This window comes from Hydra viridissima, unplaced genomic scaffold (genome assembly GCF_058129835.1).
Source record: "Hydra viridissima isolate aposymbiotic clone 2 unplaced genomic scaffold, HvirCarnegie_v1 scaffold_4, whole genome shotgun sequence".
NCBI lineage: Eukaryota > Metazoa > Cnidaria > Hydrozoa > Anthoathecata > Hydridae > Hydra > Hydra viridissima.
Window position 1 is genome coordinate 10,416,113 of NW_028324303.1, and position 138,750 is coordinate 10,554,862.

At 30.0% G+C, this 138,750-nt stretch overlaps 18 protein-coding genes, 1 long non-coding RNA gene and 1 pseudogene across 38 annotated transcripts; 9 read left to right on the top strand and 11 right to left on the bottom strand.

The window, feature by feature from the left end:
- The first annotated feature begins 361 nt into the window (after window positions 1-361).
- Window positions 362-2,712, top strand: LOC149889842 (uncharacterized). The gene has a single exon (XM_090083682.1). The coding sequence runs from the start codon at window positions 422-424 to the stop codon at window positions 2,204-2,206; it is 1,785 nt and encodes a 594-aa protein (XP_089939808.1). The 5' UTR covers window positions 362-421; the 3' UTR covers window positions 2,207-2,712.
- Window positions 2,713-3,323: 611 nt separating this feature from the next.
- On the bottom strand, window positions 3,324-8,369 carry LOC149889843 (uncharacterized). Of its 4 annotated transcripts, none has more exons than XM_090083685.1 (13): window positions 8,208-8,369; window positions 8,068-8,109; window positions 7,734-7,863; window positions 7,542-7,619; window positions 6,884-6,993; window positions 6,660-6,794; window positions 6,448-6,576; window positions 5,958-6,031; window positions 5,746-5,844; window positions 5,587-5,660; window positions 5,299-5,459; window positions 4,698-4,784; window positions 3,324-3,624 (listed from the first exon to the last, which is right to left on the bottom strand). In XM_090083685.1, the coding sequence occupies exons 1-13, from the start codon at window positions 8,280-8,282 to the stop codon at window positions 3,544-3,546; spliced, it is 1,275 nt and encodes a 424-aa protein (XP_089939811.1). In that variant the 5' UTR covers window positions 8,283-8,369; the 3' UTR covers window positions 3,324-3,543. The 4 variants fall into 4 exon arrangements, with proteins under 4 accessions (XP_089939811.1, XP_089939812.1, XP_089939813.1 ...); XM_090083686.1 differs by having other exon boundaries at window positions 7,534-7,619; window positions 8,208-8,346; XM_090083687.1 differs by lacking the exons at window positions 7,542-7,619; window positions 7,734-7,863; window positions 8,068-8,109; window positions 8,208-8,369 and adding an exon at window positions 7,357-7,418.
- A 227-nt stretch (window positions 8,370-8,596) lies between these two features.
- Window positions 8,597-9,845, bottom strand: LOC149889844 (lipoyl amidotransferase LIPT1, mitochondrial-like). The gene has a single exon (XM_090083689.1). It carries the CDS (start codon window positions 9,692-9,694, stop codon window positions 8,681-8,683), a length of 1,014 nt encoding a protein of 337 aa, XP_089939815.1. The 5' UTR covers window positions 9,695-9,845; the 3' UTR covers window positions 8,597-8,680.
- Window positions 9,846-10,091: 246 nt separating this feature from the next.
- LOC145183026 (tryptophan--tRNA ligase, cytoplasmic-like) lies at window positions 10,092-16,929 on the bottom strand. Its single transcript, XM_090083683.1, has 10 exons — window positions 16,781-16,929; window positions 15,788-15,966; window positions 13,385-13,493; window positions 13,137-13,256; window positions 12,777-12,962; window positions 12,324-12,424; window positions 11,259-11,371; window positions 10,693-10,866; window positions 10,417-10,557; window positions 10,092-10,343 (listed from the first exon to the last, which is right to left on the bottom strand). Exons 1-10 carry the CDS (start codon window positions 16,810-16,812, stop codon window positions 10,185-10,187), a joined length of 1,314 nt encoding a protein of 437 aa, XP_089939809.1. The 5' UTR covers window positions 16,813-16,929; the 3' UTR covers window positions 10,092-10,184.
- Window positions 16,930-23,357: 6,428 nt separating this feature from the next.
- Window positions 23,358-29,208, top strand: LOC145182675 (eukaryotic translation initiation factor 5-like). 2 transcript variants are annotated; one of them, XM_090083724.1, is made up of 7 exons: window positions 23,358-23,482; window positions 23,770-23,839; window positions 26,765-27,371; window positions 27,537-27,679; window positions 27,764-28,019; window positions 28,124-28,453; window positions 28,888-29,208. In XM_090083724.1, exons 3-7 carry the CDS (start codon window positions 27,042-27,044, stop codon window positions 29,122-29,124), a joined length of 1,296 nt encoding a protein of 431 aa, XP_089939850.1. In that variant the 5' UTR covers window positions 23,358-23,482; window positions 23,770-23,839; window positions 26,765-27,041; the 3' UTR covers window positions 29,125-29,208. The 2 variants fall into 2 exon arrangements, with proteins under 2 accessions (XP_089939850.1, XP_089939851.1); XM_090083725.1 differs by having other exon boundaries at window positions 23,392-23,514.
- Window positions 29,209-40,002: 10,794 nt separating this feature from the next.
- LOC145183110 (acid-sensing ion channel 2-like) lies at window positions 40,003-48,095 on the bottom strand. 2 transcript variants are annotated; one of them, XM_090085432.1, is made up of 7 exons: window positions 47,872-48,095; window positions 46,763-47,336; window positions 46,503-46,650; window positions 46,346-46,402; window positions 45,921-46,098; window positions 45,723-45,814; window positions 40,003-40,429 (listed from the first exon to the last, which is right to left on the bottom strand). In XM_090085432.1, exons 2-7 carry the CDS (start codon window positions 47,198-47,200, stop codon window positions 40,290-40,292), a joined length of 1,053 nt encoding a protein of 350 aa, XP_089941558.1. In that variant the 5' UTR covers window positions 47,201-47,336; window positions 47,872-48,095; the 3' UTR covers window positions 40,003-40,289. The 2 variants fall into 2 exon arrangements, with proteins under 2 accessions (XP_089941558.1, XP_079914570.2); XM_080058444.2 differs by having other exon boundaries at window positions 40,180-40,429; window positions 46,763-47,481.
- A 10,221-nt stretch (window positions 48,096-58,316) lies between these two features.
- LOC145183133 (GTP-binding protein 2-like) lies at window positions 58,317-64,775 on the top strand. 2 transcript variants are annotated; one of them, XM_090085559.1, is made up of 11 exons: window positions 58,317-58,618; window positions 60,919-60,945; window positions 61,301-61,485; window positions 61,580-61,688; window positions 61,897-62,094; window positions 62,239-62,410; window positions 62,572-62,788; window positions 62,877-63,012; window positions 63,452-63,685; window positions 63,768-63,932; window positions 64,020-64,775. In XM_090085559.1, exons 1-11 carry the CDS (start codon window positions 58,532-58,534, stop codon window positions 64,197-64,199), a joined length of 1,710 nt encoding a protein of 569 aa, XP_089941685.1. In that variant the 5' UTR covers window positions 58,317-58,531; the 3' UTR covers window positions 64,200-64,775. The 2 variants fall into 2 exon arrangements, with proteins under 2 accessions (XP_089941685.1, XP_089941686.1); XM_090085560.1 differs by having other exon boundaries at window positions 58,358-58,618; window positions 63,768-63,921; window positions 64,020-64,176.
- A 399-nt stretch (window positions 64,776-65,174) lies between these two features.
- On the top strand, window positions 65,175-67,745 carry LOC149889845 (uncharacterized). Its single transcript, XM_090086080.1, has 2 exons — window positions 65,175-65,894; window positions 65,998-67,745. Exons 1-2 carry the CDS (start codon window positions 65,312-65,314, stop codon window positions 67,131-67,133), a joined length of 1,719 nt encoding a protein of 572 aa, XP_089942206.1. The 5' UTR covers window positions 65,175-65,311; the 3' UTR covers window positions 67,134-67,745.
- A 394-nt stretch (window positions 67,746-68,139) lies between these two features.
- LOC149889846 (ribonuclease Oy-like) lies at window positions 68,140-80,861 on the top strand. Of its 4 annotated transcripts, XM_090085469.1 has the most exons (9): window positions 69,028-70,036; window positions 70,119-70,167; window positions 70,341-70,446; window positions 72,028-72,159; window positions 73,210-73,277; window positions 73,501-73,614; window positions 74,107-74,152; window positions 80,270-80,341; window positions 80,436-80,861. In XM_090085469.1, the coding sequence occupies exons 3-9, from the start codon at window positions 70,366-70,368 to the stop codon at window positions 80,571-80,573; spliced, it is 651 nt and encodes a 216-aa protein (XP_089941595.1). In that variant the 5' UTR covers window positions 69,028-70,036; window positions 70,119-70,167; window positions 70,341-70,365; the 3' UTR covers window positions 80,574-80,861. The 4 variants fall into 4 exon arrangements, with proteins under 4 accessions (XP_089941592.1, XP_089941595.1, XP_089941594.1 ...); XM_090085466.1 differs by lacking the exons at window positions 69,028-70,036; window positions 70,119-70,167 and adding an exon at window positions 68,140-68,317; XM_090085468.1 differs by lacking the exon at window positions 70,119-70,167.
- Window positions 74,605-77,192, bottom strand: LOC149889847 (uncharacterized). Its single transcript, XM_090085464.1, has 2 exons — window positions 76,473-77,192; window positions 74,605-76,369 (listed from the first exon to the last, which is right to left on the bottom strand). The coding sequence occupies exons 1-2, from the start codon at window positions 77,053-77,055 to the stop codon at window positions 75,234-75,236; spliced, it is 1,719 nt and encodes a 572-aa protein (XP_089941590.1). The 5' UTR covers window positions 77,056-77,192; the 3' UTR covers window positions 74,605-75,233.
- LOC149889848 (uncharacterized) lies at window positions 77,550-80,263 on the top strand. Its single transcript, XM_090085465.1, has 2 exons — window positions 77,550-78,859; window positions 79,259-80,263. Exons 1-2 carry the CDS (start codon window positions 77,941-77,943, stop codon window positions 79,834-79,836), a joined length of 1,497 nt encoding a protein of 498 aa, XP_089941591.1. The 5' UTR covers window positions 77,550-77,940; the 3' UTR covers window positions 79,837-80,263.
- Window positions 80,862-84,299: 3,438 nt separating the features above from the next.
- Window positions 84,300-86,983, bottom strand: LOC145195294 (E3 SUMO-protein ligase ZBED1-like). Of its 2 annotated transcripts, none has more exons than XM_080073098.2 (6): window positions 86,468-86,983; window positions 86,151-86,395; window positions 85,980-86,053; window positions 85,453-85,807; window positions 84,927-85,338; window positions 84,300-84,848 (listed from the first exon to the last, which is right to left on the bottom strand). In XM_080073098.2, exons 1-6 carry the CDS (start codon window positions 86,876-86,878, stop codon window positions 84,324-84,326), a joined length of 2,022 nt encoding a protein of 673 aa, XP_079929224.2. In that variant the 5' UTR covers window positions 86,879-86,983; the 3' UTR covers window positions 84,300-84,323. The 2 variants fall into 2 exon arrangements, with proteins under 2 accessions (XP_079929224.2, XP_089941016.1); XM_090084890.1 differs by having other exon boundaries at window positions 86,151-86,369; window positions 86,468-86,882.
- Window positions 86,984-92,821: 5,838 nt separating this feature from the next.
- On the top strand, window positions 92,822-95,507 carry LOC149889849 (uncharacterized; annotated as a pseudogene).
- Window positions 95,508-96,529: 1,022 nt separating this feature from the next.
- Window positions 96,530-98,294, bottom strand: LOC149889850 (uncharacterized). Of its 2 annotated transcripts, none has more exons than XR_016451388.1 (4): window positions 98,206-98,294; window positions 97,877-97,937; window positions 97,555-97,727; window positions 96,530-97,036 (listed from the first exon to the last, which is right to left on the bottom strand). It is a non-coding gene; the product is annotated as an uncharacterized LOC149889850 (long non-coding RNA). The 2 variants fall into 2 exon arrangements; XR_016451387.1 differs by having other exon boundaries at window positions 98,196-98,294.
- Window positions 98,295-101,519: 3,225 nt separating this feature from the next.
- Window positions 101,520-102,692, top strand: LOC149889851 (uncharacterized). Its single transcript, XM_090085949.1, has one exon. The coding sequence runs from the start codon at window positions 101,535-101,537 to the stop codon at window positions 102,684-102,686; it is 1,152 nt and encodes a 383-aa protein (XP_089942075.1). The 5' UTR covers window positions 101,520-101,534; the 3' UTR covers window positions 102,687-102,692.
- A 587-nt stretch (window positions 102,693-103,279) lies between these two features.
- On the bottom strand, window positions 103,280-105,729 carry LOC149889852 (uncharacterized). Of its 2 annotated transcripts, none has more exons than XM_090085462.1 (2): window positions 104,594-105,729; window positions 103,280-104,194 (listed from the first exon to the last, which is right to left on the bottom strand). In XM_090085462.1, exons 1-2 carry the CDS (start codon window positions 105,510-105,512, stop codon window positions 103,287-103,289), a joined length of 1,827 nt encoding a protein of 608 aa, XP_089941588.1. In that variant the 5' UTR covers window positions 105,513-105,729; the 3' UTR covers window positions 103,280-103,286. The 2 variants fall into 2 exon arrangements, with proteins under 2 accessions (XP_089941588.1, XP_089941589.1); XM_090085463.1 differs by having other exon boundaries at window positions 103,301-104,304; window positions 104,370-105,675.
- A 531-nt stretch (window positions 105,730-106,260) lies between these two features.
- Window positions 106,261-108,848, top strand: LOC149889853 (uncharacterized). The gene is made up of 2 exons (XM_090086079.1): window positions 106,261-106,980; window positions 107,084-108,848. The coding sequence occupies exons 1-2, from the start codon at window positions 106,398-106,400 to the stop codon at window positions 108,217-108,219; spliced, it is 1,719 nt and encodes a 572-aa protein (XP_089942205.1). The 5' UTR covers window positions 106,261-106,397; the 3' UTR covers window positions 108,220-108,848.
- Window positions 108,849-109,975: 1,127 nt separating this feature from the next.
- On the bottom strand, window positions 109,976-119,606 carry LOC145182576 (DNA helicase MCM8-like). Of its 6 annotated transcripts, none has more exons than XR_016452234.1 (24): window positions 119,390-119,606; window positions 118,946-119,047; window positions 118,613-118,695; window positions 118,414-118,474; window positions 118,254-118,342; window positions 117,856-117,988; window positions 117,600-117,700; window positions 117,460-117,501; window positions 117,205-117,290; window positions 116,755-116,837; window positions 116,575-116,643; window positions 115,516-115,643; window positions 115,286-115,375; window positions 115,064-115,121; window positions 114,539-114,758; window positions 111,723-111,831; window positions 111,341-111,547; window positions 111,025-111,232; window positions 110,789-110,881; window positions 110,634-110,710; window positions 110,402-110,486; window positions 110,232-110,321; window positions 110,082-110,157; window positions 109,976-110,005 (listed from the first exon to the last, which is right to left on the bottom strand). XR_016452234.1 is itself a non-coding variant. In XM_090086481.1 (24 exons), the coding sequence occupies exons 7-24, from the start codon at window positions 117,633-117,635 to the stop codon at window positions 109,977-109,979; spliced, it is 1,791 nt and encodes a 596-aa protein (XP_089942607.1). In that variant the 5' UTR covers window positions 117,636-117,700; window positions 117,856-117,988; window positions 118,244-118,342; window positions 118,414-118,474; window positions 118,613-118,695; window positions 118,946-119,047; window positions 119,390-119,523; the 3' UTR covers window position 109,976. The 6 variants fall into 6 exon arrangements, 5 of the variants coding, with proteins under 5 accessions (XP_089942607.1, XP_089942605.1, XP_089942604.1 ...); XM_090086481.1 differs by having other exon boundaries at window positions 115,059-115,121; window positions 118,244-118,342; window positions 119,390-119,523; XM_090086479.1 differs by having other exon boundaries at window positions 109,976-110,157; window positions 115,059-115,121.
- Window positions 119,607-123,580: 3,974 nt separating this feature from the next.
- Window positions 123,581-127,965, bottom strand: LOC145183547 (methylglutaconyl-CoA hydratase, mitochondrial-like). Of its 2 annotated transcripts, XM_090085415.1 has the most exons (7): window positions 127,781-127,965; window positions 125,727-125,794; window positions 125,122-125,209; window positions 124,716-124,952; window positions 124,273-124,511; window positions 124,061-124,108; window positions 123,581-123,781 (listed from the first exon to the last, which is right to left on the bottom strand). In XM_090085415.1, the coding sequence occupies exons 1-7, from the start codon at window positions 127,923-127,925 to the stop codon at window positions 123,704-123,706; spliced, it is 903 nt and encodes a 300-aa protein (XP_089941541.1). In that variant the 5' UTR covers window positions 127,926-127,965; the 3' UTR covers window positions 123,581-123,703. The 2 variants fall into 2 exon arrangements, with proteins under 2 accessions (XP_089941541.1, XP_089941542.1); XM_090085416.1 differs by lacking the exon at window positions 125,727-125,794 and having other exon boundaries at window positions 127,781-127,916.
- Window positions 127,966-128,062: 97 nt separating this feature from the next.
- On the bottom strand, window positions 128,063-134,182 carry LOC145183234 (protein cornichon homolog 4-like). 2 transcript variants are annotated; one of them, XM_090085417.1, is made up of 6 exons: window positions 134,099-134,182; window positions 132,745-132,837; window positions 132,075-132,143; window positions 131,587-131,699; window positions 128,973-129,113; window positions 128,063-128,461 (listed from the first exon to the last, which is right to left on the bottom strand). In XM_090085417.1, the coding sequence occupies exons 2-6, from the start codon at window positions 132,817-132,819 to the stop codon at window positions 128,392-128,394; spliced, it is 468 nt and encodes a 155-aa protein (XP_089941543.1). In that variant the 5' UTR covers window positions 132,820-132,837; window positions 134,099-134,182; the 3' UTR covers window positions 128,063-128,391. The 2 variants fall into 2 exon arrangements, 1 of the variants encoding a protein (XP_089941543.1); XR_016451854.1 differs by having other exon boundaries at window positions 128,261-128,461; window positions 131,587-131,640.
- Between the last annotated feature and the right edge of the window lie 4,568 nt (window positions 134,183-138,750).

The window sequence follows — 138,750 nt, forward strand, 5'->3', positions numbered from 1 at the left end:
CCCCCATTCAAAATCAAAAAAAAAATTTTTTTTTTTTTTTTGAATTATGTTGTATTAAGCATCGAAGTACAAAATTCATAATATATTTTTACTATTATATGCTTAAAAAGTAACAAAAAATACCGTTATTGTGGTTAATACAGTTTCCTACTCCTTAGCAACGCCATAGCAACGGTGTAAACAACAAATTTATTCATTACTTCTTGAAGGTTTTAACTTAAAGTTTTGAACTATTTTTCAATGTTAGATCTATTATGCTTTTCTACTGTTCTGTAAAATGTAATATTTCTTAAAAATGTGCTCTGTTACAGAGTCGCCATATCGAGATAGATAGTTTTCAGTTAAATTACATTGAATTAATGATACAGAGCCTCTGTATCATTAATTCAATGTAATTTAACTGAAAACTATCTATCTCGATATGGCGAACAAAAGGAATAAAATTAGAAATTTAAAGAGAAAATATCATGGAAATAGGTATACAAGGAGAGCAGAGGAAGTAAATGGTTGTAGCAGGAAATCAGAAACAACAAGTGCATCAAAGCTTAAGAAAAAACATAACTTTAGTGCTGCAACAAATTGTGATTCCGAAGTTGACAATTTTTTCTTTATTTGTAACTTTAGAATTATTAAAAATATATTTGAACAGTATTCCACATGCAGTGAGTGTAATAGCAAGCCAACTTTTTTTCATAATGAATCTATACGTATGGGATTTTCTATTGGAATTATAATACAATGTTCAAACTGTGACTTTGAAAGTACATTTTATTCATCACCATCTGTAAATCAAAGTGTTTCTAGTTCAAAACCATATGAAATAAATTTACGTGCTGTTATGGCATTTCGTGAAATTGGACGTGGTAGAGAAGCTATGTCTACTTTTACTGCTATAATGAATATGCCTCCACCTCTTACGAATCACAGTTATAATATTACAAACAATAAACTACATAAAGTTTATAAAGAAAGCAGTTCTCAGAGTATGAAAGCTGCTGTATCAGAACTAAGGGAAATTATAAATGCAAATGCTTCTGATGATGAAATTATTGACTGTGGCATATCAATAGATGGAACATGGCAACGTCGTGGGTACTCCTCCCTAAATGGTGTTGTTGCTGGTCTTTCGCATGAAAATAAAAAGGTGATTGATGTTTGTTCTTTATCTAAGTTTTGTATGCAGTGTGAAGTACATAGAAGAATTAGTAATCCTATTGATTTTGAATATTGGAAAGCTACACACACTTGTCAAGTAAATCATTTAGGCTCAGCAGGGTCAATGGAAGCTGCTGGAGCTCAAGAAATATTCCATTCGTCCATACAAAAGTATAATTTAAGATATACTAAGTACCTTGGAGATGGTGACTCAAGTTCATTTTCTAATGTTGTTAAAAGTAAACCATACGGTGATTATGTTATTGAAAAGCTAGAATGTATTGGCCATTATCAGAAAAGAGTAGGCTCTCGTTTGCGTCAAAAAATTAAAGATTTTAAAGGCAGGTTGTTAAGCGATGGCTTAAAAATATCCGGAAAAGGAAGGTTGACCAATAAAACTATTAACACAATGCAGAACTTTGTTGGAATGGCTATAAGACAAAATAAAAATAACCTACTGAGTATGAGAAATTCTGTAATAGCTGTACTTTACCATTGTACAAACTTTCCATATGAAGTCACTCGTCATCAATTTTGTTTAAAAGGGAAAAGCAGTTGGTGCAAATGGCAATCAGATAAAGTTACGGGTAAAACAAGCTATAGACAAAAAGTAAATTTACCTGTAGCAATTATGGAGGAAATTAAACCTATTTTTCAAGAATTATCAAACCCTGAAATGCTAAGAAAGTGTTTACATGGGATGACACAAAACTGCAATGAGTCATTTAATGGTTTGATATGGCAGCGATGCCCTAAAACTACTTTTACTGCAAGGAAAATTCTTGAAATATCTGTTTATTCTTCTATTTTAAATTACAATGATGGATTTTCTTCTTTAAGTTGCATTTTTAAAATGCTTGGGTTTTCTGGAGGTGTTTATTTTGAAAAAGGAGCTTTCAAAAAAGATAAAAACCGACTATCAAATATGTCAAGAAAATCGACTGATGTTAGTAAAACACGAAGAAAACATATAAGATCAATAAACAAAGGTTATTTAGACATTGACAAGGAGAATGATGATATGAAATCTTATGCTAGTGGCAGTTTTTAGTGACTTTTTATAAAAAAAACTTTTTGTTTTTATGTTTTTTTTTTTAAAATGTGTTTTTTAAGACTTTCTTATTTTAATATATTTTTCTTACGAAAACGTTAATATCTTCAGTTTGGTTAAAGCTTTTATCTTCAAATTTTCACAGTATGTTGATTAACTTATTTATGAGGGCTGGGACTAGAATTATAACATTTTAAGCATAAATAAATTAGTTTGAATGTAGTTTGTTAGACTGACACAGGCACTAAATCAATTTCTGCACCTTTATTGCTGCCATTTTAGTTTTTTTTAACATTTGAAAAAAATTTTAGTTCCAGCCCTGGAGCAACTATTTAGCTACCATTTGGCAAAATATGGTGCATTCAGTGCAAATTTTACTCAAGATATCATTGTTTTAGCTAAGGTAAGGTTTTAGACAAATTATGCTGACTCAGCATCAAAAAATGGAAATTTCATTTTTCTTTTAAGAAGTTAAAGTTTTAATAGAATTTCCTTATATAAAAAATAAAAAACAAGTTTTTAACCTTTATAAAAAGTTAGATTTAGAGGGGGTGAGCCACCTTAACTAATCATCATCAGCAATTTTATGCACCTGTCAAGAGAAATAATCCAAAATTAAAAAAAAAAAGTTATCGATAACAGATAATTTGAGAAAATAAGAGGAAAATAAAACTTTGTGCGCCTACTTTTTTATAGCGAATAAATTTTGCTCTATTTCATAAACCTGAATTAGTAAAAAAAAAAAAAGTGACGCACTAGTGAACTTGTTTGTGGCTTAAGTTAAGTGCTCAAACTCTTTCTGCATTGCAAAAAAAAAAAAAGAAGAAAAAAAAAGGTAGATTTTAATCAAATATGATTATTTTTTAAGGATAATTTGAAAAAACTATCAGGATCTTAAACTTGTATAATTTAACTATCTTAATGCGTTTATTAATTTTTTTGAAGCACTGTATATTAAGTTTTGATATCTTCTGTAGGAGCAACATTAGAATTAGATGCCTATCATTCTTTTCTGGTAAACCATAAAATAACGGGTACCGAGCTTAACAAAATGAATCGTGACGGAATCTATCGGTTTTCCACAAACCATGCTTTATTGTAATTGATACAAACAAAAGCCTGTAACTGAATATCTTTCACATTTATAAGATAAAACATTTCATAATTTTTTTTTCAAAGAAAAAAAAGAAAAAACTAAAGTTAGTAACTTCAGTTTTGTTGATCCAGATTAAGATGTCATTTGACAGTGGTTACACACACTCCATTCATTTATCAATAACGTTGGGCTGAACACACTCCATCCATTTAACACTGTAGTTTACGCATACGCCGCCCATTTATCTCTGACTGTGGTCTACACACACCCCACCCATTTCAAGTATAGCTTTATCTGCGTCCCATTCTCCTGGAAGCTTTACCTAAACAAAAGATCTTGTCATTATCGTCATTATTATCCTAGTCACAGGATGTAATAACAGAGATTTTAATGAAAATAAAAATAATATTTGCTAAAGGAAAAATGATTACAAAAAAACTTTTATCGATTACAAGCAACGTAAAAACACAAGGTAAATATGTGCAAAAACTTAGGCTAACTATATAAAATAAGAAACTGAGCTTAATTTCATCTAAATTTTCAGCATAAAATGCAGAAACTATTTATTAGATAATCGATTTTTAAAATATTTTTGACAAAACTTCAAAACATGTTTAATCATTTGGAACACACCCTTGTTATATTGTAAATCTTTAGAATATCTTAAACACAGCAAACATCAAAAGTAATTAGTCACAACAAATTGGCACCATATATAATTATATTTCCAGCTTTCCCGAACAGAATTAAAAAAATGTTTTTCAGCCTTTTTCCCGAAACATTTCTAGCCTGCATGGCGACAATTTGATAATGACAACTTGATTAGTGCATTAAGTAAAATTTGATGTATTTGATGTTATCTGAAACAAAAATTTTATTTCAGTTAAAAAAGTACACATTTTTCAAAGCGAGTCCTGCTAATCCTATATCAACAAACGAGAAAAATATACGAAAATTACGACTGACTTGGTAACTTTTCGTACCTTATAGTAATTTCGTAATCCTAAGGAACTACCCGTTCGTAATGCAGATGTCTAGTTCTGAATATTTTAAATAACTATTCTATTGCATATTCTTGATGATGCGATGCGTACATTAATGTTGTTAGTCAGGCTCTTAAACTTGTATAATTTAAGTGGATTTTTCATAGATTTACAGTAAACAAAGTGGAACAGATGATATATTTTGGTCTTTTGTCAATCAAGTTCTTTGTTCGTGTTACATAAACTATTGGATGTCTGATGCAATTACAGCTACACGTTTTATTTTAGGTAAGTTTAAAAAGAGTTTGTATTTCTTTTAGGTTTCTGAATATAAAGATGTGGGATGCCTGAGGATGTAAATTTAGGGATTTGAAAAATGTTTGATAAAAAGTGAAATATTAAAGTTTTTTACCTTTCTACGTTTTTCTATTTCATTTAACTCCCATCTTTTTAGATCTTCTTGGTTACGAATGGCTTTAACTCCTCCACATCCCCAAGTCTATTTAACATCAATGACAAAATGCAAAACAAGAAAATAAATAAGCCTAGATGATTTCACTTTAAAGTTTATAACTTGTGCTGACAAAATTCTAAAGATGATGAAAACTTGGTTGTTTATATTGCTCTGTAGATTCAAATTTTATGAATACTATGGAGCATTTCCTAAATGACTACTCACATGTGGCCTAAGTTAAAAAATTTTTTCGCATAACTTTCTCATAAATAACACATAAATGTTAATATTAATGAAACATTTTTCACATAAATTTCTCATCTTGTCCTTAATAGGACCAAGATGAAACAAGGTCTTGTTACATTCAGATACTTTTTTAAATAATAGTGATATTTGGTCATAGAACATCAGCATTTTATTTTTCTAATCCTGAAAATATCTGTTTCATTTCCAAAGAAAAGGTAAATTTATTGACTACCATTGTAACCTTCAAAATGTCATACAAAGTGAAAAGCCAAGATTTAGAAAAAGAGAATAAAGAAAGTATTTCAAAACTTACTTCAATACGCACTAGCACTTCATTAGTTGATTTCCTGTAATTTAGTTCAGCGCATGAGAGATCCTTATCAATGGCAACTTTTGAATTAGTTTCACTTCCAATTTGTAAACCAGTGGCAATACTACGACTTATTTCTTTCAAATAAACCATGCATGAGTTTGCTAAAAAACAATTCAAAGAACAATGGACTTCCAACTAACTTTATTACTATTCTATTTATTATTGTATTCAACATTACAACATTTTATTAAAAAAACAACTACTACATAATGAAAAGAAACTTCCTACCTTCAAGAACTTTTAAATTGGGTGACACTTCAATCAATTGGCAGTATGGACCACCAAATTTATCAGGCGAATCTCTACATAGAAATTTTACAGATTTATTGCACTTAAAACAAACAACTCATAAAATCCACAAAACTAAAACATTCAATCTTTCTACACCTCCAAGGTTCATCAAGTGCCAGGATTAATACAATCCCTGAAGCAAACTTAAACAAAGTAACAGTTGCACTCTTATAGTTCATTATCTTGCTCTTAAATCTAAAAAAATGAAGTTTCTAAAAAATAATTCTGAAAGATTTCAAAAAACTCTAAGACTTGATACAAAAAATGTATTGAAGAAATAAACTGTGAAAACATTCAAGTTTAAGAACCTGTTTAAACTTAGACCATGTTGGCTGCTTTCATATAGCAGATTCCATGTAAATCTTTCATTTTCAGAAGTATCCTTAAATATATTTACAAGTGGATATTAAATGTTTTAAGTTTTAAATAATTTATGACACTTTCAAACAATAACTTTCTTTAAGGATGTGTTATCAAAACTCATAACCTTATGCAACCTTGATATAAGATTTTTTAAAATACTTTGTTATGTGATTAAAAAAAATTTAAATTAGACCAAAAAAAATTGATTTCTTAATTGAACTTCTAAATAAAAACTATTGGAGTTTAGATGCTTACTTGTACATTTAGCATTTAGCAAATAAAAGACAAAGTTATTTACAATTACAATTCATACAAATATCAAAAAATGTTAACATCAAAAAGTAGCTAAAAATATTCAAAACTGCAAATCAAATTTAAATTTCACTACTTTTTCAGAAAATATAATACTTCAACAACAAATAATACAAAAAGAACCTCATCTCCATCTTTGAATTTGTTATCCATTCGAATGTAACAGGCTGAAAGTCTAGTGCATAAAAACCACAGCAGTGACGGAGTTAACATAGTATTGCCTGATTCACATTCTACTGGTAAAAACAACATCTAAAATACCAAATTTTAAAAAGCATCTTTATGTTAAGTTCATATTGCTTACTTTTTTCTTCTTTAAACAAGATAAATCTAACCTCAAAATTTGTCTTTAATTGAGAACCCATAAACTTTTCAAAAAGCCATGCTTCAAAACCCCCAAATATAAAAAAGCATTCTTCTATTAGGAAACACATCACTTTTTTTTTTGACATACAGGTTGCACCATCTAACTTTAAGATAAAAGGATAGTTTTTCATACTTAAATTTTACATAGCAAAAATAATACCAAAAAGAAACAGTTATTATGTGAGGAACTTACAGATGATTTCACCATTGAGCAAATCAAAATGTCATCTTTTGGAATAATACAACTTTCCATGGCCTGCAGAATACCAAATTTGCAAGAAACTTCATATAAAGATGCCAAGTCTACAAAAAAAAAAAAAAAAAAAAAAATTAATTTTCAAACAAATCATATGATCTAATTTACTATCATTAGTATTTTTTCATACAAAAAGTTGCCAGAATTAATCATTTATCAAGTATTGGTATTTGGCTTTTGACAAATAGCAAAAGGTAAGACAAATAGGTAAAGTACCAACTTCTTAATCTTTCAATGCTTTTTAAAATAAATAGAATTTTCTGAAGTCTATTAAATAGAACTCTTCATGTGTTTAAAACAGCAAAGTTTTTTACATTAACAAGTTTATTTTTACACATAAACTTGTTGATTAAAATTTGTTGTACAAATAAGTTTAACAGCTTTAATTGAATAGCAATTCTTAAAAAAACCTTGATGGGTTGAAGCAAAATAACAAAAGGTATTTTAGGTATCACAACGTTTTTCTGGTTATTTCTTCTAAAAAAAAAGAGGGAATTTTATAATGAAGAGCAAGAGAGTTAAATAGATGAAGCACTTAAAATATTAAGATCCAAAAGTTATCTATAAAATAATTTTGAGTGACAGACCTTTATACCTTCTTCATAGAAGTCATCCTTGTTACCAGCAAGAATATCAAGGTAAAAATTAATCTTTTCACTTGGGCTTTTATAAACTAAAAATGAACAAAGCCTGAAATTTAATTGGAATCTTAAGCAAACTTTATGATTGTATTTACAAAAATAATGTTTTCTTGTGTGTAATCATAAATTCGAAGTACAACTAATACCAGTTTCTAAAATTCCTTGCGCTCTTTCTGCAAATAACTTGCTTGTTATTGCAGATGCATTTAGTAGATCAATGAAAAACCTGTTGAACAGATATGGGCCAACATCATCACTTACTCCTTTGAAATGATTCTGAAAAATTTGGAATTTTATTTCAACTGAAAACTTAAGTAATTAAAAGCAGAAATTCTTAAAAATTAAAGTCATCTTTTTTAAAAAAAAACAAGTGTTAAAAAAAGGTTTTTAAAGAATTTTTTTTTTTAAAAACAAATTTTCTATAGAATATTTCTCTCCTCTGCATTCAGTAAAACATATTTAAAAATTTCTTTCATATACCAGAAATAAATCTTGATCTAGCAGTTGATACTTGCACAATCTCTAAAAGTAAACAAAATGCTTCTTACATCCTCTGCTTTAATAATTTGTATATGTATGTGTATATGTGTCTGTCTGTATATATATAAAAGAAGACTTACCTCAAAAAGTTTATGCAATTTTTCGTCACGTGGAGTTACTGGTAAGTTAGATATTCTCCTAGAAGAATTTCCCATTCTAGCATATTATGCTGAAAAAGAATCTTTTATTCTGAAAGTTATTTTGTTTTGAAAAATATCTAAAATAAAAAATCACAGACTTCTACTTATCATATTGCACAAACAATATTATAATTATTTCAAATAAAACTTATTTCTAATAAAATTATACAAAAATAATTAAAAAACAAAACAAAAAAACAGCATCAAAATGAATGTTCAAACTTTTTTTAATGCATTTTAAAAATACAACTAAAAATATGAAAAAAGAAATACAACTTTTAAAAAAAAATGTATCTACTAATACTTTAATACAAATTTTCTTATTAAATCTATTTGATAAAATAGTTTATGCAATTAATGAAATGAGAATATTAAAACTTAAATTTTTATAAATTGCTTAAGAAAAGAAAAAGCTATTGAAAGTATATGTTGATACCATAAGACTTAAAAAAAAATGTTATTTTATATGGGTCAAATCTAATTCCAACTAATCTTCTTAGTATTCCATCATATTGCTTCATTGATGATTGTGTTTCAACAATTATTCCTTTTTGGACAACAATATTTACATCTGCAATGTGCAAGTCTTCTTCCATGAGTATTCCAGGTATAAAAAACTTCGGACTTTTACCAAATGTCCAATCCCATGCTTTTAACTGGTCAACTTTGTGTAAAACGGTAGGGAATTGCACAGGATTAACATATACCAGTGCAGGTTTAGAACAATCAATTTTGTAGTACTTAGTGTAGTAAAAATCAGTTAGATTTTTGACAAGGTCAAAAAAATCATAACTTTCATAAAATAAATTTTTGATAGGAGAAGGAACACTTTGAGTGGCACTGGTTTGGATGTGCGACAATGAATTTTTCAGAACTTCAGTTAAACAATTGACATCAGAATTACATAATAAAGTAAAATGATGATAAGCAGTATTCAAGCCAACTTTGGCAGCACTACCTGATACTTTAAATTCTGATTCAAATATAATGTCATCTTTTTTATTTATTTCAAGATTGATTTTGTAGAATACTCTAAAAAACTCAACAATGAAATTTAAATTTTCTCTTCTATTATATTGCTCTTTATGACTAAAAATAGTCATGTTTACATTTCCTAAATCATGATAAACTGCCCCTCCCCCACTGTTGCGCCTGCAAAGTTTTATACTCTCTTGTTCAATTTTCTTTAAATTTACTTCTTTCCAAGGGTTTTGATGACGGCCTATCACAACAGAAGGAGAATTTCTCCAAATAAATAAAACTCTTTCAAGACCATTAAACAGGAAATTTTCATAAATATAATCTTCAAAGGAAATATTTTCAAATACACAATTAGAGAGAGATACCCAAACTGATGATTTTTTCAGACTTTCAATTGACAAGGTACTGTTATAACGTAGGGAAAATTTTAACATGTTAAACTGCATTGTCTTCAGTGATATCTTTTGTAAAGCTTATAAAATTCAGCCAATGAAGCTTAGAACTATATAAACAATGAAGCTGGGAACATATTTAGGCCCTAAAGGTGAATCTTTTAATTCAATAACTTTTTAAGACTTTCTAAACAAATATCTGAAAATAACTAAAAACAATATTCTATAATTATTTCATACTATTAGCATACAATAAGCACTATATGCTAATAGAATATACTCATTTGAAAATTCTTTACATTAAATTAGTTATACATATATGTGTGCTTAAATTTAAAAAAATATAAAAAAACCAATTCATTTACATAGTGTTAAATCAAAGCTATAGTGTTAACCTGCGTTCATTATTGACTAAAAAGAGCAGACATGAAAGTTTTCCTCTCATAAAGAAATCATTTTAACTCATCAAAAGATGAAGCTAAAAAATTGCATCTTAGATTCCTAATAAATATATTTTAAATAAATATATTTCATGTTGAATACATTAATATTTAAAACTAAGAGGTCTTGGAGTCATAAATTCTTTTACTATGTCATCAGTAACCAATTTACGTCTCTCAATGTGTTGAGCCACAAGAGGTTGTAACACAGAGATAAGTTCTTTTTTTATTTCACCTGTAAGTAACTTTCCAGTTGAATAGTCCTATTTGTAAGAAAAGAAAGTTGTATAAAAGTTGTGGTTGACAAAAAATAAAACTTAACTATGTGTTAGATACCTCTTTGATCCTTTGCAGCTTTTCATCATCATCTAAGAAGAATGTTAGATATTGATATGCAATATCTACAGATATATCCCCTCCTTTTAAACGATGTTCTTCAAGGGTAGCTCTTCCACCAGAAAATGCATGCTTGTTTACCTGCCATAAGATAACAGATAAAATGTGATTGAACATAGTTAAAATCTCTTGTTTTTTTTTTTTGCTCTAAATTTTAAAACTTTTTCTACACTATAAATCAGGAAGTTTCGTTGATTATTATAAAAAGTTCAGAACCTTTTCTTTAATTTGTTTAGCGGAGTCTGTTAAAAAGATTGATGAATTAGGATCACTGCTACTCATCTTTGTTTTTGCCCCTTGAAGAGCAGGAAAAAATGTTGAATGCAATAAGGATGGCTTTAGATAATTTAAACGAGGAGCTACATCACGTGTCATTCGAAAGTAAGGATCCTAAATTAACCATTAAAGATGCTTAGTCAAACTTAACAACTTAGAAAATTAAAATTTAGCATATTGTAATTTAAACTTCATTATAAAAAAAAAGAATTTTAAAATCATTTCAAACTATGTTAAGATATTATTAAAAGCATAATGAAAGATTGTTTTAAATTACTAATTAAAAAAAAAATTAACAAATTTAGCAGAAATTATGTTAAAGTATTGAAATTTTCAAATTTTGTTTCAAAACAAACGTGAAAAGTTTTTTGATTGTGAGAGATTATTTACTGAGAAACAAAAGTATATAAAATAAAAATTTTCAGTTATAACTGAAGAAAAAAGATTTTAAGTTATCTTCTTTAATTATACATGTAAACATACTTAAACAACATAATTTATGGTACCTGATCTATTGCACAAGGAATTAAGCAAGGTATGTTGGTTTTTCCACCAAAAATTTGTGGAAAAGTGCTTGAAAAACTGGGGGCTGCTTGAATGGCAGGAAAAGAAATCTTTCCTGTAAAAAATGAATACCAAGCTAGTGAAAATAATTCATTCTTGGACTAACCTACTTTTATTTAAATTCATTTAATTAGTAATATTAAATTACCATTCAAAAACAATAATTGTAAAAAAAAATTATGATAAATATCATAAGTTACTATTAAATAACATTAAAAAAAGAAGTGGTTTAAAATTCTGCTTTGACTTTGTTGCCAAGTGATTTATATGTAATTGTCAATCTCCAGAATTACTCAATTCATAGGAGAACCTTATCAAGTCAGTCAATCTTTAAGGTTGACTGTCTCAATCACTGCTTCAGTGTATTGACTGAAAAAATTAAACTAACATCTATTATATGGAATGAAACCAAAACCTAATCAAAATTGAAAACTAAAACTTCATTTAAACTAAAACATTTCTTAAACACAAAATCAAAATTATGAAATCAAAAATCAAATCAAATCAAAACTAAAATAAATACAAAATAATGTTGCTGGTGAAATACTGTTATTAATGAAATATTGATGCTGTATCTCAAACAATAATATTGCATGTCAAATACTGTTACTGGTCAGATGTAAATGGTACTGGTCAAATACTTATCAAAATTAAAACTATTTACTGAATAATTTGTTTAATATATGTAAAAGTAATTTTTCTTAAGCAAAATATCAGTTTTGAGTCCTGAAGAAGTATTTTTCAGGACTCAAAACTGATATTTTATTAAAAAAATTTTAGTTGCAAATTCTGTTTTAAAATATTATTTCTTAACTTTGATTTTCAAACAACCTGCAGAAAAAGTAAAATGAAAAATTGTCAGCCATTTTCTAAGAAAATTGAAACTTTCAGCCAATTTTCACAAATGAGCTATAGCATACACAGTCATTTTGCAAATATGATTTGTTTTTTAGAAATTGTGGATTCTCATTTTTTTTTTTTACACTTGATACAAAAAAAGAACTTACCAATTTTGTCACTATCACCAAAACCAAAAATCCCTTTAACTTGGTTAAAAGTAACACACTTTTCAATGCGTAGAATTGTACGATAAAACTCTGGTGATTGCCTAAATATTTAAATCTTATTGAAGCTCATGATTGCTCTGAGCAGAATCTGGTTAAATTATATTCATTACTGCTCTCATATATAGAAACAAACCTTTACATGTAGCAAATATCTTCAAATATAGCACATAATTAACACAAGAAAAAATGTTTTTATTTGAACAAAGGTTGTAAAGACAGTGCAATATTTATCTACATTTCCTTTGAAACTAATTTAGATTCATTGAAATGAGCTTTTACCTACATTTGTTGAACAAATAAAAGTGTTAAATCTATTATCAGACAAGTTAAATTTATTATCAGACAAGTTAAATTTATTATCAGACAAGAAAAAAGTTGTTGAAAAAATATTACCCTAAATAATCCATATTAGAAAAAATGAAAGTCTTCTCTTTATCAAAGCCACATGCTATAATATCTTTGGCATTTTCATAAGATAGCCGATTTGCTTCCTCTAAAGTCAGTTCTTCTTTCCACAAAAATTTTTCATCATCTGTCAATTGAATTACTAAAGGAACATTGAATGCATCCTGGATATACCTGAAACATATCATTTAAAAAATTTTTAAACTTAAAACTAAAACATGTCTAACCAAACATGTGCACATTGATTCAATAAATACAATCAACAATAAAATAAAACCAACTTAGTTAAAAGTAATAAAATAAAACCAACTTAGTTAAAATAAAAAATGAGTGCGAAACAAAACCAACTTGGTAAAAATGAAAGGTATAAGATGTCCAAGATGCATGGCTTCAGAAGAAGGACCACGACCAGTATACAAAAAAAAAGGTTCTTGCTTTTCTGCCTTTGAAAGGATAAAGTCTAAGTCCCTGAAAGAAAATAATATCTTTTATATAACATTCAAGTATTTTCCTTGTAAAGAAATTACACAACAACAAGTTAACATTACTACAGAAAGAAAAATTATAGGACTTTTAACTAAAAAACAATAATTTGCCTTTGAGAGAAGAAAATTCCTCGTCGAAGAAAACGATGAGCCTTCTCTCCAGTTAGATTTTCTATTTTTTGTATCTGTTCTTGGGTCACAGGTTGGCTACCAAATTGCTCTAAAGTTGTATACAAAATTAAAATATATTGCTGTCATCAGAGATGCAGTCCTCAAAAGACCCTAAACTATTTTTTTCAGGCCTTAGCCTAAAGGTTATCAGTTTTGTCTTTAATCTTGTAGCATTAGCCATAGCCATGAGTGTTAAATATTAGGACCTGTCTTTGACCTTAGAGGTCAAGTATTCTTAAATCAACTTACATGGATATTGTTATGGTTTCTGTTATTGATGACAAGACAGGGATTATTCAGGTAAATGAATGAATTGTATATCTGTTGCGTATAAAAAAATATGGCATATAACAAATGTCTTTTACTGAAGAAAATGTAACCCTACATAATTCTCATCAAGATTGCTATGCAAGATACTTTCTCATGATCAATGTTCCTAAACTTTTGCAGAATACATCAACCATAAAAGAAAAATCCATCTATGTATGGATAGGTGTATTCAGTGAGGTATAGAGTGCTGCATTTACCAAGAATGTTTTTATGGCACAGGAGAGGTTAGCTGTAAATTCATATTGTCCATAGCAAAGGTGACTTCTTTGAAATCAGCTAGCATACCAGGATTGGAGTTGTTTATAGATACCCTTGGTTTAAAACTTGAGGAGAAACAAAAGTAAACTGAACTAAAAAATATAAAGCTTTAGTGACAGCTTTAATGTTGTGGTGCATTGAATGCCAAATTAGAAAATCAAACCCCTTTGTTTACAAAATGAAATAACCAGTTTTAAATGATGTTTATATGGTAACTTCAAGTGTTCATCAATTATTTGGATGTATAACAATTTGCTAAGGAACAAACTTATGTTATCTTGGAACATGTAATTCAAATGTTTAAACAGTGCAAGTTTATAGTTCTTTACTATCTTTGTCAAAAAGTTTTTCAAATTGTATTATTTTGATCTGATTAGACTTGGTTTAGTAATATTCTTAACCCCAGCCCTAACTTTGACAACTTTAATAAAACAATTTAAAAAAACAAAATCTTAACCTCTGTAATACACATTTCAATTTTGATGAAAACAGTAACATTGAATTTGCTAAAGAACTAACTTGAGAAATGCTAGTCAAACTGATCATATCATATTAATAATTTAAAAAAGATATTGTTAATTTTAATGTATTTTTCAGCTATATAATTTAAAAGCGGTGTGAACAACCTTCTTTTAAACCTTCTTTTGAAGTGATGAGTCTGATAGAACTAAGTATTATATCTGGGAACAATTATGATGATGATGATGATGATGATGATGATGATGATGATGATGATGATGATGATGATGATAATAAAAATAATAATAATAATAATAATAATAATAATAATAAAAATAATAAAAATAATAATAATAAAAATAAAAATAATAATAATAATAATAATAATAATAATAATAATAATAATAATAATAATAATAATAATAATAATAATAATAATAATAATAATAATAATAATAACAATAATAACAATAATAACAATAATAGTAATAACAACAGCAACAACAACAAAAACAACAACAACAACAATAATTATAATAAACACATTAGTCAAAGGTTTGGCTAGTGGGACACATCTTTGATGTTTTTAAGACAAAAGATTTATGAAATTTTAAATTTAAGAGCTCGTAAACTCCTTAGAACTGGGTTTGTTCTTGACCTTGTTGTACTAGCCTTGGCCTTGAGTGATGCTTTGCAATTGAACATAATTGTTAACAAAGTTATGAGATAACATATCTGCCAAAGAAAATTATACATACACCTTTAATGTAAAGTTGTATAACAAAATAAAAAAAATACTTAAACTTTCACCATTGATAAATTAAAATTATATTTCAGATCACATTTTTATATTTCATAACATTCTATAATTAAAACAGATTTTACAAATTAGAAAAATAGTATAGTTTATGTAAATGTATATTAAACATACATATAAACAATATGTAAATTTTAGAAATATATATTTATCAAAAAATGTTTATTGTTATACATATTTTAAAAGATGTAAATAATAGTTGAAAAAAAATTATGTATCTTTCTAAATTCAGAAAACTAATAAACCTTAGAGAAAAATATTCTTTGACTTAAGCATAGGTTTCAGTATCAGAGTCAATGAAAATTTATTTGTCAATAACTTTCCAAATATATTTTAGTTGATTGCTCAGCAAGAAGTGCAATATTTCAAAAAATTTATTGGTTCTAGAATTTCAAACTTAACTGTTGCATCTAGCATAACTGCTACAACATTCAATATTTAACTTCCTTTAACAAAATATTTAAAATTGAAACACTTACTAATAAGCTTTTCATAGTCTATGCCCTTGTTGTCTTTTGCTTCAACATGCTCAATATTTACTATTTGTATATTCCCATCATCTGTTAAATTTTCATTAGTGTTCAGATCTTGAGAAGACATTTTTCTATTAATTTTCTTCTTGGTTGTTTCAAATATTAAGATTTTATGTGAAGTATTTCTACAAAATAAAAAGAAATACATAAAATACTTTATCAAAATAATTTTTTTCATCTTTAAAATATAAAATAACTTAACAGTAACAAAAAATTAAATAGTAATTTTTGTATAATGAATATAGAATAAACTAAATAGTTAATGAGATTCTAAAATATAAAAAAAAAATTTGTAAAGAATTAAGTTATGAAAATTAATCAGTACTTAACTAATGATCTCTTTTTAATAATTTTCTTTTAATGATTTATTTAGTAATTTACCATAATACTGACTTATACTTAAGAATGACAAATTGGTTGTACTTTCTTTATATAAGGGGATAAATTAAATTACTCTTAACTGTATGTAATTTTACATTTGAGGCTGTCAGCTAAATCTTACTTAAATCTAATTGTGCTGTTATAAAAATTTACCAGCTCAAGTCTACCAAGTTCTGTACTGGTAAAAAGGAGTTGTTTTCTATTTTATTGGAGATGAAAAAAGAAAACAACATCTATGATAAAACCAGAATAGCCAATGAGAATTAAGGAAATTAAGTTGTTAATTCTAATCTCTACCATTAGAAGGGGATTTAAAAAACTCATTCTGGAAGTTATGAACTGAATTATTTATGAACTACTTTTGGCTATTTTCACTCATTAAGCATAACTTTTTTTCTTTCGATTACCATGAATGTTAGTTTAAGGTACTTTGTTATAAGTACTTGAGGCGAATATGGGGCGCCGAACGAGAACACCAACCAATTCTTTATTATATTGTTTATTAGATAAATTATTAGATAATTATTTATATGTTATCAATCATTTTAAAAACTTTACCTGATAATAAAATATGTAGCACTCTTTAGCATCTAAACCATCAGCTGGTAAAATATTTAGAAACAGGTAACACTGAGTAATGTTTAATAATGGATTTACGATGTCATTAACATAAGAACTATTGGACGGAAACGGACTGGACTTAAGAGTAAAAATCGCTTATGAAAAGCAACCATGCTACATGGTTTTTTGAGTTTTGCAAATGCTATTATTTTTTTAAACGATTTTTTGTTTTACTACATATGGGACCAAAGTTGTTGTAAGTCAATTACCACTAAACTTGTGTTGCCTGATGTAATATTAAAATTTCTGCGAACTGCGCTGTTTTAAGATCAAAGCAGTCATTTTTTCGTATTATTTAAAGACTTACTATTTGTTACATATTTCGTACATTATATAAATAGGAATTTCAAGTTGGTAGATCTTTCAAAACATGATTTTAGTAAAAATTATTAGTAACAAAAATAGAGAAAAACAGTAACTTTGATTTTTTTTTAAAAAAAAAACACTAACAAAATTGTAAAATAATTAAGAAAAAATATAAGGTATATTATTGTTTCAAAAATAAAGATAGCAATATTTCTACGGAAATTTCAAAGTTTAATAGCTTATTTATTAGAAAAATTTTTTTTGCAAATTTTTCAGACAATTAGTTATTAATAACTAATTGTCTGAAAATAACTAATAACTTATTAAGTAAGTTAAACAACAAAGTTGAATTAAAACTAGTAAGTTAAAAGCAAAAATATGGTAAAAAATTAAAAATAAGTTCAATCACAGGATTTTCATTTTGCACCATTCTTAGGGATTACAAATGACTACAATGGTTGAAAATTGCATTTAAACTTTTTTTCAGCCCCTCTTTACTCTACCCGGCCACAGCTCTGGTAACAAATCTCCACCTTGATTCCATTGTTTAAAATCCGATTGCTGTAAATTGTGCTTTCTGCTTTTTAAGTTGAGCAATTTTGTATCATTTGGTTATTAACAAAGATCAAACTATCGAGTTTAGGTTTTCAATTTTTTGTATATCAATTTGGCGACGTTTCTTGAATTAAACGATGTTGAAGTTCTGTAAGCTTCGAATAAAAAATTAATTAAAAGATGTTGAAAGCCGTAAAAAGTTGCAACTTTAATTTTAATCGACTTTGAAAACCTTTAAAAGTTTTTAAAACTTAATTAAAATAATGTTGAGAGTCGCAAAAAGTTGTAAATCAAATTTTTACGATTACAAAAATCGTATAAATTTGTTTAGATTATATTTAACGAATTTGAAAACCTTTTGACTTTGTGTATGTTATTTGACACGACAAATAAATATGTTAAAAATATGTTAAATAAATTCAAATATATATGTTAAAAAGCCATCGCTAGCTGGTTTGGCAATATTTCCTGAAAGAGTACAGAGAAGATAAGACCTATGGCGTGTGAAATATATTCAAGAAGGACTTAAAGATGACTTCTGGGTCAACATCGACCCTGAATGATCACCTGCGGTCCAACCATAATGAGTACATCAAAATGTGTCAAAAGGTATGAATCAAAAGGCATGAAATGAGTAAAAAGCTGACAACGAGGACAAAGTTGAAAAGGCAGAAGATGAACTGGAAGCAGTTGGCGCTAGTAACTAAGTTAAACAATCCATGTTACGATGCGATGTAATGAAGTTATACAACTTCATGTCAAATTTACATGATTTTTTATAGATGTAAACAATGGCATCCGAAGGCTAAAAGTGATGCCTGCATGGCTCGCTTTTCTTGCAGGACTTGGACGGGAGTATTATTACCTGCCAGTCTCAAGTGCCTCAAGTGAGCGGTCCTTCAATAAAGCCGGACAGTTAGTTCACGATTAGGGATACAACTTTTTTCATCAACGAAAACTTCGATCTATTAAACTCCCTTGTACCAGTTTGGGATTACTTCTCCATGGAATAGCAAATGTCAGCTAGACCTGACCCAGACCTCGATCAATATGGTGATGATGATACCGCTACCCCAAAAACGAAACGGAGATCAATCCTGAGAATTGTCGATCTGGAAAGGTGAAACAGACATCATTTAAGCTCCCTAGGGTCATGAACTAGCACAACTAAAAAGAGAATGGAAGGCTGGAAGCGGATGACTAAATATCACTTACTAGGGTATAGTGCTGGGATTATATTAGATTAGGTAATAGATAATATGCAAGTAGTTTTTTTCACGTGTTTAAGGAATTAAATTTTTTAATTCTGGAATGATTTTTAAACAAATGCAAGGGCCTTAGCATACTTTTTGTATATTCTGTATTTCTGTAATGTTACTATAGTTTATGCTTTAACTTTTATCATTTAGAAATTTGAAAAGATATAGAACTTAGAAGAGGAGAGATTAATTTGAAAAGATATAGAACTTAGAAGAGGAGAGTGTAATTCGAAAAGATCGCTTATAGAACTTCAAACTGAACTTGAACTTGAATTCATTGAACTTAAAATCTGAAAGAAGTCAAGCGACGTTCGTTTGTTTTCTTTTCGTACATATTCGTTTCGTTTTCACGATTTCGAAAACAGTTAGATTTTTGGAAACGAATTTGAACGCTGTTAGAAACTTTAAACAATTTTGAAACACGTCATTTTCGGATTTATACAACTTTTTAAAAACGTTTTTACGATTTTGAAAACGTTTTTACGATTTTGAAAAACGTTTTTACGATTTTGAAAGGTTTTAAAAGTAGTATTAATTCAAATATATTTGAATTAATACTACTTTTAAAACCTTTAAAATAAATTTTACAAAACTTTTAACGATTATGAAACACGTTCATACAGAAAATTTTTAGCGACGTCGAAGCTTCGTCTTCGAAAATTTTTATCTCTAGTTATTAAACGAAAGTTAAAAATATTCATATTAATGATTTACATAGAAAAGTCTTCGTATATTTTAAAGTTTGTTGGTCAAATAATAAAAGTTAGCATTAAACCCAGAGGTTTGTGTCGTTATAAATTTTTAATTCAGATGGATTTTATCGTTAGTTTTTTATTATTTATTATATGTTTAAATGACTTCAAGATAAATTCTTCTAAATAAAGCTTCAAAAAATGTCATCAAAATGTTACTTTTTATAGTTTTTATTTCCTTTGTTATTCAAAAAACAAAAAAGAGTATTGATGTTTAATTTATTTACTATTTGACATATATGGTGAGTTCCATCTAAAAAGTAGCTTATATTTACTACAATTTGATTTTAAAAAGTTTGCAATGCTGTTGGTACGACTTCCACTATTGAGATGCTAAAAGAGGAAAAACTTCAAAAAAATTTATAGTTCATAAACAAGAAAAGAAAAATGTCTTACCTATAGGTTTGACTTGTCAATTCTCCGTGCAAGAACTAGATTCTTTGAATCACTTTTGCATTTCGTAAGGTTTCTCCCATTTTAAACGTTGCAAGAAAGTTATTAATTTTCTTTTAAAAGTTAAAATTACTTGATATTTTAGTATTACTTTTTAAACAAATGATAACTTATCCTTTAAATAATTTATATTTAAAGAAATTATTTAGAAAAAAATTTAAAAACTCAAATGTATTTTAAAAGTAATTAATATTTACTAAAATTAATAACTCATTTTCTCCCAACGTTTGAAATGGGAGATGGAACAAAGTAATTCTAACCTGACGATTTGTCATTTAAAGTTCCGATTAGGAAGTAGCAGGGTCTTGAACATAAATTTTTTTGGACAGAAAATAAAAAACATACAGTAGTTATTTAAAGTAGAATTTATTTTTTATTTAAAGTTGTAATTTAAAGTAGGGTCTTCAGGTGGACAATCTGAACGCTGAATTTGGAAACACCAACGACAGCAATAAATTTAGAAGACTTTTTGCGGATCTGGAAACATCCAAATGCATTACAGTGTTAAACAAAAATTTAATTATATTGTTAAAAGTTACTTTAGATAGGTCTTTGATTACAAAATGAGGGAGGTTGCAGCACGCGCTTCTTATGCAGCGAAACTTTATGTGGAATATATAAAATACATAAAATTCAAATCCCCGTTATTTCACATACAGTATTGTCTATTGTGCAACTCTCTAAAGACACTGCCAAAGCAAGAAACAAACATTTTTGATTATTTAGGCAAAACTTCTACTGAAAGTTTACAAGAGATGAGTATAAGGCTCAAAATCTGTGAATTTTGCTATAATATTTATAAAACCGAATCAAATACGCAAAAAAATTATTATAAAAGCTTTATTAAAACATGGCAAACGAACTGTTTACTTAACCTATTAAATTACAGTTTAACTAAATGTCTTTAGAGCAGATAAACATCACATTAACCAAAACTTAGACCAATTAAACCTAATTTAGACCACTTTGGATCTAACTTGGACCCCCACATTTTAACTGGTCATAACTTGGTGATCACAACTAATTTACCGTAAAACGAATTATCTTATGTATTTAGAATTCATAAAAAAAATCAGCACAATGCCTAAAACCATATATATAATTACATAAATCATATAATTACATAAATCATATATTTAGTTACATAAATCATATATATAATTACATAAATGTTTCAAATTTTCAAATCTAACGTGGAAGTTCTTTAAAAAATTCCTTACACAACCTTTTCAAGAAAAAGTTAAAATGTTTTAAATTTACTATTAATTTTGACATAAATTTTTCAAAATAGTTTCCTTAAAGAAACTTTGCCAAGATAATTGCCACAAAGAAACTTTCGAAAATTCTAAACAACTTTCTTAGGATCGTTTATCGCATGGAATAAACATCATCCATCTTTCGTTAACAATAAACACAAAATAATCTTATTATTGTTGCTACTTTGTTTTCTTATCTAATCATTTTACTTTTTTATTTTCTTTCATTTTGTTCCTAATCCTTCATCTGAAATCATTATGAAAAAATTTTTTATATTTTTGGATGATTGTTTTAAGCCTTCAGAGCGATGTACTGTCTGCAACAAGCAGTTATCAGCTGTTTTACAAAACGAGATGTAATGAGTTGTTGAAAAGAAATATCAACGTTTTATTTAACAAGCCAGTGTTACTAATTTTAAAAAGCAACAGACAACAAAACTCAGTTGCTCTTTGCCACTGATTGAACGAAAAGATGGGCTCAAAAAAGAAGCCTTTGAAGTCGATTATATGTCTTTTGTTACAGCCAACTGGAGTTATTGTGCAGAGGATGATATTCTGGGGTGGAAATAGTCATATCTCTGAGAAACTTCAGTTTTTTATAAACCTTATCTGGACTAGTAGAATATTGTCATAACAATAGACTCATTTAACTCCATTTCTTCTTTCATTTCTACCAATAGTTTTCTTACTATTCAAATGACAAGTATTATTTAAAGCTCTTTAATTTAGTAATTGTTTTATTTTGTAAAAACTGAACATTAGCATTTGGTTTTTCCTTTAATAAGTCATATAAAAATGAATCTGAAAATGAAACGCAAAGCTGATTAAAAACCGATCTTTGCTATATACAAAATAAACTTTAGCAAAAACACGAAAGTTAGCTTAACAATCTTTTGATATAACATAATATTGAAATACATAAGAAAACTATAATAGAACTTAATAAACAAATAACTACTAAAAGTAAAACTAAAAAAAGATTAAAAATGAAAAAGAATTTTTTTTTTTTCTAATGGCAATAAATATTTCTCAGCCTACATCAAATAACAATGTAACTTTTATCTAAGAAATTATCAATAAATTATTATTCTACTTGTAAACCTTAAAGATAGTACTTCAGTTTATATATTTTTATTCAAGTTTTTGTATTACCAACTTCATTCTAATGATAGATAATACAAAGTGAGCTAAAATTGCAGACAAAAACTTTTACTTTACACAATAAAAAGTTTGATTATTGTTTTACATGGTCTTTAAATGGTCTTTGAATTATGACAAAAAAAAAAAAAATTATTTTTAATTTCAATTTAGAGTACTTTGCGTTGGCCAAAAAATAAAATAAGAACCAATTTTCTTTATTTCGAAAGACAATCTTTCACAAACTGAATTAAAACAAATAAAAAGAGGACCTATATGAGCACTTGTACCCACCGAATTTGTTTTTGAACACTAGAATCAATAATTTTTGAAAGCAATATAAGGGGAAATTATAAATGGTGTATGATTAACCTTTCTCCAACTATATTGGTTTTTAGGTTTCTAAAGGAAAACTAAAACCAACACATGATAGTTATACAAAATTTTAGAAGTAGAAAATTTTTGTATTTCTAAAAAACACGCCAACAACGACGGCAATATATTTAAACCAGCTTCCTTTATACAACAGCGCAATACAGCCAAATCTTGAGATTATTTTTCTGCCAATTTGGCTCTTGTTTCAGTTTTCAACCAAGTATTTGATCAAAAGAGATAATTTAAAAATAAAATTAAATTTTAATTATTTTTTATATGTTTTTACACAGTTTAAAGAATTCTTTTAGTTATTAATACTTGAAAAAAATTTTTTTTTTGCATATATATTTTTATAATGTGTTTTTAAAAATACTTTTTCAAAAAAGAGTTCAAATACTCTACCTTGCTTTTGCTGACGACATTTTTTGCTATTTCCTACCTGGTTTCAGTTTAACAGAGTGCGTATCTTATTAATGTAAGTTAAGTTGCATATATCCTTCGGATCTGTCGAAGTAGTCGTCGCACTTCACTTCTATCACTAGAAAGGTAATTTGGTCTGTAAGGTTTTTGTTGAAGAAGTAAGCTAATTTAAATTAAATCTAAGGAAAACTTTTATCATTAGGTCTTTAACTAAAATTTTAACTATTGTTTTAATTTTATGATATTAATCTTCTTATCATTAAATATTATGCTACATTACCAAATTGTAGCATAATATTTAATTGTATAGGGTGTATTCAATTATAGTTACTAAAGTGATGCTGTATATTTAGTTTAAGTTTTTTTTTGCCTTTGATCTAAAATAATTATTAAATCTATTAAACTATTTTTAGCTTAAAGGCAAACGGATCTTTCAAGTTACTCCTGTTCATGCTGAACTGTACATGTTGTCATTGTTTAAAGGTATGCTATAATAAGTTTACTTTTATGTTAATATTTCTTTTTATATAAATAAAAGTTTAGTATTAGATGTATTATTTGTTTATGAAAAGTTGTATGCAATTAACACTACAATGAGGCATGTTTTTGTTAAAGAAATGTCAGTGATAGTTTCTTGTAGAATAGAAAGGAAAGGTTCAAAATAGAAGTATATTAGACAGCACTAGTTGTATTAATTTCACATTAACAGCCAGTCTTATAAATCATTTCTTTTTCTTTTCTTTACCACTTAGGCCAGTTTGGCTCTTAAGAAAAAATACAAGAAACAATGTTTTGATAATCTCATAATACTTGATATTCAATCTGAAAAAATTTTAAAAGATCTTTTTAACTCTGTTTAATACTTTTTTCAACACATTTAAAAAGCAACATAATTTTTAAAGGTCTGTTTTTTATGCCTTTGTTATATTATAATATCTGCTTTACAATTCACATTCTAAACTAGGGAAATAATTGTTTTTTATTTTGGCATTTGATGAAGATTTTTCCATTACTATTATTATATTAAAAGACGTCCAAACTGATTTAGAATCAGTGTTTAAAACTATGTTTTAGCGCACATACCATGATACTAGATTAATTGTCAGAGATCATGTGGGCACAGTTTTTTAAAAAGTGTTCTTTTGTTTTTTGAATCAAGTTGCAAATGATCATGTAGTTTAATAACAGGAAAAAACAAAAATATATATATATTAAAAAATATATAAAAATATAGGAAAGTTCTGTTACTCTAGAAAAAACTCTAAATTAATCTAAAGAAGTAGTGGAAAAATATAAAAATTAAAATTACTCTTTCTTTTCCAACAGTTGCTTGATAAAAACAATTTTAATAGATGTCAATTAAACCATATTTAATTCATAACCATATTTAGTTCATAACCATATTTATTTATAGTTAGTTAAATGTTAAAAATTTACAAAGCAGCAAATATAGTGTTCAATGTTAACAAGTTTTTTTTTACTTTTAGAATTAAATTCGTTTAAAAAAATAACAAGTGTTAGCATTTTTGTATGATTTTATTTTTTTTAATATTAATTTAGGGTGATCTATCTCAAATTCAAATTACCATTTTTTTTTTTAAACTCATACTTTTAAAAAAATTACTTTCTTTTAAAGTATAGTTTCAAATAAAAATTTTCTCCCTTTTTGTAGAGATACAAAGTTTACTTTAGCCATACTAGTGTTTTTTGTTTTTGTTTTGTTTTTGTATAAGCTGTCAAAGACACTTTGTTTGGACATAAAGTTGTTTGAAACAATTGTACACTAATTCTGGAATGCAAAAACAAACTTGCTGTGAATTTGAAAAATGTCACTAACATTTAAAATAACTGTACAAGAAATAAAAAGCTTAAAAAGTTTTACTTTATTCAATGTGCAATTTTTATTATATGCTGATTAAGACTAAAGATTCTAAATTTTCTCCTGGTGCTCTTCTGTTTACAAAATCCTTTGATTCAATTAGTAAAAAAGTTTTGGATTAGCCTGTCTTAATTCAGAATTTTTACAGTTGTATTCATAGAAAAGTGAGATTCAGTGAAAGTCTGAAGAAGGTCTAGTTTTAATATACTAATAAAAACAGCACTAAATATGTGAAGGTTCTATTTTGCAGCAGCACAACTTCATTATCCTACAGACAGCAACCAGTTTTTCACTGTTATCCCTGACACTTTTTCTTAGATTTTACATTCATGTTGAGTGTTTACTGGTGTTGTTAGCAATTGATTACAATGAACCAACTCTGAGTGTTGGGAGTTGATTTCAGTTACTATACTTTCTGTATGATAGTTTACTGGTTTCCTTTCTAATTCTTGCAAAGAAAGTATCTCTTTGGGGAAAACCCAATCTTCTTTAGAGATTTTGTATTGTGAGGCATTAATAACTTTTCATTTTAGTGAACCTCACTTTTAAAAATATACTATTAACTATTGTTATGTAAGCCAGGATCAGGGAGGAAGCCTTCTGCTGTCACACATGCTAGTAAGATTGACAGGAACTCCATAAGGTCAATAAGAAGGATGGTAAATGACTCCAATTTATCTATAGCAATTATAAGGGTTATCCAAAAGTAAATTGGTACCAAATCATTAGCCCTAGTAATAGTTTCTTTTTACTGGTTGTCAATTGATTCTCAGACTGGAATATTTCAAAAAAGGATTGTTATCACCTTTCCTGAACCACAATATGTTCACTTTGTTCAAGATGGTGCTCCCTGTCACATGTCAAAGACTGTGCAAACCTGGCTGTGACCATGAATATTTGGCCAAAACACATCTGGCCTCTTCTTCACCTTATTTGAACTTTCTCAATTTCTCAGTGTGGGTATAATTATTGAAGCTCAGGTCTGTGACCATCAGTATGCTATCATCAGCACCTATTGCTATTTTTTAAGACCTAATTAGTACAATAAATTCAGAGCTTTTTTTTTTCAGAGAAGTTTTTTTTAACATTTCATAATCTTAGAATTTTGAAATGTTTTAAAAGCTAAAATTAAATTTAAAAAGCTGTTACAAAATATCACAGTTAGTACTTTTTGCTGCAGGATTAAAATCTGATGTCCAGAATATTCAAATTATTTGAAAGTTTTTATTACAGGTCATTAGAAGCATGTTAAAAAAAAAAAAAGATGATTTAAAAGTTTCCACAAACTCTCTAAAGTTTTTTGAAAGTAGTGAGATGTCCTTCAAAATTCAACCTTTTTGGTTTCTGTGAGAATCTTTAGTTTGATCAAAAAATTAAAATTAAAAATTTTCGGTGACCTTTTAAATAAATCTAATTGACAGAAAGTGGTATATAAAAAATGGTAAATTTATTTTTAAGGGTAATTATTTTTTATGTGAAAACTGATATGGAAGTAAGTTTATGCAGAATGTACTTAAACTTTTCTTTAGATACAAGTTTATATTCATTGCAAGAAACAGCAAAAATTTCGTCATCCACTCGGAAAAGAATTTTGGAACAAAGAAGCCAATATAAATATTGGCAACATTGTGCTTGCATGATTTCCATTTTAAAATCAAAAACTATACACCCCCAGAGACAAAATTTGTTTCCAAAAAAGCTTCAATTTTGCAATCGTGCTAAATGCAGTAAGCATATAGTTACCTATATACATAATTTGTTAGTGGGAAATAGCACATTGTTAAATTGTAATAAGTATACTACATCATGGCTATGGTTAATGTCAACAGAAAGGTCACCGACCAGTTTTATAGATACAAGATGCCAAAACTTGTAGCAAAAGTTGAAGGTAAAGGGAATGGAATAAAAACTGTTATTGTTAATATGGCTGATGTTGCTAAAGCATTAGATCGCCCACCAGCATACCCAACAAAGTTTTTTGGGTGTGAACTTGGTGCACAGACACAGATTGATAAGAAAAATGATCGCTACATTGTGAATGGATCTCACAGTGGTGAAAAACTTCAAGAAATATTGGATATTTTTATTGAGAAGTTTGTGCTTTGTGATGAGTGTGATAATCCTGAGACAACATTTGTAAGTAAAAGTTTTTGATGAAGTTTTAATAAGTGTTATACTTGATGAAAGTTTATGCTATAACTAATTAATAACTTATTTGTAAAGGTTATTTTCAGTTTTTGGAAGCTACTAAAAAAATTTGAATTAAAGGAAAAATATTAACCATGATAGTTATATTTTTAGTCAGTTCAACCAAAAAAGGAGAAGATTACTTCAACTTGTTCTGCCTGTGGTCACAGTAGTGTGATCGATATGCAACATCGTATAGCTACATTTATTCTCAAGAACCCTCCTTCAGTTGATGATTCTGCAACACCCCAGAAATTGTAAGTCTTTAACAAGTAGACTTAAATTTCTGATGTAAATATAATTTTACAGATTAAAAAAAAAAAAACTACATTGCTTTACAGGAAAAAAATGCAGAAAGAAAAAGGTCAGCAAGAGAGTGGTGACAGTAGCCCAACTGAAGAATCAGGGTTTAATGGTTGGAGTGATGAACCTCATCAAGAAAAATCTGTTAATGAAGATTGGGGAGATGATACAAGTGAAGAAGCTGTTAAGCAGCGAATGCTTACATTAGGAGAAGGAATTAAAGGACTCACATACAATAATGACTTAGATAAATCTGTGCAAGAAAGATTTGATATCTTTTTTACTTATGTCAAGGTTTGTGAAACCCAATCAGTGGAAATAATAATTTTTTAAACATTAAATTTTGTCCCAAATTTGTTAATATGCTAAATAGCTACTATTAATTTGTGTGCTTTTAGAACAAACTAGCTGAAGGGGCAGACAGTCTACCTGATAAAGAAATTCTAGCAGAGGCTGAGCGATTAGATCTTAAAGACCGGGCAGTTATAGCTTTAGCAGAGCTGTTGTTTAATGATAAAATTATAAATCAAATTCCAAAATACCGAATTCTTTTCTTACGTTTTATGGCGAACAATCAAAAAGCGCAAAAACATTTCATGGGGGCTTTTGAGATTATTGTTGGACAGTCATATCCTGACTTGCTTATGCCTAAAGTTGCTCATATTTTAAAAGCCTTTTATGACAATGACTTGGTTGAAGAAGAGGTTCTCATTGATTGGGCTTCAAAAGTAAGTCAAAGATTTATTTCAGAATATATGTGAATGTTTTGGAAACCATACTTTTGCAGAAGTTGATTAAATTAAGTTTCCAAAACATAAATATTTATTTTAATTCTTAAAACGTTACATAAAACTATGTGTATTGAGTTAGTATAATCAATAAAGGGTCCTGTCATCTTGTTTGTCTTAAAATAAAATTTACAAGCGTTAACGCGAATTTTCTCAGTATCCAGCTTTATTATATTTCGTGTATAGTTTGATTATGTCTTTTAGATGCTTAATTTAATTTTTTAGATGCTTAACCATTTTTTTTATTACAGGAATAAAAATTGTCAAATAAGTAAATAATTTGTCTTCATACCAACCAGCTAATGATCTGCTTACAACCTTATGTTGCTTTGGTTAAAAGAATAAAAGAATCTAGTTATTTTTTTTGCATTTAGGTTTCGAAAAAATATGTAAACAAAGAGGTTTGCGCTACGATCCATGCCAAAGCTCAACCTTTCATTGATTGGTTGCGAACAGCAGATGAAGAATCAGAAGATGATGACGAAGAAGAAGTTGAGGTAGTCTACACTAATCGTTCAGAAGCTGCTGTACTCAAAGAAGATGTGAAAAAGACTGCACATGTAATACAAAATGAAAACGACGACGATGACCTTGATATTGATGATATATAGTCTTTCAATGAGTTCAACGTTATCAAGTTTGATTGCTTATTGATGTATTGAACTTTCTTTAAGATTGTCTTGATTTTAATGTTATGTGATTAGTTTTCAGTTAAATAGATTGTAAAATGTCTTCCTACACCTTAAGGTACATGGAGGTAAATAAATAATCCATCTATCTTAAGCTTTATTGGCCACTGTATAGAAATATAAAAGATGCTATTTGCCATTCTTTTTTTGCATTATAAAAGATATTTTTTTGCATTATAAAGGATATTCATTTCTTATGTTTGACCAGGATCATATTTGGCATAGAGTCGTTGAAAATCATGAAATAAAGTTCACCTTTTTTTAGAGGTTTTATCGAAACTGTGGCCCGTAGTGGTGAGTATGATATTCGATTTGACAGTCAAATGAGTAGGAAATAACTTTCAAAAAGGTAACAAAAGAAAATATGTAAATAAAGCATCTGTTGTAAGTACAGCAAATTCGTTGAGTTAGTGAAGAGGTTTTCGGAATTATACTTTTTATACCGCTGCGCTATTAGATGTAAACATAAAGTGCTATGAGTATTGGGAAAAGCTTTATGCCGTACGCACAAAATGAAAGATTTTTAAAAAATCCTATTCCTGGCTGACTGGAGTGAAAACTGAAAAATAGGGCTAATTATTTCGGCATTATTTTATTTGGTGGAAAAAATATGTATTTCCCAATCTTTCCAAGATAAAAATACTTTTAAGATATATTTTCTGTGTAAATTTTATCGAGAAAATTTCTATTACCTAAAGCTTAACTTAAAAAATAAAATTATTTTCCTTTAAGGGATTTTACTATAGAAATCAACTAGTGCGCAACAAGTCAGAACGAAAAATTCTCATATATCATAAAACTCGTATTCATCTTAAATTACCTAAGTAATCGGAAGATGTTAGAATGGCAAAGGTCTGCGCACTGTAATGATTTGGTGCAATAAATGCAGTTAACTGCATGTGCGGAATAGATACTTCCGAACCAAGTGTCACCAACAATGCGGTGAGAAACTAGGTTAACCAATGAGGTTCAGTTTTATTTTGGCATTAAATTTAAACTGTGTGCGCGCCAAGGTATGTACGCTGGTTGGACGGGTTAACCAGTTTTGCACTAAAAAGTACAAAAAGTTGTAGTAAAACTCTGGGAAATGGCGTGTTACAGAGGAATTCTTGCACTTTGATGCTGATGTTTATTCCAACGATTCTTAAATTTTCAAGCATTTTTCTTACAAGTTCTTACAGTTATCAGCTTCCCTGTTGCCCACAAAGTTTTATACGTCTTCATTAAATAAAGACCATTTAGCTTATTTATTATCGCTCATTGATGGATTATCTTTTTAAATTAACTGTTGTATTTGAGTCCATAAAAAATACCAGCTTTTAACTTCTCGCTGATTAATATGAATAAGAGGAAATATGATTTTATTACTTGACACCGTGAAAGTCCTGCTCTTCTACTTTTAGTTCAGTCTGCACCGGCCATCTTTTTAATTCAATGATTTTCTCTAACTCTGTTATCCCAGTAGCAAAGGAAACAAATATTTGGTAAAGCCTACTTAGATTTTCACATATAAACCATCTTTAGTGCTACACATGTAACCCAATGATAGTTTATTATACTTGGTATGCTGTTGCATATCTTTAACAACGTCGTATTTTTCTCTAAGAGCTGTGGAATGACTAATGGGTATCGCTGCATAAAGGTTAGTGTTCTGCAGCAGAAAAATCTTTAAGCTTCGTTTAGAGCTATTTTAAAAATGCTTTAAGTTACCAGGGACATACTCTCAATTTTATAAGTACACCACGAATATCTTTACAATAAACAAAATTTGGTTGCTCATCAAAAAAATCGAACAAACATCACGTGTTCTATAAAAGGTACATTTTATTACCTTAGAAAAAAGTTTCTATCTTGAGACGAGAGGTTTCTTGGAATTCAGCTGATTTTTAGATACCTAGTTAAATCTCTTAGATGTTCTTGATTGATTGGTAGAATTAATTGATTGGTTGGTTAGAAGCATACAATTAATTTTTATCACCTTCATCGTTAGTAACTCCGTAACTATAAAATGTCTCCTGTTCTGATGATTTAATAGAAATATCGAGCAATTCCTTGAACACAGAGACTGGAAGGTTATTACTGTGAGGTCGAATTGCTGATAAGAGATTTGGGTAGTTCAAAGACTTTTTTTTCATTTATTCAAGCTCATCGAACAAATTTAACAATCATCAAAATGATTCATAAGTTCCCTCCAAAAGATTGGTATAACAAATCTCATAGCATTTCTGGATTTAAAATTCCTTTAGTTTAGTTATAACTATAGTATACAGCTGTTGCTCATTAATTGCCAAGAAAGGAAGTCGTTGTCAAAAAAACAAACAAAAGTTATTCGACATTGCTGTATGCAAGTGTTCACATGGAAATTGCAAGTGTGAAAAAAAGTATAAAGTGTCAGCTGCTGAGCAGAACTTTGTCAGGATCAACGAATCACTAAACTGATGTTGATTGGCAGTGTGGATAAGGTTACCTCAGCTAAGTTAAAGAAACGTTTTGACCGAAAAATGGCAGAAAATGTAAGGATCAACAGAAAACTTGGCCTGTGTGATCAGAAATATGATTTCGAAGATTTAGAAAACACAGCTTGAGCATTAGCTACTGCTGTGGTGGAGGATTTTGGCGTTGTTTCGCAAACTGAACTAACACACATAATTGATCGCCATAAACTGTGGCGGGAGCGTAAGTAAGGTTCCGAAAAGCTGTAAATGAAGACTACATAACTCTAATTTGTGAACTCATTGGGAAATTTCTTACACGTCTGACATTTCAATCATCATCAGAACGAAGCATAATAAATTGCATTTACAAGTACTATGTTGAAAACAGTATGAATATGAACAAAGTATCAGGAGTGGGCTGTGATGGCGTTGCCAGAAATACTTGTATTACTGGTGGAATTATGACTCAGAGATAAAACTCGGAAAAACCTTTACAGTGGCTGCCAGCTTCATGCAAATGAACTACCATTGTGCTATCTCATGAAACATCTCGATAGTGGAACATCTGAACAAAAACAATTCTCATGACCAATAGGGTCAGCTTTGCCAAACTGTAAGTTTCCGCCCGTGTGCAAGTTTGAAGCCATTAGCTGTGAACTTTCCGAAGTGATAATCCAGAACTTAAGCAACGACCAAAGGTATTTGTATGAAATGTGTTGCAGTGTAAGCAATAGAAATTGCTCTGAAGGTCTTTGTAGATGAAGTCCAGGGAAGATGGCTCACGTCGACTGACACTCACGTTGGCTGACAACAGCAAATTGAATTCTTTGTAATTCCTGAGCAAAGTTTGCAGCTGTTGGCCAAAATAATAAAGCAAGTGTAGCAGCAGAGAACTGATGTTAGAAATTTTTTCATCCCACAGATTAAGTTTGAAGCAGTAGATTTTATTAAACTCATCAGTTAGATTGATGTCGATGTAACAGAACCACCTCTATTGTCACAGAGAATAATTTCAATATACAACTATTCGAGTGGAACAGACAACGTTAGTTTGTCAGCACACTTTAACTCTGTCCAGAGCAATCCTTTGATAGTGTTATTATATCCATGTATAAATATATATATATATATATATATATATATATATATATATATATATATATATATATATATATATATATATATATATACACACACACGATTTTTTTTGTATAAGCAACTCGTTTATAAGCAACTGAACTCGATGTGAAAAAATATTAAGCAACTTCAGTTCTGAACAAATGTTAACATAAGCAGCTCATAAATTGCACATAAAAATCAAAGCACTCAAAAAGTTCCTTTATTTACTGTCAAATACTATTTTTATGTTGGATATAAAACATAGCTTTATGTAGTTTAAAAAGTTGCCGTACACGTTTTTTTGAGAAATGAAAACATTCGATTTCGCGTTCGAATCAATTTTTTTCTCTGCAATCTAATGACTTCTTTTAGATAAACGATTTCAAAAGAAAGTAATCGCAGTAGTGTTGTTGTTGTGTATGTTGTTGACAACGCTGTTAAGATCATGAGTAAGAGAAAGCAGACAAATTTGTTCAACTTTGGTTTTACCAAAAAGATTTGTCATCGTGGTGAGTTGGTAAATGTAGTGCCGAAGGAAAAAGAAGATAATTTGTTTGAATGTATTGTTTGCAAAAAATCACTGAAAACATCACAAGCCCTTTCGATGCACGAGTTTTGGTGTAAAAATAAGTTATCACATACGGATATTGCTCAAACTGACAAAGACCCGAAATCAATGAGCTTGGATTAAATCATTGATGGAAAGAACAAGTACGATAATATTGAAAAAACTGTGAAATCGGTTTTAGAGAAGCTTGTTACAGATGTTGAAGCTAACGAATTACCAAAAATTGCTGACAAACGGAAGAGCTATACGTTAAAAGAAAAGGTTGATGCGCTAAATGACTTAAACGATGGTATGTTAAGTAGGGATGTAGCAAAAAAGTATAACGTTCATAAGAGTATGATTACACGATGGAAATCAAAGGAAAAAGAAATCTACAACAAGTACAACGAAAACAATAAAAACGCGTTATTCAGGAAATGCCGAAGAGGCGACAAACACAAAGCTTTGTTTAACAAGCTTTATGATAAATTCTCCGAAGCAAGAAAAAAGGGGCTAAAAGTTAACTTTGAGTGGTTGTATGTAGTGTTCGGCACAAATTCAAATAGTTTGATCAAATATGCGTCAAATGTTTGAAATGGCCAAATTCAAATCTTCCTATTTTGAATTTAGATCAAATTCAAATCTTTCCAAGATTTGATGTATATTTGAACGTTATTTAACTTATTTCATTTATTAATTTTAGTTATCTGAATCTATAAATTTTATTCATATTGCAGCATTTGTTACTATTTCTCACACATTACAGCTTCTTTTATTCTTTTTAATCCAACCAAGACTTCAAGCACTGGCAAGCTTGAATGGTATCTGCAGAGAGAAGATTTCTTTTGTCAGTAATAAGATTTTTTCCTAATGAGAAGAGCCTTTCTGATGATACAGATGTAGCCGGAATGGCCAGGTAATCTCTGGCCATTCTGGATAGGTTTGGATATTTGTCAGATCGAGATTTCCACCAAAGTAATATGTTGCTATTATTGCCGCCATCTATCTTACTTGTATCATTATAATAGTTTTCAAACTCATTACATGGGTTTGATGAAACACGCGATTTGAACGGGGTATATTTTGAAACGTTTTGAATGCTTGTAGCAGTTGTACCATTGCTTGGGGCATAATTGATTTGATATTCACAATTGACTGTGTCCATAATCTTTGTATACGACTCGCTGTTTGCGCCCTTATCATTTTTGTAATATTCAATACCAAATCTTGGGTCCAGGACAGTGCAGATAGTAAAGCAGTCACTAGTCAAATTATAATATTTTGACATTTTTGCGAGCGCTGCAACTGTAGAGCGGTGTAGATTATCTTCAGGGTTGGTTTTTGTGGTCATCCATTCAGTAATGTGATCCAAAAGAATATTGAAGAGAGGAACCACCAAAGACAATGTGGAATATGAATTACCACTAATGAGCTGGGTAAATTCCTTGAATGGTTCAAGATACAAAACAATTGTTTCAAACCTGTTCCAAACATCTGCTGAAATTGATAGACAACAGTCTGGATTGTTTGCAGTTGAGTCAAAATCGCAAAAATACGCAATGAAACCAACTTTTAATTCCATTGCTCGTTTAAGCATATCAGCTGTTGAGTTCCATCTTGTAGGGACATCAAGTATTGGTTTTAAGGTGCAATTTGATTGCTGGAAACCTTTGAACCTAGAATATGATTGAGGACTGGATCGGATTTTTTTAATTCCTGTTCTAAGTTTTACAAGATCATCTTTCAAAACATCCAAACCTGCTTGCGCGCCCAAATTCAGCACATGAGCAAAACACCGGATATGCTCAAAGGTGGTTTTAATTTCGTACTTGGAATTTAAAATATCCATAAATGAATTATTATTGGAAGCATTATCTAAGGTAATGCCCATTCCTTTGCTTGTAAGACCGAATTCAATCAAAACTGACAAGAATGCATTAGATAAATTTGAACCTGAATGGGAATCAGGCAAGGATTTGAAATCAAGAGTTTTGGCATGTAGGTTCCAGTCTTTGTCAATGTAATGAGCCGTTATGCCCATAAAAGCAATGTTGTTGGGTGATGTCCAGCAGTCAGTGGTGAATGAAACCTTTGAGTCAAGATTCAAAAAAAGGGTCTTTAGCAATTGTTTTTTGGTGTTGTAAGTGTCCATTATCTGACTTTTTAATTGGCGCGCACTCATGATTGACAAATTTGGTTTCAGTAGAGTGAGTAGTTTACGAAAGTGGCTGGACTCTACCTCATTAAATGATTGATCATTCTTGACAATCCAGCTAACTAAGTATTCATTGAATAGATCTGGAGAATAAACGATTGGTGTCATTATCATGTCATCTAAACGTCGTTGCTTTGGTTCTCTGTCCCCAAGTAATTTGCTTTTGTGTTGAGAATTTAAATGGTTCATTAGATTTGTTGTCCCACCTTTATTGTAAGCATACTTGTTCTTGTGCTTTGGACAATGCTGGCATATGGCCTTGGTTTTGTCATGCTCATCAACTGTGAAATGATCCCATACAATTGGTTGTGAACGTTTGGTGGTTTTTGTAACAGAAAAAGATTCGGGTTCTGGATTATCCGACATAATTAGGAATGTAATATATATTTCTGAAATAGATACATTTCAAGGTTGTTTACAAATAGTAAATATACTAATATTAAGTAAACACCTAATGAAAATGATTAAAATAATAATGGTTTAAATAATAAAAATAATATTAATAATAATGATAACAATAATAATAATTATATATAAGTCACTTGTCTTTATAAATACAATAGCTACATAAACAAAGTTAGACAGTTACAAACAGTTAAAACTGATAAAACGTAAAAGTAAACAATGACATATAGCAACTATTATAATGAAAAATAATTAATGAAAATAAGAATAACGAATATTAAAATAAATTTGAATTTGAATACACGACGGAAAATACAAACAATAGACAAACATACAAGACAATATACAAAAACGCACAGAAAATTAATAAAATTAAAAAAAAAAATTCTTTGCTTTCAAGCAAGCCATTATTATATTTTTTTATTATTTTCTTTTTTCGAATGATTGTTTCTTTCAATGAATGTTTTTCGATTCGTTATTGTTTTACTTTTTCCATTTTTATTGTGGTTAAATTGTATTTGCAATTTTTTCTTTTGATTTTTACATATATTTTTTTCTACGTTTTTTCTTTTAATCTTGTACTTTGTTTACATTTCTTTTCTTTTTTTCTTTCTCTATGCTCTTTACTTTCTCTTTAATATTAACAAACTTTAATTAAAAACTCTTTTTTTTTTTTTCCGTTATTGAAAGGCGACCGCCATTCCGGAAACCACTGCAAAGACCCCGGAATAAAGTGATATATATGTTTGCGGGCCTGTAAAATTTGGCGTTTTTTTTTCAAACGCAAAAATTGAGAACAAAGTGAATATTTGAAAATCAAATCCAAATCCTCCAGATATTTGTCAAATCAAATTCAAATCTATCCCCTCAAAGAACAGTTCAAATTCAAATCTTTAAAGGTTTGACGTATATTTGATTTTGCCGAACACTAGTTGTATGTCCGAGCGAATCAAATTCATCTACAAAAAAGCCCGAATGCTGACAGATTGCCAAAATCAATAGTCACTGATTTCTTAAGGAAAAATAAGATCCGCATGCTGTGTGTTCAACGTAAGTGCCAAGCTGACGTAAAGAAGCAAACCCCGATTCTGATGAAATGGCATTCAAATTTGAGAGAAAAGTTGATTAAGTCTGGAAGTGGCAAACCCACATACGATAAAAAATGGGGGCGTTTCCCACCGAAAAAGAGAATCAATGTAGATCAAATTCCACTCCCGTTTGTAGTCGAGAGCAAACGAACATACGAAATTCCAATGAGTAAGGGAAAGGAACGAAGGGACCATAGAGTATGGGTAGCTCAACCTCGCAGTGGACTTGATAAGCAACAAGCTACCCTTCAAATATGTTTCAGTCCTGAAGAAACGGTGAAGCCGGCGTCGATTTTCAGAGGTAAGGGGAAAAGGATTAGTCAAGATGAAGTTTTAGCCTATGACACTGATGTAGATGTGTACTGGCAACCAAATGCATGGGCAGATACAGCGTTTTCCGTGAAATGGGTGAAGAACACTCTCTCCAATGCTGTCGCTAACCTGGATGAGTGTGTTTTGTTCTGCGATAACCTGACAGCCCAAGTCAGTGATGAGTTTTTGAATGAAGAGCGACAATATAAAGGTATTGTCTGGTTTGGTGTTCCCAACGGGATACATTTTTGGCAACCTGTTGATGCTGGACCAGGAAAAGCATTCAAAGCACATATTAAAGCAGAACAAAACACCTGGCTCGAAAATGATGAAAACATCGAACTCTGGCTTGGCAACGATGATCGGAAACTGTCGGAAAAAGATCGCCGCATTTTGATAAATCGTTGGGTCGGTGAAGCTTACCGTAAAACATCCAAAGACGAGAAATTTCTTCGTATGCTTTATAGGAGCTTTGCGAAAACAGGATGTCTTATCAGGGCTGATGGTAGCGAGGACGATAAGATAAATCCTGAAGGCATGCCTGCTTATGTTGTTCCACCCCCTGTTGACATTGACAACCCGGTGGAAATCACAGAGACTCCTATTCCAGACGAAGTAAAGGATAACCCTTTTGATGTTTTGCCTGACGAATTAGACGGAGAAGACGAGGAACTAGATGGGGAAGTAGAAAAATCAGACGGACAAGAAGACGAAGAAAGTGGAGATGAAGAAAATAAAGAAACCAGCAGAAGAGAGAAACACTCTTGATCTTTTTTTTTTATTAGAATTTAAGTGATTTTAGTTGTAAAGAGCACTCTTCTGTTAAAGACTTGATATTAAACCGTATTTTGTCTCTTATTCGTAAAAACACTGAAATTTAGGCTAAGAAACATAAGCAACCATTAAGCAACTCGAGATATAGAGATTGGCTGAAAAATAAGCAACTCGAGTTCTGACCAAAATTCTAAGTTGCTTATACAAAAAAAATCGTGTATATACAGTGGGCAAAATTATTGTCCGTACATTAATGAAAAATAAGGTTTTTTTGAAAAAAGCTCTAAAACTTTAAATGTTAGAAAAAAATAAATTAAACCAATAGATAGCGCACAAAAAAACAAATAAAAACGATATACCATCTTTAATTTTCTCCCGACAATTTAAATTATAATTAACTTATTTAAAAGTTTTAAAGATTTTAAAACCAAAAAATTGTCCGTACATTTGATTTAAAAGGTAAAATTTTGTTTATAAATGATTTTTATATTAATATCTTGTACTTTTAGATTAAATAATACTATAATAAATAAAAATAAACCTTTTCTTAACTACGTGGCTATAATGGAAGGAAAAAGAAAAGAATATAGTATTGACTTACGTAAACGAGTAATTTTTGATAGGGAAAATGGATTATCAATTAGAAAAGTTGCAAAAATGTTGAAAATACCACCAAGCTCTGTTCAACATATATGGGAAATGTATTTAAAAACAAAATCAGTGGCAAATAATGGTGAACGAGGCAGAAAAAGATCAACAACGCCAAGAGTTGACAGGTGCATAGTTGGGAAAATCGAGCAGAATAGAAGAAAAAATGCAGTAGAAGTATCAAAAGAGCTGGAAAATGAATTAAATATTAAATTATCGCCACAAACAATTAGGAACAGACTGCATGAAGCCAATATTTTTGCACGGACGCCTCGGAGAAAACCATTCATCAGCATAGTGAACAAGAGAAAACGGTTGCAGTGGGCAAAGGAACATGTTCTGAAGGATGATACATTCTGGAATATGATTATTTGGTCAGACGAGAGTAAATTTAATTTATATGGAGCTGATGGTGGTGCAAAAGTTTATAGAAGAGTTGGAGAAGAATATAATGTGAAGTGTTTGAAGGCAACATTTAAATTTTGTGGTGGAAATGTTATGGTTTGGGGCTGCATGAGTGCGTCCGGTGTTGGCAAAATTGAATTTATTGATGAGAAAATGGATCAACACTTATATAGATCCATATTAGAACGGAATTTGGTGGCTTTGGCAGGAAAATTAGGACTTGGAACGGAATTTATATTCCAACATGACAACGATCCAAAGCACAAAGCTGGATCTGTAACCAGATATCTTGCTGCAAATGGCATTAACGTGTTGGATTGGGTTGCACAATCGCCCGATTTGAACCCTATAGAACATTTATGGTCGGTGGTGGAAAAAAGAATGAAAGATCGAGCTCCAAAGAATAAAAACGAGCTCAAAGAATTGGTTTTAGATGTTTGGTCATCAATTAATTAATCAAGAAATTACGTCTAAACTCGTCTCATCAATGAAAAATCGTTGTAGAGCAGTTATTGAAGCTGATGGTGGTCCAACAAGATATTAATTTAATTTTAACTAATTTTAATTTAAAAATTAACATAGTGTACGGACAATTTTTTTGATTAAACTTTTAACTCTTTTCAAATAAACTTATATAACTTTTCATATATTAATATATTTTTAACTAATACACTTAAAATTACTTTAATATTATAATATTTCTTTAAAAACTCTTAATTACAACTATCTATATACTTTTAAATGTTGTTTTGATCAAATGTAGATACTTTTCATTAATGTACGGACAATTATTTTGCCCACTGTATATATATATATCGTTAACCATTGACATAATTTGAATTATAAATCTAATTTTTTTAGCATTTTTTTTACATTAGAAAACATAGAAGAAAAAAAATAGTAGCAGTTACTAAATGGCCACTGATTATTTTCTCTGGTTGTAAAAATCTAAAACCTTGAGTTTTCAATTTTGTTGAGGTGGATATTTTTTGGGTTAAGATTGGTTTCTAGTAAAGTTTTAAATCACGGAAATGAAAAGCTTTTGTCACTTAATTGAGGCTTCTAGGAAGACTTTAGGTAATAAGAAACTATTTTAATAACTTACGAAATGACATTATTATTTTAACGTAAACAAATCTTTAGGTAGCTTTTTTTTTTATTAAATACTCTTTTGTGGCAAAATACTTCGTGTAAACTATCATACATAAACAGTCTAACAACTCAAAATATGACATGACACTAGCACCGACAAAAAGACCAATTTGACCACCGACATCTCCTACAGAGAAAAGTTGAATTATTAAAAGAAAAATCTCATCCATGCATTTACTTTAAAATATCCAAATACACACACACACACACATACACACACACACACACACACACACACACACACACACACACACACACACACACACACACACACACACACACACACACACACATAAGCAGGAAAATACCAATTGTGTCAGATTAAAGCAGCATTCTGGTCAGCGAGCAAAGAATCCTAGACCAATGATGCTTGACTCAACTACATTCAAACTGATTAACTATAACTATTGTACAACAGTGTTTTTTCAGTACTCTGTTTCCTACACTAAAACTTGCTTGGAACAAGGTAAAAATAACTAATTCTGACTGAAGGTGCAGCATTTCTAAGATGATATCAGTACCATATCAAGTCTTCTCTTGAACGGTATGAGCTGCTTTCTGACTAAGACCAATTTTTTTGGCAATCTCACTTTGAGAAAATGAACATTGTCTTAGTAGGCTTTAATTTTACCTCTCTTTCTTGAACTTTCTTTCAGTGACTATGCCAATTTATGAGTTTGTGTGTGTGTGTGTGTATGTGTGTATGTGTGTGTGTGTGTAGTATAATACATATATAAATGTGTATATATGATGCATATATAATGTGTAGGACCAACCAAATTCACGGCAAAAAATCGCAAATTTCACAGAGTTTAACTTTCACGGCAATTTCATGGCATATTTTGAAGCTAATAGAATACATGCAGATTGAGTCCATTATTCATAATTAATGAAATTATAGTCTTTTATGCTTATTGCTTTGAAGTTCCACATTTGTTTTTTGATTTTCTTAAAGATAAATTTATATTTGCTTTTGATCAAATAATTTGAGTGAAAATGCTTTACTAAACAAAGTGAACATGCACGACAAACTAGAGTAAATACATGACTGATATATTGATATACATAAAACAGTTTGTGTAAAAGTTATTCAATTAAACTTGAGTTGTATAATGTTTGAAATAGCCTACTAGCTAAAGTGAGTGCATATTTAGTTCAAGAATCTAGTTGACTGAGGCTAGAATTCACCATCACAATCAGGCTTGGACTGGGCCGCCGGGATACCGGGAGATTCCCGGTGGGCCGGTTGGCATAAATAATTATATTATATTTTTAGCTAGGCTACATTTTATTTTCCAAATAAAATATAAATCAAAATTTAACTAAAAATATAATAACTTTTTTTCTGGCCTCTAATTACATCTAATTAAAGGCCATTTGCCGGCTAATTATATAAATTTTGGCGGCCATCTTGAGCTGATCGAAAGTAGTATTATATTAATAGTGAGTTTAGCATGCGCGCTTTATCTTTAGGCGGTGTTAGTACAAGCATTAGCAAGTGTGCTTCCACTGCAAGTTTAAAAAAAAGTTAGGCACGTAAAAATTTCAACAAGTGCGTTTTAAGTCATTAATTATTCATAACTTATTTTTAAGTTAAAACCATTTCCAAAAAATATATGTGCTATAAACAATTAAAACAAACTAACAAGAAAATTTGCATAAAAAAAAAAAGAAAAAGAAAATAAGAAAGAAAAAGTAAAGTCATCTACAGCTTTAGTTTCTTTTGAATTTACGGTTTCAAACCAAATTTATTTGTCTAATAGTTATACAAATGTTTAGTATTCGAAATTCGAATACTAAACATTTGTATATATTCGTTTGTACATACTCTACCCCATAGAAAATGAATAAACGAAAAGGAGGTGCTGAGAAAGAAAGAATAAGAAAGAAAGCACGTTTAGAGAACGATGGCCAGAAATGTAAAAAGTTAACGAACATGTTTGCAACATCTTTTAGTACTAACTCAATAGTTAATATCAATATGGCTGATGTAGCAACAACAGAAATAATAACTGATCTCCATTCAATTTGCAATCCCGCTAATGCGGTATTATTATCACCTAATGAGGCAGATGCACATGGTTCTAAATTTCAAACGGCAGATAGTTTTGAAGACAATGCAACCTCTTATCCTAACTCTGACACTCAATATAAATTGAACAGTAATCAATGCGAGCCAAGTGAAGAAACTCAAAACAATTATTATTATTTTCCGAAACCACAAGCAGACATTTTGAAATCATTTTTTAAATTTCATCCGAAGCAAAACAATTTTGATCTAAACGGTAAAATTAATTAACAAGAGCGTTTATTTCAGAAATAATAAACCTCGTCACTGGCTGACCTTTGAAGAAAACGCACAAAAGTTATTTTGTTCTTTTTGTCTGGCATTTAGCAAACCTTCAGATCAATCAACGTTCATTAGTGGATATAACATTGCAAATTCCAAGCATATTTATCAAAGAATATCAGAACATGAAAGAAGTGCACTCCATACAGCCTGCACAGAGTCGTATGTTTTAAAAATTAATACCAAAGATATTATAAGTATTTATACGCGCCAACATGGTGAAGAGGTTAAAAAGAATCGTTTAATTTTAGAAAGAATCATAGAAACTTTAAAAGTTATTGGTAAGCGTGGACTTAGCTACAGAGGTGCAGTAGAGTCTGGGTACACATTGCTTGATGACAGTGTGGGATCATGGGAATTTTTTAGAGATTCTTTTGCTAATTGGCAAATTTGATCCGTTGTTGGAAGCACATATCAAAGAGGTGGTTCAAAAAAGCAAATCCCGGCATGATTCAGTTAGCAACAGAACAGGTCGTGGCAACTTGGTCACTTTTCTGTCAAAAACGACTGTTAATAAAGTCATTGATGCAATAACAACATCTTTAACGAGCATGATTGTGGAAGAGATTAGAGAAGCCGGTATGTTTAGTGTTCAAATTGATACCACACAAGATATTAATGTACAGGATCAGTGTTCTATTGTGATCCGATATGTAACCGAATCTGTACATGAACGTGTAATATCGATTGTCAATTGCACATCAACAACTGGAAAAGGAATGTGTGATTTGGTTTGTGGCGTTTTTGAAAAGGTAGGCATTGATGTAAGTAAATGTATTGGCAATGCAACAGATGGAGCTTCTAATATGCAAGGTCAATACAATGGATTCAATACCTGGTTAAATACAGTTACCCCAGGTCAGATTCATGTTTGGTGTTATGCCCATGTTTTAAATTTGGTAATGGGTGATGTTACTAAAAAAGCTGTTGAAGTTGCTACCTTATTTGGTGTTTTAAACACATGTGCAGTATTTTTACGGGAATCATGTTTACGCTTCAATGTTTGGCGTGAATTTAGCAAATTGAAATATATATCTGTAATCGGTGAAACTCGTTAGTGGGGGAAAGACAGAGCTCTTACTAAGGTATTTGGAAATTTCTTCATCAAAACCTCCGATCAAGAAACACAAGTTATTGATTTTTTGTACATTGACATGTTACAAACATTTCATGATATTTCTACATCAATCAAATTCAATAATGACGTCCGTTGCAGAGCGAAAGCTCTTTTAGATTCATTGACAAGTTTTGAATTTATTTTGACGGCACAATTGTTTTTAAAAGTATTTGAGCACACAACGCCATTATCTGAATATTTGCAAACAACTGGAATGGATGTACTACGAGCCTATAATATGGTTCAAAACAGTATTAATGAGTTAAGAAAAGTAGATAGAAATTTTGATTCCATTTTTCAAGCAGCTACACATTTTTCAGAACTTGCGAACAGTGAACTGGGAAAAAGGAATCTCGACATTGAAGTTCAGACTGGTTTGAAAGAGAAAAGAATTAGAGCAAATCAACTACTTGAAAGTGCAAAAGATAAATTTCGTATCAATGTTCACAACATGGTAATGGATCAAGTAATCAGTAGTTTAAAACAGAGATTCTCAGAGCATGGTAGTCTATATGCTGATTTATTTTGTTTAGATCCAAGAAATTTTGCAGAAATTTTGAAAAAAATGCCTAGTGCTGCATTACAGCATTTGAGTGGGTTGCTCAGAAAGTTTGATGCTAGTGTAACAAAGGATCAGCTTCAAACGGAATTATCGGACTTTGCAAGGAAATGGGAAAGTTTCGAAATAACTCTTGAAGATGAATATAATTTGATATTTGACACGGAAGTATCTGACTCTGTCTCGGACAACATGCAACAATATAAATCCGAAGAATCTGAAACTGTCTTTACAATCCCAGAAGTGGAAAACAGTGACAGCCACAGAAATAAATGCAAATCTTGCAAAAAATGTATTGTTTGTTGTTACTTTGTCCTCCAGAAGTTTAACTTGCATAGTCTTGCGTATTCAAATTTGTTTCTGGCTTACAAATTTGTGCTGACATTATCCTCATCACAAGTTGCTTGTGAAAGGTCATTTTCGAAATTGAAGTATATTTTGAACAGATTAAGAACTTTGATGAGCCAGTCAACTTTACAGTCATTCATGTTGATGTCTTGTGAAAAAGACCTTCTTCCGAGAATTAATAACGATGCAATAATTGATGTCTTGGCATCGACTAGTCAAACGATGAAAAAGTTGCTATACTAGTCAATATTGAATAGCGATTGTGTCTACTATTTCTAGACTACAACTTACAGCAGTGTTTTAGAAATATTTATTTTTATCAATATTTAGGCTGGGAAGTTTAAATTTTTTTTTTATACTTTAAATAATAATAAACAATAATGCAACTAAAAATAAAAAGTCCTTTACAAATATAATATAGGTAAATTTAGAAAAATAAGGGCGTTAATCATAGTCGCAGTCATGGGCGGCGTGAAGGCTCTCGGCGCCCCTATATATATATGAAATATATGCAGCATACAATGAAGTGGGCCGCCGTGACCAAAATTTCCCGGGCCGTTTTTTCAAGCCAGTCCGACCCTGATCACAATAAACAGATTAACCAGATTGTTTGAGCTTAAATATGTTTTTGTAGAGCGTTGACCATCGTGTATTTGGTGACGCGTCGTTCGGTGTCGACGCTATTGGTTGGAATTGATAAATAACGCAGTGCTAAAACACTCAAGTGTGGTCATCGAACTAAATTACTTAGTCAAAAATCAATAATGTGACATTCATGTGAAAGTTCATGTGCAGCTTTTTTGTAGGCTGCAAATTCACTTGGCCATGTTTCACGAAAGTTTACAAAAACAGTCGATTTCATGGAATGTGTCACTGATTTCACGCCGTGAAAATGGTTGGTCCCAAATAATGTGCATATATAAATGTGTATATAATGCATAAGTAAAGAGTTAAAGGGTTGTATCTCTATCCCATCTTTTAATTGATTATTTTGCTTTTAAGTAGTTTTTGAAGAGCATGATTAGATATTTATATAATTTTCTTACCCAACCAAGCAAGAGTATCGTAACTTGGTCTTTGTTCTAGAAGCTCATACGATAAGTCGTCATAGTAAATAACAACTTGAAGTAGTGTATCTCTACAAATGATAATTATTAGCAAAGAAGAGCAGGAGAAAGTAATCAAATAATAAATAATAGACATCAAAAGTTTAAAAAAAAAGAGAATTACAGATAAATACAAACCTTAATCTAAGCAAAGCTTTTTCCTCGTTTTCTGCTAAAGCTTTTAATTGAGGAAAATGATTTATGAGGTAATTCGAGTAAGTGATGGTCGGAAATAAAGAGTGAGACAGGGCGTAATCATATGAATCTATTTGACAAGGTAATGGGCAATTTTCCATTTTCTTCCCATCAAATGTTTCTAAAAAATATATCGGAATAAAATCAATATTAGGCAAAATATGTAAGTAACATTACAAAAAAAGTGAACAATAAAAGAAAAAATTAGTTTAAAACTGATAGCTTTGAGACTTGATTGTCAACTGGCTTATTTTTCTATTTTCTCAAATTCAAGCATCTTTTAATGCTACGAATTCGTTTAAATAGCTTAAACGTCATTATTAATACAACCGGTTTAAATAAAAATGTTAATGAGCTTTTTAGCTTACCCCAATGGGGCCATGCGCAGGAGATTAATTCGTTGAATGAACACACAGGTATATTCCCTAAAAATTATTATAACAACTAAATAAAAACATATAAAAAGCGAATTTGTAATTTTCAATATCTTAACGAGTTATGCTGCATCAACTGCCTTTGATTTACCTGGCATAAAATGTTCTTTACAGCTACACCTACTTTCAACAAAATCAGTCAGCTGTTCCAACCAGCATTGATCCATGGAATATAGTCTAAAGTACTTTAGATCTAACTCGTCACATTTCGATTTGTACGGCGCTTTTAGATTCTTTAACTACAGCAATAAATTCAAAAAGCGACCATTAAAACAATGATCACTGTATAATACAAAAAATTTTCTTCTTTTTAATTCGTAACGTTTTAAAAATATGTTTAAACATCTGTACCTTCTTTTTCTTTAGTCTAACACGTGTGCAAAAGCCGGGAGGGATCCTTGAACCAATTTTTTTTACAGGTGTTTCAAGCGAATCGTGTACAATTAAATGAATGCCGGCATTCATCACATCTCTGTAATAATCGCGATGCTGAATATCGATAATCAATTTTAGACTTCGTTTTTCTCCAACTCCAGATATGTTCCGAACATTGTGCTTATTAATTGCCCCATTAAATGTATAACACTTTTCACCCTGCTTGTGGTAGAATGACGTAAAGTTCTCTGAAGAACATTTCACTCCATCAAACTCACAGTTGATAAGCATTTCCTCAATTTTATGAGCGGATTTTTTAACTGGCAAATACTCCTCTGCTGTCAAGTTAAATGCTCTTTCTGGGTTTAGTATTTGCAAATCTAATCTCGTACCGTTCAAAATGCTAAACCTCATATCGTTTAAGTTGCAAAATGAAACTGCTGGAAAATTGTGGTGGTTGACGTATATTCGCGCGCGAGCGGTAAAAAACGGGTTTTTTAAATAATTAACTGTGGTTTCATAGACCTTTTGAGTTGAGAATGCCAAGGCGCTAAATGTAACAATAAACCATATTACCCTTCGTAACGGATGCTTTTTATTACATACTTGAACCATGCCATGAAAAGATGAGTTTAAAATCATTTGTTTTAAAAGCACTTTAATTCTCTGGCAGCGCAGTTCTTCAATATTATCAGCTAAACAATTAAAACGTTCAAATATGCTTGAACTTACATAGCCATTAAATTATGCCTCCAAAGAAATGAAAAAATTAAATTATGCGAAGCATCACCCTTAACCCTATGATTACAGGTCTCAGAAGTTAATTATAAACTTTGCTATTTAATTTTATTATTATTTTACATATAAAATTATTATTAAACAGATCTTTAATAAAGTACTATTATTTAAAGTTTTTTACAGAGAAGTAGACCTGGAATTGAGGTTGTAGAGTCGTTTCTTACTCGAAACTGACTGTCTGATACCATACTGTATTAAACAGGCCTCGGCTGCAGTTTAATTGCATCAACTTAAGCGATATAACCCAACTATCAAATAAATCTGGAAAAATTAATAAAAATGATTACTTTGAAGTGTTTCTTTCTCTCCACTTTTTTCTGTCATAATCTCTACTACATCACGGAGTCTCAACGCCATTATATTATTTGCCAAAAAATTTCTTCAAACGAACTAAGTTTAGTATGATCTGAATCTAGTATTATATATTAATCTAAGTTCAAAAAATCTTTTGAAAGATTAAGATCGTAGCTCTGTATATTAATAAAATTTGCTACAAATCTTTAAGAAAAACAAATAAGTTTCAGAAATTTGATGTTTACAAAGATTTTTTTTACAATAAATTGAAAACAAAAGAACAGCTGACAGCGCAAAATAACAAAGTTAAATGGAAGGTTTTTATTCAATTTATAATAAAGTTAAATGGAAGGTTTTTATTCAATTTATAATAAAGTTTAATGGAAGATTTTTATTCAATTTATAATAAAGTTTAATGGAAGAAATTTATTAAATTAGTATTTTCATGATTTTAACATTTTAACGTCCCTCTGAAAGATCCCATTTTTTTATGAATCGTTGTCGATCTAATAAATCTAAAATTAGGAATTTTTTTTTTTTACGAAGAGCTTTAATTATTTTTACAATATTTGGCTTTATTTATTTTTTTGAAATTTTGAAATTTCAAATTTTCAGGGACTTCACCTTTCAAGGTAAAAAAACGCTTTTTTTTTTAAAAAAAAAGTTAAAACCGGGAAAAAAAACTAAAAGTTGTGATTTTATTACATTTTTTTACTTAAAATTTTAAGTTTCATTTATTTTTACAATAGAAGATATTGCCCAGTTTTGTCCATTTTTCTTATTAATTTATCAACAAAAATAAATACCATTGATTACATGCAACAAACTAAACATTACTAATTGCAATTATGGTATTTTAACTCATATTTTGATTAAAAACTTTGGTTGAATGTTGGTAAAACAGTTAAACGATTAATACGAAGTTGTAAACTTTTGGACATTTGGGAGAGGGTGAGGTGCTCGGCGCACAATCCTTTCTTCGAATTACTACTCAAAAGTAATTTTTCCATTAATGTGATAGCATAAATTTTAGAATATCTAATCGGAAATATCTGTCTAATTTATAAAATCTTTTCTTTTTCGCCGTAAACTAATGCAAAGCTGTTCAAAAGTAACATTGATGAGTATTTTATCAACCATTCTATTGAAAAAATTCTTTGTTTATCATTGATGCGTAAACAAATTTGTCTTAAGTTAATTGTTCTTCATTTAGATTACGCTTTAACAAAAATTTACTGATTTTACAAATTGAAACGATTGCTTTTGATGAAGCAAATATTTTCTTTTGTTGGTTTGTATGTTTGTGTATGGTTGTGTGTGTGTATGGTTGTGTGTGTGTATGGTTGTGTGTGTGTATGTGTGTGTGTGCGTGCGTGCGTGCGTGTGTGTGTGTGTGTGTGTGTGTGTGTGTGTGTGTGTGTGTGTGTGTGTGTGTGTGTGTGTGTGTGTGTGTGTGTGTGTGTGTACCACAAATAATTTATTTTGTAAAAAAGGCTCCACTTTCCCCATTAAAACAATCTGGTTCCCCAAATTTAGACCTAGTCTAGTTCAGTACTTAGCTAGTTTTTGTTTGATCTTTAGGATTACCTCATGGATTATATCTTTGATTTATGACCTGTATCAAAAATAACTTCTCTGTTTGCAATCTAGCTCCATAATATATACTCTTTAGAACAACAGTTCTCAGCTAATTATGTTATATGTGTAAACAAAAGTTCTTACAAATTGTCCCCCTTAGTCGAACTTTCAATTTTCATTCAAAATATTGCGTTCGTCTAAAATGATATTATTATAATGCTCATCTCCCCCTCTCCCCATCTCTCCCATTACCCTTAAAGGAGGAAGGGTATTTTAATTAACTATGTTAAAGTTTTCTATCTTCTCTACGTAGTGCATCCGATAACTTTCTTGAAATAGACATGTTAGCGTACTTTTTTACTACGGAAAAATTCAAAATCGTGCAGTGATTTAACTCTTTTTTTTTGGAAGATGTAAATTCAAAACAATTTCATGAGCAGTTACTAGTAGTGTATAAGAACTCTTGAGCTTCACTTGCAATAGCATCTAACAAGGTGGCTAATTTAAATGTGATCGTACGAGCTAGATTAGTTGATTGAAGATTGAAATAACTGAGGTCATAGGCACCTTAAAAGACCTGAAACCAGAAGACGTGAATGGGTATTTTGCAGACAAAAAACGGTGAATGATGAATTAGAAATATGTAAGTGTATTGAAGTTGAGGAAAATTTATATACTTCATGCCAAAAATAATTGCTTTTCAATAACATTTTAGAAGATTATTGAATAGCCCTCCTATGTAGATGTATTGGTTGATTCGATCTATATTGATGTTGTACTGACTAATTGTAACCTACTCTAATGAAATTAAAGCAGCTTGCAATCAATATTTTATCTAATAATGTGTTTTTATTTGAATTAAGTTTCTCGTAAGTTTACTCATACTCTGCAACAAAAACTCTGAATGATTTCCTTACTCTGCATGTTTCCTTTACTAAAATATTTTAAATATCTTTTTAAGGGAATCGTGCGGAGGAATTTGAATGTTGACAAAGCAACGTTAGCAGGTGAGCGTAGGTGCAGCTTAATAGACATTTCTCTAATTCGATTGCGTAACTAATTTCTCAGCTTGAAAAAGAGGCCAGTAAGGACAAAAATGTAATCAGATAAAAACTCTTTCACGAAATTATAAAATTAAAAACATAATTTCACTCCAAAAGATGTCTCATTCCAACCCAAGCATTTTCAGACCAAACGAAGTGAAAAAAGGTGGAAGAGGGATGTATTGCTGTATTCCACTGTGCGGAAGTTCGTTTTATAATAACAATATGGAAAAGACTAACATTGCTCTATTTTCTTTCCCAATTTAGAAAAACAAATTTGATGTTTACAGAGCTTGGTGTAGCGAAATATTTAAATATAAACGTAAAGGAGGTGCTGATAAATTTGAAATAATGAAACACACGAAAGTGTGTGAATTTCACTATAGGCATGAGGAAATAAAAGTTAGTTCAGGATGCGGTAAAAAAAAACTTTAAAATCAGGGAATGACGTTCCTAGCATTTTTTCATTCAAGACACCACAAGATAAGTTACTTAGAAAATCTAAGTAACTACTTAAAATATCCAGAGTTTACAACTAATATTGATACTGAAACTCATACAATAATCGATTCTACCAAAAACTTAGATTGTGAAAATTGTAAACTTTTATCATCCGAAAAAACAATCATAGAAAAAAAAATAGAAGTATGTCATGAAAGCTACAGAAGCTTGAAGAATATAAAACTTTAAAAATAATAAACGACCAGCTAAAAAATAATATTTTTAGCTACCAAAATTTTGAAAAAGAAAAAATAGTTTGCCGCTATTTGTTTACATTTTTGTCCTTACAGACCTCTTTTTCAAGCTGAGAAATTAGTTGCGCAATCGAATTAGAGAAATGTCTATTGAGAACAGCTTATTTACCAATCATAAAAATCGAAAGTCGAAAATAAGTCGAAATGACCTCCGAAATTGACGTCGTATCAATGTTAAACATCCAGATATCGTAATGACAATTTATTTCAAATAGATAAAGTTTGTTAAATGTAAAAATTTTGTACATTTAAGTATTAAAAATAAATTTTAATAAAAGCTTGTTATTAAAGTTTAATAATTAATTCCTTTTTTCTTTTTGACGCGTGGTTCAAGTTTGAAACGGCTTTGTTGACCTCCGTTTTTACATTTGTTCACTTTTATCGCGTTTTCTACAGTAGAGAAATTGTGGACTACGTCATTAGAAACCAGGAGCATATTTTCTGTTTCTTTATGACTATTGTTACTTTAGATTTCAAAATATTTTAAGGAATGAAAAACATAAATAAATTTTACAAATTATTAATCATTTTAGAAAAAAAAAAATTTCAGAAGTATTAATAAACCAGATCAATACTTATATATCATATTTATTTATGATGCAAGAATTGAAAATTATTTTTTATTTGATAAATTTATGATTTATGAAAAAAATTAAGACAAAAAACTATTTCAACAACAACTTGATTTCGAAACAAAAAAATGAAAAAGAAGTTTTCATTTTCCAATAGAAGTATAAAACAATTCACATTCATCAACTTGCAATAATTTTTTTTTTACCGTCAAACCCAAACGTATAGAAATTCTTTTTACTTATTGTTAAAATATTTTCATTTAGATTAGAATTTAACAGATAAAAATCCACCAAACATGTTTAGGCTTAACTCAAGTTGCAGCTGCGTAAATCATTTCAAAATAAGAAAAGTTATTGCTATAAAAAAAATTCCTTGAAAATTCCAAATGTTGCTTACCAGATTTTGCAATAAATACGAGGTAAGTAATGCATTGAAAATGCATCCCTCGTAGCAAGAAAGGATTAAATTCAGAGATTTGGATTAGGCCTATTATAAAACGTTCAGACTAATGCTACAATCAAGATAAAAATACTTTTTACATGCATTATGAAAACATATAAACTTAAAAACACACAGTGACCTCAGCTTGTTAGAATGTTTTATGCTAAAAGTGGAAATATTCCTTAACCTTTAAATTATAATAAACTCCACGGTTGGATTTTTTATAGAAGAAAAAAAACAAAAAACAAAAAAAAAAAACCCTTAGTTAACATGTTATCCAAAAACATTGAAAATCACTAAAAATTTTGCAAGATTTACTTTACAGGTCTATTACTTTACTGCACAGTTGTTCATTCATACACTTTTAAGAATCTTGCAACTTCTATTTCTACTTAAAATAATAATTGGATGGAGCATCATACCGAATATAAAACTAAACCAGGCTAATCTCACTACAAGTATAAAAAATGAGAAATCATTTCAAATTTCATTAGTTTAATGAAAGTTGAAAGTTGGAGACACCATTATCTGAACTAACCCAAAACTATCCAGCCCTCATTTCTGTAGATACATTTTCAGTATCAAAAGGAAACAGGAGAATTAAAGAACTGAAGAAGAAGATAAATAATTTGAGGGAGGAAATTTAGATTTAATCATACAAATGGGAAATTTTTTTGCTCGAAGATCTAGTTTTAAGTTAAGATGACAATCCTAAATACTATGGCATTAAATGCACGTATAAGAATTCCACTAAATCTTGTAACTTGTGCTAAACCTTGAGAGACGAATACACTTGATGTTGTTAAAGAACTTTTGATCAGAAGACATTAACTTTAGGGTTATAAACTTCGTAATTCTGGATATTTACTATTTGCTGGATTCGGATATTAGAGTAAATATTTCATCTAGGGTGCAAGATCAACATCAAAAAATTTCTGGCAAAAACCAAACGAAGAAAAACTTTCGGTTTGACAACACCTTTAGTAAAACACGGGGAACACAGCTGAGATGACTTTTAAAACAACAGCGATACTTTCTCAAATTACCGGTGTTAAATCGTAATTACCGGTGTTAAATCGTAATTAATCTTCAATTTATCTTAAAAATTTTCACCGAAAACTTTTAAAATATATAAACTGTTTGAAAATGCGAATTCTTCCACTGCGGGATGTAAAGGATCCAGGGAAGAGGGGTTATGTGGGGGTGATGCTAATCGTGAGTGGTAATGTCATTCCATTCTTAAGGAACTTTACCAAGACTTGAAGTTAGTGTTGTAAAAATGATAGAGATAAAAACGCTGAAGAAACTTTACATTTACAACTTAGAATACCAAAAATTTACTAGGGGACGGACGGGCATAAAGAATACTGACCTAGTTCACCACAGAACCGGTTGAAAGTTACAAATGTAGTTTTACTGGGTGCGTCACACTCAAAGTGTGGCCGGTCAGTGCATAAACGACGGTGCCGATTGATATTCAAGTGTACACGTGCTTGCAAGTGATTTTGCTTCAAAATTAGTCATAAAACCACCGTAAGTACCATGTGTTAGTTTTATTGTGTTAATTTCTATTCGTTTTTCAATAATATTAGTAAAATTTGATATTATCAGAAGTGCAACAAGTATAATATATCTTGTGTTTTATAAACCATACTTATTTAATTTTGAGGTTATTTCAAACCGTGCTCGACGGGCATTGCGGAGCCGGGTAAAAAGGATAGTGTCCATTTTGACCTCCTTATTTAATGCTTACTTATTTACACGGTGTGTTGTCATACGCTGTATAATTAAAAATAATTTGTTGCAGATGGTGTATAATTTTAAGCGTAAGAGTACACGAACTCGTTGGTCTGAGGAAAACTTAAACGTTAAAAGCAAGTAAAGTGTATGGCATTCCTTATGCAACTTTGAACAGACAAATTAAGAATGGATCTTGTGTAAAGAAATAAGGTCGCTTTGTATCTGTTTTACACGCGAGGAAGAAGAACAGCTTCTGTTGTATGTTCAAAAACGGATTCTTTGTTTTATGGCCTCACGCGGGCAGAGTTTCTGCAAATAGTTAGTAAAAAAACCTGGTGTTTTTCCGGAAATATAGCTGGCAAAGTATGGTTTATAAATTTAAAGCTCCGCTATCCAACACTAGCACTGAGATCTCCTGAATCAACATCTATAGCTCGTGTAAAGGATTTAATCAAGAAGCTCCCACCCAGCCAACAAGCCAACATGGGCCCCATCTAATTTTTACCTGGACTACGTGGGCTGATCTGGGCCAGGGTTAGCAATATAGGATTCGACACGGGTCTTATGTGGGATGCCCATCAAACCGGCCACTGCGAAGCGGCCGGCCTATCTATAGTATAATCGGCCATGAAATATTTTTTATCGCGCCAAAATGAGGCAAATAAACTTCTATAGTGAATTTTTTCCTAAATTTGTCTAAATTTCTTGTATTTGATTCGAAATACATTACTGTAGAGATGTCAAATAAAGTATATAGCGAGCGAAGTCGACGACGTCACATCCGTTCTAGGGTAGATGAGCATTTTCGCATTGCAGCTGAGAAATCTTTTGATGTTGCTCTAGCTGAGGAGGATTTAACTTTAGAGATAAAAACTGTTGATGGTTTTGAATATCAGAATGGAATTGATTTGGAGGGAAATATTGCTGATGAAGATTTTTTGGTAGGAAGTTTGATGGAAGTTGAAGATATTGATCTTTGTGTAGAACACTGTGATGTATACTTCGATGCTAATGATTTATCAGATGAATTTGAAGAACATGAAGAAGTTGAGCAAGAACCAGATTGTAATGTTCGAGAGCAGTTAGCAGAATGGGCAACTCAATTGGGCACATCAAACAAAATGGGCAATTCTGAATGGGCAATTCAAAATGGGCACATCAAACAAAATGGGCAATTCTGTCTGAGAACTTGATTTAATTAATTTTAAAAAAATGATAGCAGGACTATGATTCTACTTTCATAGAAAATTTAAAATTTTTTTTAGGTGAATTTTATTGCTAATTTTATAACAAAGCGGATGATGGCTTTTGTGATGAGCAACAACTTAGCCATAAAGTTTAACGTTTTTGGTTGTGGTGGCAAGAGAGGGTTTGGGTCCACCTGACTTTTTGATACTGTGTACAGTAAATGCAATCTAATCTAGTTAACACTCCAATGATTCTCTCATTTCGAATTTTCAATCAATATTATAAATTAAATAGTTTTAGAGTAATAACCATGGTATCTTTCTATGTGAGTTCCTTATTTTCTTCCTTACTTTCCAGAGTTAAAAAAACAAACACTTTTAAAGATGCTAAATCAATTACATGCACTATTAATTTTGTTAATAGTTTTATTACATTTTGTATTTCAGAGGCAATTAAAGGAAACCAAAAAACTGCTGAGGTCAATAAAAAAGACTTTGAGAAGGCAGTAGGTAATTAGTGATAAGTTTCTTGTATATATAATCTCTTTGTTACGAAAATCCTACGTTTATTAGGGTGTGAATTAAAAAAGAGTGCTTTCATAATAGAACTCTTCACCTTAAAAACTATACCAACAAATTTGCAGAACTGTATTGTAAACTTTCGTTGTATCCATCTGTAATAAGCTGAAAATTTTCCTGTTTTAAAGGTTATCTTCAGTACTGGTATGGAAAGGTTTATCCACAAAATTTAAATCTGGGGGGATTATAGGGGATTATCATTTTGTCATCACTTAAAGTGAATTAATTAATATAACTGTTCTAAATGCAACGAAAAGTAGCAATTTTGTATGTTTTTGTCTTAGGAAAGAGGCTTTTGGGAAGTCGAGACCGCGACGGTAACCGTGCCAACCGAGTGAGGGCTTCGGGCAATTGTTGAATACTTTTTTTTATTATCAATACAGTCACTTACAACATCCATGTATATTTTTTTTTGTTTCTTGACGATATGCAAAAGCTTTGCTTTTTTTCCCAAACCAAACAGTCTCACCCAAAGTGGCTCGAACTTGTTTTAAAATCTAGATTTATGCGCAATTTGCTTGACTAACGTCATGTATTGACTTAAAGTTTAACTACTTAGTCTACGCGTCAACATGCTAAGTCATGTTTAGTTATAATGAAGTAACCCTAGCAACAGAAAAGCGTATATAAAGTATCGTTGAAGTATCTTTTAAAGAAAAATCAAATGAAAGAGTAGGATTAACAATTTTCGCCGAACCGTGGTTAGCCCACATGGGACCCAGTTGGAGCCCGCGACCAATTTAACATTGGCCCCACATAGTTATTCTACATGGCTCCCATGTATCGGCCCATCAAGACCCCATATGGGACCCTGCTATTCGTGTTGGCTGGGTTCTTACTAGATTTTATAGCTTATTGGAAGAAGTTATAGAAAAACACAAAATTTCAGCAGATGTTAAAGATCATAATCTTTAACATCGATGAAACTGGAGTAAGGACTTCATCAACGAAATTGCCTAAAAAAGTATTGTCAAGAAGCTACAACCACCGTCAGTTGTTAGACTAACTCTACCACGTTTTTAGACTGGCTGCAAATGTTTGTGCAAAAAGTGCGCCCCACTAAAGAACATAAAGCACTTTTAATACTAGACAATCATAAATCGCACAAAATCATACAAATTGCAACCGTTAGATGTTGCAGTTTAAGGGCCAATGAAAAAATACTTTGACATCGAAGTTAACACTTTCCAAAAACAACATCCAAGCAGAATCATCAATCAGTATGACATTGAAAAAATTTTTACGGGAGCGTATCTGAAAGGAGCTACACCAGCAAACGCAATCAGCGGATTCCGTGCAAGCGGCATATATCCATTTAATAGTCACATTATTTGGGATGAACATTTTGCACCGTCTGAGGTTTATCAAGGAAGTACTGCAAACATGGTACCAGAAACCTACGTCAGTTGCATTAGAAAAGAAGAGCAAAATCAAACAGTGGCTGAGTCAAATGTTTCGATATCAGCCAATCGCTGTTTGCCACCGGACACAGTTTCTTCTCAAGGCTTACCATTTTGCTCAATCGCCGACTCATGTCATTCAAATATTGCCAATAAAGAAAACTAAAGAAAATTTAACTAACACAATAGTAAAGATGGCGCAGAAAAAAGGATTCACGCTGCAACGAGAAAAAAGAAAGTGTTGTTTGACACTCCGGGTCCATCAAATATTAAAATTAGAAAAACACGTGCCACAAGAGGCCCATCTACAAACAAAGAAAAAGAAAAACAAGACTTCCTTTGCACTGTCAACAACGAAAAGTATAACGACTCTCCAATCGAGGATCGGATTCAGTGTGATACTTGCAGAAAGTGAATTCACAAAACTTGTTCTTCATATTCCGACCGAGGATCATATTTTTGCAACGATTGCTTTGCTTGATTATTATAATTCGTTTTGCTTGATTAAAGTATTCATTTTATCCGCCAAATGTGAGCAAAACGGTCACTCAAATCATGAAAAAGTTGTTTTATTTGAGGACGATACTCGCTTTTATTTTATTTTAATCTTAATATTACTATTTTTTGTTCAAACATTGTAACCAAAAAAGTAAATTAAACGTATAGCTATAACGTATATTTTTTATTTATTTTTAAAATTAACATATCCTTCTTGCCCGTCCATCCCCCCCCCCCCCCTACTTTAGAATACAAAAAAGTGATTTTAAAAGTACCATAGCGTTCATTAAACATTGCAAAGTATCGCGATTATTAATTTTGCAAATTGCTCTTCAAGTCGCTTACAGAACGTTGCGAAGCCGCCTAAATGTGAAGTTGGTTCAATGTTACAATCGATGTGACTAAAACCTCGGTCATTAAGTCATTGGTCATATAACCACCTCGATTATTTTTTACATATATTGTAGGAACTAAATCTACCACTTTTTCCTAATTGTAAAACGCTGAATAAAATTTTTTTTGCTTAAATGCGTTCACATATTCACTTTTCAACAGATATGTTTTTATGAGAGATTTTTTATTTATCCAAAAAATCGTTAAAAAAATTACACCATCATTTCATCAGAAATAACTTTGTATCGTACGCAGACTTGGCAAATCATTATTTCCGCAGTTACACCATACCTCTCTTACGTCATTGTTGATATAAAAACTTAACGTAGTTTTATTTTTTTATTAAAGAGCTCAAAATGAACTAACTCGCTATTTACTACATCTATTAGCTTTTATCATAAACCAGTTTTCATGAAAGAAATCATATCAAAAAGCTGGAGATACAATCGTATTCTCTTCCACTTAAATGAGTACTACAAATCTACGCTTTGGAATGACACAATATTCAACTGTGACTGAAGCTGCAGCTAAGTTTCCTTCCCTACCTCCAGAGGTTGCTAACATTTATTGTATGTATGTATGTATATATGTATGTATGTATGTATGTATGTATGTATGTATGTATGTATGTATGTATGTATGTATGTATGTATGTATGTATGTATGTATGTATGTATGTATGTATGTATGTATGTATGTATGTATGTATGTATGTATGTATGTATGTTTGCTAGTATTTTTATTTTCTGTTGCACAGCCTCTTTTTTGTAAGTAAAAATTGAGAATGAGAAGTGTTCACTGAAATTTTTTAAAATATCTAAGGTTCTCTTTTCACAACTGTATTTTACTTTAATGATTTATAAATTAAAGTTAAATTATCCTTTAATTTTAATTGATAAATAGTTAAGACAAAAATCTATTAATCATTTATTTTTATACATTTTTTGTAATGTATTAATTGTATTATTAAGTAATTACTTAGAGTTAATGTTTAAAAAATGAACCTGATCAATACTAATAAAAATGCCAAAATTATGAAAAGTATGTGTTTTATTGTAATCAATCAATCAATCAATATACTTCGTGTTAAGGATGTTACAAAAAAAACACAGGTCATTGCAAATAGTAGTTTACTAATAAAACACAATGAAATAGATAATATAAAGAAAAGACAAGAGAAAAACTTAAGAAATAAACTAGTCACATAGTAAAAGTAGGACTTTACAAAAATTTATAAGTAACACTTATAAAAATAGACTTTTAAAAGAGTTAAAATATAGGTCGAATATTTATTTAATGTATTCACATGTACATACATATATACAGATATACACAAATAAGAAATTATAAAATGTACATAAACATAAAGAAAAAAGTTATAGATGTAAAGAATAAAGTTAAGTGTAACTTTTTAGGTAAAAATGATGGAGTGACTTTAAGAACAGATTCTTGGATTTAAGGATAAAATCTGTTTTTAGGGTGTACGAAAGGATGTTCTAAGAAAGGATACACTGATATGTAATGTAATTTATTCCATGTTTAGTTATCTGTTTTTGTGGGATGGTTAAGTTGTTAAAAGTGACTGATCTTAGGTTATACCCACACGTTGTCCTACTATTAAATTAGTTACAAAATATGGAAGGAAGGAGACCGTGTTGTTGATCCCAGACAAATGAACAATTTAGAAACTGGATTAAATCATATTAACACATAGAGTGCTTAGATTTAAAAAAAAAATCTTTTAACAGAGGCACTTGTTGAGAGTTCTCTTAGTCACCATTCACAAAAAACACAACCTGAAAAAAAGAAAAAAAAATTGTTGCAAGGACTTTTGTGGTGACAAGTGTAGTTTCACAATTGTTAGTGGAATTTTGGGCTTGCTACAAGCAACTGCTTTTGTTAAGAGACTTTTAGTTGCCATTCCAACATACACTCAGCTGACTCTAAATAGATTAACAACAGACAGAGCTACAAAACTGATATTTCCTATGCACAATTTAGCCTTTTTAAATACTGAAAACTTGCCAAAATTAATTTAGAATTAATAAATAATCAAATATCAGCCTACTGATATATTAAAAAGTTCTCTTTATTGATAAAATTGAAAAAAGCACAAAATTTTTCATGAAAAAAAAATAATACCAAAAAAACGTCTTTTTTCACAACTTAAGCCCTAAGCAATTTCATAATTGTTATTAAATCAAAGTTAGGTTTGTTTATTAACTCCCTTTTTATTTTCCTTTAACCTTTTGACATGAATTTTTTTAACTACAGTTTGTGTAATGTCACTGATTACTGTTTTGATCCTCTTTTTTCATCTCACTTTTTTCTATGGTTCACAACGTCATGTTTAATATGATGATTAGAATTAAAGTGATACAATTTAATTAACAACTTATCATATTAGTAAAAGATAATTTGACACTTTTGTAATGTTGATGTAAATGATAACTTTTAGAATTTAAATGAGTTAATTATTTATTGTTAATTTTCAAAGTTTATTGCAGAAGCACATGTAAATGCTTTAAATATGGTGTTTTTATGGTAGTCTTTTTAGTCTCCATTAGTAACAATTAAGTAAACACTTTGTAAATGTGTAATTATATTGTTAGTTCGTAAAATAATATAGAGTTGTAAATATTATTGTTAGTTAAACTGGGTCCTCAGCAAAATCTAGGGGGTTGTAGGGGACCTCTTCCAGTTTTTGCCCTAGAATTTTTACTGTAATTTATATCATCAATTCTCATAAAATGGTTTGGATCAGAAGACTATTAAACAAAAATTAAATATATATGTATACATATGACAACTTGTTTTACATACCTATGTTTACTGTGCTTTCAATTTTTATAGGTTGAGGAGGGGAACATAGAATACAAGGTAATGGTTTTATAAATGTTTTAAGCATATAATAAATCTAAAGTATTTTGTAGTAAAGCTTCTAAAAATGATGTATTTTAAACTTATTAGATTAACCTAGAATTCCTATACACCCCATGGGAAAAAATCTAATTTGTTGGATACTGCATGTATATAGCAATGCATACTGAATATGTATAGCCTAACTATGAGTGTTAGTTCCACTTTATCTTTTTTTAACATTGCTTTAAGAAATATATCAGACATGAGAAGACTAGTAACACCTGAAACCTACAGTAAATGTAGGGTATCATAAGGCTAGTTAGTTTTACTAGTTTACTAAATAAATTAAATCAAGTTTTTATTTTTTATTTAGCTAAAGCTTGTTTGTCCGACAGAGGTTCGCCTTGAACACCTTATCACACAAATGAAATGGCGCCTAAAAGAAGGGAATGGTGAAGCAGTTTATGAGATTGGAGTTGAAGACAATGGCTTAATGACTGGTCTTCTTAAAGAAGATCTAGATGCTTCTATGAAAACACTAAGTGAAATGGCAAATAGGTTTAGTTTTACAGACATGAAAATAAAACACAAGCCTTTAAACTTTTTTTTTACAAGTTTTTATAAGGTTATAAAGTTTTTTGTTTGTTTTTAGACTAGATGCTGAGACAATAACTATCTGTGAAAGAACAATAGAAAATCTTGATCAGCCATCAAAGTTTGCTGTTGAGGTACTTGTCAGAAAAATACCTGATTGTCAAGAGGTTTGCTTTAAATACTTGAGAACATTAGTGTCAATTTTTTATTTTACAAATTTATTACCAACAGTTTGAAGCTTTTAAAAGTTAACTTTTTTAGAATTTACCTCAGAAAAGCTTTCAATTATTTTAAATGATTTAATAAGATTTTCAATACAAAATTTTGCCTCTGTCAATTTTTAAAGTCATCCATGTGCTTTTACATAAATTTTAGTTCATTGAAATTAGAGCAGCTTGTCTTGGGAATGCTGATGCTGGAAAAAGCACACTTCTTGGGGTGTTATGTTATGGGGACCTGGACAATGGTAGAGGAAGAGCCCGTTTAAATGTTTTTCGTCATTTACATGAAATTCAATCTGGGCGTACATCAAGCATAAGCCATGAAATCCTTGGATTTGATTCAAAAGGGCAAGTAAGTAATTTTATGATGTCAGTATCAGTGTAAAAATTTTTTGTTATTTTAAAATTGATCTTTACAAGTTTGTAAAATAATAGTTTTGTGTAAATGAGATTCATAAGAACGTTCTACTGATAAGAACTACATTTTTTCATGTAGGTGCTGAACTGTAACATCTCATCTCCAGAAGAAATATGCTCTTCAGCATCAAAGTTAATAACATTTTTAGATTTAGCTGGCCATCATAAGTATATCAAAACTACAATTTTTGGTCTTACAGGATGTTCTCCTGAAGTTGTAATTTTAGTTGTTGCTGCCAACAGAGGTGTAGGTATGTTATGAATAAGAGCATTTAGATATAATAGGTTATTTGTAATGTTCTATTATAGCTACTGCTTCAAAAAAGTTATTTTGATAAACTAGTTGTGTTTTATATATCAGTTATATATGATTGTGTGCTATAAAATTTTGAACAAAGAAGCTTTTTTTCAGTGGGTACAACAAGAGAGCACCTTGGACTTGCTGTAGCATTGAAAATTCCTTTTCTGGTTATTGTTAACAAAATTGACCTCTGCGATCAAGAAACAGTATTGAAAACTATAAATCAGCTTGAAAAAATTCTAAAATCAACAGGACTTAAAAAAATTCCTTTAGTTATCAATGACAAAGAGGATGTGTTGTCTGCTGCCAGTAATTTTTCCTCACAACAGTAAGGAGAATGTTCCCTTTGAGCATGTTTACTATTTCTAAGAGTAATAATTGAATAAATCATGTAAAAGTAACTTTTCTATTCTCAGAATTGCACCAATCTTCCAAGTATCAAGTGTGACTGGTAAAAACTTGGAATTGCTTCGTTCTTTTTTTAATGTGTTGCCATCTTTAAAAACAAAGCTTCAACAAGATGAACTTCTTCAACAATCTGCTGAGTTTCAAGTAATGCTTTTTTTTTTTTAAATGTTTCATCAAGTAGACATGAACTTTTAGACATTCGATTAGAAAAATTCAATTAGGCATTACAAAAAAAGGGTCGTTTTTATTAGGTGCTCTTTATAAACTTAAAAAACAAAATAAAAATAAAAAAATTACGGCTGATTGTCTTTACATTTCATTTTACCAACAAAGATGTCGATCAGGATTTGCAACCAGAATTAACGTTCTAAAGTCATGAATGTTTTGTTTAGCACTTAATCACTTAAAATCACCTAAAACTTTTGAAACCTGTTGTTAAAACTTTGAATAAATATATTTAAAACTTTTTTTTCTAATCCAATCAAAACTTAGTAAAATACTTTGAGGGAAACTTTCTCAATTGAAATAAACTAATGAACCTACTTTAGTTATTAATGGCAATTGAACATTTTATTGTTATCAGATTGATGAGGTGTTCACAGTTCTGAATGTGGGTTCAGTTCTTGCAGGAACATTGCGATCTGGTACAATTAGAGAAACTGATCGAATGATAATTGGTCCATCAGATGATGGTTCTTTTTTTCCTGTAGTGGTCACTTCAATCCACCGAAACCGTTCCCCATGTCGACTTATACAGGCAGGGCACAACGCCTGTATATCTTTAACAGCCTTACCAAACGGATTTATATGCCGTAGGGTAGGTTTTTTGAATAGTAAGTTTTACATTTGTTCATACCAAAAGTAAATAGTAGGTTTTCAACTCGACTTGATTGTTACAGGGTCAGGTATTGCTGGAGCATAAAGAAAGCCCACCTGTAACCTGCCTGCAATTCGAAGTCGACTTTTTTTTACTTTTTCATACAACGAAAATTTCAGAAAAATTCCAAGCCTCTCTTCACGTCGCCAATGTTGTTCAAACTGCCGCAATCAGAAGTATGGACAAAGTGTGTATTTTTTTTTTTTTTTTACAACCCACTAAAATTTTTATTTTTTTTTCTTCTTTATTTTTTCATTTTGTGTATGTTTTTCAGGACTTTTTGCTTACCGGTCAACGAGCGAATATCGTTTTCAGTTTTATCGTTCGGCCTGAATACATTCGCAAAGGAGACAGAGTTTTGTTGCGCCAAGGTCAAACCAAAGGAGTAGGCGAAATCAAGTGCATTTACCCTTACAAAAAAGAGAATAAAATCTCTACCAGTGATTCTGAATGAATTGTTACTTAGAGCTTCATTATTCACACTTCTACATAACAGCTTAGTTTACAGTTGTACTCGCGCATTCTCTGTAATGCGTATATCTTTAGAATAATAATGCTCGTTTATACTCACTCGTGTAATGCTAGTGTTTAATAATAGCAGATGTGTATTCTTATAGGTGTTTAGTTCGTGTGTAAAAAGAGCGTACTTTTGTATAAAACGTTCTTTTGTATAAAAAGTCATGGTAGCATTTAACGGTTTTCTGTTTTGTTGAAATTTTTATCTTTTAAAAAGATTTTATACTACATATTATATATGTTAATCACAGTTATTACATGAGCCTAGAAAGCGATTCTTTTTAAAAATAACACCTTTATTTTTGGCAATTTTCAAATATTCTTTTATTTTGTACGTTTTTCACTATTATATACAGGTTTGTTAATATGTTGTATATAAGATTTTGCCCTTTATTTCATACATTGCATGTTGAAATGTCTTTGTATTACATGTATAGTAAAGAGCGATCACATTTAATGAAATTATGTAAATAGTAAAACTTGTAGAATATGGTCAAAAATCTAATGTTTAACATTTAAGTTGTTTTCCTTTTTTGACTGCGAATTAAAAGTAAATTTAACTGCATACTGTTGCTGCAAGATCTTTTAAGATTCAAGAGACAACTGATACACTGTTGTAAAAAATGACCAAAAACTACTTTGAGCTGACCCGAGAAAACCGCTTTGACAGGGTGAAACTACAATGTTTCCTGACTCCAAAAATGTAAAATTTGAAATCTAACTAATTCGTCCAAGAAAATAATTTTGATTTTTAGTTTTTAGTACTTTGCACAATAGGGCAAAATGACAGCTTTTCAAATTTTGCATTTTTACAGCATTCAAAAACTCTCCAAAATTAGCATTTATTACTCTAAAACATAACAGTCTATATAGCAAGTATAATTTGTATTTATTTTAACTCAGAAGATAAAAATTCCGGGAATAGGCAGTGAACATGTTTGTTTTAAGTTTTGCATCAAAATTGTAAACAAGCTAAAAATTCCGGGAATTGGCAGTGAACATGTTTATTTAAAGTGTTTCACTTATCAGTTGTGTGAGAAAAATTTCAAAATGCCAAATTTTTCAAAAAATCATGAAGATTGTCGGAAATCTGTCTGTGTCTTGTGTCTGAAGAAGTGCTCTCGAGAGTTGACACAGTTCCTTGTTGAAAAGATCCTCAAGCATTACCATACAAGTCTTGATTTGACTGATACCAGAGTGCCAAGAGGCATTTGTGACTCATGTCGAACAATTCTTCGGAGAAAAGATGAAGGAAAAGATGTTAACCTGCCACCTTTGTTTCCTTTCTCATCTATAAAAGTTAGACCACCAACAAGAGATCAAGGTTGCAACTGTCTTATTTGTCAAGTTGGACATTTGAAGTTGAATGAGAAGAGCCCAGTGGACTATTCTAAACCTGTGGAAGATTGTACCCCTCAAAGATGTGGTGATTGTTTGAGTCTAGTTGGAAGAGGTCTGCCACATCAGTGCACTCCATTCACTTTTAGAGAGAATCTCAAGCAGCTAGCTACAGCTGATCCACTCGCTGCAGAGCAAATAGCTACTCAAGTCATCTCTATTAAACCTTCCACACCTGGTGGTACTGCCAAAATATCGCATCCTAAAGGCGGCCCACCACTTAGAGTTAAAACAGGTGATACTTTTATATATACATATAAAGATGGCAGGTTCAGAAGGAATACCTTTAATTTTAAAACTTAAAATTACAAAAAGTGTTAATATAATTTCATTTTTAGGAAGCTCAAGTGCAAGAGCTCTTTTTCCTGAACCCAGCATCAAAACTGAAGATCTTGTACAAGTTCAGCTAAACACAGGACTGTCCAACCTTGGCATGAAGAAATTGGCATCAACCATCAACAGAGTCAGTGACACCAAGATTGTGGAGACTAGTTTTCTAGCTAAGTTTGAAGCCATTGGCAAACAGTTGTCTGAGTTTTTTACTCAAACCAGCATCCAAGTTTTATCAGAGAGTAACTCCACTGACTTTGTGGTTGTGCATTGCAAGGATCTTGCCGAGCTTTTGAATGAAGTCCTGCTTTCTCGAAGAGTTTTCCAGAATCATATTGTCAAGTTGGGAATTGATGGAGGTGGAGGATTTCTGAAAGTTTCTCTTGGCATCATGGAGTTGGATTCTCACTGTGATTCAAGGTCACCACCACGGAAAAAACTTTTAACTCAGAGGACTGCCAAAGACAGTAGTGTAAAGCGTCAAATGCTTGTGGCTTTATCAGAAGGACTACCAGAAAACTTTGAAAATGTGAGGCAGATCTTGTCTTTAATCAAGTTAGACAAAGTCAACTTTGTTGTCTCATGCGACATGAAACTTGCCAACATCCTTTGTGGCCTTCAGAGCCATGCAAGTACTCACCCTTGCTCTTGGTGCAACACAGAATCAAAGCATCTTTCTCAATCAGGATCTTTGAGGACACTAGGCTCACTTGTTGCCTGTTATCAAGAGTTTGCTAAGTCTGGTGGTGATATCAAAAAGGCAAGATCTTTTGGCAATGTAGTGCATGAGCCTTTGCTATCTGGTTCTGAAAACAAACTCATCTTGGAGCTCATACCACCAATGGAACTCCATCTTCTCCTTGGTGTGGTCAATCACATGTACAAAGCCATGACAGAAGTTTGTTCCAATGTTGTCAAGTGGCCCTCAGCTCTCCACATTCAACAAGAACCATACCATGGTGGGCAGTTTGCAGGGAATGCCTGTCACAAGCTTCTCAGCAATCTTGACCTCCTTCAAAGAATTGCAGAGACTGAGTGTGCTTTTCAAGTCTTTGGAATCATTGATGCCCTTCGAAAGTTTAAGTCTGTGGTGACAGCATGTTTTGGTATGGTTCTGGAGGATGACTTTTCTGAAAAAAATTGATTGCTTCAGAGACTCATATTTGGCAATCATGAACATCAGTGTGACTCCAAAAGTTCATGCTGTTTTCTTCCATGTGAAGCAATTCATTGAGATCAAAAGGGCTCCCTTGGGGATCTTTAGTGAGCAGGCAACAGAATCAATGCATCATAATTTCAGCTCACATTGGCAGAGATACAAAGGAGACCGCAATCATCCTGAGTATGCAAAGAGGCTTCTTTCATGTGTTGTGGACTACAACAGCAAGCATTTGTGAAGAATCAAATATTGAGAAGAATTTATTTTATGTACCATTTGCTCTTTATGTGTTTAGAATCAAGAGGTTGTTTTTGTGTTTTGGCTTAGAATAACTAAAAGAATTATTTAAGAAAGTGTTTATTATTTCCATCTTGTTAATGAAAAACTATATCAGTTGTGTCAGAATAAACTATTATTCAAGTGAATTTTAGACAGTTATGTTTTGGAGTAATAAATGCTTATTTTGAAGAGTTTTTGAATGCTGTAAAAATGCAAAATTTGAAAAGCTGTCATTTCGCCCTATTGTGCAAAGTACTAAAAACTAAAAATCGAAATTATTTTCTCGGACGAAATAGTTAGATTTCAAATTTTACATTTTTGGAGTCAGGAAACATTGTAGTTTCACCCTGTCAAAGCAGTTTTCTCGGGTCAGCTCAAAGTAGTTTTTGGTCATTTTTACAACAGTGTAATGAGGTCATTACTCCATTTCTTATTTGCATCATTAGTTGGAGTAGGAACTTTGAAAATGCTGATACCTTTGTGTCTTCTTGAAGTTGAACAACCAAATATTGCACAATTTTCACCAGGCATATCAAAAAAATCAATTTCAATAAAAACAGAAAGACAACTTAAAAAAATAACAGGCAATTGCTAACAACAACAATCTTTTTGTGCAGGTTCGGAAGTCCGGAAACGAGAAAAAACAGTATGAAAGAGTTAAAACAATGCGCTATTGTTCGCTTCCAAACTATATCTTTCTTATAACTATGCTTTAAAATAGAATTTTCAAAACTTATTGAATTACTAAATAGTTAAAAATTGACAATTAAAAAAAAAAAGGTTCTGTATTTTCTAAATTTTGTGTATATTTTCAAATTTAGAATGGAAAGCGTGACAGTAAGAAAGATTATACTATGGCTTATTTTTCATACAGTTGCTAATCCTGTGAGGTAGAAACTTAAGGTGGCTTCACAGGAAATAAAAGGTGTAAAATCAAAAAAAAAAAAAAAAAATTGAAAAACATGATTTTTGAGACTTTTAACAATGCTGAAAATGATGGTACAATTATTTTTTAATAATTTTAATTTTTTAAACAACAATTTTGCATTTTGCAGGTATGATATAAAGTAGCTTCCTTAGCAACGCCTATAGCAACGGAAAAAAGCATTTTAACATAATTTATAAACTCAAAACACGATATCTCAACATTAAAAAATGCTTAGACCTTCAAATTTTCCCTAATTGTCCAATACATATATATGTAGAGAATGAACTAGAATCTTGATAATTGAATGAATATTTATTGATTGCTAAGTCTTTTTTTGAACCCTACCCCATAAAAATTAGTCAATTTTCAGTTTTTAGGGACTTAAAAGAAATGTTTTTGTTTTTATATATTGATCTTAGTTCATCCTCTACCTCATATATCAGATAATAATATTGCAAAGTTGCGAGTTGTTTTAATTAGCCATTCTGGTTTAATCGTGTTTTGAAAAATAAATAAATATATGCTTTTTTATGCGTTTTTTATAAATAAAGTCCTCTTTTTTTTTTTTTTTCAATAAGCATTTATATTTTATTGTTATTTTCATTAAATTGAATTTATAAAACTGATTTTAGAACAGATTTAAGTTATTTTACTAAAAAAAAAACATTTCCTGTGAAGCCACCTTAAGCATGTTTTTGCGATAAAGAATATAAAAAACCTTTAAATAAAAAATAATTAACTTTTATATTTTTAACTTTTAATTCATATAAGTTGAAATTGTAAGATGTATTTTTGTACGAAATGCATTTTAAAATCTAAAATAAGGTAGCCTATACATGCAAAAAATAAAAGTCATATGATTATTCTTGAATGCATACCCAGTTTACTAATTGACCAACATTGCTGACTGAAGTATTATTTACATTTATTTACTGAACAACATGCAGAAAAGATATTGAATGAATATTGAATGTCCAGTTGTATTTGTTTCAGTTTCAAAAAACTGATATTCATTTTAATTGGTTTTTGACAGTTATCATATTGTTAAGGTTAGTACAGTAATGTCACCTTAGCACAATAGTCTAGTTACAAGTTCATTTTAAGTACAGTCAGGAAACTGCTTGCAATAATCATTGGAAACTTTGGAAATCATTGGAAGCAAAAATTGAAGTTGTTTCTCATCTTAAATTTTTTTTGTTGAAATCTTACATACAAGCATTGGAAACTTGAAAAGAGCTTGCAGTTGCCATGCATAGACCTATTTTTTTCTGAAAAAGAGTCAATAGCAAGTAGCATTTCTAAATATTGCAGTGGCTGGTACAGTTTCTTAGAGTTGGTAGTGCAATACTGTTCCAGACTGTTGTTGGTTGTACTGAAATCTAACTTCTTTTATTTCAGTAATCATTAATCTCATGGAGTCAGGTATCTAGTGTCAAATAGTGCTGGCCAACAAGCTCCTCAGATAAGTACCAGAAGCAGAGCCCAAGTTCCTTGTTTGTTGCTGCAGAGATGGCTTCATGTTTATAACTTAAAATCTCAGAAACCTCCAATAAATAGGAATGATAGCTCAACAAGCTCTCTAGTCATAAGAAGGTGCCAATGGAAGTGGCAAAGTCATAAGAAGGTGCCAAAAGAAGTGGTAAAGGAATGATAGCTCAACAAACTCTCTAGTCATAAAAAGGTGCCAATAGTTCCACTGATAGGTTTGATGAGGTTATTGTCATTATTTCAAAGAATAATCATTATTTCCCAAATCCTTTTAGTATATAAATCCTGCACTCAATCACTCATTTGTCAAAGCAATCAGTTATGGTATTGACAATTTATATAATTTTAATAATTTTACAATTTAACTTCAAAGCTTGAGGTTTATCCCTAAATATTGTCAATTTGAAAAAAATATTTGGCATGCATTTTTATTTCCAATAATAAAACAGACTGTACTGATGCCAGAAGATTATTTCAAACTTATATATATTTTTTAGAAAATGTTCTCCTTTCAAAGTTTCAATGGATTTTTCAAATTCTACAAAGTGGGATTATCTTATGCTTGTTCAAAGATGGCCACAAGCAGTCTGTCAAATTGTTAACGTAAGATACAATCGATCTTTTGTTGCTAAATACTTTGAGTAGTTTTTTTTTAAATTACTTTTAACTTTGTAATCACTAAATTTAATAGTCAATAATTTACAACTAGTTCTTACATTAGGATGCTAGTTATTTTAAATCAAAGAATTCTTTATTACAATGCACCAAAGTGATTGTCAGGTTCAATCTTTAATCAAATGAAACTTTTTTACATAAGAGTATTTGTCTGTAGTTACAGAAATTATGGTTTCTGAAATTCAGACAAAGAGCAAGACAAAAATGGAGGAAAGAGGTAAACTTGAGGGACCTCTGGGCCATCTATGAACTTGAGGCTCTTTAATTTTTTTTTTTTTTTTTTCTCTACATATTTCTAATTATTTTATATATATATATGAAATTTGGGCCCTCTTAAAGCTGGGGGATTAGTCTCTGAATGGGGTAAATAGAAAGTTTTTACATAAATAGTCTTAAAATAAAAAATTCTTTTGCTCAAAAATCAAAGTTTGTTGATAGTAGACTACCTCAGTGATCTGGATGCTTATTCTTGGATGCTCTTTCTTTTTATTAAATCTTAAATCAGTCAAAACTTGCATGAATACTTTCCCTGCAATCTTCAGCAAGGTTGCTTGATCCTCATTTATGGTGCTACACCTATGGCTGTACATGGCACAGTAGAATGTGGATTTTTCAAGTTATTTGTTTTATTTCCATTTAAATATGAAATGAAAAGAAATGAAAGAAATGAATTGTCTAGGTTTATTATTGTAATTTTATTTAATTTGTAATTTGCTGGCAAAGCAACAATTTTTATCTCAAATATTTTGCAAACAATTTCAATTAAACTTGAAAATGATTTTAAATTTTTTTATTCAGAGAATCCATGTTTTCTAATATCATGCTTGAATTGTTTCTGTCCCAAAGTCTTCCAATAAAATGTTTCTTAACAGTAAAACAACACTAATAGGTTTTTCAATTTATGTAGCTAGATTTAAATCTATGATAAAAAATATTTGAGTCTTTATACAGTTCATAAAGTTAAATGAATTTACTGATTTTCAACATATTTACTGTACTATTTGTCCATATTCCCAAGAGTTTTTTTCTCTGTGTTCTATAACTATATAAAAAATCTTATATAAAAAAGTTTTTCTTGAGTGCCATGACATTAAAACTGGTAGTTCCTTTGGTCCACTGTAACAGACATCAGAGTCTTATTGAGATACCTATTTTGTTTTTTGAAATATTTCAAGCAATTTTGGCACATTCTGTAATTTCTGGTAAATGTTTTCACTAGTTTTTTTTTAAAATGGAAAGTCTTTAAAATTTTTTCTTTTTTTTTTTTATAAAATGAGTAACATGTTTTATAACATGTTGCTTTATAAAGTTAATTTAAAAAAAGGAACTGCAATCAAAGAAATCTCTTTCTACAAAACTTGTTGGATTATTAAGTGTTATAATTCAACTGTACCACAGATATAAAATAAAAATGAAAATTATTTCCTAAAAAGTTTCATTTCTTCCTAAGTTATCTGAGTTGTTGTTTTTCCTTTTAAATTTGCAAATCTAATTATTAAAGTAACTTAGGCATCAGGTCATCCTTGTGGAGTGCCTCCTCAAGTAAAAGGATGGACAATTCATGGTTTGTGGCCTTCAAGTTGGAACAGTTCTCCTCCATTTTATTGTCAAGATACAAAGTTTGATATGGCTAAAATTAATGTAAGTTATTTTTTTAAAAAAAAAAAAGAAGTCTGTTATTGTGTAAAAATGTATAAAGTTATCAATATGTGGATTAACTTAATTTAAAACCGTTTTGTCAATTTGATTTTTTATCTTTTTATACATAAGTTCATTTCACTGTGATGTTTCAAAAAGTTATATTTTCTGTATCTTTTATTCTTTTTTTTTTATATATATATTTATAATATCTTTTTTGACTTTAATTCAACATGAATTAAAACAACTCACTATGTGATTATCTAATAAAAAAAACTAAAGTACTTAAAAGCATTAAAATGTTAAATATGTCAATCTGCTTAAAAAAATTGATTTAAGTAACAATACAGTAATTGATTGGCACAGATTTGAGTTCTTACATAAAATGGCAGAAAAAATGGTTGCATGTTTATTTGACTCTTGTATAGAAATTTTGCCCCAAATAAAATACAGGAAATATAGTTTTCTTTCTAATTGTTGTCTCCCAGAAATATAACAATGTGGTCAGGGATTTTGATTGGTCTTTTGAAGGTTAATAGAAGAAAGTGTTTTTTTTTGGTAAAAACCATAGATGTTAAGAATAACTTTTAATTATAAATGCATTTAACTTTTTTCACTCTGCAGTTCAAAAAATTTTAGAAGAAAGGAATTCAACAAGTTCAAAACACAAAGTAAAATCTCTTAGTTAATGTTAGTTTTAAACTTGTGGACTTTTATTGTTTTATTTGTTGATTGTTTATTATTTATGCTTAGTTGGTTTTTTTTTTTAAGAATTGAGCTGGAGTTTCTTCTAAGTTGGTAAACAATATTTATGGTCAGAGAAAATTCCTTTCATTCATGGAAATTGGCCACCAAGGATTTTTTTATGTCTAAAAATATATATAAAGAAACATTTAAAAAAATATTCTGCCATTAGTTAAATACTAATCTAAAACTCATTGTAACTGGGTAAGATTTAATTCATTTAACAGACATGGTTTGCAAACAATTTTGACATTTTAGATCAGATGAAAAACCTTTTTGTTGGTTGATCTTTCAAAGTTTTTTTTATAGGATTTGAAAGACATTTTAAACATCATTTGGCCAAATTTGTATCTTAAAGAATCTGAAGATAGTTTGTGGTATGCATATGTTTATAATATTTTTTACTTACTACTAAATGCTTGCAGAGATTATATTTCAGTATTTAGTTCGATTGAAAAAACTTGTATGTTAAAACTAAGAATTGCAACTGTTAGGAATATTTTTATATATATCTCTCTCTATCTCTACTGAATACTTTTGTTTGTTTTGATTTGTTTGTATCTGTTTTAGTTCTCAAGAATTTTATCTTATTTTGATTAGGAAACATGAATATGAAAAACATGGGACTTGCGCTGCTCTAAATCCATATTTTGTAACAGAACACAATTATTTTCAAAGAACCTTAGATCTTAATGAAAAATTTGATGTGCAGAGGTAATAAATCATTTACTAATTTTTTAAAGTGGGCTATAGTATGTAAATTTAGCAGAATCCACCCAAAGGTGGAGATTTTGTCCATTGGTATTTTGACCAAACATCATTTTAAAAAATATTGGGTGGGTAAAGCGATACTGTATGACATAAATGTGATGACCCTACACCTGTTTGGCCAGTATTAAATTATAATAGTAGTGCAATTAATGAAAATCAAAGATTTTTGGACTAAGTTACCTCATTTAATGATATTGAATACTATTTAGATGATATAAGAGGGTTTTAATTAAGCATCCAAAACTTGAGTGTCAAACCAAGTCAACATCAAGTTTTACAAGTCGATACAATGTTCAACACAAAAATTGGCAGTTTTGATTGCAAATTTATTAAATATTAAGTGTAAAGTTTAAAATTCAAAAATTGTACTTAATAAAGCTAAAAGAGAGCTCTTTATTAAAACTGTTGTTCATCAAGAAACTTTTTTTAATTTAGAATATTAGAGAACAAAGGTATCTTTCCCAGAACTGATGGCTATGAGGTGAGCTTTGATCATTCATACAATTTCTTTTTTCTTGTACATTATTTAAATGCTTTAGAATATTAGTTGAATGTAGAAATCAAATAGAGTGTTTTTGAAAAAAAACTGGTTTTATCTAGGATTTTTTTAATGGGCAGACACAAAGAAATTTCTCAAATGTTGATGCAAGTATATTCTGCATACTTATTAAAGTTTGCAAGTAATTGGATAACTTTAATAAGTACGCAGAATATATTTCTATCAGGATCTATACGAATAGTTTAGGTTTGAAACTCTTTAAAAAAAAAAAGGAGTAAAAAAAAAAACCTGCAAGAATTTCCTAAAAGAAAATAAAAGAACATCAGGCAAAATCTTGTTTGAAAACAAAGGTGGTATTTTGTACTGTTGTAAAAAATGACCAAAAACTACTTTGAGCTGACCCGAGAAAACTGCTTTGACAGGGTGAAACTACAATGTTTCCTGACTCCAAAAATGTAAAATTTGAAATCTAACTATTTCGTCCGAGAAAATAATTTCGATTTTTAGTTTTTAGTACTTTGCACAATAGGGCGAAATGACAGCTTTTCAAATTTTGCATTTTTACAGCATTCAAAAACTCTTCAAAATAAGCATTTATTACTCCAAAACATAACTGTCTAAAATTCACTTGAATAATAGTTTATTCTGACACAACTGATATAGTTTTTCATTAACAAGATGGAAATAATAAACACTTTCTTAAATAATTCTTTTAGTTATTCTAAGCCAAAACACAAAAACAACCTCTTGATTCTAAACACATAAAGAGCAAATGGTACATAAAATAAATTCTTCTCAATATTTGATTCTTCACAAATGCTTGCTGTTGTAGTCCACAACACATGAAAGAAGCCTCTTTGCATACTCAGGATGATTGCGGTCTCCTTTGTATCTCTGCCAATGTGAGCTGAAATTATGATGCATTGATTCTGTTGCCTGCTCACTAAAGATCCCCAAGGGAGCCCTTTTGATCTCAATGAATTGCTTCACATGGAAGAAAACAGCATGAACTTTTGGAGTCACACTGATGTTCATGATTGCCAAATATGAGTCTCTGAAGCAATCAATTTTTTTCAGAAAAGTCATCCTCCAGAACCATACCAAAACATGCTGTCACCACAGACTTAAACTTTCGAAGGGCATCAATGATTCCAAAGACTTGAAAAGCACACTCAGTCTCTGCAATTCTTTGAAGGAGGTCAAGATTGCTGAGAAGCTTGTGACAGGCATTCCCTGCAAACTGCCCACCATGGTATGGTTCTTGTTGAATGTGGAGAGCTGAGGGCCACTTGACAACATTGGAACAAACTTCTGTCATGGCTTTGTACATGTGATTGACCACACCAAGGAGAAGATGGAGTTCCATTGGTGGTATGAGCTCCAAGATGAGTTTGTTTTCAGAACCAGATAGCAAAGGCTCATGCACTACATTGCCAAAAGATCTTGCCTTTTTGATATCACCACCAGACTTAGCAAACTCTTGATAACAGGCAACAAGTGAGCCTAGTGTCCTCAAAGATCCTGATTGAGAAAGATGCTTTGATTCTGTGTTGCACCAAGAGCAAGGGTGAGTACTTGCATGGCTCTGAAGGCCACAAAGGATGTTGGCAAGTTTCATGTCGCATGAGACAACAAAGTTGACTTTGTCTAACTTGATTAAAGACAAGATCTGCCTCACATTTTCAAAGTTTTCTGGTAGTCCTTCTGATAAAGCCACAAGCATTTGACGCTTTACACTACTGTCTTTGGCAGTCCTCTGAGTTAAAAGTTTTTTCCGTGGTGGTGACCTTGAATCACAGTGAGAATCCAACTCCATGATGCCAAGAGAAACTTTCAGAAATCCTCCACCTCCATCAATTCCCAACTTGACAATATGATTCTGGAAAACTCTTCGAGAAAGCAGGACTTCATTCAAAAGCTCGGCAAGATCCTTGCAATGCACAACCACAAAGTCAGTGGAGTTACTCTCTGATAAAACTTGGATGCTGGTTTGAGTAAAAAACTCAGACAACTGTTTGCCAATGGCTTCAAACTTAGCTAGAAAACTAGTCTCCACAATCTTGGTGTCACTGACTCTGTTGATGGTTGATGCCAATTTCTTCATGCCAAGGTTGGACAGTCCTGTGTTTAGCTGAACTTGTACAAGATCTTCAGTTTTGATGCTGGGTTCAGGAAAAAGAGCTCTTGCACTTGAGCTTCCTAAAAATGAAATTATATTAACACTTTTTGTAATTTTAAGTTTTAAAATTAAAGGTATTCCTTCTGAACCTGCCATCTTTATATGTATATATAAAAGTATCACCTGTTTTAACTCTAAGTGGTGGGCCGCCTTTAGGATGCGATATTTTGGCAGTACCACCAGGTGTGGAAGGTTTAATAGAGATGACTTGAGTAGCTATTTGCTCTGCAGCGAGTGGATCAGCTGTAGCTAGCTGCTTGAGATTCTCTCTAAAAGTGAATGGAGTGCACTGATGTGGCAGACCTCTTCCAACTAGACTCAAACAATCACCACATCTTTGAGGGGTACAATCTTCCACAGGTTTAGAATAGTCCACTGGGCTCTTCTCATTCAACTTCAAATGTCCAACTTGACAAATAAGACAGTTGCAACCTTGATCTCTTGTTGGTGGTCTAACTTTTATAGATGAGAAAGGAAACAAAGGTGGCAGGTTAACATCTTTTCCTTCATCTTTTCTCCGAAGAATTGTTCGACATGAGTCACAAATGCCTCTTGGCACTCTGGTATCAGTCAAATCAAGACTTGTATGGTAATGCTTGAGGATCTTTTCAACAAGGAACTGTGTCAACTCTCGAGAGCACTTCTTCAGACACAAGACACAGACAGATTTCCGACAATCTTCATGATTTTTTGAAAAATTTGGCATTTTGAAATTTTTCTCACACAACTGATAAGTGAAACACTTTAAATAAACATGTTCACTGCCAATTCCCGGAATTTTTAGCTTGTTTACAATTTTGATGCAAAACTTAAAACAAACATGTTCACTGCCTATTCCCGGAATTTTTATCTTCTGAGTTAAAATAAATACAAATTATACTTGCTATATAGACTGTTATGTTTTAGAGTAATAAATGCTAATTTTGGAGAGTTTTTGAATGCTGTAAAAATGCAAAATTTGAAAAGCTGTCATTTTGCCCTATTGTGCAAAGTACTAAAAACTAAAAATCAAAATTATTTTCTTGGACGAATTAGTTAGATTTCAAATTTTACATTTTTGGAGTCAGGAAACATTGTAGTTTCACCCTGTCAAAGCGGTTTTCTCGGGTCAGCTCAAAGTAGTTTTTGGTCATTTTTTACAACAGTGATTAACGTAATTACTAGAGACAGACTCATCGATGACTCTTTGAAAAAACGAATTGATTCCTTCAACCTTTATATTTGTGAGTTTCACTTTACTGAAGATCAATTTTGGGTTTACTCATCTCGAAAAATTTTAAAGGATGGAGCATTGCCAACTCTAAATCTCCCCAAGAAAAGTAATCAACCACAGCGAAGTTCAATATCCATTACAAAACGTGAGGAGTTTTTAGTGACGCAAGAGTAAATTTCTCGAACTACACCGTCATGTTACAAATCTTTTGATGATTTTACAAAACGTATTTTAAAGCTCTCTCTTGGTGATTGTTGGAAAATTTCTTTGGATGATAAATTTGCAGTAATTACTTGTAATTCTCCAGAACATATTTTACCAAAGTATGAAATTTATGTCAACGAGTTGCTAGACTATTGTATAAGAATTTTTGGTTGGATGTTACCAGTAGATCATCTTTTGTACCTTCAATATAAAGGATCTTTTTTAAATGTTTCTTTATCAAAATTTATAAGTCATATTGAAACTCTTGTACTTTGTCCTGGTGTTGAAGTAAAAAGTTTAGACTTAATCAACCAAAACTTTAAATTTGAAAAACATGTTATAACTAAAAAATTTAGCTACTTGCTTTTTAAGCAACTTCCTCTTAAACCTAGATTAAATCAAGATGAGTTTTATCGTTCACTTAATTATAATATTTTAATAAAATCCCAGAATTGTTGTTATTCATGCCATTCATTGCAACTTAAAACTAATTATGAAGTAAATAGTAAAAATAAAACTTTAAACCAACCTGCAAAGCTGAATGCTCCTCTTAAATTTACCTCCACCGAACGAATTAAATTAAGTTTGCAACAACATCGTTTAAAATGCAAACAGTTGGAAAATCAGATTGAACATATGAAAACAGTTTTGAAAATGGGAAGTGAAAAAGTTAATTTAGAGCTTGATCAAGACCTTAAAACATTGTACTCTGGTTTTAATCAAAAAAATATTCCAGACTTCATGAAACTATTTTGGAATGAGCAGCAAAATTATATTAAAGCTTCTAGTCCCTGTAGTGTTAAGTATCATCCAATGATAATAAAATTTTGTCTCAATTTAGCAGCTAAATCTTCGTCAGCATATTCTGATTTGCGTTTTGATAGTAAGACTGGTTCAGGATTTTTAGTTCTTCCAAGTTTACGCACCTTGAGAGACTACAAAAATTATATACATCCTTCAAGAGGTTTTAATCCTCAAGTCATTATTGATCTTGCAAATAAAACTTCTAACTTCTCTAGTTCTGAACGATTTGTTACAATTCTGTTTGATGAAATGAAAGTTCAAGAAGATTTGGTTTGGGATAAATACTCTGGTGAGTTAATTGGATTTGTAGATTTAGGAGATATTCAAACTAACTATGCAACACTTAAAAATGTGAGAGAGCTAGCCTCTTATGTTTTAGTTTTTCATGTTAAAAGTATAGTAAACCCACTTTCCTATAGTCTAGCAACATTTGCTACAACTGGAGTAACATCAACACAACTTATGCCAATATTTTGGAAAGCAGTGCGTTATCTGGAGAGTATAAATTTGAAAGTTATATAATACTTCCTATTTGGAGATGCACCATCTGCAACTGCAGATGGTGCATCTCCAAATAGGAAGTTTTTTAAAATGCATAAGAAATTAGATGGTGGCTCAGGGAAAAACATTATATATCGCACTAAAAACTTATTTAGTAATGATAATAGATTCATCTTTTTTTTTGCAGATGTTCCTCATCTAATCAAAACTTCTCGAAACTGCCTAAGTAATTCTGGCTCTGGATGTAAATCACGCTACATGTGGAATAGTGGATTTTTTCTTCTTTGGAATCATATTTCAACATTTTACAATTCTGATTTAGAAAGAGGTTTAAAACTTGTTCCTAAACTAACAAGCGATCATGTAAACTTAACACCATATTCTGTGATGAGGGTACGTCTTGCCTCCCAAGTATTGAGCGAAACGGTAGGAAATGTTTTAAAGCAGTTTGGACCACCAGAAGCTGCTGGAACTGCAGAATTTTGTTTAATGATGGATATGTTTTTTGATTGTTTGAATGTAAAGAACAGTGTTGAGCATATAACAAAAAGAAAAGCATTTTTAAAACCTTATGAATCAGTAGATGATTCAAGATTTGCTTGGTTAGATAACTTCCTCTTATACTTTAAATTGTGGAAAGAATCTATAGATCAGCAAGAAGGAAGTTTTGATGAGAACTCAAAATCAAAACAAAGGTGGTATTTTGTAACACCAAGCTGCTCAAAATTTTGCTTGTGGTCCATCATGCATCATGCAAAACATTAAAAAAAAGAATGGTATTACAATATTGTTGATTGTTTAGAAAATCCAAAGTTTCTTTTTTTACAGTGAATGCAGTTTTTTCCTCGAGCAATGTCTCCTAAACACCAGCTAATTTTAGGCTTCGACTGTAAAACATGCTCAGAAATATTTAATCTTACATAAAGACAGATTTTTTAGGAAATCTTGTTAATTAGGAGATAAACTGTAATTGAGAGTAATTTGTTTACAAATAAAATATTCTTTTCAGAAAATACCAAAATAATTTAATTAAAACTGGATTCATAAGAGGGAGTTCTGTCCCTTTGTCATTTTTTTAGTGACGTTTGAAGGCGTTAAAATTATCATAAAGAAAATTATGAGACTTCCTGCCTAGGTTTTCAAATCACACAATAAAATTATTGAAACAAAGTAATTGTTGTAAAAATTTGTATTTTAGACAGCACTAATTATCAATGCAATAAAAGAGTCATATCCTGTTAACTCGTGCCCAGGATGTGGATATGTAAAGGTACTTGTCAAATCTAAATATCTGGTAAAAATCAGACATTTTTATAAAAATGTTTTAGTACAAATTTCTCATCAAATTCTTTTTTCTATTTCAGGATGTTGGTCAAGTGCTATCTCAGAGCTATGTGTGCATGGATAATAATTTACGATTAATCGATTGTCCTGATTGCGAAAATAAGTGTGATGACCACAAAAGTGTTTTATATCAGCCATTGCATTTTAATGAGCATTAAAATTTTGTTTTAGTAGTTATTCAAAGGAACCATTTTAACCTAAAGTTGACTAAAACTGTCTCTGATTCTGTTTTTTATGTAATTTTTAATCATTTTAACTGTAATTATTTAAATTTAAGAGATGAATTTCAAGGTCAACTTCTCATTTCAATTTTATTTTAATTAGATTATGAATTTTTAAACTATTAATGCTTTTTCTGTTATGTTTTTATCGTTGTAAATTTACAATTATCAATGTTTTTTGTATTATGTTTTTATCGTTGTAAATAAAAAATATTGAATTTTTTATAACCTTTTTTAGTAAGAAATTCTAAAAAATGTGAAAAACCGTATCTTGTAAAACTTCTTAAGTTAATTCTTAAGCCTAAGAATCGAATACAAGTTAGTTAAAGAATCGAATCGAATGATTAAAGAAAGAATCGAATACAAGTAAATTAAACCGAATTTTCTAAGAACTGAGTTTTGAATATGAAATCCAGTACAGTAATACTTTCATCTTTAAAACGAGAGGTTCTGTAGAATAATGTTTATTAAGTATAAGATGAATAAAATCATGTTTGGACAAAAATTTATATATTTTTCTGTTAGTTAATAATTAAAAAAGAGTAATGATGCCAAAAGAAGCAAAATTGTATATATTTTGATGGGGTTTAATGGGGTGGGAAATGATTTTAGGATTTTAGATTTGAAATATCTTGTTAAAAATTTCTGAATGACAATCGAAGAAATGTAGTTAAAATTCTACATTTCCTCAATTACTTGTCTTTTTACTGTGCTGTTATTTCTCTTTTTAATTCATTATTAGTGGATAAAGTTTTCACACAAAAAATGTGCTATTTAGATATACCGGGGTACGTTGGCCCTAGGGGTAGGATGGCTTTTTTGAGTTAGTTCTTTAACTATGCGCACTGGGAATCAAGGGGAAGGTCGGCAGCACTCCTCCCCTCATTCCTCAGAAGTATCACAGATGCCTGAGCACAGTCAGCAGTGTTGTGTCTTTTTATCGATTTTAGATAAGTTGAAGTATATTTTGAACAGTTCGTTTGATGTGTATGTGTTCGCTAGTCTTGTTTGAAGCTTACAGTCTGAGAATTATTTTAATATACAATGTTACACAGTATCTGTTGATGGGTTAGGAAAAAAAATAGTTTTTACTCTAAACATGGCGATGGGGCAGGTTGACCCAGCACAAACGAGGCAAGTTGGTCATGTGGGCTAACATACCCCGTTATGATGGAAAAAACTGCTAGTGATAGAATGTTTTTGTTGAAGCACTAATTTTATTGAGATTTTTTAGCCAGTTTCGAAACATCTAAGATAAAAATTAATCCTAATAAATCAAATCGATATTTTGTAATTTTGTTAGAGTTTTATCCTATGTAGGTAATATGTAAATTAATGTAAGAATGTAATAACAGTAAGTAAATTTGCTTTTGTAGAATTAAAAGAATTAAGAATGTTAATATGTAATTGTAATAAGTAAATACTACATATTAAAAAAAGTAAATATGCAATATAGTACCTAATTGTAAGTTTCAACACACATTTGTTATAAACCAGCTTTAAAATGTGGGAAGAATTATAATAATAAATAAATGGGCATTTTATAATTTTGTTAGCGTAATCAAGGTTTCATAGTGTGTAGGTAATGAAAAAATTAACTATTTACTCTATATCATATTATTATTATTATTATTACTATTATTATTATTATTATTATTATTATTATTATTATTATTATTATTATTAATATTATTATTATTATTATTATTATTATTATTATTATTATTATTATTATTATTATTATTATTATTATTATTATTATTATTAATATTATTGGTATTATTATTTTTATTTATATTATCAATTACACAAACTAAATAATTTGTTTGGTTTATATAACATTACTTAAAGTTTCACGCAATAGCGATCATCAGATGTTATCCAAATATAGATGCGTAAGATTTTATATTTACAATATCTTTCACTGTAACAATTTTAAAAAAATAGAAAAAAATAGTAGGCTAGAACTACAACTTATACTACGTTGTATTGAGCACTCTTACTGGAAATATTAACATAATTTCTACAATACTATATATATGTGTGTGTATGTGTGTGTATTATAATATGAAAATTTCATATTAAAAAACATTATCAACTAACATGTAATATATTAAAAAAAGTAAAATTTAAAAAATGTAAATATATAATATAGTGTTTAACATGTAAGTTTTACTACAACTCTACATTTATAATATAAAATTGTGTTATCAAAGTATAATGTAACTTACTTTAAATATATTTTTAGATCTACCTAAAAATGGTGCGATGCTATGTTAGCAAGTCAGAACGAGGAAAAATGTCGCAAGATACAATATTACTTGCAGTAATACAAGTAACAAAATATAAAAGATCAATTAGTACAGAGTTAGTACAGAGTTCAAAATACCACGGAAGACTTTACAAAAGGGATTGCATAATGTACAATGGATTACCTTCTGCTAGTAATGCTTCATGCATACATGGTTCAATATTAAACACAATTGGAGTAATTTAAAAAATGTTTATACAATGTGTAGGCTAATTCTATTTACTTTGCAGTTATTTGAATCTGAGCAGGAAGTCTTGCTTGAACAATATCTTATGAAAGCAAGTGACATATACACCGTCTTTCTCCTAAGGAGGTCAGACGCTTTGCATATACACATACTCTTACCTGCAGCTGAATTATTCCCCAATCATGGACAGAGTTACAAATTGCAGGGATTGTGTGCAGGATTCTTGAAGAGGCATCCAAAACTTTCTATTTGTTCTCCTCAAGCAACAAGTTTAGCCCGCTGCACTAGCTTTAATCAGTATAATGTTAAATTGTTTTTCGACAACTTAAGTAATGTTTTGACAAGGTTGAAAGTGACCCCTGCAGACATGTGGAATATTGATAAGACCGAAATCACAACTGTGCAACACAAAAATGAAATACCAGGTGCCACTTCTAACCCTTTACTTTTACCAACACCTGAAGATGTAAGGCCTTTTGAAAAAGCTAAGCATAGAAAACAGAGAATAAATAGGCCTAAAATTGGAAACGAGTTTCTGCTTTATTAACAGATACCGCTGTTAAAAAAGCCTTGGAACATGAACAGAAGACATGAAAAGAAAAGAAAAAAAGGACTTTGAAACAAAAAAAAAATAAAACACATACTAAAAAACTATTCTCTACAAAAGTAGGTGATCCAAATAATTCTAAAACCAGCAAGATTCAATCTTGTCAAACTAAAAGAAAGAAACCGAACAAGAAAGATGAGGAATATGACATTGAAGATAAAAACGAAGATACTTTGTGTCTTAAATGCCTCAAACCTTTCCCTAGAGATGCAAAAAAACGTGTTTTTTTGCTGTCATGTTTTTTTCACCCAAAAAAACGTGTTTTTTTGGTTTTTTTGGGGTTTTTTTGGTTTTTTTGGAGTTTTTTTGGCTTTTACAGCTCTTTTTAGTTTTTTTGTTTACTTACTTTTAATTTTTTTTTAACTTATATAAAATGCTTAGTTTTGTTTGAGCATTTTAGATTCTATATCAAATTATATTAAAATTAATCTATTTTTATTAAAGCGTGAACAGAGTTCACAAAAGAGTTAAATTAATGATTTTTTTATTGCTAAAATAGTTAACAAACTATTTGTTCTTTTCAAAATTTGAATTCAAAAATTGATAAAAAAAACAATGTTATTTTAAGTTGTTTTTTTTAAACTAAAACTCATCTACAGAAGAATCTTGACTAGAAAACTCTGATTCTTGGTCAAATGACTCAAATTCTTGTTCAGGTGACTCTTCATCTGAAACATTTATTGATTCGTGAGATTTATCTGAATTATTTATTGGTTCTTTAGGCAGAATTGGTTGTTGTGTTGCACGCATATCTATTGCTTCCAGTTTTAAATTTTGCAATACAAACACTAATTTTGCTGCTCTTTCATTAGTTAATCTGTTCCTTTTGGCACTGTGAATATTTGCATAACTGCTAAAACCTCTTTCGCAAGCAGCACTTGTAGCAGGAAGCTGAAGAATTTTTGCTGCTACTTTTGCTAATTCAGTAGATGAACATAATCCCTTCCACCAGTTTGGACCGAACGTTAAGTCAACAGCTGTCCATATAAAAGTTTTTGAAAAAACTCCTCCTTTACATTGATAATTTGCTAAATCAGCCATCAAAATATCTATTTTGATATTAGGTGAGTTTACAGCAATTGAATATATCACTTCACATGCATCAATCTGTTAAAAAAATTTTGATATGAATTAATGGTTTTACTTGGTTTAATAAAAATAAACAAAAGTTACTAACAATTTAACCTTTTGTTCCCCATTTAAATATCTTCCTTGATATTTGGGGTCAAGTAGATTAGCAGCCATATGAACTTTTGTTAAGCAAAATTTTTTTCTTTTAGCAAATAGTTCTTTCATTTCTACTTCCTCTTTTTTTGTTAAAGGACTGCTTACTATGTTTTGAGTAATATTATTTTCTAAATTATAAAAGATTTCAACTATAGATGACAACATTGGGCTGTCGGCTTCTGTTATCTTGATTGCATCAGCTATTGGTGCTAGCAGCTTTAAAAATCCTTGAACATTATCCCAAAAAATATCTGATAACAAGCTATTTTTTGCTGTAGAATTCAATACACATCGCTCAGAGATGGCCAAAGATTTTAAAGACTGTTTATTTTTCTGTATACTCTCAAGACACGCCACAGTGGAACCCCATCTATTAATAAATAGATTTTAATCACATATCCTAATTTAATAATATAAAATTCGAAATAAAATAGATTACTATATAAAACTACGTTTTAATTAATTGTATAAAAATAATAATTACCTGGTCTTTACCGGTAGTTTTAATGAAATGTTTGAATCAACAGTTGATTTTTGAATTTCTTTAAATATTGCACCTATTATGTGAGAGTTTTTGATTTCCTTTACAATATCTGTTGCTTGTGACATTAACACACAAAGAGTAGGTATTTTTATAAAATCATTAAAAAGCAAATTGAGACCATGAGATATACATCCATAGCAATTAAGAAGAGGATAGCTGATTTTTAATAGTTTCCATACCTTTTTCATGTTTGCTGCGTTGTCTATTACTATTCCCATAACTTTTTTAGGATTAATTTCTTCTAATACCCTCCTTATTTCATCTGCTATATATTCCCCAGAATGACTTGATGAACCTGAAAACTATTACTTTCATGTAAATACTTTACAAACTGTTCAGTTATAAAATTAAAAGTTTTGAGCATGAAGAAATAAGTTACGATTTGGGAGAGAGTTAAAAACAATTTTTTTAAAAAATGTATTTATTATTTATTCTTAAAAATAAATATAAATTTATGTAAATTTTACCTGAAGGTAGTGATTTCCATAAAATAGGCAATGATGAAGGCAATGTCAACACAAAGTTAATAATTGCTTCATTTCTGCAAAATGTAAATAGTTTTCAAGTTTTAATTTTTAAATTATTTGCATAAACAATACATTAGTATTTTTGTATAAATTTATTAAACAAGTACCAACCTAATATTACTCCATCCATCACATATAAGTCCTACAGAATCTGCTATTGCAATTGATTCTTTAACATTGCTTGATATTCTATTGAATTCTTTATCCAAAAGTGTGTTTGACACTTCATACCTTGATGGGAGCTGATAAGCTGGGCGTAAGTTTTTCAAAAAGGTTTTCCAGTATTTATTATCAACTAAACTCATGGGTGACCCACTTGCGTAAATAGCTCTAGATAGATGTGCATCAATTGATTCCTATGACAATAATAATCTTAGATAAACAATTAAAAACAAATATGCTATACAAAAAAAAAAAAATGCTGATACCTTTTCATATTGTTTCATGCTATCAAACATTGAACAGGATTTACCACTTTTAGAAATTGGTTCAGAATTTTTTAAAGGGTCTGAAATAATGCTTGTGACATTTGTACTATTACTTGAAATAAGGTTTTTAAATTTACATGTTGCTTTTCTTTGTATTTTTTCTGTCGTGATTTTTTTTGACATGATTGTGTCATCATTTAAAAGTTTGTATTTGACTTCAACTGGACATTTTTTACATTTCTTAATATGCATGGCCATACGTGTTCCACTTTTTGACATAACATCATTGCAAAAAGAACATTGAACTCTTTCCATTTTGCTCACCTGGCTTGCTGGCTTAAACAAAATGCTCACAGATGTTTTCTTTCTACCCCCAGTGTGGCCACAGACTACTCTTTTATTACTACTCATTACTGTGTTTTAATCAAAAAGATGGGATTATTTTGATTAGAAATCTGCTTAATGCTTACAATACCTTATAAAGGCTATATTCTAAAATATTTTCATAATTCAGTTATACTATCAAAAAAAATAATAATAATAATTGTATTACTAAAAATTTACTTTACTACAAATTATGAAAGGGAAAATTAAAAAATAAAAATACTACAACACACTTATGCAACATTTATAACATGATTTAAAGTACTATTTCAACTTTCTGAAATTAAATAATGGCAAATTTAACTTATTTGCAATTGCAGAAATAAAGTTAAAAAACAAAAAGCATAAAATAAGATAGCAAAATTTGAAAAAATTAAAACTATGCAAACTTATACAATACATATACATTTTGCAATGCAGCGTTATTTTATTTATAAATTAAAAAACATAAATTAAAAAAGGTCTCATTCATTCTACAAATTACAAAAATTCGCTCATTCTGTTGAAAAATTTGTTTTTAATGTTGAAGAAAAACTGTTTCGAACTCAAAAAACATATCTACATAAAAAAACAAACAAAAAAGACAAATCTCCTTTACTTATGTCTCTGTATTTTACAAGAAAAATGTTTCTTCAAATAATTTTTTCAATTTTTGTTTAGCTTATCATAAGTAAGTCATTGAAAAACAATAATAATTAATCTGCTGATAATAATTAATGTTATTTGATGAACATTTGAAGAGCTTGTAAAACAAGACAGATAAATGGTATGTTAAATAAGAGAATGACAAAGTGTTTTAATATCACCCAAAAACACACTTTTGAGGTGATATTTATTTAAATGTTTAAGGTGTTAAAGTAGTTAGTTAAAAAAATACAAAAAAAAAAATTTGTGGGGATCTGCTACTTTATGAACTTTAAAGGCAATAATAACAAAATCTTATGTTAAATAAAGGAATGAATATTCTCTTTTAGTAAATAACACTTAAAAACAAATTTTTAAAATTATTTCAGTGTTTAAAAAAAGAAAAAGAGTAGTTTAAAAAAAACAACCAAAAAAACCAAAAAACGAAGCAGTTGGTTTTTTTGGCCAAAAAAACCGGTTTTTTTGCCAAAAAACAAGAACCAAAAAAACGACTCACATCTCTAAGTGGTCTGAGAAAAAACTTTTATCATTAGTGGTCTGAGAGCAAATGTAAAAAACAAATGTCAATGAATTAGTATGATTACTAATAAATTTATAAAGTAAAAAAAAATATATATATATTGTAATATCCGTGTTCGGCATAATAGACACATGCCTTGTATTGTTAGCATTTTTATTGTGAATAAAACATGGCGGTTAGCACGCTTTAGCTTATGTTGTATTCAGTTCGTGATTCAACACAAACATCAAATATTACATGGTACCAGAAGTAAACCTGTGTTTAAAATAAAATGGAACAACTTAGACCATTAGAGGCAATGAATTTAAATGGCAATGTTTCAGAAAACTGGAGAAAATGGAAGCAGAGATGGAATCTTTATAAAATAGCTTCAGGAGTCAATGACAAAAATGAAGATATTCAATGTGCCATTTTCCTTCACATGATTGGCGAAGACGCTTTAAGAGTATATGATACATTCATCTTCACAATCGAAGAAAAAGACAAATTAACACCTTTAGTTCAAAAGTTTGAATGTTATTTCAACCCAAAAAAAAACATAACTTATGAACGATATTTATTTAATACATGTATCCAAGATAGCAGACTATTTACTGACTTCTTGATTGATTTACAAAATAAAGCTAAAACATGCGAGTTTGGAACCCTCGAGGAAAGCCTTATACGAGACAGAGTAGTCTGTGGTATCGACTCTAAAGCTGCCAGAGAAAGACTACTTCAAGACACTGAGCTCACTCTAGAAAAAACAATCAGTTTTATGAGAGCATATGAAACATCAAAAATACAACTAAAAGCCCTTGAAAATACAATCCAGGCAGATTCCATAAACAAACATGGAAACAGAACTAAATTCAACTCACTAAAGATTGATAAACCCTTACAAAAACCTTGCTATTACTGTGGATCACAACATACTTCCTCGTTTTGCCCAGCATATGGCCTAAAGTGCACAGCATGTGGAAAACTTAACCATTTTGCCAAAGTATGTAGATCCAAAACCAATCGCTTTAATACTAATACTGTAGACCAAGTTGATCAAAAGGAAATTAACGTTGCAGAGCTATATATTTATCATGTTGCAGCATCGATGGAATGTGCTGACGATTTAACAGCAAATATTACAGTTAACAACAAAAATATAACATTTAAATTAGATACTGGAGCCCAATGTAATGTCATTCCATACAACGTCTACAACTCTATTCCTAGAAGACCTCCTCTCAAAAAAACAATAACCAGACTAAAATCATATGGAGGAAACAATATTCCTGTACTAGGAACTTGCAATCTAACTGTTGAAAATAATAACATTTCACGAGTGTGCCAGTTTTTTGTTGTATCTCTATCCAATGTAAAACCACTTCTTGGTCTAAGTTCCTGCAAATCTCTTGAAATACTAAACATTAACAATGTTGAAATTGATAAAGCTAACATTTTAAAACATTATGGTGACGTTTTCACTGGTCTTGGTTTAGTTAAAGGAAACTATCACATCGCAGTTGCTGAAAATGCAATCCCAGTCATTCATGCACCAAGGAAAGTACCAATGACTATCCTTCCTAAACTTAAAAGCACACTTGACCGTTTAGTTAAAGCCACAGTGATCTCAAAAATTTCTAAACCGACACCTTGGGTACACTCATTGGTCATCATAGAAAAAAAAGATGGATCTTTAAGATTATGCATTGATCCGAAAGAACTAAACAAATCTGTTTTAAGACAATACAAAACCACTCCATCTACAGAAGAAATCTCTAGCAAACTTTGCGGCAACAAAGTTTTCACTGTTATAGACATGGCTGATTGCTATTGGCATATAAAACTAGATGAACCTTCTTCAGAGCTATGCACATTTAACACTCCATATGGCAGATACAAATTCAACCGCATGCCATTCGGCATATCATGCGCATCTGATGCTGCACAGGAGATGATTGAACTTAATTTTGGTGATATCCCAAATGTTTTGGCTATCCACGATGATTTGATTATTGCAGCTAAAACAGATACAGAGCATGATACAATTTTCCAAGAAATCCTACAACGAGCTCGTGATAGAAACATCAGATTCAACCTAAAGAAAATACAATTTCGAGTATCTGAGGTCAAGTATCTTGGCAACATAATCAGCCATGAAGGCATAAGAATTGATCCTGAAAAAACTAAAGCTATATCTGCATACCCATTACCTACATGTCAAGCAGATTTGCAATGGCTCTTAGGAATGGTCAACTATCTGCGACAATTTATCTCAAATATGTCAGAGATAACTGCTCCCCTTCGCCAGCTGCTTAAAAAAGACATACTCTGGTCATGGAACCATGAACATACCAGTGCTATAGAAAAAATTAAACAGATTCTTTCATCTTCTCCTGTACTCTCATTCTTCGACACTTCAAAAGATGTCCAGATTCAGGTAGACGCATCTTCACATGGATTAGGAGCCTGTATTATGCAAGAAGGTCACCCGATCAGCTATACTTCCCGTAGTTTAACCACAGCAGAACAGAGATATGCCCAAATAGAGAAAGAACTTTTAGCAATAGTTTTTGCTTGTGAACGTTTTAACCAATATACCTATGGGCGACAGGTCTCCATAGAAAGTGATCACAAACCTCTTGAATATATCTTGCACAAGCCGCTGTCAGAAGCACCACCTCGCATACAAAGACTTCTGATAAGACTTCAAAAATATCAAGTTGTAGTAAAATATGTTCCAGGTAAAGATCTACACATTGCTGACTCCTTATCACGTGCCCACCTCAACATTTTTGACGAAGATGATAGCCTAAATGAGGACTGCAACGTTATGATCCACACTTTAGTTCAAAATTTGCCAATATCAACAAATAGACTAAAGCAATTGCAGCACGACACTAAACTTGACCCTGCGCTCTCTCAAATAACAAACTATATAACTTATGGTTGGCCCCTACACCAACAAATGCTTTGCGGTGAAGAAAAGAAATATTGGAACATCAGAAACAACTTACACATAGCAGAGGGAATAATTCTAAAAGAAAATAAAATAGTCATACCAACCGCTATGAGACCCCTCATATTAAGACAGCTCCACTTATCGCACCTTGGCACCGAGAAGACAAAAGCTAGAGCGAGAAATGTTGTTTACTGGCCAGGACTTACAAGCGACATTGATAAACTAATACTTAACTGCAAAAAATGCCTTAAATACCGTAATAACAACAAAAAGGAAAAAATCATTCAACACGACATTCCTGACTTACCGTGGAGTAAAGTAGGATCAGACATATATGAGTTGCATGGAAAAATCTATGTAATTGTTATAGACTACTTTTCTAAATTTATAGAGAGCAGTGTCATTCCTGACAAAACGGCATTCTCTGTTATCAAGTTCATGAAAACCATTTTTACTCGTCACGGAATACCTTCAAATCTCATTGCCGATAACAACCCCTACAACAGTGCAGAGTTCCTTAACTTCTCAAAAGAATATGGGTTCAACGTCACTCCATCAAGTCCTAACTACCCCCAATCAAATGGTCTCAGTGAAATGGGCGTGAAAATTATGAAGAAAATACTAAAAAAATGCGACAACCCTGAACTTGGCCTTCTAGAATACCTTAACACGCCTCTTACAGGTATGGACTACTCTCCATCCCAACTTCTCATGAACAGAAGAACGCGAACAACCCTACCTGTGCACCGTGATTTACTTATACCAGCAGTTCCACTAAATGCTTATAGCCAGATCACCAAGTCCAGAAATCGTCAAAAACAATACTATGACCGGAACGCATCTGAACTCCCAAATCTCGTAGCAAACGACACTGCCTGGATGAAAAAAGATGGAACATGGAAGAAAGTGACAGTTAAAGAAAAACTAACACTATCCAGTAGGGGTGTTCAAAAAAAAAAAATTTCGAAAACGCGAATACACAACAAGCTAAATTTGGGGCAAATGTAAAAAAAATACGATTACAAAAAAAAAAAGTCAAAAATATTGAGATTTACCTTGTGCTCAAGCGTCAAAACCCCCCTAAAAATGCCCCAAATAGTACCCTCGTAGCAAGGCTTTGAGCACAAGGTAAATCTTAATATTTTTAATTTTTTTTTTTTTTAATGTGCTCATAATAATCTATACTTTTTTTTAAAATTGATGTGTATCCGTGATTTTTCTTAAAAGTTCTTTAAATTTAAAACGATTTTATGCAAAAAAACGAAAATATGCGCATTTAACAAAAAAGAATGCGCAATAATTCGTACTTATTTTATTTGTTTATATTCACATTGTTTGGTTTTTTAATCATTAATGTTTCTTTTGTTATTTGATTTGTGTACTTTGTTTGCATTTTTCTTTTGTTCTCACTTAATAAACAATTATATTACCTGTCTAAAACTTGTAAAAAGAAAAAACTGACAATTGTAAATTAACGTTAATGTATATTGCGAAATTCTGCAGTAAACATTATAGTTTCATCTCATATTTTGAAATTAGTGAACGTCATTTCTTTTAAAATAGTTTTAAAAATTATAATGGACAATTTAATAGAAAACAAAGGAGAGTCACAAAAAATGAAAGTTTCAAGTGCAAATAAAAGTAAGAAACTATTAAAAAGTGGCAATGAAAAGCGAAATATAAAAATGAAAAGAAACAAACATTTTATTATTGAGAAAGTGAAACCAGCAATACCAAGTAACGAATTTGTTTTGAGCTTTTTTTAATTTTAAATATCTAGTTTAGGATATAAGACTATAGTTAATAATGTGAAATCTTATGACTATAAGATTTTACGTTGTACAAGAGCAAACTCAACCTGAATATTTTTGTTATTAACTTTAGTTGATCAACTGCCAACTGGATTAGATATTTTACAACACATAGCTTTTAATAAGTCGACGCTTTCTAAAACCTCAAAAAAGTCAATGATAATTGCATGCTCGGTAAAAAAAGACAGAAAATACGAGAGATGTGTTGAACTGCATTGTAGGTGTATTCTAAGCAAAATCAAGGGTCCCTGGCTTAAAGCTGGATTCCCTCTTCAATCAGATAATAACTTGATACAAAAGCTGAATAAGTTGAACAAAAAATATTTGAATTTGAAAAAAAACATGCACAGGAGGTCGCCTTTAGAATTAAAAAAGCAACAAGACTTTAGAAAAGAGCTGGGAAAAATCTTTTGGGCAGGAATAGCTGACTTACAAAACTGGATAAAGAAGGACAAGAATAGATCAGACCTAGATAGGAAAGAGGACCTAGATTTTTTATACGATCAAGAACACAACAGAAAGTTATTTCTAGGGCCTGAAGACAAAAAATATAGCGAGAAGGTATTATATATTATAATATAAATCCATATTATAAACCTTTTTTCTGAATTTAAAAACTCTTCTATCATTGCTCACTCTTCTCCAATTTTTCATTGGTTTTTATTTTGGGTACATTAATTTTTATTTTATAATGTATGCTGTTTAGATTTCGGAGAATACAAGAAAGAGAAATCCATCTATAAAAAATGCTGCTAAATCAGTAGAAGTAAGTTCAGAGTTAGAATTTGGTACGGACACCAGCGAAGATTCATCTTTTGATTCCGATTTTGAACCAGGATATCGGCGTTCTATAGAGTCAAGTAGTCTTATAAAAGCTGAGATCCCAAAAGATATTATTTCTGGTAATGTTGCTCTTATTGCCACAATTACTGATATTTCTCCAAACGTTTTGACAAAAGTTACTGCTGCAATCCTTGATAGTTCTGGGGTTGATCTTACAAATGTAAATTGCAGCAGGTCAACAGCATCTAGAAAGATGAAACAAACAGCTCATGAAATGGCAGTTATTGCTAAAGAAGATGTCGAACTTAGCATCCGAGCTTCTCCCTACCCATGCATTATACATTTTGACGGAAAGACACTTTTTGAAATTAATAATGGAAAAAAATTAAAGCATGATAGACTTGCGGTTCTGGCAACTATTGATAATGACTCCCATCTTCTCGGAGTTACGCCATTACCCTCTTCATCTGGAGAAGATCAGTACAATGGTGTAATGAAAGTCTTAAAAGAGTACAATCTCGAATCAAAGATTGGATTACTTTGTTTTGATACCACATCAAGCAATACAGGAATACATAAAGGATCTTTAATAAGAATATCTACTGAGTTAAATAAGTATCTAATTCTTTTAGCTTGCAGACATCATGTTTCTGAGTTGAGAATCACACACTTTTGTGAGGCTATAACAAATGAAAAAACTACGGCCCCCGATAACCCTTTGTTTAAACATTTCAAAAACTTGTTTGAGCAGCCTAATTTTGAGTACAACCCATCTATGTTAGTAAAATTTGGTTGGGAAGAAATTAAAGGAACCGTTGTTGAAAAAGCTGCTACAGAATCTCTTGAGTATTGTAGATCTTACTTATTGAGAAATAATATTGTACGGGAAGATAGAAAAGAACTTGCAGAGCTAGTGGTCAGCTATCTTTCTCCTTCTATCATTAAAATTCGAAAAACTGGAGCGGTTCATCATGCAAGATTTCTTGGGAAATCTATATATTATTTAAAAATGCAAATTCTTTCAACTCAAATTGATTTTATTCAAAAAAATAGAGAACATATTAAGGTAATAACTGAATTTATAGCTTGTTTTTATGCAAAGTGGTACCTGCAATCAAATGATACAATAAAGCTCCTTTTATGGATGTAACTGCTATTCATCAAATGCATCAGTATAAAGCAGTATGTGCAGAACCATTTGCTGTTGATGCTGTGTTGAATTCTTTATTTAAACATACATGGTATCTTGACTCAACTCTGATTCCTTTAGCCTTGCTGGATGATGGTGTTGCACTCGAAGAAAAGAAAAAAATTGCTGCTGCAATATTATCATTTCCAAAACCTAAGTCATGTTCCTTTAAAACTGAAAATAAGCAAAAAAAAGATATAGAAAAATTGTTGAAAATTGAACTTAACATTCATCAGCAAATTCCTAGCTTAGCTTCTTTGGTTGATGAGTTCTCTTGGTTAATGTTTGATATGATCGGAATAAAAGATCAACGAGTTATGATTGGCTGACCTTGCCACCTCAGTATTGGCACACGCAATCAACATATAAATTATTTTTAAATTTTGCAAAAAGTATTGTTTGTGTAAACGACCACGCTGAAAGGGCAATTGGAATGATGCAACAATTTGTTCACCGCTACAGAGACGAGGAAGAAAAACAAAATAGGCTTATTGCTGTGGACAAAACTCGCTCAATTTTTAAGGCATCAGGCAGTGAATCTTTATTAACCAAGAAACAAAATAACAAAGTTATAAGCAAGAAAAGAATCGCAAAGGGATTACTTAGCTTACGCTCCAAAATTCAGAAGATAGCTTGAACTTTTGTATTTATATTAAAAAAATATTTTTTAAAGATACAAGTTGCACGTAATTTAAGTTTGTATCATTCAATCAACCTATAAAAAAAACGTTTTTCTAAAAAGCTTAATACAAATAAAATGAAAACCAAACACTGTGAATATAAACAAATAAAATAAGTACGAATTATTGCGCATTCTTTTTTGTTAAATGCGCATATTTTCGTTTTTTTGCATAAAATCGTTTTAAATTTAAAGAACTTTTAAGAAAAATCACGAATACACATCAATTTTAAAAAAAAGTATAGATTATTATGAGCACATTAAAAAAAAAAAAAATTAAAAATATTAAGATTTACCTTGTGCTCAAAGCCTTGCTACGAGGGTACTATTTGGGGCATTTTTAGGGGGGTTTTGACGCTTGAGCACAAGGTAAATCTCAATATTTTTGACTTTTTTTTTTTGTAATCGTATTTTTTTTACATTTGCCCCAAATTTAGCTTGTTGTGTATTCGCGTTTTTGAAACTTTTTTTTTTTGAACACCCCTACTACCCAGATCATACAACGTGGTAGATAAATATGGAAGAGTATATCGACGCAATCGTAAACATCTGATTAAAACCAATGAGCAACCACTAGCATATCAGCATGAGCAACTTGATTTACCATACGATTTACCGGCAGTTAGCACACCTCCTACCTTAAATGAGGAAACAGCAAGAAATGAAATAGAAGAAGCTACAATCATTCCCGAAACTCTATCGACTGAACCGCAGCCTGACGTACGCAGATCGTCAAGGACTAAAAACAGACCTGCCTACTTGAGGGACTTCATTTAACTGTGTATATTATAAAGAACTTATTAACTATATGATATATATGCATATCTTTTTTAAAAAAAAAAAAAAAAAAAAAAATTATAGAAGGAAGATGTAATATCCGTGTTCGGCATAATAGACACATGCCTTGTATTGTTAGCATTTTTACTGTGAATAAAACATGGCGGTTAGCACGCTTTAGCTTATGTTGTATTCAGTTCGTGATTCAACACAAACATCAAATATTACATATATATATATATATATATATATATATATATATATATATATATATATATATATATATATATATATATATATATATATATATATATATATATATATATATATATATATATATATAACAAACTTTTACTATCATCAGTTTCTCTGAAGCAATCTAATTAGCCAACTGTAGTTGCTTAAATTTGACAAGCTTGAATAAAATAATTTATAATACAATGAAAGATTAAATAAATAAACGTATATTTTAGAAAAAGCGCTTTACACAAGACACAAACAAAATCATATCACATATCCTAAAATGTCATTAAAAAACTCTAAACTTTCGATTTCTGCTTTCTACAAAAATTTATTGGTGAAAATAAATTCTTAAATAGCTTCATAAATCCCTGCTTCATCTGGGTATCTTTTTGAGACACTCTTTAAAATATAAAATTCATACTTCTTGCTTAAATGCTATTAGTAAAAATCTGCATACTTAAAAAGTTTAAACATAACATATTACCAACTAAAACACCATACAATTTTGTCTTTGAAAAAGCAAACTTTTGTTTGGTTTTGTTCGTGGAATTGGTTTGCCCCATCATGTTTAACAAACAGCGCAACTCAATCGTTAACAGCCTAAAAAGTTAGTAATTATTTGAATCAATATTTACAACACTCATGCTTCAGGAAAGAAAGCATATAATGATATGCTTAAAAAAGCGTATAATAATATTTAATATAATATATATATTTGCAAACACTTTTTAAATAATCCATTAAAAACCATTGCCATTTCGGCTTGGAAAGGTGTAGAAAATTGATCTACTGCTCAATAACACGTTTTACATTATCTTTTAAGTTAACTCCACCAATTTTTGCTATTTGCAAAACCTGCTTTCAAAAAAATCTTTAATCAATGTTTATATAACTATATAATTAAAGGCAATCTTTTATAAAATCCCTTACATTTTTAAACAAATTAAAAAACATTGAAAGTTGAAAAAACAAAAAGTAATTATGTATAGAATGACATATTATAATAAATAAAATTAAATTATATTCTTTAATCAACTTTTCAGTTAATAATATAAATGAATTTACCATGACAATATAAAGAAAAAATTCAAACTAGCAATAGCAACCGGGCAACTTACCCATTTAGAAAAAAATGACACTGTCATTTAACGTAGTATCTAGCTCAATAAGCTGTTCTATTGAACTCATGCATTTATTTGCAGATCTTCGCATACAACTGAAGAAACATTTTGAAGATCCTTTACCATACTTTTACTTTCTAAAAGTTGTTTAAAAACCTTTTTCTGAAATTCTAAAAAAAAAAAATGCAATTTATTAAGCATGTATATAAATTTTTTTTTAATACATAAAATTCTTTTTTTTTTATTCTTTACCATATAAAAAACAAAGAAAAGACAAATCCAAAAAGAAACACAATTATTCACAAACATAATTACTCACACTCTTCTTCAGATTCCTCAATCCAGAGTCGTGAAATTAAATCCTTCACATACTTCTTTATCTATTAGTAATTATTTAGTAAAATAAATATAAACAATAAATGTAAAAACTAAAATGTAGAATAAGTGTAAACAGATTACAATATATATCTAGGCAATAATAATAAAATAAACAGATTCAAAATATTACTTATCCCAAATTAGAAAGGAAAAAGTTTTTTTGATATTGCACTTCACTATTAATATAAAACATTAATAATATTTTTTTTTATTCATATTTAACAATTAAAATAGCAATGAATACAGTAAAAATAACCAACCATCTTTTACCCAAAACAACTGCCTCTGTTTCAATCTTATTTTCAAAATAAACAACTTAAGCCCAAGATTTTGAAGCCATTATAATAGATTATCTAAATGGATATCATTTTTTTTACTTACTTACATATATATATATATATATATATATATATATATATATATATATATATATATATATATATATATATATATATATATATATATATATATATATATATATATATATATATATATATATATATATATATAATCTATGTGTATATATACAAATAGCTGTCATGTTTTGAAAATGTTTAAGACAGAATTTGAAAAATTTTTCTTCCACAGGATGTTTGTCCACTAAAATACCTCCTCCGACCAAAAGTTTTTTAATGGCTTATTACTCCAACAACTAATTTAAAAATGTCCAAATTTTGCTACTGACTGAGCTGAAATTCATTTTGTATAGATATTTATATACATTTATGTGAAATTTTAAAAAAAGCATGAATATATAAAGCAGACATACAAACACACAATATGTCTTTAAAATATTGTCTGTTAACAGATTAAATTTAGTCTGACTTATTATATTTTATTAGCTTTGATATTACTTTGTACATCTGAACATTATTAAATTTAATTAAAAAATTTACCCTGAGATTTATGTATATTATATACAATTTGATATAAAATCTAAAAGTTTTAAATTATTCACAATAAAAATAGATTATAAAATATGCTTTCTATTAAGTTTTCCTTGCCTTTCCATTACGGCAAATTATTTTTGTAATGGCTGCATCAATGAGACATAAATTGTCAATGTGCTACTCAGGTGATATAAGGCCAGTCCAAACTTTTATGGTAGTTCATCCTTCCTTCTATAACTTCTTTTTAAAAAAATTTAAGGGCTAAATCTTTTAGCAGCGGAAACTTTTCTTCATATTTCCAATAATTTAAAGCATCATTGTTTTTATCTACAATAGATTGATTAAAGAAAACATCAACTTCTTGAGCAGCTTGTACAAGAGACACTAGATCTGAGTTTATATGACCATCATTTTCTGAAAAATAATTACAAATGAAATTACAAAATAGGAGTTTTGTAATTATATTTTATGAAATAAGATAAAATTGGCAAAGCAATTTTTATAAACAACTTACAAAACTTTTAGAAGTATTAAATAAATATAACACTAACATCTGTTGTCAATAATATACAGTAATATGTTATAATAAAATAATAATTAAATGAATTTTGATAATAATAATAAGAAAAATTGATATTCTTATTTAGTTTTTGATAATAGTAAGAAAAATTGAAACCTTTTATGAACTTACTAAGTTTATGAGTTCTGATATTTGTAGTTTGTCAACAGTTGTTCCAAATATATGTACTTTACAAAGATTTTTATCAAAAGTTGATCAAAAAGATGATACAGTTCAAATAACGAAACATCTTTTAGCATCTTTAAATAAGAGATTCTTTTCTCAAGATAATCTAGATATTACAAATGACGAGAGATATGTTTTATCCACCATTATTGATCCTCGCTACAAGTTCAAATTTCTTATTGATAAAAGAGAGCAAGCAAGATCAATGCTATTAGAGGCTGTAGTAAAAAATCAAGGAAATAAAAATGAACTTTCACCAGAAGTTATTAATATTGCTACTTGTTCCAATAATTTTACACCAAGAGCCAAAAAAAAAAGAAAGTTGATTTGACAGAGAATGACTTTGATTCTTGCTTTTTAGAACTTGCGGAATATGAAGGAAATGGAGGTAAGAACTTTTTTCTGTTTTTAAGAAATTTTACAACAAACTTGTCGTTTAATAGTACTTAAAAATTAAATAAGAATATCAATTTTTATTATTATTATCAAAAACTAAATAAGAATATCAATTTTTCTTATCATTATTATCAAAATTCATTTAATTATTATTTTATTATAACATATTACTGTATATTATCGACAACAGATGTTAGTGTTATATTTATTTAATACTTCTAAAAGTTTTGTAAGTTGTTTATAAAAATTGCTTTGCCAATTTTATCTTATTTCATAAAATATAACTACAAAACTCCTATTTTGTAATTTCATTTGTAATTATTTTTCAGAAAATGATGGTCATATAAACTCAGATCAAGTCTCTCTTGTACAAGCTGCTCAAGAAGTTGATGTTTTCTTTAATCAATCTATTATAGATAAAAACAATGATGCTTTAAATTATTGGAAATATGAAGAAAAGTTTCCGCTGCTAAAAGATTTAGCCCTTAAATTATTAGCACCACCAGCATCTTCTGTATTTTCAGAGAGATTGTTTTCTGAATATGGAAATATTTATGAGAAAAAGCGATCAAGGCTGTTACCTCAACGCGGAGAAATGTTGTTGTTTATACATCATAATGCAAATAAATTTACAAATGAGTGATAAAATCTGTAGTTCTTGTGTACAGTTAGTTCTTAATTCAATTTGAATGATATTTTATTGAATCATTTTTTAAATTTAATTTAGATTAATTAATTATTAGATTATTCAAAAAGATGAACACATTAAAGTTTGTGTTCTAGGTTCTGTCATGGTTAAATTGTATCTTTAAGACTGCAGCAATAGCTTATATAATTTTTTTCTTGTTATTGATAAACATGAAGTATCCGGTATAACCAACCGGATAATATACAAATCCGGCCCGGATATCCGGCCGGATAACCTATCCGGGACACCCCTAGTGTACAGTATCTCAGACAACTCAAAACCAGTGTTTTCAACTTAATGTTTCAATCAATTTGCAAAAACCAACATAGAATTATCTATAAATAGTTATTGCAAACATAACCAAAACATCATAATGAAACTACAATACCTAAAATACTGTTAGTAAAAAAAACTATTTTCAAAAAGATTTTACTATAATCAAACAGTAAAAAAATTGTTCTTATCCGACAATCGTAATTTAAAAACGGATAACTTTAACGAAATATTTGAAAAATATATGCAAAAAAATATATACCACTATTTGAAAAAGGAGCAACTTTAAAGCGTAAAAGAAATTTAATATTAACAAAATATCGCAAAAAAAACTTTTACACAACAAAATGGCAATTTCAAACTTTACGCATGAGTTAGATTCTAATAGTCGATATGTGGCCCGGGAAAATCGTGCAGTTCCCGTCTGACTCCCGGTGCCATAACCCGGGTGATAACCATACCAAATCCCCGGTTCAATACCGTACTTTAGAAACTTTAAACATAGTCATAAGAATACATAGTCTGGAAACACGGACCGTTTCCATTGTTTTTCGATTTTAAGTTGAAAACTGCACAACGACCCGGCGAACCTGCACAAGTTTAAGAAATGGCATCTTTTAACAGCGATTTCGAGACAAATAGTGATTTAGAATGTTTGTTTGACGTGGTTGAAGGAGGATTTTTGAACAATGACATTAACTTAGTTACAGATATAGATTCTATTGTTTCTGATATCGATATTTATAGAGATAATGTCGAACAAAATGCATGCATTCAGTGTCCCAAAGTTTACAAGACAATTAGAGGTTTAAAGAGACACATTGCATCGAAGCATATTTTAGAGAGTTTTGAAATAGGTTCTTCCAAAATGTATAATACATTGTCACCACTAAAGCTGAAAAGCATAGTTGAAGAATGTGCAAGTTTATTGCAAATGGACATGTGTCTGCCATTTGATATAAGAAAACAGTTCTCATGTGAGAAATTTAGTTTTTCAATAGATGATGCTGAAAATCTTTGGCAAAAGTTAAAACCAATAATAGAAAAGTTTAATGGCAATAGTGATTTATTTTATCAAGATTATTATGGATTGTTGAGCAAAAATCTACTAGCTTCACACTTCAGCGACCTAACTTTGAGTAATACACTACTCACTGAAATGTCTTCTCTTATATTAAACAATCTTTCTGATATAAAACCAAATACTATTGAATCTGTAAATACAACTCAGGAAATAACTGATATAGAGAGAAAGAGTTTACAATATCTTATTGGATATATTTTTCAGAGAGTGTATACTAAATTCAAAAGTAGTAAAAGTGTATGTAAGTATAGCCAACAGAGTGTTTCAATTTTACTGCGCTGCAGGGTTATGGAAGATGATACTCAGACACTTGTAAATATTAGAGATAGAGGGGGTTTGTGGAAAGTAAACAATGTAATTCAAGATCTTTTTCTGACATGCAAGAATATTTTTCGTAGAAAAACAACACAAGTTTTTTCAAAACTAGACCCTGAAGTTCTAATTGAGTCCATGTTGACAAATTATATTGTTTTATCCTTTTATAAACAAGTTTGCAATAATCCAGAATCAACTGAAGTTAGTAAGAATTTGCTAGAACACTTAATTACATTATTTGTAAGAGTGCGTTCCTTTTCTTATGCCAAAGACATTATTGAAAAACATAAGATGAGAAAGAAAATCTGCAAGACTCGTTCATTGCGATGCGAAATAAAGAAAGCAAGTGAAGGATATTAACATAAATATTGAACATAAAAGGCTATTTTCATAGCCACATATCTTTTTAAAACATTAATGGCATAAAACTACTTTAATTCTGTTTCAAATTTTCCTTAATAGTTACTTAATTTATTAAGATGGTACTTCAATAAACTTTTTGTTAGCTTTTTGTTGTAAATCTTATAGTAAATTCAGGGTTATGATCAATTGCGTATTTATATATATATATATATATATATATATATATATATATATATATATATATATATATATATATATATATATATATATGTATGCATCACACTGATTTAGAGATAGATGAGGGTACATGCATAGACTGGTTTAGGGAGAACCTAGAAGTAAGTTGATAACACATTGAAAGGTTTGGGTTAGGGCAGGGATCAGCTTTTTTTCATTATTCTTCCTTTTTCTAAAAAAACACACTTAAAGTTTAACTTAGTTGTACTTGATGGATGCCCGACAATTTATATTAATAAAATACACCAATTGTATTTTGTTTAGAAATATTTTTTGAAGAAAAATAATGCCTTTATGCTAATTCATTTATAGTTACTCTTACCATTGTAAATGACAAATAATGCTTTTAAAACTTTGTGGTTATGAAAATAACCTTTTTTTTTTCAATTCATAAATGTGAAAAAGCAGAACTTGATGTTGGTTTTTAATTTTAAGTAACTTTGAACTATTTTTTTTTCTCTTTGGTAAAGGATTATTTTCAATATCCATGATATTATTGCTAGTAGATTGAATGTTACCAGTAATTGGGCAAACTGAAAACTGTGACTTGATTGTATTGTCATTGTAGCCAAAATCTTTGATAGATGGATTATCTTTTCTGCGACCAATTGCACGTTGTCTTCCAAAATAGTTTTCAAGGTCATCTTGGCAGAATCTTTCAGAAATTACAAATCGAACACCATTTTCAAGTAAAAATTTAACAACTTCTTTGAATGAATGCACTGTAATCTGCAAACCTTCATAAGTTTGAGAAGAAATAAACATTTTTGATTTTGAGTTCTCATCAAAACTTCCTTCTTGCTGATCTATAGATTCTTTCCACAATTTAAAGTATAAGAGGAAGTTATCTAACCAAGCAAATCTTGAATCATCTACTGATTCATAAGGTTTTAAAAATGCTTTTCTTTTTGTTATATGCTCAACACTGTTCTTTACATTCAAACAATCAAAAAACATATCCATCATTAAACAAAATTCTGCAGTTCCAGCAGCTTCTGGTGGTCCAAACTGCTTTAAAACATTTCCTACCGTTTCGCTCAATACTTGGGAGGCAAGACGTACCCTCATCACAGAATATGGTGTTAAGTTTACATGATCGCTTGTTAGTTTAGGAACAAGTTTTAAACCTCTTTCTAAATCAGAATTGTAAAATGTTGAAATATGATTCCAAAGAAGAAAAAATCCACTATTCCACATGTAGCGTGATTTACATCCAGAGCCAGAATTACTTAGGCAGTTTCGAGAAGTTTTGATTAGATGAGGAACATCTGCAAAAAAAAAGATGAATCTATTATCATTACTAAATAAGTTTTTAGTGCGATATATAATGTTTTTCCCTGAGCCACCATCTAATTTCTTATGCATTTTAAAAAACTTCCTATTTGGAGATGCACCATCTGCAGTTGCAGATGGTGCATCTCCAAATAGGAAGTATTATATAACTTTCAAATTTATACTCTCCAGATAACGCACTGCTTTCCAAAATATTGGCATAAGTTGTGTTGATGTTACTCCAGTTGTAGCAAATGTTGCTAGACTATAGGAAAGTGGGTTTACTATACTTTTAACATGAAAAACTAAAACATAAGAGGCTAGCTCTCTCACATTTTTAAGTGTTGCATAGTTAGTTTGAATATCTCCTAAATCTACAAATCCAATTAACTCACCAGAGTATTTATCCCAAACCAAATCTTCTTGAACTTTCATTTCATCAAACAGAATTGTAACAAATCGTTCAGAACTAGAGAAGTTAGAAGTTTTATTTGCAAGATCAATAATGACTTGAGGATTAAAACCTCTTGAAGGATGTATATAATTTTTGTAGTCTCTCAAGGTGCGTAAACTTGGAAGAACTAAAAATCCTGAACCAGTCTTACTATCAAAACGCAAATCAGAATATGCTGACGAAGATTTAGCTGCTAAATTGAGACAAAATTTTATTATCATTGGATGATACTTAACACTACAGGGACTAGAAGCTTTAATATAATTTTGCTGCTCATTCCAAAATAGTTTCATGAAGTCTGGAATATTTTTTTGATTAAAACCAGAGTACAATGTTTTAAGGTCTTGATCAAGCTCTAAATTAACTTTTTCACTTCCCATTTTCAAAACTGTTTTCATATGTTCAATCTGATTTTCCAACTGTTTGCATTTTAAACGATGTTGTTGCAAACTTAATTTAATTCGTTCGGTGGAGGTAAATTTAAGAGGAGCATTCAGCTTTGCAGGTTGGTTTAAAGTTTTATTTTTACTATTTACTTCATAATTAGTTTTAAGTTGCAATGAATGGCATGAATAACAACAATTCTGGGATTTTATTAAAATATTATAATTAAGTGAACGATAAAACTCATCTTGATTTAATCTAGGTTTAAGAGGAAGTTGCTTAAAAAGCAAGTAGCTAAATTTTTTAGTTATAACATGTTTTTCAAATTTAAAGTTTTGGTTGATTAAGTCTAAACTTTTTACTTCAACACCAGGACAAAGTACAAGAGTTTCAATATGACTTATAAATTTTGATAAAGAAACATTTAAAAAAGATCCTTTATATTGAAGGTACAAAAGATGATCTACTGGTAACATCCAACCAAAAATTCTTATACAATAGTCTAGCAACTCGTTGACATAAATTTCATACTTTGGTAAAATATGTTCTGGAGAATTACAAGTAATTACTGCAAATTTATCATCCAAAGAAATTTTCCAACAATCACCAAGAGAGAGCTTTAAAATACGTTTTGTAAAATCATCAAAAGATTTGTAACATGACGGTGTAGTTCGAGAAATTTACTCTTGCGTCACTAAAAACTCCTCACGTTTTGTAATGGATATTGAACTTCGCTGTGGTTGATTACTTTTCTTGGGGAGATTTAGAGTTGGCAATGCTCCATCCTTTAAAATTTTTCGAGATGAGTAAACCCAAAATTGATCTTCAGTAAAGTGAAACTCACAAATATAAAGGTTGAAGGAATCAATTCGTTTTTTCAAAGAGTCATCGATGAGTCTGTCTCTAGTAATTACGTTAATCACTGTTGTAAAAAATGACCAAAAACTACTTTGAGCTGACCCGAGAAAACCGCTTTGACAGGGTGAAACTACAATGTTTCCTGACTCCAAAAATGTAAAATTTGAAATCTAACTAATTCGTCCAAGAAAATAATTTTGATTTTTAGTTTTTAGTACTTTGCACAATAGGGCAAAATGACAGCTTTTCAAATTTTGCATTTTTACAGCATTCAAAAACTCTCCAAAATTAGCATTTATTACTCTAAAACATAACAGTCTATATAGCAAGTATAATTTGTATTTATTTTAACTCAGAAGATAAAAATTCCGGGAATAGGCAGTGAACATGTTTGTTTTAAGTTTTGCATCAAAATTGTAAACAAGCTAAAAATTCCGGGAATTGGCAGTGAACATGTTTATTTAAAGTGTTTCACTTATCAGTTGTGTGAGAAAAATTTCAAAATGCCAAATTTTTCAAAAAATCATGAAGATTGTCGGAAATCTGTCTGTGTCTTGTGTCTGAAGAAGTGCTCTCGAGAGTTGACACAGTTCCTTGTTGAAAAGATCCTCAAGCATTACCATACAAGTCTTGATTTGACTGATACCAGAGTGCCAAGAGGCATTTGTGACTCATGTCGAACAATTCTTCGGAGAAAAGATGAAGGAAAAGATGTTAACCTGCCACCTTTGTTTCCTTTCTCATCTATAAAAGTTAGACCACCAACAAGAGATCAAGGTTGCAACTGTCTTATTTGTCAAGTTGGACATTTGAAGTTGAATGAGAAGAGCCCAGTGGACTATTCTAAACCTGTGGAAGATTGTACCCCTCAAAGATGTGGTGATTGTTTGAGTCTAGTTGGAAGAGGTCTGCCACATCAGTGCACTCCATTCACTTTTAGAGAGAATCTCAAGCAGCTAGCTACAGCTGATCCACTCGCTGCAGAGCAAATAGCTACTCAAGTCATCTCTATTAAACCTTCCACACCTGGTGGTACTGCCAAAATATCGCATCCTAAAGGCGGCCCACCACTTAGAGTTAAAACAGGTGATACTTTTATATATACATATAAAGATGGCAGGTTCAGAAGGAATACCTTTAATTTTAAAACTTAAAATTACAAAAAGTGTTAATATAATTTCATTTTTAGGAAGCTCAAGTGCAAGAGCTCTTTTTCCTGAACCCAGCATCAAAACTGAAGATCTTGTACAAGTTCAGCTAAACACAGGACTGTCCAACCTTGGCATGAAGAAATTGGCATCAACCATCAACAGAGTCAGTGACACCAAGATTGTGGAGACTAGTTTTCTAGCTAAGTTTGAAGCCATTGGCAAACAGTTGTCTGAGTTTTTTACTCAAACCAGCATCCAAGTTTTATCAGAGAGTAACTCCACTGACTTTGTGGTTGTGCATTGCAAGGATCTTGCCGAGCTTTTGAATGAAGTCCTGCTTTCTCGAAGAGTTTTCCAGAATCATATTGTCAAGTTGGGAATTGATGGAGGTGGAGGATTTCTGAAAGTTTCTCTTGGCATCATGGAGTTGGATTCTCACTGTGATTCAAGGTCACCACCACGGAAAAAACTTTTAACTCAGAGGACTGCCAAAGACAGTAGTGTAAAGCGTCAAATGCTTGTGGCTTTATCAGAAGGACTACCAGAAAACTTTGAAAATGTGAGGCAGATCTTGTCTTTAATCAAGTTAGACAAAGTCAACTTTGTTGTCTCATGCGACATGAAACTTGCCAACATCCTTTGTGGCCTTCAGAGCCATGCAAGTACTCACCCTTGCTCTTGGTGCAACACAGAATCAAAGCATCTTTCTCAATCAGGATCTTTGAGGACACTAGGCTCACTTGTTGCCTGTTATCAAGAGTTTGCTAAGTCTGGTGGTGATATCAAAAAGGCAAGATCTTTTGGCAATGTAGTGCATGAGCCTTTGCTATCTGGTTCTGAAAACAAACTCATCTTGGAGCTCATACCACCAATGGAACTCCATCTTCTCCTTGGTGTGGTCAATCACATGTACAAAGCCATGACAGAAGTTTGTTCCAATGTTGTCAAGTGGCCCTCAGCTCTCCACATTCAACAAGAACCATACCATGGTGGGCAGTTTGCAGGGAATGCCTGTCACAAGCTTCTCAGCAATCTTGACCTCCTTCAAAGAATTGCAGAGACTGAGTGTGCTTTTCAAGTCTTTGGAATCATTGATGCCCTTCGAAAGTTTAAGTCTGTGGTGACAGCATGTTTTGGTATGGTTCTGGAGGATGACTTTTCTGAAAAAAATTGATTGCTTCAGAGACTCATATTTGGCAATCATGAACATCAGTGTGACTCCAAAAGTTCATGCTGTTTTCTTCCATGTGAAGCAATTCATTGAGATCAAAAGGGCTCCCTTGGGGATCTTTAGTGAGCAGGCAACAGAATCAATGCATCATAATTTCAGCTCACATTGGCAGAGATACAAAGGAGACCGCAATCATCCTGAGTATGCAAAGAGGCTTCTTTCATGTGTTGTGGACTACAACAGCAAGCATTTGTGAAGAATCAAATATTGAGAAGAATTTATTTTATGTACCATTTGCTCTTTATGTGTTTAGAATCAAGAGGTTGTTTTTGTGTTTTGGCTTAGAATAACTAAAAGAATTATTTAAGAAAGTGTTTATTATTTCCATCTTGTTAATGAAAAACTATATCAGTTGTGTCAGAATAAACTATTATTCAAGTGAATTTTAGACAGTTATGTTTTGGAGTAATAAATGCTTATTTTGAAGAGTTTTTGAATGCTGTAAAAATGCAAAATTTGAAAAGCTGTCATTTCGCCCTATTGTGCAAAGTACTAAAAACTAAAAATCGAAATTATTTTCTCGGACGAAATAGTTAGATTTCAAATTTTACATTTTTGGAGTCAGGAAACATTGTAGTTTCACCCTGTCAAAGCAGTTTTCTCGGGTCAGCTCAAAGTAGTTTTTGGTCATTTTTTACAACAGTGGATAAAGAGACGAGAAACTTTAAAGACGAGAAATTTTAAAAGGGAGAAAAAAACGGAGGTAATGGGCACCTACAGCCTGTTTTTTGTTCTTACGGCCGCTAGCTATAAAAAAGTCTACTATTTTAATTATTTGTTAAAATAAAACAGTCAGGAAAACGACTGACTTAGGAGAATTTGCATTTTTCAAGCTTTTCGATAAAATTTCATCAAATAGTAAAAAAAATAGTAAAATCTGTCAAATAAATCGAGCTCAAGTTTTTTGTTCGAATATTTCGATCGAGTTTCATAAGTTTGTAAATGTTAACAAAGTTATCAATTTTAAAAAAGTTATTTTTAGTTCACACAATTATTTGAAAGCAATTTGATTCTCTAAACTTTTATCAAAACAGAAAGTGTCAATACTTCATCAAATCATTCTTTTCATATTCCAAGGCTCATTTTAAATCTGGAATCAGAGTATTCAATGGCACACATGCTAAATCCAGTCACAAAGGGTCTTCTCATAAAGATCTTGGAAAAAATACTTAAGATGTAACTTTAGCAGCTTACAAACTTATTGCAGAATCAGAACTCGTGTTCCTTCAACATCATCTCTGGTATGAGAAAAAAATCCAGTTTTTGAAATTAGACTCCTACACCCGAACCAACTCAAACAAGATTTAAGCGGGAAACATTAAGCAAGATTTAAGCAATAAACTGAATTCAAAATTGAATGAAAAAAAAAATATTAGCACTTCTTTGGCTTCAAGAGGTACAAAGATCTTGGAATGATGGGGACTTATAGCCAAGACATACTATTTTCTCGCAAAACTTGCACGGAAAGTTTTTTGGATTCCAGCCTCATCATTAGCACCTTATTTTCACACAAACGAGCAAACCTTCATTTAAATAATATTAAAAAACATTTTTTACGTCCGAGAGAATATCAACTTTGCTAATCTTTAACTTCGTCAGTATTGGATTGAGTTATATCTCGAATAAAAACGAAACTTGAAAAACTCTTATCGACGCTTATCGACGATCCAGTATCAAACTCTGTTTAATACTACGTATGTTTAGTTAAATAAACATTTTATTATGCAGTCTAAAAACAAACACATTTTAAATGGAAATTATAATTTACAAACAACTGGACGTTTGCAACTGGTACAATTTCGGACCTTTCATGAGAAGATAGTTCTGGGCATTCAAGCTGGCTATGAAGTCTTCAAAATCGTCCGTTTGTAGCCTCAGTTGCTATAAAGATAAAACAAATCAATAGAAAATTTGCTAAAAATTTTTAAAATAACTTCAATAAGATAAAATGTCACCTTTGCAATTCTAAACATTTGATCAACATTAAACAGAGAAGTCTTGTCTCTTTCAGATATATGGTTTAGTTCAGATATAAACTTTTTCGCCTAATAAGATAATAATTGAAACGGAAATGAGTAAAAAGTGATTTTGATAACTTCCTGAAAAACCTGGAATCTTAAAGTACCTGATAACGCTTACTCATTCCAGAACCATTTTGAGATCTGCTATAATCTAAGCAACCATGCTCGTCGCTTAACGTATCAATCAAACTTTAAAGAAAAAATTAAAACACCCTGAAAACATGAAAACAAATTTCAAATTCAAAAGACAAATTTTTTGTACTTATTGAACTATCCAGTAAAAATCAGCTCAAAGCAAGAAACGAGTTTTGCAATTGACTAAACAAGATAAGGTACCTGCTTTTCATGATTTCAATAACATCCCGAGCATCTTGCGCAGTGGCACTTTCACGCAACTCTAGTCGTGCTCTTGCCTATTCAAACACAAGGAATTAAATTTTATTACTTTATAATCAAATTTTAACGTTGTATTTTTTTGTTGTAAAATTTACCTCTGTCAATCGTATAAGTGCTTCCAGCTGACGAGTGGTGATCGGCGTGCTGTCTGATCCTTGCTGCTGATCACGAAGGTTTAAGTAAAACTCCTGTGTAAATTTCAACAAAATCAAAAATAATAACGAGGGGGGGGGGGGGTAAATCATTCTGCTCTCACAAAGTAATCATTCTGTTTTGTAAAACAATCATTCTGCTATATAATCAGGATAAAAAAGTGAAACAATTAAGTTACCTGCAACACGTTCGCTGCATCCTGAGATAACTCAGGATGGACATACTTGCGCGCGTACTGAATATATTTTCGCAACAGTTGCGGAGGAAGAGCGTCGAAGGATTCACTTTTATCAATTTTAAGTCGCTCTATTAATGGCTTGTCTTCGTTGTATAAGTCATGCAACTGATCGCCGTCCCTGTTGCGTTCTACAGTCACTGATTGAATGCTAAACAAGTGTAAACATTTTTTTATTATGAGAACGCGGTTTTAATAATTAAAAACAAAATCTTTTTTCGAAAAAAAAAAAAAAAATAAAAGGGTACCAATTACATACTTATGCAGGTCAGAGTGCAATGAAACAACATGTTCTGACAATATCCCATCTAGCTCTTCGTCTGGTTTGTCGAGTAAAACAAAAACTAGATCAAACCTTGAAAGGAGCGCACTGCCCATTTTCAAGTTTTCAGATACTGTTTTTCCTCTATTATAATGCCCACCAACTGGATTTGCTGCAGCAAGAATTGAAGTTCTCGCAGGTAGACTGAGAATCATTATTTGAAAATTAGTGTATTAAATAGGATTATGAGAATTATTGTATTAAATAAGTAAAAAAATTGTCAACAAACGTAAGATTACTTTTACAGCAACTATTACTAAATACAAAAAAGAGAAAAATTATAGTAAGATAACAGCAAGAAAAAGAAAAAGAAACGTACCTACACAATATACCAGCCTTTGCAATACTAATGCTTTGTTGCTCCATTGCTTCCAGTAATGCTTGATGTTGAGTACCCATCTTATCAAATTCATCAATACAACAGCAACCTTTAAGAACAAATCCATGCATATTTCACATCAGCTCATTGTCATTCAAATTTCATACTAAAATTTAACTTTAAACTTTTTTTTTTTAACAAATCAATGCAAAAAAAAAAAAAGATAACATAAAATGAAGAAATATTGTGAAAGCTGTTAAAAATAGTTTCAGCCAAGCTTGAAAACTAATATTTATGAGGTTCTCAAATACCTAGAAAATGGTAGAACTGGTTTGTGGAGGCAACATGGTTGAAAGAGATCAAGACTCTTAAGGACATTGGTGCATTATTCGAATTTTTTAAATAAAAAGTCACTCATAAGATAAAAGACCAACCTTTTATTAAAAAAAAAAACTTCTTTAAAATTGGTCAGAAATTTTATCACTTTTGAATCTTTAAGATAATTATACTAATAACTTTGAGAAAAATCTTGTAAAAAATCAATTTTTTAGAGTTCTTATTTGGTGATTTTTAGACAGGGAATTTTTAGCGTACATTTTGCCAGTGTAGTTACTATTTTCAAAAGAATATATTGCTAAAAGCGGAAATACGCAAAAAAAATATTTTAATTTTTCAATTATAGATGGTTTGAAATATATGTTGTGAATGTTTAGAAAGATGATAATAGATGAGCAAAAAAAATGTTTGAGTTTTAGTGTAAAATTTGATTTTTTACGTGTTTTTTTTTAAAAAAAAAAAACCATTACAAGTATAATTGCCGGTGGCAGCTACCCTTGAAAATTTGAATAAATATTCAGTTTCATCTTTGTGTTTAATTACACATAATGAAAGTAGTTTCATATAAAAACATTTTTACATTTTTATTATGTTAGTTGGGAATTAATTTTTGAATAACAGATAAAAAATGGTAACCTATGGTTCTTATAAGAAGTACACTAAGTGATACTTATGTTTCTTGAACTTTGACTTTCTAACAAGTTTAAAAATATAACCAAAAAAATTTTTATTAGAAGAAAATAAGAAAACACTGTACATTCATTTAGCAATAATTCCATGGATTGAGAAAAGTCTGTCATAACATTGTAGTTGATTGTAGTTATGCTGATTTACCATTCAAAGGACATACTTTAAAAAATTCTGTTATAATATTTGTATTTTACACATTTCAATCTTTCATTATGTGTCTTTTTTGGTACCAAAAAGGTTAATAATAATTTTGAACCTAAATTTGTTTTTTGCAGCTCAACTGACCACTGTGCAGCAGTGCTAAGAGGATTATGGCCCAATATAAGGATTGCAAAAGGTTTTCTAAGCAGTACTAGAAATAACTGAACTGGCATCTTAGTTTTATGATCTTTTTAGCAACTACCCTTTAAATTGTTAGAAACACAAACATAAAAGAACCTGTGGTCTGTGCTGATGGAAAGATTGTCATAAAGGATAAAATAACCCTCTTAAAATACAACTCAAGTATGTTTATGAACAGCTAAAAAACTCATTAATAAGTTATCTTAAGACAACAAAAATCGTAGTCAAATGTTTATATCTACATGTCTTGTTAAAAAAATACTATTATTTTCTAATAAATTTTATCACTTTCATGTTATTTTGCTTTGAGGAAATTTTATCAAACCCAGGTCCAAAATCACCAATAAAAAATAAACTTATAACTTTTTTGGCACTTCCCAGTTCACCACAAGCAAAAAATGGACAGAGTGTTTTATTGGTTAGATCACTAAGATAAATTCACACTCCTGACAGAAGCAGCAAGGGAAATTTACTGAATTCCAATGACTTATGCTACATTAGAAAGACTGTTTAGTGCTTCTGGTAACAATAACTGACAAAAGATACAACTTGGACCATGAAAATGCCAAAATGTTGTCTTTTATACAATACTATGACATTTTGGCACCACTTATTACTAAGTGGTCATCAATAGATAATGAAGAAAAATGTCAAAAATAGCAGTAAGTAATGACTTCCAGACTGAAACTTAAAATCAGAATCAGAACAGTCTAAAGATCTAAATTAAAATCTAAATTTTTTGCACTTTGAAAATAGAAATTTTGGACTTCTATTCTTAGAAGTCAGTTCTGTATAGAACACAAATGTTCAACAGTTATAGGAAAAATTGTGCTATGTTCAGTTTGAAACCCAGGTCTCTAGAAAAAGTTCAGGAATGGTCCCTGTGTTAGCTCAGAAAGACAAGAAAACAATTCTATTTTTGAAAAAAAAAAATTCTTACATTGGAACAACTGATATATGCCTTCCCATTTCCTTAGATATTATCCCCTCAAATTTTGCCATTGGGTCCATGATGGACTTTATGAAATTACCTAAGATTTGTTCAAATATGAACAAATCTTAGGTAATTTCATGAAATCCATCATGGACTAGTGCATCAAACTTGTAAAGCAGAGATTGGTTATTTTAACTTGTCATTAAGAGCTACCAGAGGAGGTTATATATCTTTATTAAGGAGGATGTCACTAAATGCATTTTATACTTTATGAAGAAAAAAATTTTCTTTCTTTTATAAAATCTAAAATATGGAAATATTTACCCCATTATCAAACAGGGTAAATATTAGTATGAAATGCCCTAAAATACAATTAATGAATTTTTTTACTGACAATATTAAGAAGTAGTTTAACTAAAGGTAAGTTTTTTTTTGGATTTGAACTGGACAATAAGTTTTTTGTTCTATTTTAACTATTTGTAAGAAAAAAAAATGTCTTGAACTACATATATACCTCTATCAGCTAAGACAAGAGCACCAGCTTCCAATGAATAATTTCCAGTTCCACTCTCCTTTGATAGTGTCACTGTAAGTCCTGTAGTAGTTGTTGTACTCCCACATACATATACACTGCGTGGTGCAACATTAGCAATTGCTTGCAATATTTGACTCTTTCCCAGACCAGGGTCTCCAACAATTAGCACATGAATATCACTGCGTACAGGTATTAAATTCTGGAATATAATATTGCTTTATTATTTTAAAAAATTATATCACTTTCAAAAAAACTTCTGTAAATTATTTATTTTAAAGCAAACATGAGTTCCGCAAATGTAAACAAATTGGTAAGCAAATGATGATAAGAGAGATATGAAAAGTGAAATAAATTGATGATGATGATGATGATGATGATGATGATGATGATGATGATGATGATGATGATGATGATGATGATGATGATGATGATGATGATGATGATGATGATGATAAGAAGACCTTTTTTAAATATGTTTTTAAAACATAAATAAAGGTACCTTACTATCTACATATCTTTGTGAACCTCCAAACAATGCTAGGGCAAGACCTGCTTTTATAAGCTGCAAAAGTAAAAGATTAGTCAATCAAAATATTTTATTACATATTTTTATAAAATACTTTCCTAATAAACCAATAAATAGACTTTTAAAAGTAACACAAAATAAAACAAAAAATTGTATTTTTTGTTTTATTTCATGTTACTTTGTAAAAATTGTAAATTTACCAAAAGACCATATATAGTAGGGCATAATGAACCAACAATCAAACGGAATAATTTCTTTTCTTCTTGGATTTCTCTAATAGCATACAATTCCTGTTAAATAAACAAACCAAAAGATTAAATTAAACAAACCAACAGATGCATTTAGAATAATATTGACTGAAAATAGTTTTAAAATTGTCATTAAAAAAAAAGGTTAAAGAAAACTAGAAAGTCCATTTGAAACTATTTACCTTCAATGTAAATTCAGATGAGCCATCTTCGACTACATTATCTCGAGATTGGTTATCCTTATTGTTAGTAATAGAAACAGCATGGATGTATAAAAGGTAAATTGAAGTATCATTATTTTTGCCAAAATCTAAAAATAAAACGTTTCTAATATTGAGATAACAACTAAAAGGATTATTAGAAAAAAATTAATAAAACACTTTTGCAACATAATTTTCCTTGAATTAAAAACAAGTTAGAAAAGATATTTACACACATGGTGATGCTATTCTATCATTAATTAACAATAACAACAACAACAACAACAAAAATAATTATTTATTAAAGTATATTTATTAAAGTATATTCATTGTTCGATTGCAAAACAGGTATATTTAAATAGAAACTGAAATGAGTATAATTTGAGTTTCTATTTAAATATACAAACTCAATAATTTCAACAGAAGTTGTAATGAAGAAATTATTGAGTTGATGCAGAAAAAAAACTTTGGCATCAACTAATTTAGAAATTTCAGCTTCAAATTTTTCCCATTGTCAATAGGTGTTATAGTATTTAGACTGTCATTAAAGGCAATTTATGTCAAATACTGACTGTCAAAGATCAGCCTTACAAAGAGATTTTAAATCCTTTGGGGTTTTCATCAAAAGTTTGTTAAAAAATTTAATTTTTTTAGAAATTAAACTGCAAAAAATCTGAAACTGTTTTCCAAAATCATCTGTATTTTGAAAAAAAAAAAAAAAAAATTAAGCAATATGAATAAATTATTCTGCATTTGTCTGACAAGTAGTTTTTCAAAACGTTTTTAGTATACAAAATAAAAGTTCTCCTGTAGCCTACATCATGCTTTAGTACTTTAGTGGAAGATTAAAATGACCTTTGGAAGATTATTTTTAAAGATTAAAAAGCCCTTTGGAAGTTTGAGAGTTTGGAACTACTTTTAATATTTTGCTATTAACAAAATAAAAAAAAAAGTAAAACATATACAAAATTGTTTGATAAGACAAAGATAATATAAAAAGAAAAGTACAAATGAATTTAAAAAATACAATGAATTTTTTACTGTTTTCCTCAGAAGTTACTTTTACAATACCAGTACATGTAACAATATCTCCAGGAACACAACTGTCAACTAATAAAATAATCTTTTTGTTTAAGAAAATATTTTATAGAAAATATAATAAACTAAGCAATGAATAAAGCAAAAAGATTGCATTATAAAGCAAAACATTCAAACTGTTACCTAATCCAGATGTAAGTTCACATTCAACAGTCCTTGGAATACGACCAGCTTCTCTCAACTCATCTGATATAATTTCTTGAATTCTTGATACAATAGTCATACCAATAGTTCATAGTAATTATCATTAAGATTGATCAATTATTTGAATTTATTGTAGAATTTATTGTAGAATTTATTTAATAATGTAGAATGTAGATTTAAATTCCATTGCTAGGACATTAGTATTAAAACCCCAGAAAACTATGGATTTTAGATTATGTTTAACAATTTGGTGAAACAGTATTAACTATTACAAGCAAAAAGACAAGGAGAGTTTTAACGTTATATTTGAAGAATCTAATTTTAAGTTAACTGATCTTCTAAGAAAGTGTGAACACAATTTTATAAGCAACCAAGTATCATTGGCTCATGTTAATAATGTTGTTATCCATCTCAAAATTTTACTCTTACTTAATATTCTGCCAATCCATTGTTTCTGTCAGAGAGGAGCTTCGCAGAGGGGAAAACAACTTCCCTCTACATTCATCATTTGAACACTAAAAATATTTCTGATGCAATACCAATTAAAATTAAAAAATAAAAACCACTACTTAACCATTTTTAAGATAAAACTTCAAAAAATAATCAAAAATATGATTATTTAAAGTTTAATAAATTTTTTGAAAAATTTAAAAAAAAAAATTTTAATATTCAGCAAAAGCAAACCTTTGTTGGAACAGCATATTTGCCTTCAGACAGGCAAAGAACCTATAGAACAGTTTTTAATATTATAGGCAAATGACAAAACAACATAATTAAATAAAGTTGAAAAATAGTTGATAGGAGCTAATTTGTCATTTTTCTACCTGATTTTCACTGCAGCTATTGCATGAAAATGCCATTTTGGTTACAATTGGTTTTGAATTGCTTACCCGCACAACTGTACCACGAACAGATACCAATTTACCTAAAAAAACGAACACACTTCTTTGTGATATACATCATTACTACAGAACGAGAAGGCAAAGTTAGAAAATATAATTCCTAAAAAGAAATTGTAAACTTGATTATAATAACAAATAGTTAAAGAGTTGGGATCTACTGGAAAAACTAAAATCTTACCAAATGAATTTGCTTTGAGATACTTAAAAGCAGTAAGAGGTTCAAAATTTATCAAACGCACATCAATGAAAGGAACTTCTAATATAACATGTGTGCCTTTTGGGACATCTTTAAATTGCTCATCTAGAAGCACCTAAAAATACATTTTATTTAGAAATAACTATAGCTTAAAAGTATTAAAACATTTGATTTGAAAAATATACATTTAACAGCATTAAGTTAACAAAAATTCAAATTATTAGATATTCATAATAAAATATTTTATGGAAAACTAAACTTAACAAGTATAAAAAGATTATTAAATGTTATTAAAAGATTGTTCATAAGCAGCTAAATTTTATAAAATAGTATTATACATAAAGATACCAGCCCAAATGAATAAAAATACCTTTTGATACCTGATGCAAAGCAACTGCAATGCCTGCTAAAAGTCTTTGTGGATCCTCATGTATATCATTTCTCAATGAAGGAAACTTTTCAGAAAGCACTAACAAAAATTCAAATATGATTGCTAAAGCATTATACATCCTATATTTTAGTTCAATTTTATTAACTCACCTGGATTGTTTAACATGATTTGAAAATCTAAGTGAACTTCTTGCTTTTCCTCAATTTCATCCTGAAGCAAATTAAATAAAAATAAAAAAACTCAGTTTTTTAGAATTTTATGATCTTGTTTCTGTGACCTTAAATATGAGTATAACTTTTACCAACTTTTACAGTACACAAGAAAATACAAGATAAGGATTGTTTTTACCTTATCAATTTGATTCATACTTGCTTCAAAGTAATTGTGCAAAACAGAAACTTTATCAGCTAGTTCTGATCCAGGAATATATGCTAGAAAAATTTTTGTTTAAAAAGAAAAAAAAAAGCTAAAAATTTCATTAGAAAAAAAAGAGATTGAGAAAACCAAAACAACTTAAAAGTTGTAACACTAGAATTCTCAAGCAGCTAGTGTAATAATCTGTGAATGTCATATGAAGCATTTTAAATAACTAAAGTGTTAAGCATTAAAAAGAACATAGAATGCAACTAAAAATAAAAATTCACATTAAACCTGCAAAGCACTTTTTTTTTTGCAACTCACCCTCATCTTTAAAATATAATCCCCATTTGGTATATGGACATGCAGCATTTTGATTAATTTTTTTTTTTGATGGTTGTTTTTGAGATGAACTCTGTAAAGGATCTAAAATTGATTATGATAAATTATGCTAAATGACTGTTTTTTTATTATTACTATTATTATTATTATTATACTCACTATTATCATTTATTATTATTACTATTATTATTATTATTATTATTATTATTATTATTATTATTATTATTATTATTATTTTTATTATTAATATTATTATTATTATTATTGTTATTATTATTATTATTATTATTATTATTATTATTATTATTATTATTATTATTATTATTATTATTATTATTATTATTATTATTATTATTATTATCATTATTATTATTATTATTATTATTATTATAAAAATACTCATTAAAATGTAATTAATAAGGACACCTTTGATATTTTTAGAAAGATAACTTTTTTTCCCTCTCCATCCATATCCCTTTCCTCTAAAATTTTTAAATCCACCACGGTTATATGGGGTACTCATTTCGCTAAAATTATTTGCCTGAAAGTTTTTTTCTTCTAAAAGATAGAACAATAAATAAATCTATCAATGTAATTCTATGGGTGATCTTGTTTAAGTTAACAGCAATAGATATGGTACACTTCGTTATATATATAGATAGATTTGACAAATTCATGCATTTTTTTTACTTATCCATGAAAATAAATTCTACTAAAATCTTATATTAAAATTTTTTACTTATCCATGAAAATAAATTCTACTAAAATCTTATATTAAAATTTTTTACTTATCCATGAAAATAAATTCTACTAAAATCTTATATTATATAAAACTAAATATTTAATAGCTGGGATTTTTTTTTTTTTTTTTTTTAATATTTAAAAAAATCGATATGAACACTAAATGGGAAGATAAATGGGAAGATAAATGGGAAGATAAATGGGAAGATAAATGGGAAGATAAATGGGAAGATAAATGGGAAGATAAATGGGAAGATAAATGGGAAAAACCCCAGTCCAATTTCACAAACTTTGCGTCCGATTTCATCATCTATTGGTGCATACCAATTACTTCTGACAATATATATGATGGAAAAATACCGTTGTTAGGAAATATCGAGGCGTTAAAAAAGTATATAATCAAAGGTTTACTGAAGTCTTCAAAAGAAGATTCCATTTTTCTTTTAAATCGAAAAACTGGAAAACTTTCGGACCCCTAAAATCTTGATTCGTATATTTCCTTCTTGTTATTTAAACTGTACAACAACAGCGCACAGTAAAATCGTGTAATACAAGTTTCACAATACCCTTTTTTTCCCCAATTCCATTGTTCTGTTCATTGTTCTGTTCATTGTTCTGTTCATTGTTCTGTTGATTGGTTGAAACAAATAATACTTTGTTGTTTTATTGAATAAATACCCAGAGTTTAATAACTTAGAAGTCTGTTTTTTCTTTTGCGGAGAGATTGGGCAAACCCCCTCTGCCACAACTCTTCCCCTTCCTTATCGCAGCGACAACTCGTCGTGTTGATTTGACAAGGTTCTAACTGATCCGCGAGTAGTTTTGAGTAAATCAATGTTAAAAATTGTTATGTTCCTACCATCAAAAATTATTAAAATCCATTGATAACATTTTTTACTCATGATAACATAAGCATTTGCTATAAGTATTGCTACTTTTTATCAAAAAATGTTTTACTCTTCATAGAAAAATGAATACCCCCAAAATGCAGTTAGAACCTTGTCATAGTGAAACAATCATATTCTCACTATGACAAGGTTCTAACTGCTGCTTAATGGTAGTTAGAAACATGTCAGTTACTTTGAAATTTTGAGACTGAAGTAGTTAGTTACTTTAAATTTTGTAACTGAAACAATAATAAAATAAAAAGCTAGTTTTTATAAATTAGATTATTGTTTCAGTCACAAAACAAGGTTACAACATTTTTTTTTTTTTTTTTTTTTTTGTGCTACATTTTTTTTCTTACATTTTAAAATCATTACATTAAGTACAACCCTTAAAAGTTTTTCATGTTCATTTTATAGGTGAAGTACAACTTGATAGTAATCTCTGTCCTCGAGAGGCATAAACGGAAATGCAGCTTTAGTATCTTTGTTTTTTAAATCTGCAAGTTCCTTTGTACAACTTTGAACCTTTGGTTTTACATTAAAAACAGTGGAAGTTGATGGACTTGTTGCTGCATTCTTTTTGTTAGGTTTTTCATTGAACTTGACATTCGCACAGCTCATAGGTCCATTGCAATCATGGCTAGATTTAAAATGTATAATGCGAGATGTTTAAGTAAATATTAGATCAGCAACGTTAGAAAAAGGAACTGACTTGTAATTAAACAGCTTTGCTGTTACTGAATACTCCTTAAAGTCATGTGGTTTCATTTCAATGATACGACAAAGATTTTTTCTGTTAACTTGTTTCAACATCCTTATCAATCCAATTGGACTATAAAAATCAGTTTTCCTCATGAGCTTTTCAATTTCGCTATGGGCATGATCCACCTCTTGGACGCATGAATGACCTGAAGGGAATATTTCATAGGGATTGAGTTGTTAGGATTGTCTCTTAAAAAATGTAACACAGCATTTGATAATATACTATTCCGATTTTGAGGAACGCAGGAGTTAGACCAAGTAATTAAGTCACTTACGTCGTTTTCCTCTGCCGTATCACTCAAAACTTTGCAAAAGGCACTGGTAAGATCATTGCCGCTTCTTCCCGCCATTGATTCAGTCCATAATGCACGGTACACTTTTTTGTTGTTGAAAAATAAGCTGTCAAATTATATAAGCTTAGCTTTCTCAGATAAAAAAAGGGAACTAATTTCTGCATGCGGAGTCAATATAACATTTTGAAGGTCAAAAAGTAAAACCGGAACATTTTTATCTTTTTTTTCTTTAGCACGTATATCTCTCATTTCTTTTTTAAAAACTTGATGTCTTTCAAAGTCTTCTCTCAATTTTTCTGACATAGTATCAGTGTTTTCAGCAACTTTAAACTTCTCACAAAGGTCGCATCTATCCTTTTTGAGAATGTGAAAAGCAAGATTGAATTCGGTGGGGAAAGTATGGTAGTAAATAGATTTTTTTACTAGCTCAACATTTTCGTTTATACATTTCTCTTTGTAAAGATTATACATTTTTGAAATATTAAGGTGTGACTCAAGGTATTCTCTATTGGTACTTACACGACAATGTGACTCAACTGTTGGAAAAGATTTTATGTGATCCCTAGCTGAGTTGGTGTACGTTTTAGTGCACTGTGCGGTGTACGTTTTCCTTTCATGATTTTACCTCGTAGATCTTGTGCAGGAGTATTTGTTTTAACATCTTTGGTGTTGTAAGCTGTGTAAAATAGCTTTTGTGAAATTGACAGTGTAGTTAGGTAAAATGTTTTGGAAACACGGACTTTTTCTCCTTTTACATGAAAAAAATATCTATAGGCGTAATTCATTTTTTAAAAAGTTTGTTTTTCAGCGTGGTCATCAGTTTTTATTTGCATTTTCACTACATTTGTTTTCCTCGTGGTTTCTCTTTTAACTACTCAGCCTGGTTTTTATTATTGCTACAAAAACGTTTTATTACAAGTTGTTTAAATTTTAATATTACTGATATTTTTTATTTAACAAGTTAAAATAAGTTACTTTGTAAGATCAACGTTCCAAAGTGCACATATATCGACTAACCGTTGTAGTTAAGTAAAGAAAAATGAAGAAGTACTGACTTAATTTTGGGGTAGGCACTGCAAAATATAGTTAGATCGACATACCTTAAGGGAATGGCGCGGCAAATTGTGCTTACATTGACTGCGGTAAGTTTGTAAATTTATTAATGCAAAAATAAAATTTAGCTGTTTATGAACAATCTTTTAATTACTTTAAAATAAAAAGATAATTTTAGCTCATAAATCCCCTTTTATTTTGAATTATAATAGCTATTTCTATGCTAATCGAAACCAGTATTTTGTTTCGCAGTGTGACAGGTGTCAGTTTGAGTAAAGTTATAAAAAAGATTTTTTTTTTAAATTTTAAAATAATAGCTTTAATGGTATTTTATTCTACATCGGTGTCAAATTAGAACACTTTTTGTTGATTTTCAGACCTATTTTTTATATGATTTTTGATGGGTATAAAATTCTCAATCATAATAATTAGTTAATAAAAACCAGCAAGAGATTATTAAGTTATTATTAGTTAGAACCTTGTCAAACTAAATATTAGTTAAATAAAGTTGCAGATAGAATTTTGGCACTTTAGCAGTTTGCTTGTTTTGCGCTATATCGTTGTAAATTTCAGTTTATTTTGTTCATCATGATTTAAATAGTCTAATAAAATCATTAAGTCAATTTTGGCAAAAATGTCAGTTAGAACCTTGTCAAACCAACGCGACGAAATGTTATAAAGTAAGAACAATTACAACAATATCTTTTAAAGCAAAAAAAGGTTTTTAACCCATATCAAAATGATTTCAAATGTGATTTCAAGCCTTTACAATCATTTACAATTTTGATTAAATTCTTTTTAATCCTTTGAAATATAACTTTGATTCTCATCTTTATAGAATTCCCTTGTTAAACTAAACACATATCAACGACGACGAGATCTCTGCATAATTATTTTTTCTTGAAACTTTAACTAATTAACTTGACAAATATATTTAAATCAATTTTAATGACAATAAAATATTTTATTCGCAGAATAACACACAAACTTTAAAATCTGGATGATCATTCGCCTTTGTATATTGGTTTTCTTTTTTCTTTAAATGCATTTAACCCTTCAATTCTATCTTTGGTGGGCACCACCTGGAACAGTAGCACAGGAGTAATGCAGTAATCAACTCAAAAGAACAGATAATTGCGATGAAAAATTTAGAGTAAAAAAAAATTCTTTTTAATAATGAACAAGTATTAAACAAGAAACTGTATTCGGTATCTGATCAGCACATTTCTATGATTTCTTTCTGATTTGATATGTTTATTTTTACAACAGCATATAATGCTGTTTTAAAGAAATTTTATATTTTCTGAATCAACTTATTTTAGGAGAGAACAGAGAGTTTCTATAAAATATGAAATTTTAACCTGAGCGTAGCAAAGCTCTTCAAACGCCAATCCTGAATAAACGTCTACCTTTTAATAACAAGAAATTTATTTGAAATGAGAAATTATTCTTTTGTCTTATGAGAGTAACATTAAAAATCCTGAATAAACATCCACTTTAACAACAAGAAAATTATTTGATGTGAGAAATTTTTTTTTTGTCTTATGGGAGTAACATTAAAAAAATTCATTACCTCTATGCTTTTATTAATGGACATTTTAGCACACCGCAGTGCTATGGGGCCACTTGTTAATATTTCCTCAGCTAGTTCAAGTGATTTTAAATATGCTGCATTACCATAATTGTTTTGCTCAACAGCATAATTTATAAGACCAATTTTTTCTGCATCAAGAGCCTTTAACACTCGCCCAGTAAAAATTAATTCTTTAGCAAGAGATGCTCCAACTAATTTAGGCAATCTCACTGTGCCACCTGTAAAGAAATAAAATAAATGCACAGTTTTATGTAATAAATAAAATTTTAAGTTTTCAAAATTTAAAAAAAGAATTTTTAATGCAAACATTGTACTTTGTTTTTAATACTATTAAACATATTGTTTTATTGCTAATTTGGTCATTTTGCCAATTATCACAAAATACCAGATAACATACAGTTGGAAAATAAAAATAATAATACCTGCTCCAGGAATGATTGCAAGTTTTGTTTCTGGTAAACCTAATTTTGCTGTGGAAGAAGCAATTCGCATATCACATGCTAATGCTAGTTCCAGACCTCCTCCAAGAGCAGCACCTTCAATAGACACAATAGTTGGCAAAGGTATTTCACTAAAGCGGTGAAACAGGTTTCGTGCATTTGAAACAAACTTTGGTACATCTGCTTCAGACATTGCACGCCTTTCCTTTAAGTCTGCGCCTATTTTGAAAAGTTTTAAATAAACTAGCAACAAAAATAATAAAGTTTCTTAAGATTTGATTTAATTAAAAAACAATTATGGTGACTTAAACAATATAAAGAAGAACTAACAAAGTAACATATACTTTTTTATATGTAAAAATTATGAATACTTTTAACCAGCACTCACCAGCACAAAAGACACCTGGAACAATACTTCTTAGAATGATCACGCGTAAGTTGCTGTCATTTGAAACAACATCAACTGCATTCTCAAACTAAAATATACACTTTTCATAAAGTCAACTAAATAGAACTTGAGTTGCAAATCAATTAAGTCATATTAGCAAACTAATTCACTAAATTCTATTTAGTTGACAATATGAAAAGTAAAATCTTATCTAGTTGACTATTGCATTTGAAAATCAAGAGTTTTTAATGATAAAAACAATTAATACTTAATTAAAATTTAACTATTTCACTCTAAAATAATCAAGCAATGAGGAAAATCTCCAGAAAATTATCCCACAAAATGATTGATTAGTGATCATGATTACAGGAACAAGGTCATAGCAGCAGACTTAGATTCACTTAGAATGCAGTACTCTGCTGATTGAGTCTCAGCATGTCATTTTTAATTGTAAATGAAAGATGCATAGCAGCATGTTATGAAAGTTTTAAACAAGAAGCGCTACAACTATAATGCCTGTCTAAGGATTTTAATTTAAAGTCAAATCAATTTTTAAAAGGTTTTGCAAAACAGGAATATTCAGCATAGCAAGCTATAGTTCTTACAAGTCTAAGAAGATTTTTGCTTAAAGAGTTTTTGGCTTCTGGTCGATTAATAGACATGACAGCAATACCTGAAAGAAAAGAAGGTCAGCAATAACTCATGGAGATCATCAATAAATATCAATAAATCAATAACTCAATAACTCATGAAGAACAAAAATTTAAGGAAATCAGACATCAAAAGAAGATCAGCAATGACTCATGTAGAATAAAAACTTAAGGTAATTAGACATCAATATAGTTAAAAACAGTTGGAAGAAGTCAAAATTAAGGAATATGTTTATAAATATTTATGAAGATATACAGCTATTCACGAAAGTTTAAACGATTGCAGAATTTTCAAATCTAATCTTTGGTTTTTCTTGAATAAAATCTAACGGAAATAGATATCAAAATAATTATTTTTCCAATTTGGTAAATAGGTTATTTGTTAATAGAATAAAAAAAAGTAGGTTTTGACTCATTACCGTTTACTCAGAAATTTCATTAAAAGGTAGGTGATACAAATTAAGAGGTTTCACAAAAGTTTAAACAATTTTATTTTGGATCAATTATTTGCTAATTAATTGATAAATCTGCTGCGAATTTTTTTTCGCAGCGAATTTATCAACTAATTAGCAAATAATTGAGTAGTTTTTCAATCAAAAAATTCATCACAACATAATCAGGCAGCTTTTAATTGATTAAAAATCAACTTAAAATATTGTGAATTTCAAATTAATTTCAATTGCGTGCAAATGGGTCAAAAATCAGTTTCTAGTGACATCAAATGGCAAGTTATTGGTATGGCGCGGACAAAAAATCACACAAACGTTCAAATAGGCAAAATACTTAACATTTCTGAATATTGCGTAAGAAAAAACATCAAAACCTGGGAACTTACCAAGGACATCTCCGAATTGCCGCGTACTGGGAGACTATCCAAACTCAGCAACCATGACAAAAATGGTATATTCAGAATGAGCAGAGAAAACCCCAGACTCAGCTACAAAAAGCTAGCACAAGTCTTCAATGAGTCAAAAAATAATCCAAAAGTTAGCAGAAAACTCGTGAGATGAACATTGTCGGACAAAGGTATTGGAACATACATAGCTGCTAAAAAACCTATTCTTTCAATCACGGATAAACGTAAACAATGAGTGTGGTCCAAAGAAAGGCTGGACTGGTCTGTAGAACAGTGGGCAAAAGTTATTTGGAGTGATGAAGCTAACTTTCAAGTTGTAAACCGCAAGGGAAGAATCTATGTCAAAAGATTTGCAACTGAGAAATATTCAGACAGGTTTTTGCAACATCGTCCACAAGGCGGTGGAGGTTCGGCTGGCATCTGGGGATGTTTTTCTCACAAAGATGTAGGCTTCTGTGAGCTGTATGAAGGCCGAATTAATCAATACACCTACAAGAACACATTGGAAACGTGTTTAGTTCCATCAATCAGAGACTTGTATGGCAGAAGCAAGCAATTTATCTTTCAACAAGACGGAGCTTCAGCTCATACAGTACACTCAATCAAAGAATATTTTTTGAAAAAAAAGTTCAATGTGATGCCCTGGTGCCCTAGATCACCAGATCTCAACCCAATCGAAAATATTTGGTCTTGGATCGACAATCAACTGACATACCATGAAGTTCAATCAACTCAGCATTTAAAGCAACTTTTGAATGAGTACTGGCTGAAGGTACCTCACATGATGTGCATGAAATTAGTTGAATCAATGCATAAACGAGTTTATCTTTGCTATAAAAACAAAGGAGGACACTTCAAATATTAATTTCGCTTTTTTTTTCATTTTTTGTTCGAATGTTGCAATTCGTTTAAACTTTTGTGCTTCTTATTTTTCCTATAAGATTTTTTGTAATAGCTTTTTTCTAACTAAATATTAAAATTTTTATAACATGTTCATATTCATTTTAAAGCTAATTACTTTTTCTTTAATAAATAAAAAATATTAACTCGATATCATTTTACAGTTTTTCTTTATTAAACAAAAACCAAACATACTTGATAAAAATTCTGCAATCGTTTAAACTTTCATGAATAGCTGTATTATCTACTATACCTTGATGCTTTCCATTTAGAAATTCTAAATGAAGTTCATCTGCAATATCTACAGATGTACTGTGAAGTAACTTTTGTTGTATTGATCGTATTCCCACTGTTCTGCTCACACTTCTCATAAGAAAAGTAAAAGGTGAGACAACCATTTTTTAAAGTTTATAGTTCATAGTAATAGTAAGTTAGACTAAGATAGGTTAGATGTTACATTCTCTTTTCATATGTAACCAAAAAGTTATTCAAAAAAATATTTGCCTCAAAAAAAAAAGGAAAGAACTTCATCTGAAATTGTACAATAAACAAAATAAAACTTAAGAAGTTGTAATTAATAAATTTTTCAAAACATTTTCTTCATAACAAAACAATAAAAAAAAATTGGAGGTGGAAAAAAAAAAGGAAAGTTCCAAAGTTTTAAGATTCAAATTGAGCTCCTTTTTTTTTGTGAAATTAATTAATGAATTAACATAAAATAAAGAAATATTTCAAGAAAAATACATCAAAAAAACTTAAAAAATTATATCTAAAAAACAAAAACATTAAACAAAAAAAGCAACAAAATATTTAGTAAATTTAATTATATTATTAAAAGACAACTTTAAAATTTAAAACAAACAGCTATTTGAAAACATCTTGTGTTACAAAATCCATTTTTTCAGGTTCACCAGGTACCAAAGTTGATACCAAACTGTAACAAAGATAGTAAAAGAAAAAATGTATACCCAAACAAAAAATTTGTAATAATAATAAACTATTTAAAAACAATATAAAGTATTTTTTGCATGTTTTTTAAGTATCATTCTTTTCTTTTCTTTTTTTTTTTTTTTTAAATTAGGTCAATTGTTCATGAATTTGTTTTAAAAATGGTTAATAGTGTTTTAAATTTTAGAACAAATTTTGGGTGTTTAGCTTCAACATTATTAAAATGTAACATATTATGCAACACTTAATGCAAAATAATATTTAATTGATAGCAACAGAGGTTTAAATTATATTAATAAATTTATCATTTGGACAAAATTAGATTTGTTTAAATGCATTTAGCAGAGAACAATAGAAGAGAACAATTATAGGAAAGAAAGAAAATTTTCAAATCATTCAGATCATAATATTAGAATGAAAGTGATAATAAAAAAAGAATTTGACTTACAAAGGATTAAATCTTATATATGCTATGAAAGAAAGCAAATTATAACTACCTGTATAAGAAAATGAAGAATCCAACCAGATAGTATAACAACTTCACAATCGACTCTTTAAGATAGTAATTTAACAAGTTATTGTTATGGATTTCAGCTGGGTCATAAAAAGATATGTGGTTTTGAGGCTTGGTGAAAATTCTAAATTTTAAAAGTATATACTTTAATTATGATAGACCTTCTGATAGATATACTTTAGTTATCATCTTTACTTCTACTTTATTTGTAATCTTATTTTATTTTAGCTTCATAAATAGTATTAATCACTGTGAACCAGAGAAAATGCCAGGCTTTATGTTGTGTCACTCAATCAAGACCTTTATTATTAGTTTAGTATTAGTTTACATTGATTGTTAAAAACTTTTCAATTCAAGATGGTGTATTAACAAGTTTAAAATGATGATTAAAAGCCTTGAATAAATGCTTAAAAAAGTTACTAAAAAAATGGAAAATCATTTTAATAACAACTAAAATTGTGAGTAAATAAAATTCTAATGTTAAAGCTAAAATACAAAAAAAAAATAGGTGTCTTTTTTCAAAAAATAAAAATGATTTTTTAAAAATAGTTATTTGAGAATCAGATATTTTAAAATCAATTTTCAAAAAAAGCAAAGAAAATTTTGTGTTTTTTCTAAAGATTGCATTTTAAACTTTTCTCAAATCTATTTATTTTTACCTATTTGTGTGATTTAAAACAAGACACTTGTGTTACTTTTTGGATTTAATTTACATTTACTTCAATGAATTAAAATGGCTGTTGTTAGCCTGTCAACTGGTGTTCTTGAACAAAATACAATTTGCTACTGCTGGGAATTTTTTGGAGCAAGGTCCAAGTCTTTATCCCCTGTAAATTCAACAATAATGGTCTGATGAAACTGTGTATATATCCTGGATATTCTCTTGAAAATTGCAATTATCCAATTGTAGTTTACTATGGTTGTAAAAGAAACCTTTACTCGATGAAGTTGGGTAATACACCCAGAGGCTTGTGGGGAGTGAAAGTATCAAGTATAACTCTCATACTTACAGAATAAAACTACTTTTAAACTCATCATTTTTTTTTTAAATGTCACCCATAAAGTGAGCCTATTAATCTCTAAAAATATTGATGCATTTTTTATTATTTTTATATTGATGTATTTTTCTACATTATTATTTTAAAAAATATACTGTCATTTATATTATACACAGACAATTTATATTTATATAATTATGTGGAAAGTGCTGACTAAGAACTTAAGGTATATTAGAAAATAAAATGAATGCTGCATTTCAAAAGGGGCAACTTTCTCTTTATCAACTGGTGGAAACTCATTGGTTATAACTGTTAGATGTCCTGTTAACAAGGTAAATTGAAGATCATCAATACAAATATATTTACAGGTTAGAAGGAACCTCAAGTTATATTAGAACTTTCTATTAACAAAACCAAACCATTAACATCTAATATTTAGAAAGGATTAGGGAATAAGACTGCTATAGAACATTTTTGGCAAATGATCTTTAGGAATCCATGTCACATTTTATCATGTAGGAAAGTCAATTTATAAATATTAATAACAAAAGTGTTCTTTAGAATGTTTTAACATATTTTATAGATATACTATATGTAAAAAAAAGAGAGAGAGAGATCCTCCAACATGATTAAAGTGCCATGGTATAAGTGGTGACACATACAAATACTATATGCATTACATATTGTTGCTATGCAATGTGTAACCATTAGTAGTTATACAATATTTTTTGTAAAATAAAGCTATTCTAAAGTTGATTTATATATGAATTGAAATTCATTTTTATCTACTTTAAAAAACCTGTATGAACTTGATAAAGTAGTAACATCTCAGGTTCTTCAACTATGACCTTTAGTTCAGTGATGGAAGACTTTACAATATAAAGGTTTCTTGTTTTCTCAAATTCCTAAGTCATAGTGTAAGTTAACATTTGTTAAATTAAAAAATTCCTTCCTATCTACTCAAGACCTTTCTTCAGGTTCTAGGGAAAAAAATTAAATAATATGGAATTTTAAATTCTGCTGTGTCTTGTACAGCCCTTTGTTGAAATCCATAACTGTAGCCTATCCAACTTTACTGAACAGTGTGGGTAGGCATACTCAACATGGAGAGCAACTGCTATCTTTTGTAGTTAAGTTAAATGGAAAAATTTAATTTAGCATTAACTTTGACATACCGCCCTAGAAACAAAAAGGGGTCAACAAGTATAGGACAGTGACAGTAACCTTGTAAAAATGACAATTTTTAAAGTCATAATTTTTTAAAAAAACACTACAAATGCCTTGTTTTACAACATCTCAAGAGTTCTAAGTGACAAGAACAATTTTTGTTTTAGGTATGTTTTTATAATTTGTCACAAGGTTATGCAAAAAGTAAGGAAAGCCATATATGCAAAAAAAAAAAATCATATTGAAAAAGATTGCTAATAGTAATATCTACAACAGTATCTTAAAGATTTTTAAAATATTTATAATGAACTATAAGCATTTTTACTTAACTAATAAAAATGGTTTTGATTGAGTGACACAACAAAAAACCTGGCAGTTTCTCTGATTCACAGTGTAATTTGTATGTGTCTGTGTATAATAAAGCCAGCTAACCTGTAAAGTAACCAAATGACCATTGGGGATATGTAGCTTAGTGCTCCAAAACAGCTGAAAAAGATTAATGTAATGCATAATAATGATACCATAATCAACTCTGGAATGACTACCTAGAAAGAGATAAATTATTAAAAAAAAGCAAAACAAAACATGTATATGTAAAAAAGAATTTATAATAAGTATATTAATGATTTTATAAATATATAACATTAAAGTATAACACAGTTGCATATATTTAGACCCTGAAGCTGTAGGTTTTTTAGCCAACTTAAATACTCTACAACTGACTCAACACAATGCACAATGGTTGACTATAGTTCCCAACCACTGTTAGCTGTGACTTTGATAACTGGCTATGGCTTAGAGCCAATACAGCTAAAGTCAGTGTGGAATAAATTTCTAATGGCTGATTACAGCTTAACAAGCCTTTTCTGCCTAATGGTAGCAGCTTCAGGGTCTGCTGAAAACTTGCTAAGTCAACTTACTTTGTTTAACCGGCGACAACAATCTCCTGAGTTTGTGTAATTGCATTCTAAATCTGAGAGATTAATTATCTGACAGTATTAAGGAAATTATAAAAGGTATGCCAAATTGTATTGTAGTTGATTTGCTACTATTATATTACTACCATTAAAATGTGAATATGTCCAATCTATAACAATAACTTGGGTGAAATCTTTACATTTCTTTATATATTTTATCTTTAGAGGGTATTAGAAGGACTCTTTAAAGGATTATCTGCAAACAATTAATCTGCAAATGTTTCCAGAAAACCCCAGTATGAAATATAGTCAATATTATAAGACAAAAAATGTGCAAAAAATCTAAATGATTCATAGAGGAATTAATGAAATCCCTAACATGCATACACACAGATACACATACATACCTTTGTGTGTGTGTGTGTGTGTGTGTGTGTGTGTGTGTGTGTGTGTGTGTGTGTGTGTGTGTGTGTGTGTGTGTGTGTGTCATTAGTTAGATATACATACATACCTCTGTGGGTATGCATGTTAGGGATTTCACACACAAAGACAGATTTAATTATATGCTTCTATTGTCCAAGTTTTGTCAAAATTCATCATTTTTAGCATCAAAAAAGTGTTTTCCATGAAAAATTGAATGCATAAAAATACTAACAAATTTTTGAAAAGATACAAAGTAAACAGATAAAAACATCAATAGTGCTGTGTCAACCATAACAAATATCAATGCTAGCACTTCACTACCCATTGTAGATAATTTTTTTATCTGTAAAAAAAAATTATATTAAATTCACCTTTGATTATATTAACATATAATAAACATAAGGTAACTTCTCAATGTTAAAACTAAATGAAGCCCCAGGGGAAAAACAATGAGATTCAAATTTCCCTGAAAAAATTGTGCTAGTGCCGTCTAATAGCATTTTTTGTTGCCTTTCAGAATATCATATTGCAAAAGGGAAAAAACAATGGCAATCCTAAGAAAAATTTGTTTTAAAATTGCCCATCCCATCTTGTTTTTATCAGTTGTGAAAATTTCTTTTGCTTATATCTCAAAATGAGATTTTTGGTTATCTCATTGTTTTTTTCCTTGGACCCTTCAAATGGTAGTGCTGAGACTATAAAACCAGTCAAGATATATGAGGGGAAAAATCAATTGGAAATCATCTAACTTTGTTTAAAAATGCAGCAATAAAAAACATGAATTGCTAGTTTTTACCTCAGTAATAACATTAAAATGTATAAAACTTATATTTATTTTCATTCAATTGTTTTACAACTAAAATCTGCTAATTTTAAGATCTGTAAGATATGAATTTAATTGGTTTCTGGTTGTTTTGACCAGTAGAAAAAAAAACAGATTAGAAAATCTTTATTGAACATAAGATGAGAAAGTAGGGGGAAGTGATACAAATATTTCATGTGTAGTAAGTAATTTATTTTTTATCTTTTTGTTAATTTATACTGTGCTAATTTGTAAATTGAAACATGAATTAGGAGTTAGTAAATAAGATATAAAATTAAATATAATATAAAACCAATAATTCATTAAAAAACAAAAAGAGAATAACTTTTTTAAAAATTCGAAAAATTTGGCATAATAAGGATAAATTGGTTAGGCTTCCTTTTACAGATTCGAAACAACCTTAAAAGAAAAAATGCTGTCAAAAAATGTGTTGCTTTTCACTCAACAATCGATAAACAATATAGGTTTTACAAATCAATTTTTTTTGGTAATTAAGGGCAGAGTTTATACACTTCATCTGTTAACATACAATTTATATATAATATAATGACAACAACAATTATTGAGTACTTAGTCGTTATTTCATGTTTATCTTTTTCAAAATATATGGAACACCCTGATGTCTGCGCGCCCGCGCGTTAGTAATTACAAATTTATTTCGTTATCCCCTTCCTTTAAAATCAATCTATTTTTGAAACTTTATGTTTAAGTCAGCTGTATACTGCTTATTTTTGAGCAATATATGTTTTACAAAAAATTTGACAAGCGTTTAATGTTTTACCTCAAACAAGTAAATTTGCGTAGCTTTTTTTTTTAATTTCGTTATCGTTGTAAAAAATGATAAACGCCTGATCAAAAGGGTTTTTAAAGGATCAAAAGAAATTCCTGATTAAGTAATCATAAGGATTCTTAATCACCGGTTAAGTTTATCTTGATAGTTTTGTTTATTTTGATAGCGAGTGTTTTTTTATGGGGTTTTAAAAGTGTTTTAACAATAATATCGGAAAAAATTTGTTTTCAATTTTTTTAAAAATACATTTTAGGGTCTTCTACAGCATTAATGCATATCAGTTATAAATATAAATTTTTAAGATGATTTTCATACTTTTTTTAAATATAATTTTTAACATCCTAATTTTTTCGCATTTCCTGTTTTATTTTGTTTCTTTATAGGAGAAGGTTGCTAAAACTATATACAATAAAATAAAATGTATTATTAAAAGCTTATATAAGTTTGAGAATATTTTTAAAATGCTTTATTTAAGGTGATGTTCCTTGGGCCAATGTGCCGCTTACTTGGGTTAAGTTGGCTCATGGGTTGGGACAGATCAGCCCTCAAAATAATTTCTAGTTAAATTTGAGGTAAGAAAGGTGCATACAGTGAAAACAAATATATATAAATGAACAATCGTTATTTTATCATAGCATTTAACATGGTTACATACATTATAATATTTGGTCACAGATTAGTCACTGTCTTCATCTAATGGGACAAAAAGATCATTGCAGTATAAACATTCATAAAATAGACCCTTGAGTTCTTTTTCTGCGCAAGTCATATGTGCCCAGTGAAGGCAGATTGAACACTGAATCCACTCTGCACCTGAAAGGGAAAGGTAGAGATGTGAGTCGTTTTTTTGGTTCTTGTTTTTTTGCAAAAAAACCGGTTTTTTTGGCCAAAAAAACCAACTGCTTCGTTTTTTGGTTTTTTTGGTTGTTTTTTTTTAAACTACTCTTTTTCTTTTTTTAAACACTGAAATAATTTTAAAAATTTGTTTTTAAGTGTTATTTACTAAAAGAGAATATTCATTCCTTTATTTAACATAAGATTTTGTTATTATTGCCTTTAAAGTTCATAAAGTAGCAGATCCCCACAAATTTTTTTTTTTGTATTTTTTTAACTAACTACTTTAACACCTTAAACATTTAAATAAATATCACCTCAAAAGTGTGTTTTTGGGTGATATTAAAACACTTTGTCATTCTCTTATTTAACATACCATTTATCTGTCTTGTTTTACAAGCTCTTCAAATGTTCATCAAATAACATTAATTATTATCAGCAGATTAATTATTATTGTTTTTCAATGACTTACTTATGATAAGCTAAACAAAAATTGAAAAAATTATTTGAAGAAACATTTTTCTTGTAAAATACAGAGACATAAGTAAAGGAGATTTGTCTTTTTTGTTTGTTTTTTTATGTAGATATGTTTTTTGAGTTCGAAACAGTTTTTCTTCAACATTAAAAACAAATTTTTCAACAGAATGAGCGAATTTTTGTAATTTGTAGAATGAATGAGACCTTTTTTAATTTATGTTTTTTAATTTATAAATAAAATAACGCTGCATTGCAAAATGTATATGTATTGTATAAGTTTGCATAGTTTTAATTTTTTCAAATTTTGCTGTCTTATTTTATGCTTTTTGTTTTTTAACTTTATTTCTGCAATTGCAAATAAGTTAAATTTGCCATTATTTAATTTCAGAAAGTGGAAATAGTACTTTAAATCATGTTATAAATGTTGCATAAGTGTGTTGTAGTATTTTTATTTTTTAATTTTCCCTTTCATAATTTGTAGTCAATATTTTTGAAATATATATTTGATGCATATATTTGCTGTGTATATATGAATATATATATAGATTTGCAAAGTTTAAGTGGCAAGTATAGGAACCCAAAGACAGTCGATTTCAGCGAAAGTATTTAGTAAACTAGAACTTTTAAGGCTCGCCTAAATCAAATAAGCATGTGTTCTATTACTTAAATCTTGAATAAGATACGTTTGCGTAGCTTAGTGGGTTGTAAAATGATCGTTCGTAAAGCGTCTCAGGTTCGACGCGAAGGTAGCGCCGCATTTTCGAATTTTTATTCTTTTTCCGGAAAGTTGAGTTTTTGTCTTCAAGATCGGTTAATTTAGCGTTTTCAATAGGCATACAAACTAAAATGTTTTATTAATCAGTAGTCGAACCGAAATTTAATACTCATATAGAATAAGGTTAGAAAATATTATGATGAAAATAAAGTTAGAAAATATTACGAGCAGATACTTAATAAAGTTAGAAATGTTAAATCTCTATAAAAATAAACGAATATTAACACTAGGCTAGAACAAGAAGACTTAGGAGAGAAAAACATTGAGAAAGGTCAATATCAAAACGAATATTGACACTAGGCTGGAATTAAGAGGTGCAGGCTAAAAATACCGTGATATAGGTCAATTTTAAAACGAATATTGACACTAGGCCAGAAGTAAGTGAATCAGGCTAGAAACACAGAGGGATAAGTCAATATTAAAACGAATATTGACGCTAGGCTAGAACTTACAGATACAGGCTAGAAATACCGCGACATAGGTCAATATTAAAACGAATATTGACACTAGGCTAGAATTAAGAGAATCAGGGTAGAAATGAACTGAGAAGGGTCAATAGTAGAACGAATATTAACACTAGGCTAGAATTAAGAGATGCAGGCTAAAAATACCGTGATATAGGCCAATATTAAAACGAATATTGACACTAGGCCAGAAGTAAGTGAATCAGGCTAGAAACACAGAGGGATAAGTCAATATTAAAACGAATATTGGTGCTAGGCTAGAATTTGGAAATTCCGTGATCTAGTTCAATATTAAAACAAATTTTGGCACTAGGCCAGAAATAAGAGGATCAGGCTAGAACCACACGGAGATAAGTCAATGTTAAAAACGAATATTGACACTAGGCTAGAATTAAGGGATTTAGGCTTAAAATACCGTGATATAGGTCAATATTACAACGAATATTGACGCTAGGCTAGAACTTAGTAAGTCAATAATAAAACGAATATTGACACTACGCTAGAATTTAGAGATTTAGTCTAGAAATACATTGTGAGTAATCAATATGAAAGTGAATATTGCCACTGGCTAGAACTAAAAGGCTCAAGCTAGGATAACACTGAGATTCAGGCTAGAATGACACTGAGATAAGTCAATAGTAAAACGAATATTGACACTAGGCTAGAATCACACTGAGATAAGTCAATAGTATAACGGATATTGACAGAGCTAAAAGAAGTAGGCTAGAACTAAAAGAATCAGGCTAGAAATACACTGAGAATGGTCAATATGAAAACGAATATTGACACTAGGCTAGAATTACAAAATTCAAGTTAGAATGACACACTGAGATAGGTCAATAATAAAACGAATATTGAAACTAGGCTAGAGCTAAGAGACTCAGGCCAGAATCACACACTGAGATAAGTAAATAGTAAAACGAATATTGACACTTGGCTAGAACTAAGGGACTCATGCTAGAAAGACAATAACATTGGTCAATATGAAAACGAATATTGACACTCGGTTAGAATTAAAAGATTCAGGCTGGATAGACACTGAGAATGGCCAATATTTAAACAAATATTGACACTAGGCTAGAATGGTCAATATGAAAACGAATACTGACAATATGCAAGAATCAAGAGACTCAGGCTAGAATCACACTGAGATAAGTCAATAGTATAACGGATATTGACACTAGGCTAGAACTAAGAGAATCAGGCTAGAAATACACGAAGCAAGATCTTTATCCGATCGGAAATTTCAACAATAAAACGAATATTGAAATTAGGCTAGAATTAAGAGTTTCAGGCTCGAATTGCGCTGAGCAAAAACTTGATCCGAATTAAAATGCCAATATTAAAACGAATATTCACACTAGGTTTATGCTAAGAGAGTAGGACTAGAAATACCCTTAAGAGAATCTTGAATTAATCAGGGATTAGAAGTTTAAAACAACTATTGACACATGTTTAGAACTAAGAACTTTAGGCTAGAGTTGCACTAGGCAAGAACTTATGCAAAGTAGAAATGTCAATATTAAAGCGAATATTAACTTATGGCTAGAACATAGAGAATAAGGCTAGAAATGCGTTTAGTGGAATCTTAATTTAATCAGAACTTTGATCAGGGACTTCAGATTTAAAGGAAATAAAAGCGTTAGGTATAACTTTGATGACTCTGATGTATTAGGGAATATTGATTGAGGGAGGGCTGTTTGACGATCTTATGCGTGTGCGGCGTTGAGCATAGAAACTTTTTCATCGACGTGACTCTTTAATTTCTTCATCTGTGTGAGTCTTTAGTTCACTCTGGACATCTGTCCGAAAACAATTTTACTAATTCCACTCTTAGGGCTTATGCTAGTTCTTCCCTGAGGCGTTCACTGCTCAGTCTTGACCAAGCAACGCAATTCTATTTCCAAATAAGAGAAAACAATAGTATACTTATATATACATATTATACATATACCTTTTTTCTTGATTTTCTTTTTTATGCAACTCACTTAGATTTTTTCACTTAGATTTTTTTTTTTTTTTTTTTTTTTTTTTATATATATTTTTTTAACCAATTTTTTTCTGTAACTTTTTGATGATGGTAGTGAAGCAAC

What these genes read in the sequence shown, in the direction of transcription:
- LOC149889842 (XM_090083682.1), top strand. Translation starts at nt 422, where the DNA reads ATGGCGAACAAAAGGAATAAAATTAGAAATTTAAAGAGAAAATATCAT.
- LOC149889843 (XM_090083685.1), bottom strand. Translation starts at nt 8,282, where the DNA reads ATGGGAAATTCTTCTAGGAGAATATCTAACTTACCAGTAACTCCACGT. An exon ending in GGATGACTTCTATGAAGAAG is followed by an intron (nt 6,994 to 7,541) that starts GTATAAAGGTCT and finishes TTTTTTTTGTAG; the next exon opens with ACTTGGCATCTTTATATGAA. An exon ending in AATTCAAAGATGGAGATGAG is followed by an intron (nt 6,032 to 6,447) that starts GTTCTTTTTGTA and finishes AATATATTTAAG; the next exon opens with GATACTTCTGAAAATGAAAG.
- LOC149889844 (XM_090083689.1), bottom strand. Translation starts at nt 9,694, where the DNA reads ATGCAGTTTAACATGTTAAAATTTTCCCTACGTTATAACAGTACCTTG.
- LOC145183026 (XM_090083683.1), bottom strand. Translation starts at nt 16,812, where the DNA reads ATGCTAAAGAGTGCTACATATTTTATTATCAG. An exon ending in GCTACATATTTTATTATCAG is followed by an intron (nt 15,967 to 16,780) that starts GTAAAGTTTTTA and finishes TTTATTTTGTAG; the next exon opens with AAATACTTCACATAAAATCT. An exon ending in TTCCTTGTGCAATAGATCAG is followed by an intron (nt 10,867 to 11,258) that starts GTACCATAAATT and finishes TGGTTAATTTAG; the next exon opens with GATCCTTACTTTCGAATGAC.
- LOC145182675 (XM_090083724.1), top strand. Translation starts at nt 27,042, where the DNA reads ATGGCTATGGTTAATGTCAACAGAAAGGTCACCGACCAGTTTTATAGA. An exon ending in TCTGCAACACCCCAGAAATT is followed by an intron (nt 27,680 to 27,763) that starts GTAAGTCTTTAA and finishes ATTGCTTTACAG; the next exon opens with GAAAAAAATGCAGAAAGAAA. An exon ending in TCTTTTTTACTTATGTCAAG is followed by an intron (nt 28,020 to 28,123) that starts GTTTGTGAAACC and finishes GTGTGCTTTTAG; the next exon opens with AACAAACTAGCTGAAGGGGC.
- LOC145183110 (XM_080058444.2), bottom strand. Translation starts at nt 47,941, where the DNA reads ATGGCGTTGAGACTCCGTGATGTAGTAGAGATTATGACAGAAAAAAGT. An exon ending in AGAGAAAGAAACACTTCAAA is followed by an intron (nt 47,482 to 47,871) that starts GTAATCATTTTT and finishes TTAATTGTTTAG; the next exon opens with CTGATAATATTGAAGAACTG. An exon ending in CTGCGCATGGCCCCATTGGG is followed by an intron (nt 46,099 to 46,345) that starts GTAAGCTAAAAA and finishes TATATTTTTTAG; the next exon opens with AAACATTTGATGGGAAGAAA.
- LOC145183133 (XM_090085559.1), top strand. Translation starts at nt 58,532, where the DNA reads ATGAGTACTACAAATCTACGCTTTGGAATGACACAATATTCAACTGTG. An exon ending in TTCCTTCCCTACCTCCAGAG is followed by an intron (nt 58,619 to 60,918) that starts GTTGCTAACATT and finishes CAATTTTTATAG; the next exon opens with GTTGAGGAGGGGAACATAGA. An exon ending in ACGGATTTATATGCCGTAGG is followed by an intron (nt 63,686 to 63,767) that starts GTAGGTTTTTTG and finishes TGATTGTTACAG; the next exon opens with GGTCAGGTATTGCTGGAGCA.
- LOC149889845 (XM_090086080.1), top strand. Translation starts at nt 65,312, where the DNA reads ATGCCAAATTTTTCAAAAAATCATGAAGATTGTCGGAAATCTGTCTGT. An exon ending in ACCACTTAGAGTTAAAACAG is followed by an intron (nt 65,895 to 65,997) that starts GTGATACTTTTA and finishes TTTCATTTTTAG; the next exon opens with GAAGCTCAAGTGCAAGAGCT.
- LOC149889846 (XM_090085466.1), top strand. Translation starts at nt 68,250, where the DNA reads ATGGAAAGCGTGACAGTAAGAAAGATTATACTATGGCTTATTTTTCAT. An exon ending in ACAGTTGCTAATCCTGTGAG is followed by an intron (nt 68,318 to 70,340) that starts GTAGAAACTTAA and finishes TATATTTTTTAG; the next exon opens with AAAATGTTCTCCTTTCAAAG. An exon ending in CCAGAACTGATGGCTATGAG is followed by an intron (nt 74,153 to 80,269) that starts GTGAGCTTTGAT and finishes TTTGTATTTTAG; the next exon opens with ACAGCACTAATTATCAATGC.
- LOC149889847 (XM_090085464.1), bottom strand. Translation starts at nt 77,055, where the DNA reads ATGCCAAATTTTTCAAAAAATCATGAAGATTGTCGGAAATCTGTCTGT. An exon ending in ACCACTTAGAGTTAAAACAG is followed by an intron (nt 76,370 to 76,472) that starts GTGATACTTTTA and finishes TTTCATTTTTAG; the next exon opens with GAAGCTCAAGTGCAAGAGCT.
- LOC149889848 (XM_090085465.1), top strand. Translation starts at nt 77,941, where the DNA reads ATGTTACCAGTAGATCATCTTTTGTACCTTCAATATAAAGGATCTTTT. An exon ending in GGTTTGGGATAAATACTCTG is followed by an intron (nt 78,860 to 79,258) that starts GTGAGTTAATTG and finishes TTTTTTTTGCAG; the next exon opens with ATGTTCCTCATCTAATCAAA.
- LOC145195294 (XM_080073098.2), bottom strand. Translation starts at nt 86,878, where the DNA reads ATGAGTAGTAATAAAAGAGTAGTCTGTGGCCACACTGGGGGTAGAAAG. An exon ending in GATGGATGGAGTAATATTAG is followed by an intron (nt 86,054 to 86,150) that starts GTTGGTACTTGT and finishes TACATTTTGCAG; the next exon opens with AAATGAAGCAATTATTAACT. An exon ending in ATTTAAATGGGGAACAAAAG is followed by an intron (nt 84,849 to 84,926) that starts GTTAAATTGTTA and finishes TTTTTTTAACAG; the next exon opens with ATTGATGCATGTGAAGTGAT.
- LOC149889851 (XM_090085949.1), top strand. Translation starts at nt 101,535, where the DNA reads ATGGCATCTTTTAACAGCGATTTCGAGACAAATAGTGATTTAGAATGT.
- LOC149889852 (XM_090085462.1), bottom strand. Translation starts at nt 105,512, where the DNA reads ATGTTACCAGTAGATCATCTTTTGTACCTTCAATATAAAGGATCTTTT. An exon ending in GGTTTGGGATAAATACTCTG is followed by an intron (nt 104,195 to 104,593) that starts GTGAGTTAATTG and finishes TTTTTTTTGCAG; the next exon opens with ATGTTCCTCATCTAATCAAA.
- LOC149889853 (XM_090086079.1), top strand. Translation starts at nt 106,398, where the DNA reads ATGCCAAATTTTTCAAAAAATCATGAAGATTGTCGGAAATCTGTCTGT. An exon ending in ACCACTTAGAGTTAAAACAG is followed by an intron (nt 106,981 to 107,083) that starts GTGATACTTTTA and finishes TTTCATTTTTAG; the next exon opens with GAAGCTCAAGTGCAAGAGCT.
- LOC145182576 (XM_090086478.1), bottom strand. Translation starts at nt 119,486, where the DNA reads ATGAGTACCCCATATAACCGTGGTGGATTTAAAAATTTTAGAGGAAAG. An exon ending in TCTTGTCTTAGCTGATAGAG is followed by an intron (nt 111,832 to 114,538) that starts GTATATATGTAG and finishes TTGTTCTTAAAG; the next exon opens with GTTGCTGTTGTATTGATGAA. An exon ending in AAATGTTTAGAATTGCAAAG is followed by an intron (nt 110,158 to 110,231) that starts GTGACATTTTAT and finishes TTATCTTTATAG; the next exon opens with CAACTGAGGCTACAAACGGA.
- LOC145183547 (XM_090085415.1), bottom strand. Translation starts at nt 127,925, where the DNA reads ATGGTTGTCTCACCTTTTACTTTTCTTATGAGAAGTGTGAGCAGAACA. An exon ending in TCTAAATGGAAAGCATCAAG is followed by an intron (nt 125,795 to 127,780) that starts GTATAGTAGATA and finishes CTTTTCTTTCAG; the next exon opens with GTATTGCTGTCATGTCTATT. An exon ending in GCAAAAATCTTCTTAGACTT is followed by an intron (nt 125,210 to 125,726) that starts GTAAGAACTATA and finishes TGTATATTTTAG; the next exon opens with TTTGAGAATGCAGTTGATGT.
- LOC145183234 (XM_090085417.1), bottom strand. Translation starts at nt 132,819, where the DNA reads ATGGGTAGTGAAGTGCTAGCATTGATATTTGTTATGGTTGACACAGCA. An exon ending in GTCATTTGGTTACTTTACAG is followed by an intron (nt 129,114 to 131,586) that starts GTTAGCTGGCTT and finishes TTTAAAATTTAG; the next exon opens with AATTTTCACCAAGCCTCAAA. An exon ending in TTCTTCATTTTCTTATACAG is followed by an intron (nt 128,462 to 128,972) that starts GTAGTTATAATT and finishes TCTTTGTTACAG; the next exon opens with TTTGGTATCAACTTTGGTAC.